The 139,950-nt window shown below is 40.0% G+C and overlaps 15 protein-coding genes across 40 annotated transcripts; 8 read left to right on the forward strand and 7 right to left on the reverse strand.

Moving 5' to 3' along the window:
* The first annotated feature begins 1,935 nt into the window (after nucleotides 1-1,935).
* Nucleotides 1,936-3,356, forward strand: LOC117577717 (uncharacterized). Its single transcript, XM_034262621.2, has 3 exons — nucleotides 1,936-2,171; nucleotides 2,239-2,505; nucleotides 2,612-3,356. Exons 1-3 carry the CDS (start codon nucleotides 2,100-2,102, stop codon nucleotides 2,705-2,707), a joined length of 435 nt encoding a protein of 144 aa, XP_034118512.1. The 5' UTR covers nucleotides 1,936-2,099; the 3' UTR covers nucleotides 2,708-3,356.
* Nucleotides 3,357-8,914: 5,558 nt separating this feature from the next.
* On the reverse strand, nucleotides 8,915-14,690 carry LOC117572952 (leucine-rich PPR motif-containing protein, mitochondrial). The gene is made up of 2 exons (XM_034255928.2): nucleotides 12,277-14,690; nucleotides 8,915-9,910 (listed from the first exon to the last, which is right to left on the reverse strand). Exons 1-2 carry the CDS (start codon nucleotides 14,558-14,560, stop codon nucleotides 8,997-8,999), a joined length of 3,198 nt encoding a protein of 1,065 aa, XP_034111819.1. The 5' UTR covers nucleotides 14,561-14,690; the 3' UTR covers nucleotides 8,915-8,996.
* Nucleotides 14,691-14,933: 243 nt separating this feature from the next.
* LOC117573085 (enoyl-CoA delta isomerase 3, peroxisomal) lies at nucleotides 14,934-16,157 on the reverse strand. Its single transcript, XM_052004538.1, has 2 exons — nucleotides 15,285-16,157; nucleotides 14,934-15,190 (listed from the first exon to the last, which is right to left on the reverse strand). Exon 1 carries the CDS (start codon nucleotides 16,123-16,125, stop codon nucleotides 15,304-15,306), a length of 822 nt encoding a protein of 273 aa, XP_051860498.1. The 5' UTR covers nucleotides 16,126-16,157; the 3' UTR covers nucleotides 14,934-15,190; nucleotides 15,285-15,303.
* Nucleotides 16,158-16,876: 719 nt separating this feature from the next.
* On the reverse strand, nucleotides 16,877-19,710 carry LOC117573080 (large subunit GTPase 1 homolog). Its single transcript, XM_034255973.2, has 4 exons — nucleotides 19,525-19,710; nucleotides 18,140-19,454; nucleotides 17,861-18,066; nucleotides 16,877-17,398 (listed from the first exon to the last, which is right to left on the reverse strand). The coding sequence occupies exons 1-4, from the start codon at nucleotides 19,621-19,623 to the stop codon at nucleotides 17,177-17,179; spliced, it is 1,842 nt and encodes a 613-aa protein (XP_034111864.1). The 5' UTR covers nucleotides 19,624-19,710; the 3' UTR covers nucleotides 16,877-17,176.
* A 368-nt stretch (nucleotides 19,711-20,078) lies between these two features.
* On the reverse strand, nucleotides 20,079-21,945 carry LOC117577672 (GDP-fucose protein O-fucosyltransferase 2). Its single transcript, XM_034262560.2, has one exon. The coding sequence runs from the start codon at nucleotides 21,821-21,823 to the stop codon at nucleotides 20,330-20,332; it is 1,494 nt and encodes a 497-aa protein (XP_034118451.1). The 5' UTR covers nucleotides 21,824-21,945; the 3' UTR covers nucleotides 20,079-20,329.
* Nucleotides 21,946-22,247: 302 nt separating this feature from the next.
* Nucleotides 22,248-25,506, forward strand: LOC117577666 (ribonucleases P/MRP protein subunit POP1). Its single transcript, XM_034262553.2, has 2 exons — nucleotides 22,248-23,986; nucleotides 24,553-25,506. Exons 1-2 carry the CDS (start codon nucleotides 22,408-22,410, stop codon nucleotides 25,422-25,424), a joined length of 2,451 nt encoding a protein of 816 aa, XP_034118444.1. The 5' UTR covers nucleotides 22,248-22,407; the 3' UTR covers nucleotides 25,425-25,506.
* A 4,545-nt stretch (nucleotides 25,507-30,051) lies between these two features.
* LOC117568249 (proton channel OtopLc) lies at nucleotides 30,052-56,047 on the reverse strand. Of its 16 annotated transcripts, XM_052004485.1 has the most exons (14): nucleotides 56,012-56,047; nucleotides 55,114-55,621; nucleotides 48,376-48,832; nucleotides 47,546-47,679; nucleotides 47,123-47,161; nucleotides 39,163-39,273; nucleotides 37,752-37,936; nucleotides 37,506-37,663; nucleotides 36,258-36,369; nucleotides 35,996-36,156; nucleotides 34,844-34,861; nucleotides 32,872-34,382; nucleotides 31,120-31,480; nucleotides 30,052-30,397 (listed from the first exon to the last, which is right to left on the reverse strand). In XM_052004485.1, the coding sequence occupies exons 3-14, from the start codon at nucleotides 48,523-48,525 to the stop codon at nucleotides 30,257-30,259; spliced, it is 3,081 nt and encodes a 1,026-aa protein (XP_051860445.1). In that variant the 5' UTR covers nucleotides 48,526-48,832; nucleotides 55,114-55,621; nucleotides 56,012-56,047; the 3' UTR covers nucleotides 30,052-30,256. The 16 variants fall into 16 exon arrangements, with proteins under 16 accessions (XP_051860445.1, XP_051860453.1, XP_051860447.1 ...); XM_052004493.1 differs by lacking the exon at nucleotides 56,012-56,047 and having other exon boundaries at nucleotides 48,394-48,832; nucleotides 55,114-55,600; XM_052004487.1 differs by lacking the exon at nucleotides 56,012-56,047 and having other exon boundaries at nucleotides 31,132-31,480; nucleotides 55,114-55,599.
* A 4,061-nt stretch (nucleotides 56,048-60,108) lies between these two features.
* LOC117571743 (proton channel OtopLc) lies at nucleotides 60,109-75,481 on the reverse strand. Of its 2 annotated transcripts, none has more exons than XM_052004481.1 (6): nucleotides 73,059-75,481; nucleotides 65,844-66,674; nucleotides 65,645-65,762; nucleotides 64,724-64,820; nucleotides 64,476-64,661; nucleotides 60,109-64,406 (listed from the first exon to the last, which is right to left on the reverse strand). In XM_052004481.1, exons 1-6 carry the CDS (start codon nucleotides 75,176-75,178, stop codon nucleotides 63,103-63,105), a joined length of 4,656 nt encoding a protein of 1,551 aa, XP_051860441.1. In that variant the 5' UTR covers nucleotides 75,179-75,481; the 3' UTR covers nucleotides 60,109-63,102. The 2 variants fall into 2 exon arrangements, with proteins under 2 accessions (XP_051860441.1, XP_034109974.1); XM_034254083.2 differs by having other exon boundaries at nucleotides 65,844-66,677.
* Nucleotides 75,482-77,846: 2,365 nt separating this feature from the next.
* Nucleotides 77,847-79,448, forward strand: LOC117572413 (ras-related protein Rab-21). The gene is made up of 2 exons (XM_034255199.2): nucleotides 77,847-78,051; nucleotides 78,188-79,448. Exons 1-2 carry the CDS (start codon nucleotides 77,988-77,990, stop codon nucleotides 78,853-78,855), a joined length of 732 nt encoding a protein of 243 aa, XP_034111090.1. The 5' UTR covers nucleotides 77,847-77,987; the 3' UTR covers nucleotides 78,856-79,448.
* A 1,565-nt stretch (nucleotides 79,449-81,013) lies between these two features.
* LOC117572403 (alpha-(1,3)-fucosyltransferase C) lies at nucleotides 81,014-83,228 on the forward strand. Its single transcript, XM_034255187.2, has 2 exons — nucleotides 81,014-82,339; nucleotides 82,403-83,228. Exons 1-2 carry the CDS (start codon nucleotides 81,576-81,578, stop codon nucleotides 82,836-82,838), a joined length of 1,200 nt encoding a protein of 399 aa, XP_034111078.1. The 5' UTR covers nucleotides 81,014-81,575; the 3' UTR covers nucleotides 82,839-83,228.
* Nucleotides 83,229-84,190: 962 nt separating this feature from the next.
* On the forward strand, nucleotides 84,191-89,658 carry LOC117565018 (protein stoned-A). 2 transcript variants are annotated; one of them, XM_034243981.2, is made up of 3 exons: nucleotides 84,191-84,246; nucleotides 86,982-88,316; nucleotides 88,373-89,658. In XM_034243981.2, the coding sequence occupies exons 2-3, from the start codon at nucleotides 87,011-87,013 to the stop codon at nucleotides 89,656-89,658; spliced, it is 2,592 nt and encodes an 863-aa protein (XP_034099872.1). In that variant the 5' UTR covers nucleotides 84,191-84,246; nucleotides 86,982-87,010. The 2 variants fall into 2 exon arrangements, with proteins under 2 accessions (XP_034099872.1, XP_051860480.1); XM_052004520.1 differs by lacking the exon at nucleotides 84,191-84,246 and adding an exon at nucleotides 86,492-86,602.
* Nucleotides 89,659-89,731: 73 nt separating this feature from the next.
* LOC117565007 (protein stoned-B) lies at nucleotides 89,732-96,587 on the forward strand. The gene is made up of 6 exons (XM_034243955.2): nucleotides 89,732-91,547; nucleotides 91,725-92,982; nucleotides 93,062-93,313; nucleotides 93,951-94,132; nucleotides 94,201-94,411; nucleotides 95,074-96,587. The coding sequence occupies exons 1-6, from the start codon at nucleotides 89,732-89,734 to the stop codon at nucleotides 95,222-95,224; spliced, it is 3,870 nt and encodes a 1,289-aa protein (XP_034099846.1). The 3' UTR covers nucleotides 95,225-96,587.
* A 12,746-nt stretch (nucleotides 96,588-109,333) lies between these two features.
* Nucleotides 109,334-110,312, forward strand: LOC117577999 (farnesol dehydrogenase). Its single transcript, XM_034263098.2, has 2 exons — nucleotides 109,334-109,938; nucleotides 109,996-110,312. Exons 1-2 carry the CDS (start codon nucleotides 109,363-109,365, stop codon nucleotides 110,161-110,163), a joined length of 744 nt encoding a protein of 247 aa, XP_034118989.1. The 5' UTR covers nucleotides 109,334-109,362; the 3' UTR covers nucleotides 110,164-110,312.
* A 1,626-nt stretch (nucleotides 110,313-111,938) lies between these two features.
* LOC117571015 (farnesol dehydrogenase) lies at nucleotides 111,939-113,315 on the forward strand. Its single transcript, XM_034252977.2, has 2 exons — nucleotides 111,939-112,579; nucleotides 113,111-113,315. Exons 1-2 carry the CDS (start codon nucleotides 112,004-112,006, stop codon nucleotides 113,276-113,278), a joined length of 744 nt encoding a protein of 247 aa, XP_034108868.1. The 5' UTR covers nucleotides 111,939-112,003; the 3' UTR covers nucleotides 113,279-113,315.
* A 5,456-nt stretch (nucleotides 113,316-118,771) lies between these two features.
* LOC117573883 (uncharacterized) lies at nucleotides 118,772-125,972 on the reverse strand. Of its 9 annotated transcripts, none has more exons than XM_052005705.1 (4): nucleotides 120,688-121,688; nucleotides 120,585-120,618; nucleotides 119,726-119,787; nucleotides 118,772-118,855 (listed from the first exon to the last, which is right to left on the reverse strand). In XM_052005705.1, exons 1-4 carry the CDS (start codon nucleotides 120,826-120,828, stop codon nucleotides 118,787-118,789), a joined length of 306 nt encoding a protein of 101 aa, XP_051861665.1. In that variant the 5' UTR covers nucleotides 120,829-121,688; the 3' UTR covers nucleotides 118,772-118,786. The 9 variants fall into 9 exon arrangements, 1 of the variants encoding a protein (XP_051861665.1); XR_007955065.1 differs by having other exon boundaries at nucleotides 118,787-118,871; nucleotides 119,726-120,618; nucleotides 120,688-120,779; nucleotides 120,851-121,681; XR_007955068.1 differs by lacking the exons at nucleotides 118,772-118,855; nucleotides 120,688-121,688 and adding exons at nucleotides 125,343-125,434; nucleotides 125,506-125,972 and having other exon boundaries at nucleotides 119,578-119,787.
* Between the last annotated feature and the right edge of the window lie 13,978 nt (nucleotides 125,973-139,950).

The following is a 139,950-nucleotide window of genomic DNA, read 5'->3' on the forward strand; positions in this document are numbered from 1 at the left end:
AATTCAACAAAAACTATTTTTTTCCAATTGAACACCTTACTAACTATAACAAAAATATTAAATCTAGGCAATTTAACGATAGATATATTTTTTTAATTTAGCTTAATACTTAGAAGTGCCGCCTTTGGCCTAAATTACGGATTTTACCCTTTCGTCATAGAATCGTAAATGGAACACAAATATTTCTTCGTTATATCGTGTATCCATACATTTTCTATAATATGTTTTAGCTCCTCCATAGTTTTTGGCTTTCGCTTTCTTATTTTGGCACCCATATAGGCCCCAACATTCTCGATTGGATTAAGGTCTGGGCTGTTTCTTGGCCAATTTAAGGACCTAATGCCCAATTCTTCCTTCAAATTTGTTATCTTTAGATAGAAAAATGTTAAATTTAACTTAACAAGTTGTTTTGATAACAATCGAATACACAATCGAATACACAATTTAAAATTAATAACTTCAACAAAGAATTGAAAGTCTCATATAGTATAACATTTTATATTCAGTATGTAATTAACAAGTATGATTACGTAAAGATTACCTAAAGTTTATTTTTATTTTTTGCATGCCTGCGTAATTTTGAATAACCTTGAAAATCTTTAGCCGGATTCATTGAATCAAGTCACTGCACAATTGAGATCTCAGCGAATTGCGGCTGATGATGCATCAGCATCAGTATCAGTAATAACATCAGCATCAGCATCATCATCAACATCGTCATCGGTCACATTTGGGACGAGATTGTACTGTTTTTTATCTGAGTGCATGTCTAAGAACACTTGAGCAGTTGTTGCATTTGCTGGATTTGTCATTTCCTGCTTGTTGTTGAGCAAAGCGATTGAAACGAACAAACGAACGATCTATGCCCATTTCCGTTGCAGCTGACAAAACTGGGCGTGGCCTAAAAAGATTTGCTGCCCCTATCAACCAGCTGCTCGATCTCTCCACTCTTTTCCAGCACTCTTTCTTTCCCTTTCACTGTTGATTACGCCAAACACTTCCGTCACAATTTCGGAGACAAGTGCCAGGCAATGACCTTGGCCCAATAGCTGAACTGCTCTCACCTTCGTCAGGCATTTCGTGTCGCTTCGCACGCAAGCACCTCACTCACTCTCACTCACTCGCACCCACAAAGAAACACTCAGTAAATTTGAATTAATTAAAATAAATATGTGCCTGTGTATGTGGCCCAATTGAGCTGCTAGAACACACTAACTTTTGTTAGGCTTATCTACACTTCTACACAACAAGTCAACTTACAGTGTATATACCAGGCGACTACCTTCAATTTCAGTTGCTGACTAATTTATGGTGGTTGATCATAGAATTTAAATAAATTCCATTTTTTCAGCAGAGTATTCATCATGGCGACGTCCATTTTGATTCTTTCGGGTTTGTTTATACTCGTATGTGCGCAATGATTCACAAAATTCCGAATTGCATTTCTCCACCTGCAAATGACTCACTCAAGAGCGGGCACTCAAACACACAACCACAATTAACATTGTATGTATTTTGTAGCTACACTTAAGTAATAATTTGCTGTATATGCTGCCCAATGAAGGCCGCTCAGAGCAGGCGAAATTGAGCGAAGAGAATTACATAGATCAGCAGCTGATAAGTTGTGGTCTCCAATTCGAGTTTTGTGCTCAGAGTCAGTTTATCAGCAAGTGATAGCCGTAAACAGAAATAAAGCAGACGCCGAAAACCAGTACAGAGAGCAAGAACAACAACAATCACAGAGAACGGCGCTCTCTTTGTGCGAAGGTTGCTCAACCAGTTTGCTTATGTTATGTTCATTGAGTATTATGCTTACTCAACTGTTGTGACGACTCGTGCTCACATGTGCATTTGCTTACGCTCTTGCGTTCGCTCTCTCTCTCTCTCTTTCTCGGGTTTCGACAGAGTTCTAAGCTTTTTCAGCTTTCAGTCGTTTTGCCGTCGCCAAAGGCAGTTCGTGTTTGGTTCTCGTGCGCGCAATGTAATATTTTTTTTTCGAGTGTCTGTTCTGTTGCGTATTTGTTTGTTGTGACCGATTGTTTTGTTTTTTTTTCTGTGATTGTTTGTTGCTATTGAAGTGTGTTGTTGACGGCAACGAAATGTCTGTTAATCATGACTTCGATCGCAAGTATTTGCGCAGCATTGAAGGCCTGTGTAAGATCACCTGCTTGGTAAGTGAAGAGCGAAAGAGAGACAACGACTGTCCAAATAAATTCACTCATTCCCGAATCCGTAAAGCTGTGTGCCTTCATTGGATTCCTGTGCATTGCCTGCAGCTCGGTGAGGCTGAGTAATTTTCGTGGCTGCTTCTATATGATCGTTGCGGTGATTGGCTTTGTGACGACGCTGGCGCTGTTTGTCTCACGTTACCTGCGCCTCGGCCAGGGCTGGCAACTCAACTCGACGCGCTGCTCACTCGGCGTGCACGCAACCCTCGCTCTCAGTCACTTTATTGCCTCCGGTTTGGTGCTCTCACTCGACATTGGCTCATACACAGCGGCAGCGGTGAGTACTTTTGTTGCTCTCTTTCTCTTTAACTTCATCTTCATCTTTAACTTCAACTTCGACTTGACCTTGTCTCTTGTTTGGTTTCTGTTTCTCTTTATGCCAGTTCTTTGGCCTGACGATATTCAGCATCAACGCCCTGGAGGCGTTTGGCAGTTATCGACGCAGTCGTCAACGTGATGTTTCCACTCAAACGGTCTAAGGAGCGCTAAAATATTAATATAAACTCTTGTCCTAAGCTAGTTACAAATTGAATGAGTGTATGCTGTTGAGTGTGAATGTGTTTACATGTATAGTATGTGTATTAGTCGGAATAAAGTCTGAGTCTTTTGCTAGTTAAGCCAAAAAGTGACAAAACACCATTCGATGCTCGATGTGTTGTTATTGTCTGCAACTTATCGGAACGGAACGAAGATATATCTATACCGAAGAGAAAGAAGCGAAGCACAAAGAATTCGGTCAACAAATGCGGGTTATCGCTATCTACGCAAGCAGACAAAGCAACAGCAGCAACAGCAACGGATCGTTCTATTGTTATTATCATTATTACTATATTACAATAGATATTGTGTCGAGGTGTTAAGTAATGCGAAAGAGCGAGAAAGGAAGAGAGTGAGAAGCGACGCATCAACAACTTAACTGACTTCGGTTCATTCGCACGTGATGCCGTTAACTTTAAGCTAAGCTCACAACCAGAGAGAGAGAGAGAGAGCTGTTGAAGTGGCGTGGAGAGATCAAGAACGTAAACAGAGCTTTTTAAGCGCAAAGCGCATTAATACATATGTATGTGCACAAATGTAATTATCTATGTAGTTATGTATATTTAATAATTATATCATTTTTTATTCATATATATATTGTTTTTTTATTAATGAGTTATTGTTTTCAGCTTTTCCAACTGGAGACCCGACTGGAATCTAGCTGAAAGCTCATTAAAGCTGTTGCACTCTTTAAGCTTTCTTCAAAATACTGTGGATTAAACGTAGAGCAACGTTTCAAGCGTTACAATACTGTTGAGTCACTGTTGGCTATAGTTAGATACAGTGAGAGAGAGAGAGAAAGAGAGAGAGAGCAAAGGAACGGAGAGAGCCAACATTTAGGCGAAGCTACTTTGCATATGTTTGTGAAACGGCTAAGCTCAAACTACAAAGAGAACTAACTCTCTTGTGGAGCCTGAAGCTTATAGCATTACGTTAGCCAACTCTCTCTCTCTCTCTCTCTCTCTCTCTCTCTCTCTCTCTCTCTCTCTCTCTTTCTGACCGTCTCTTTCTAGCAGTGACAACATCAACCCCTCTTAGCACTATGGCAACGTTGTCGTCCTTTTAAGTAGTGGACAGTGGGACACATGGCAACGACAGTTGTAGCTTTGTTAACTTGAAAATTTGCACTTGCCATAGACAAGGCCTTATCACGCTTCTCCTTCTCCTTCCCCTTCCCCTCAACAGCATCTTCTTCTCCCCTGCCTCGTGCACCTTGAGCAACAACTAAAGTTGTCGTTGTTGGCAGAGTTGATGAAGTTTTTCGGGCTTGCCGCCAACGTTGATTTTAAGCTTGTTTATTTATGTTATTGTTACGACTCTTTGTCGTTGTTGTTGCTGCTGCTTTGTCTGCCCTTTGAAATAGGCAAATCCAGGCTAAGCAGCGAGTCTACTCTATAGTATATATGTATTTATTAAGCTAATGAACTGCGCCATATCTTAGTGCAATTTATGTGTAAACCCCCCGCAAACACCCCCCACCACACACACACACACACACACATACAAACACCTCCTTCAGTCTGTTTAAAGCACAAGCTCGTGACCCGTTGCCTTTCGCCGTCTCTTTCTAGTTAAATAAAGTTGAAGCTGCCAGAGCGAAGGCAAGGGGCAAGTCCTTGAACCGCAGCACACACTAGACCCACACACACACACACACACACACACACACACACACACACACACACACACACACACACACACACACACACACACACATTCTACACACACACTCGCACAACAAACACGCGCAATTGCAGCGCCAATTGATCAATCTGAAAGGAGGAAGGCTTCAAAAAACCGACTGTGGCAAGGGCATGCCATTGGTGGCATGCCACATAGCGGGAAGTGACCGGAACGCGCATTTAATCATTAGTCAAACGCGCTGCCAATAGCCGAGTGCAGTTTTCTGGCAATATGAGCAGCACACATAACCAAGCGCATAAGTCGACCCTCAGCCAACTATTATTCGAACCCAAAGCAAGCCTATTCATGCCACACAGCTGCACCCAGTCGAAGCTGTAGCTGTAGCTGAGGCTGAAGGCAACACTTTGGTCATGCCAGTCACGCAGTGGGCAAATTAATTAGCCCAGTTGGCACTTTGGCTTTGGCTTTGCCACAAGCCCCAAAAATGGATGCGTGCCCACGACTATTTATGGCGTAATGAGTGCTTCTATAGTGCGAGGGAAACGCACTCAGAGAGAGCGAGACAGAGTGTTAGAGAGAGTGGGAGATATTTTGCGATCGTAAGTGAGAAGCAGTCATGTAAATCACAGCAAAACATCTAAATTGATGCGATCGAATGGCATCATTTCCATTCATAGCAATGCGAATGTTTTCCATTTTCATTACAGTGCTGGAACTTTGCCACAAGTTACAGTAAAGCTTGCCTCAAGCGAACTGAATTCAGGCTGCGTAAATAAAAAATGTAATGTCTTTAAACGTAAGAAAGCAACCGTTAATTGTGTTCTACAGGAAATAAGTGTTAGATGGACATTCTTACACTCGGTAGCGCCATCTATCGTTTGTTCGGTACAATTAAATTATAATTTTCAATGAAATTTATAAAATTTGAACGGTTGTCGGTTGTTTACAAATTGTAAACTTTAAACTGGTATAAAAATTATTAAATGTTTGTAGGATACTTTGAGGGGACTTAAATCACCATTGCCAGAACAAACGATAGATGGCGCCACACTCTTTAAGACGGTGACTTGCTGCATTTCTACTTGCTGCTGATTTATGTTCGCCTGGTATTTCATTTTTTATCCTGGCCATTTTAAGTCGCTCTTTGCGGCTTGAAGTCGCCAACAGCAATCACAATTAACAATTAACAAATACCAGTTAATTCTATTAGTTCACTTTACATTAAGCTGGCGAAATTGTTTTCACTTGTATATCAAAAGGTAATTTATGTTCAACAATTATGTTATATTTGATGTTATTAAAAACAATGCATTATAACTGTATTTCATTTTATTGAATAGAAAGTGGATTATATTTCAAATTTATTTAACAAAAACACATTCGACATTGACCAATAGCATAGCTCGACTGCAATTGGATTGCGAATAAAGCAATAACAGTTTCATTTCAATTAAAGGCATTTGCAAATTCTGTATGCCTTTTGGTTGCCACCCAAATTCTGCGTATCCAAGTTCATCTGTAATTCAATACAAACAGTGTAATGGACATGCATAAAGCATAAATAAATACGATTCAGTCGGTATGAATTTCAATTCGTAATCATGTAAAATAATTTAAAACGCACTCGTTGCTATCGTCTTTCACCGCTTTCAGTTTATTTATATTTCACTTTGTTGCATAATACTATATAAATTGGTTTGCAGTGAAAAAAAAAACAAAAACTAATCAGGGTATTAATTAATTTTGTTGGTTTAACTTTTGCGTTGACTGCGCGTAATTTAAACTATTATTAAACTAATGAAAATCAGAGTAAATACATCAAGCAATAATTTACTTTATATTGTAAATACTGCGACAAAATTTAAAAGAAAAAATAACTTTAAAATGTACCAAACGATTTCCTGACTCAATAGTTATAAATAAGTTGTGGGAACTCAACAGATTTCCATTCGTTCTGTGGCATTGGTCTCGATACTGCGATACCCCCATTTAAAATGTGTTGAATACTCAGCAGACCACAGATGGGTGCAGCACGAAAGGAGGGCGGGAGGGGTGAGAGAAAGAGCTCTGGATGAAAAAAAAGGGTCAGTCGGTAATAGCCTACGGCGATGTTCAATTAAGAGCTGGTCCGATTGTCAGCGATTGCAATCAAAGTGCATGGGGCTCAATGCAACTGAAAAAGTTGAATAAGTAAGTCGAATAGGAAGGCAATACGACTAACCGATACCCTGCATAGCAAGAAATTGAAAGAAGTTTAAACAAATTTAATAATTATGATATTTACCAACCCCAAAATTTAAAGACCTTAAATACAATCACGAACGATTTGAATTAAATATTTAAAAATTAAAAAATTATCTAACCGAATACATACATACGTAAATTTATTAATTGTACATTACATTTTCTTTATTATTTTCAACCTTAACTTTAAGAAAAGAAACTTGCATTCAATAATTTAAAGTTCTGTTGAGCGAAAATACCACAAAATATACTAAAAGGTTTCAAATTGTCGTACGTTGCGTATACTCTGTGGAGTCCAAGTGTATACATATACAATATACTAAAGTATATACTAAATAGTCTCCAGCTGTCAGAAGTTGCGTATACGCCGTGTTGTCGCCACTGTTTGCAGGGCACCCAAATTGGATAAATGCATGCAACAATTTGTGTGCAGTACTGTGGCGCCTCTGGCGTAAAACTCAAAGCGAATTGCGTAAAATGCGAATGAAAGCTGCTGCCACATTTTATAATTAAATGTCAAAAATATTTAAGCAAAAAAGGAAGGCCACAAAAACAGCCGAAAAAGCAAAGAAGTCCCCCAAAAAGGTGGAAGCGTTTAATTAATGAAATCATTTTCAAATCAAGCGCACATTTAATCAAACGCTGACCCGCTGTCCATCTCGATATCTGCGCATATCCATTCATGTTTCGTCCTGTTCCGCTATTGTTGAACGACTTGTCGTTGTTGTTGTTGTTGTTTGTGCTCCCCTTGCGGTCTTTTTGGCCAAGTCAAATGGAGCATTTCAAAGTGAATGCGCTTCGAGTGCTGGCCACAAACAATGCGCTGTCCAATGGGATCAACTCAACCCTCACAAAACCGATGCCGGACTTACGCAGGATGCGCTTGCCAATGAACGAAAATGATTCGCTTCCTGTTTGAGCTCTACTCGCTCTCTCTCTTTCTCTTTCTCTCCCTTCCCCTTTCGTCCTTTTTGCGTTTTCCCTTTTTGGGGGACATCATTATGTCGTTTGTTATTGTTGTTTCTGTTGTCTCGTTGTCGTTGTTATTATTATTTTTGGGCTTCGGCATTTAATCTCTCTGGACGCCGTCGCGTCGTTTGATTGTCGCAGCTCGCTTTGGCCAACGCTCAATCAGCTAATTTGAAGTGGATAATTAATTGCATTAATTACTTGCAATTAATATTTGTCTTCCTCTCATACTCTCACCCTCTCTCTCTCTCTCACCCTTTTATGGGCCACTCTTTGTCTCTTCCTAATGGCGCAGATGGTCTAAGTCCCAAGTAAGAAAAGGCAAGTAAGAAAACTACAGCCGAGTGTGCTCGACTGTGAAATACCCGCTACTCTTTTTGAATAAAATCATATTCTACATATATTATATACCAAACAATACTCAAGTATACCGAAGATTATATTTAGTATATCGATCTAGTACCACATTTTAACAAGTAACATTTTATACTAGTTTAATATATCGAGAAAAAAATTAATATATTCTAAAGGTTATTTTAGATATATTGGTACAGTACAACATTTAAATCATACCATGGAGTTGAAAATATACCAGTACAAAATATACCATACATTACAAAATATACCATAAATACTGCAGTTGTTATTGTATGTATGGAAGTGCATGCAAACATTATAAGTGCTGTCAAAAATTATAGCTCTATCTCCTATATTCTCTGAGATTTTTGTGTTTATATGGACGGACGGACGGACAGACAGAGGTACAGACGGACATGGCGATATCGACTGTTGACCCTGATGAAGAACATATATACTTCATAGGGTCGAAGATGCCTCCTTCTGACTGTTACTAATAATATAATATAATAATATAATATATATATGTATAATAATATAATACCCTTCTACCCTATGAGTAACGGGTATAAAAACAGGAAGCATAAACAAGAGAAGTCTGGACTAGGAAATGCGCTCTGCTTCTTATAAGCAAATTTAAAATGTTGTGAATACTCGTTTTTTGTACACAGAATTGTTGGCTCACTAGCTTTGTTTATTAATTTAACGAAAGGCGCAAGAGAATTGAACACTTGGAATTGCAAAATAATACCACAACGAGGGGGGGAGCACATAATTAAATATTTTCGGAATTGAAACTTGAATGAAAAAACGTGCATATACTCACGATATATAGGCATGTAAAATTCGAAAATAAACTTGATTGGCGTGCTGAATACCGACGAACAAACAAATAAGTAGAACATATACACAAAAAATAAAGAGAAACACTCAACTTTGGGGTATACAAAATTTGTATATTTAATAATAATAATGATAACAAGAGCGACTGAGAGAAAACTAACTAGAAATGCCTAACTATCTGATCTGAGCACGCAACGCTATCGAGCTGGGTATCTCGACGTTGTTCACCTGCAGCAGTTGCACAAGATTGCGGACAAAGTCCTGCGACACCTTGAGCTCATCGTCCGCCTGCAGGCGATCGTACAGATCCAGGGCACCCTCATAGTTGTTGGTCTTGGCAAACTGTGTGAGCAGCATGTCATAGATGCGCTGCTCGTCGATGGCACGCTGCAAGCCGCGAACTCCGCGCGCCAAACGCAGCAGCGTCTGGACGGCGCCCTCTTGACCCAAATGCTCGCAGTTCTTCAGCAGCTGTTCGTGATTCAGTCGAAACTCTGGATTGATGATCAGTCGACGCAGCTGCGTCTCCGTGCCGGATTCAGCGAGTGCCAGCAACAAGGCGCTATTCATATTCACGCTGCCATGGACTCGCGTCACCGTCGCCGTCACATTGGCCAAATGCTGTTGCGCCGACTCCTTGGTTGTGCCCGGGAAGCGTGCCAGCTCCTCCTCGTGGCCATTGCTCAGCTTGACCAGCAGCGAGAGCAGCTCAAATTGCAGCGGTGTGTGCTTGTAGCGTGTGGCCAGCCGTTGGAACTCGGCGATTGCGGCATCCAAATCACCCCGCAACAGCCACTCACGTAACACGGGACCGAGCAGCGCATTGTGTGTCTGACAGTAGCCAAGTTTGCGCAGGAATTCAAATGTTTCGAAGGTCAGACTGTGGCCGGAATCGGGCACAGGCTCCTTCATCGCCTGCTGGGCGACGTTGTTGAGAAGCTGCCACACGTTCTTGATCACATAATCGCCGCCGTTCACTTTATGCTGTGCTGCACGCTCACGCAGCAGTTGCTTTGCCTCTTCCAACTGGGAGTTGTGCACCAAGAGTGCCGCATAGTCAATCAGCTTGTGCTCATCGATTTGGAAACCTGGAGAAGAAAAGAATTATATTGAACAATTGATTAGAAGAAGTTCAATTTTAGCTTAAGATAATGTTGCATAGCATTTTGATAGAGTTTGAAAAATGTGTTGAAAGATGTGAAAGACGTGATAATGTCGCATTAAACTTGAGAAATTAAGCTCAAAATATCTTAAACATGTTCTAGCTTAAGTAATCATTAATGAGATGTTAATTTTTTATAACAAATGTATCTACTCGTTAATTAGTTTAGTGTTTTATAAAAAGAAGCATATAATGTTGAATATAAAGACAAATTGAAAAATTAAAACTGTTAATTTGAAAGCTTCTTGCAAGTTGAACCATTAAGATTAAATAGTTCAATAACAAATTAAATTCAACATTTATATTGAAATATTCAATTTATATTATTTATATAATAGTTAAATAACAAATTAAAATCCATTTCAATATATACTCGCAATTATGTATGTCGAATTTAAACATTATTTTTTTAGATAGGAAATATTTTATTGATATTCCAATTTTTATAACAATCCATCCAGTTAAAATTTAATGAATACCAAAAAATGAAATATGAAATTAAATTGCAAAAAAGCAAACAAAATACGTTACATCGAACTTTAAAAGATAAGTATTTAAAACAATTAAATAAGATTAAATATTGCAAATACTGCGAATTTGTCTTATTGTTTATAAACATTAATTGGAGCAGCAAAAATAAATATGCAAGCAAGAACGCGGTAAGTCTACATTATTTTTGTATTTTATATATTATAATTTAGCTACTCTATGCACGATGACCGTTAAGTGAAATCAATACCACATAAGATAAATGCATTTCAATACACATGCTATTTTGTTTAACTGCACTAATTGGAACCGAAAAATGCGAATGTTAAGCATAAAGACATAAAGTGAAACAACTGAATTTTATCAGTGCAATTTCTAGGTTCTTTTCTTAGCCATATATGCACCTAGATGATTTCATATACTAAACACAGTGTGGCAGTTAAGTGAAATTAAAGGCTGTTAAGCGGGATACAAAATAGGACGCCCTGGAACTTCTCTCAATGCAATTTCTAAGTTTTTTTGTAAACAATACATGCCGCTAAATGAATTCGTAGATTAAATAGTGTGTCTGTTAAGTGAAATTAAAGGCCGTTAAGCGGGATATAAAATTTGTCGCCATATAACTCACCTCAGTGTAATTTCTAGGTTCTTTTCTGAGCCATATATGCCGCTAAATGAATTCATATACTAAACACAGTGTGGCAGTTAAGTGAAATTAAAGGCCGATAAGCAGGATACAAAATAGGACGCCCTGGAACTCCCCTCAATGCAATTTCTAAGCTTTTTTAAGCAATACATGCCGCTAAATGAATTCATAGACTAAATAGTGTGTCTGTTAAGTGAAATTAAAGTCCGTTAAGCGGGATATAAAATTTGTCGCCATATAACTCACCTCAGTGTAATTTCTAAACTTTTTTTAAGCAATATATGATGCTAAATGAATTCATTTTCTAAACACAGTGTGGCAGTTAAGTGAAATTAAAGGCTGTTAAGCGGGACACAAAATAGGACGCCCTGGAACTCCCCTCAATGCAATTTCTACGCTTTCTTTTAAGCAATACATGCCGCTAAATGAATTCATATACTAAACACAGTGTGGCGGTTAAGTGAAATTAAAGGCTGTTAAGCGGGACACAAAATAGGACGCCCTGGAACTCCCCTCAATGCAATTTCTAAGCTTTTTTAAGCAATACATGCCGCTAAATGAATTCATAGACTAAATAGTGTGTCTGTTAAGTGAAATTAAAGGCCGTTAAGCGGGATATAAAATTTGTCGCCATATAACTCACCTCAGTGTAATTTCTAAACTTTTTTTAAGCAATATATGATGCTAAATGAATTCATTTTCTAAACACAGTGTGGCAGTTACGTGAAATTAAAGGATGTTAAGCGGGATACAAAATAGGACGCCCTGGAGCTCCCCTCAATGCAATTTCTAAACTTTTTTAAGCAATCATGCCGCTAAATGAATTCATAGACTAAATAGTGTGTCTGTTAAGTGAAATTAAAGGCCGTTAAGCGGGATATAAAATTTGTCGCCATATAACTCACCTCAGTGTAATTTCTAAACTTTTTTTAAGCAATATATGCCGCTTAATGAATTCATATACTAAACACAGTGTGGCAGTTAAGTGAAATTAAAGGCTGCTAAGCGGGACACAAAATAGGATGCCTTGGAACTCCCCTCAATGCAATTTTTAAGCTTTTTTTTAGCAATACATGCCGCTAAATGAATTTATAGACTAAATAGTGTGTCTGTTAAGTGAAATTAAAGACCGTTAAGCGGGGTCGCTCTGCTCTCACCTGGATAAGTTTTCTGCAATCGCAGCAACGTCTGCTGAGCACGCGTCACATCCTTGAGCTTGATGTGCAGATCGAGAATCGCCGCCAGCATGCCAGGACTGATCTGAACACGCAGCGCTTCGCATTTGGCCAGCAACTCGAGGGCACGCTCCAGGCGTCCATCACGGACCGAGAGCTGCAGGAGCCGACGCAGCACGCCACGGGTATTGAGCTGCTTGGCCTCCAGCTCGATGAGATGGCACTCCAACTCATCCAGCGACATGTCACGCGGATGCTTGATGAAGCTGCCACCGCCGCTGCTGACGCTCACATCCGGTGGCAACAGCAGCTCCGACTGTCGCATCTTCTGCAGCACCTTGACAATCGCTTCCCGGGTATCCGGCTGCGCACTTCCTGCTGCCACATGGAGCAGCGACTCGGCTGCCGCCGGCGACATCTTGAGTTGCAGTCGCTGCATCTCGTGCAGGAAGCGCAACAAGGAGTCGGGCTCCTGACGCAGACGCGTTTGTGGTCCACACATCTGCAGCAGCAGCGCACCAACGAAATCCTCCTGCCGCTGCAACGAGCGCTGTTGCAACGCCTGCGTCAACTGCGCGAATGCGGCATACCGCTTGGTGGCACGAGCATGCACCGCCAGCGAGGCGAGCGGCGTCAAAAGCGGCGCCAGCTGCAGTCGCGTGGGATACAGCTGCAGCAGCTCCAGCGCCTGCGTCAATTGCTGCTGCAGCAGCAGCTGGTTGAGCACATGCGACAGCGTCTGCGAGACACGCACACCGACCTCGTCGAGCTGTTGCAGCGCCTGGCGTGGCTGCTGCAACGTCTGCCACAGCCGGGGCAACACGTAATCGCGCAGCGTGACTTCGTCGCACTCGACGCGGAGTCGCTGCATCTCGGCGAGCAAACGCAACACGCCCGACTCGCCCTCGCTCCGCTGCTGCTGCAACACCAGCGGCCAGAAGTAATGCGGTCGCAGCGTCTCGCCCGCCGCACTCAACGCCTCCAGGCAGTCGAGCGCCAGCGATGGCTGGCGACGCAGCGCCAATTCGGTGAGCAGCTCCAAGGCGCGTGTATTCTGTCCACGCTGTCGCAGCTCGGTGGCGAATTTCAGCATCTGTGGCAGCGGCGTGCGGGCGTAAAACAGTTCGTGCAACAGCAACGTCGCATAGCCATCGATGCTCTGGTTCTCGTTGTATTGCGGCGTCGGCAATGCGCCCACCAGCTGTATCATCTGTTCCGCCTGGCCGCGATGCAGCAGCTGAATGCACAGGCTGCCAATGGCCGGCGGCACATCCGCATCCTCCACAATGTCACGCGGCAGCTGCGCAATGAGCTGCTGCATCAGCGGGGCATCCCAGTGCTGGCTCAGCACCAGGGCACGCAGCATCTGCAGAAGCTGCGGGGCGTTGAACTGTTCCTGGTGCTGCTTGAGCAGCTCACGCGCCTTCTCCAGTTGTCCGTTCTCCACGTAGGCTACAAAGCACGTGGCCTGAGTGCTGTAGCTGGGCGGTATATTGGCGGCGAGCATGCTGCTCAGCACCTCGGCAACGCCAGCGAGATTCCCACTGCGTCCATGGCCCAGGAGCAGCGCATGAAAGTTGCGCTCGGTCAGTGGAAAGTTGTGGCCTCGCTGCTCCGCCAGCAGTTCGGTGGCTTGTCGCATATTCCCACTGGCACCGGCTACGTCCAACAAGGCTGCATAAAGTTCCGCATCTGGTGAACCATTGTAGGTGGCAATCTCGGCGAGCAGCGCACGATGATCGGGCAGGGGCAGCTGGTTCTGACGCAGCATCTGCAGCTGTGTGTGATAGTGCGATATCGATGGTTGCGTTACCCTGAGCAACTGTGTCCAGATGCGGCGAAAGAGCTGCGAACGCTCTTTGTTGCTCGGCACCGGCAGCAACTCGGGCACACAGACGCCAAGGAGAAAGTGCAGCTGATTGGCCGTGAGTGGTGGTGATTGATCAAAGGACTGCTTCTCCAGCTGCTGTAGCAGACGATCGACATGCTCCAGACGACAGACACTGTGTTGATTGTAGTACGTTTCCAACTGTGTCCACAAGCTCTCGACGCTCACTTGTTGTGTGGCAGTTGCTTTGCCTGTGCGCTTCTTAGTGACTCCTGTTGTTGCAGTTGCTGTGGAATAGTTGCTCCACTGGGCAGCTACTGTTGTCCTGTTGTTGGTTGGCATTGCATAACGTGGGCAGCCAAATATTCGAGTTGCTTGCATTGGCAGCCGCATTGAACGGCGCAGCTGCTGCCAGAGTTGACTGCGTAACATGGCCATGGCCAGGGGCAGCGATTCCTCCAGAGGATTGTGTCCAAAACAAGCAGGCAACACAAAACAGTTGCCACAACGGAAAGATCACAACACGCGCGCCGGTAAAAACAAGTGACGATAGCGAGTCGATAGATTCAGCGCACGCAACTATCGCTCTGCACAGCTGTTGGTGGCGGCGAGCCGATAACTTTGTTTTGAGCAACGATTATTTATATTTGAAAATTGATGGGAGTACAAAAAAGTACCCTAAATAAATTGGTAATTAGATTGCTAATAATGGAAATTAATAAAATATATTACGAAAATTAGTTAAAAATAGGTAACAATCTATCTAAAGGTATGTAACATTTTATAATTTAAAATTAGTGAAAAAAACGCAAACGTAAGTTGTAATTTAAATTTTATTTCTTTGTTATTTGCAAATTTATCAGTTTTTGCACAAGATTGGATCATTGTCATAATAATAAACTACTTGAGATTAAGAGATAACACGACCCCCTGAAGTCAAGTCTTATCACAAAAAGAAATGTTTGTGAAGCTCAAATCCAGTTCAAAACAACATAATTTGGGTTTAAGTAAAGTATTTGCTTTATAACCATAGTAAACATAAAATCAAAGAATCAACAGATGGTTAAGCTATAAAAAAAAGAGTCCAAAGGGAAGTGAAAGTAATTAGTTATAGTTATCTTACAATAGATTTATTGCCTGCACATCTGGGATCGGAACGAACCTTAGAACCTAATGACATCTTACAGTTTGCTGCTTATCTTCTTGCGCCTGGCAAAGGCCAAGATCTGTGAGCGATAAGTGGGCCCAGCTCGCAGCTTCTCTAGCTCGGCGCCCTCCACGTTCAGAGTATCCAGCAGCTGCTGTCGCCAGGGCTGCAAAAGCAGCCGCTTCGTGGCCATCAACGAGACGGACGGCAGCTTGGCATGTTGTTCCATACGCTGCCAGAACTCTTCAACATTCGACACCAGGCCGGCAATCATGCCATGCTGTAGTGCAGCCTGCGCGTCGAGGTGCTCGCCAAAGAGCAGCATTTCAGAGGCTTTGCTGCGTCCCAAAATTTGTGGCAACATCCAGCTGGCACCGCCCTCCGCACACAGACCCAGCTGCGAGAATGGTGTCCAGAAGCGAGCCGAATCCGTGGCATAGACGATATCGCAGAGCATTGCAATGATGACGCCGAGGCCAATGCAATTGCCCCGGACGAGAGAGATGAGCACCTTGCGGTTGAGCAGCATCTTCTTCACCAGCGAGGTCATCACAAAGTTGCTCGCTTTGAAATGCACATCCAACGCTTCGTCGCCGCTCTTGCGCTGCATCGCTAAGAGATCGCTCAAGTCATTGCCCGCTGTGAAGGCGACATCATCGCCTGTGAGCACAACGACACTGATCTGCGAATCGGTATTGGCCAAGTCCAGGGCACGCAACAGTTCGTAGATGGTGCGACGACGCAGTGCATTCTGCAGCTGAGGGCGATTGAATTGGATAATTAAGAGAGCGCCACGGCGCGTAATTAAGAGCTCCTTGAATGTCTTCAAATTGACAACGGCCGCAGATCCGCTCATTGTGACGTTGTAAAGCAGACTGAGGCGACCAGCATTCCATTTAATTGTCGATGCCTGCAGTTTGTATGTGTATGTGTGTGTGTGTGTGTGTGTGTGTGTGTGTGTGTGTGGGCAGGGTGTATGACAAGCAGCAAGACAAGAGTCAACAAACAGGCTTCGGCAAATAGTTTCCGATTATCAGAGACATCGTTGAGGAGGTCGGCCTGCTATCGCTGCTGCTTGATCAAAGTACAACAGCAGCGCAGCCATTGAATATGCTCTCACTCTCTCCGGCACTCTTACTCTACTCTCTCTCCATTCCTTTATACCGAAAGGCAACAACAAAGGCAGCCAATTTCGTGGCTTACATTTAACAACGAAGAGAGCCGCGCTTAAAGTCACCGCCGCTTAAACACGCTTCTTTTTACGGTCGTTCTGTAATTGAAGTCAACTCAACCACACCTTTTAAACGCGTTACACGCGTCTGCAATAAAGTCGAACACCCACAACAAAAGAGAGCATGCAAAAGAGTCATTACACTGCATTCACTTTTGCAATGTGTGAAAGCAGCACGGCAACAAGTGCCAGCGGCAATCGAATGCATTCGACAGAGACAGAGATAGCAACATGTTTTTCTGTCTTGAGCTGTTTGGACAGCTTGAAGTCAACACTCTTTGTAGAGAACTAACATTTTGAGATAATTGAAAGCTGATTACCTTTATATAGTATAGCATTAATTAGAAGGTGTATAGGCAATTGCAATAATTTATAAATGTTTAATTATTACAATGTATCAATGTATGTATCTCTCCATCTCTTACAATCTTTCACGCTCATTGCGTCGATTGACTCAGATTTGAGTGTCCTGCTTTCAGCTGGGAAAACACTTGGCGAGAGTCACGTATTATAAGCATTACTCTAATTTTAATTTAAAAACAAGGTTTTTAACCAGCTCTCATACATCCAGGCAATCATTTCCTGCTGCTGCTGCTGCACTGCAGCATCAATGTGTGCTTACAAAACAAACAACAACGTTTATAGCTTGTTGCTCTCTCCGATTTTGTTTTCGTTTTTAGTGCTCATCGAGGTGGGAGAACTTTTTACGCAGCTTCTCGCGTCGTTCCTTCTTCACATTGCGCCACGGTTTGGCTGCAGCTCCGGCATCGTTGGCTACCAAGGTGCCATCGTTGGCCAGACGGACGTGGGGAAAGTTGGTGCGTCCCTTGACGTGTGCTGTGCTCGGTTTGTCGGTGAAGAACTGGTTATCCAACTCCTTGGACGAACTCTTGTCGATCTGCAAGCAGGGAAATTGAATTACTTATCAATTATGTTTTATTTATTATTTCATAAACTTAAAGAGAAATAAAATATTATTGAAAGTATCATGGGATAATTAAAATATTGGTTGAAATAAATAATAGACGATATTATTTTGAATTTGAAAAATATAGAAATAATATAATATCATTTTAGTAGTATACTAGCAAAAATAATAATAGCATTATAGATTCATCGGTAAGTATAATTTGAAAACAGGAAAAACCGTAAAACTAAAGAAAGATTCAGTCCAATTTGAAATATAGTAGTCCCTTCTCTTTTTACTGATCTAATTAAAATATTTTTGTAAATAGATACAGCCTTAATACAGTCGGACCAAATTCTTGATAAATGGTATTTCACATACTTTCAAAGGTTAAGAATCCACAAACAATATAATCATACAACTATAAAATTGATTACAGAAAATGCAACTTACGCGCATAGCTCGCTGCTGTTGACTAGGCAGCTGCGACTCTTCGATGACTTTGCGCTGGCGTTCGGGAAATGTGTGATACTCGGACTGATCCACCGATGGCGGACCCAGAGCGAAGAGCAGCTTGCCATTGACATAATCCTTCAACACATAGCGAGCCGAACGTGCCTGATCCGGCTGTCCATTCGATGTCATAAAGCCGCGATTATCTGTGCCACGAAAGTGAGCGAGAGAGGTCAATGAAAATGCGAGGGAGTAAAGCAAATTGATATCACAACTTACAGCCATAGGCAAGCAGCAGTTCCTCGGAGAATGGCGGACGATCGGGATCCTCGCCTTCCAGCGGCTTGGCTATCACAATGCCATACTTATCCTCGAGGATGTGACGCGGAATGCGCTCGCACAGCAAATTGACAGCGGGCACATGATCACGCATCTGATCGATGGGCAGAATGCCATTGAGCAACATGTCCGCCTTGGTCAGCACAAAACTGGGCATCACCAGACCCGGACAATCGCACAGCAATATATCGTTCTCGAGGAAGAGCGTCTGAAAGCGTTTTGTCTTGCCGGGCGTCGCCGAAACCGAGACTTTTTTCATGGTCATCAAAGAATTGATGGTACTGCTTTTGCCCACATTTGGATAACCGACCATACCGATGGTGACATGCTGACTACTGTTCCGGGGTCCCGTGTAGATGTGACGCAGAAAATCAATGAGTTCGAGGCGCGACAACAGATGTGCGCTGTTCTTATCACCCGGCAGACGTGGCAACTTCACCTGTTGCGACTCTGTCTTGGGCTGTATCTTGCTCTCGATGGCATCCAGTGTGTGTTCGACCGCATCCAATGAATGCTGTATGTCCTCGGCAGCTTGACGCAACTCTTTTAGCTCCAGTGCTGTCGACGGTGACTCTGCAGCCAACTTGGCGGCCTCCGCCTCACGCTTCAGCTCCTCCTCCACCAGTGTGGCGGAATAAAAGGCTGTGCGTATACCTTCGCAGTCAAAGTACTGTGCCCAATGCTGACGCTGCTCTAGTGTGAGCAGATCCGATTTGTTCACCAGAATCATGTTGAGCTTCTGGCCATCGCTCACCTCGCTCACATAGCGCTCCAAGTCGACGCTGCGAAAGAGCAACGGATTGCGTGCATCGACAATTTGCACAACGACATCGGAACGCTCGACCACGCGCCACAATTGACGCCAGAATTCTAAATTCTTCTCGTAGGGTGTCATTAGAATCTCTTCGTTCTCTTGCAGCAGCGCTAGATCACGACGCCAATTGAGGAAGGCTTCGTTCTCGGCACGTTCCAAATCCTCGGCACTCGTTTCCTTTGTCCACTTGGGACGACGCGGTATCTTGAGTTGATCGATGTGCTCAGCGTGCTTTTGATGCATATGCTGCTCCTGTGTCTTGCTCAGCAAGCCGACACGCTGTTTGGGATTCACAAAGGTGATGTTCAGTTTCTCAGCCTGAAATTCTGTGCCCGCCAATTCCGCAGTGCGCAGAAAGGCGTTGAAAGACGACTCCTCGGTAACAGAAGAGAGATTGAGACGACCCCAGTCGTAACCATCTTGCAGCTCCGTTGTGTGCAGCTAGAATACAAAGTTGAGACATGTCACCTGGTGTAATTGTAAATAGAGTAGACAAAATTTATTTACGCACCATCGTATCGTTGTCCACTTTGCGACGCGCCGTGTGGCCAAACCGATCCTTGATCAGCTGGCGTCCCAGATTGCTCCCTCCTTTGGTTTTCTTGCCCATTTTGTGCGGCACAAATTGAAATGTATTTATTCTCTACGTATTTAACAACAAAACACGTGCGTGCGCTACAGCAATAGTAAACTGAAAAATGTCAAGTTATCGATATGTGATGTCACAGCGATTGCTGTACGAGTACAAGTTATCGATATTATGCCCAACGATATTGCGCACCGATTATTTCTCATTATTCAAATTCGTTATCGTTATTCAAATTTAAATTGTCGTTGCTTAGTATTTAAGAAAATTAAATGCTAAATTGATATCGAGAAGGCAAACTGCATTATATTGCAGAGAGGTATGAATAATCCTTATGTAATGTTTTATTCATTTATGACAAATTGTACAATTGGGATAGAAGTTATTTGTTCCCGAAAATTTTGGGTTTTCAGCAATTAAAATTATCTTAAAAGTTGTTTAAGTTAGGAAAGTATAGAGTATTTAAGTATATTCGATAATTGCTTTAAAAGTCAGGAGTATTTATTTGAACTTAACAAAAGTAAAATTGTTCTTAACTATATACCTGTACATTTAAGTATAAAGTCAGCATTTACAAATTGCAATTGCTTGAAATGTCATGAGTATTTGAAAAGCTTGTAAAATGTTTTGTTTTTGGTACAGCATCGCAGTTTGTTCGAAGTTGTAGAGTCTTTTTGGAATGCCACCCAACACATATGTAGTTTACTTAACCACAGGATAACTAAGACAATCAATAAAACCTCTCATCGTCCTCATCGGCATCCTCAGGCCAGACAATTGGCCAAACCGCATTCCGAGCACAATTCCCACCTAATGCCTTGCAGAATGTGTTGAACGTGCTGGCCTTGTTGAAGCCGAGGATTTCGCGCTCCTCATAAATGCGATAGGTGAACGTGCTCTCATAGGTGCCCACAAAATGCTTCGCATATGAGCAAATCAATTGATCCACAATCGCCACTCCGCCATCCTTTAGCTGATTGCGTTGCCACTTCGACTCCGGCGTGAAGTGCACAAAGCGAAAGCGATAGAAGAGCTCCTTGAGCTCGAGCAGCTCATACGGCGTTGCATCGCTGGCCACAAACACGGTGGTCATATTGAATGCCCGCAGCAGCTGCTTCATTTGCTGTGCGGCCGCCTTCAGAGTGGGTGTCGTTGATTCCCGCGACTTCACAAAGTCGCCTCGCCTCAGATGCGCACACAAATAATCACCACCGCGGGCATCACGTTTGTGCCGCTCCAGCTCCCACATTGCCGGACGTTGGACGCCCGCCGTACTGTCTGTGGTGCCCAGTGAAGCCAGCCGAAAATCGGCTGCCACCTGGCTGAGCTGGGGAGCGAAACGCATCGAGCGTCGTGCAAGCCAAAACTGCTCATCGCCCCAGTTGTCGTGGAGCACGGTCTCGGCACTGATCACCGCATAGACACGCATATCGTGGGCATCCTCTGTGCCCGCGGTATCCTCGCGTATGGCTTCGCGCAACAGACGCTCGAGGAGTCCGGCGCTGCCCTGGAAGCGCACACAATGATAGCGTCCGTGGCGCAACAGCGGCTGCTGCAGCAGTGCCCCGCCACTGAGCGATTTCTCGTTGCAGGCATCGGGCAATGGAGGCGTTGTCACACGCTCGTATTTATCGCGAAAGATGCCCTGCTCCAGCATGATCTCGTAGTGTGTGAGACGAAAGACCTGCGAGACATGGACAAAGGGCGGCGCTGGATGGCCAAACATGCGGTATTCGGCTAGGAACTCATCGTAGTCGAGGACGGGAGCAAAGCGACGCAAACTCTCCACGTCGAAGAAGTGACGCCACAGCAGATTGGTCTGTGCCAGGCCGTGGGAGTGCCAGTGGTAGAGGCGTGGCCAGGGCGGCAGCACGAGACGCACGTTGCGAAAACGCTTGTTGCGACGTTGTAGGCGACGCACAAATACCGCCATGCGTATATAGACGTCGCGTCGCAGATTGAATCCCTCCGAGATGTTCACATCGTAGAGCAGATAGACGGCTCCTCGCAGTGGCAGAATATCCGCTGGACAAGTGGCTGTCGCCTCGCCCGGCAGCTGTTCCCAGAAGAGGTGCCGTTGACAGTGGTTACTGCTGAACCTGACTCCATCGGTGGTGTTATTGTTGTTATTGTTGCTGGTGTGGGCAACGGCGACCAGGAGCGAGTGCAATAGTAGCGACAGAAGCGATAGCTGTGACCACCGCACTGGCCACCATTGTGGCATTATTTTGAGTTACTCTTCGACTACAACTAAAGCGGAAATAAGGAAAAAGGCGCTGGCTAGCTACAAAACTAAAAATCTGCGATTGTTTACTACTTCCGATTGCGATAACGATTGTGGACAGTGTTGGAAAGTAACAAAAACCGTTAGTCAGCTGCTTATTACAGATAATAACTGCCAATCTTGTTTTAGTATTTTATAATATCTTAAAAATACTATTTTTAAGATATTAATAATATAAATATTATATATTATATTATATTATTATTTTAATTAATAATCATTTAATTTAAATGATTATTAATTTGAATTTCTAAAATAACTTGGAAAAACGATAATTGTGCTCAGCTGACAATATCGATAGTAGTGCCTTGGATTTACCGTACAGCTGATTACCGATAACTTTGCCTGCTCAGCTGACGGTTACTTTTGTCTGGTATCGATAGTTATGCTAACGGCTGCATCGAACAACAGTTGTCTCCCATCTCGAAGCGCTACACGTGCCAAACATTTAAATTGTGCATTTAATTCGCGTTCTGTTTACCGATTTATGACTGAAACTACTTCCTAACTGCCGACATTGCGAAATGGCCTCACAAAAGCTGGAGTACGATGCCAGCCTTGGCGGTCGTGAGACGCTGCCCAGCCATGTGGCCACATATCAATACGCTGCCGGTGCCCTGAATGAAATCAAAACACTGATCGAGGAGGCGCAACTGCCGGCGAGCAGTAAGCTCATCTTTCAAACGCTGCCCAAGCACATGCGTCGTCGTGCCATGTCGCATCACCCGAAGCGTTTGCCACGCAAATATCGTGCCGCCCACAAATCGCAAATGGGCAAGGCGGGCAATCAGCCGGTGACCAATAAGCGACCCTCACGCAAATATCGCCGCCGTCCCAAGAATTTGATGCGTGAATATGTGCGGCGACAGCGCAAACACCGCTGGCTGGAGACGCACATCTGGCACGCAAAACGTTTCCACATGATCGATCGCTGGGGCTACCGTTTGCCCTACGCCAGCTGTGACAAGACTTTCCGGGCTTGCTATCGGGCCAGTGGCACTCATTGCCTGCTGCAGGACATGAGCTTCTACAGCTGCGTGCAACTGCAGGGCAGCCTAGAGCTGTTGCATGCCGGTTTCCAGCGTCTGAGCAGCGATCGTTGTGGACTTGGCATTGCGGCCAAGACATTTGTCCAAGGCTATCGTGAGGGCAGCATCGAACTCTTTGCGGATGGCCAATATCCAGCAGGAGCGCTGCAGCGTGTGCGCTTCATGTGGCGTCGCGAAACAGAAGGCGAGAAGGCAAATGTGCGCACTTTGTGGCTGTGGCTCCATCCGGCGGCAGCCGAGGCGACAATTGAGCAGCTCAACAGCGTATTTCAGCTGAAGTCAGCGAAGCAGCAAACGTTGCCATTGTCCGAACAGGACACTGACAAATCGAAGCCGCTTCGTTTCTGGACACAAACCAAGGCTGTGGAACGTCACCGCACCTATGTGAATGCCGAGGATGCTGTGGAGCTGGTCGTGTTGGAGCAGGAACTGAATCGCTTTCGTCTCACCGGTGACAATTGCCAGCGTGTGCTCGCCGCCAGTTTGCGTGCCGAGCGTCCGACGAAGCTGGAAGAGCAGGCCGCCTACTGTGAGGCTACATTGCAACTGGAGTCGCCGCAACAGGCGCCCGTCTCGAATCTAATAATGGGCTATCAAGTCACCGATCCGCGTCTACAGCGACCCAGGCAACGCAGCAAAGCAGCCAAGTCGGACTTGCCAGCAACTGGCAACACTTTGTGTCTGCAACAACGTCCCGACAATCTGCCCGACAGCAGCTTGTGGGATGCGGAAGTGCGTGAGCGTCTCGGCCAGAACATGTTGACGGTGCACAAATACGAGCAGCTGCGTCAGCAAAGCGTCGTCGTGCCCGGCGAGCATTGTGCCTTCGAGGAGCGTGTGCAGTCGTTGCCATTGTTGCTCATTCAGCGTCCGGGCTGCCATGAGGGACGCCTGGGCTATGGCTCTGGCTGGGATGTGATTGCGCCTGCCGATTATGGCATGGCGCTGTGGAAGACATTCGTCATGTGGGGCGCACGCCCGGGCGGACTGCGAGAGTTCGATTCAGTGGCCAGGGAGGCGGGCGTCGAGCAGCATTTGCCCGATACCATTGCAGGTGAGCATAGACTGAACAAGAAGATGATAGATTTCAGAGAAAAAGAGAGCAAGTGGGTGACTGCAATAGACCCTTTATTTTTATATGGTTTTACTTTAAATGTTCTATATTACTATATTGATTTTTGTGTTTGAATACCATCTATATTTTGAATCCATCATCACCAAATTTTGAGAGTGTATAGAATAGAATGAAAGAATAGAAAAAGTTATTTTAGTGGTCTACTGAGGTATAAGCTAATCAACAAATAGATTCAAGAACTATTGTATTTATGGATTTGGGGGCAAAAATGTAAATCCTCAAATGGTAAAGGAATGCAAAACTATGTTGTCTATCTTTGATAGTACTTAACAAGTAGTACTTATAAATATACTTATAAATGTATATTAATGTTAAATTTTATAAAATATTAAATTATAGCAAGTGCGTAGAAAAAAGTTAAACGCCTTCTTTCCAAAACTTTCCGATAAAAGGTATTCATCGGATGAGAAATCCATATTTTGTAATGGGAAAATACTTAATTTAATTTTATTTCCAATGCTAATTAATTCGTTCTTTCTCTACAGGCAAACAGCTTGCTGCTCTGGCAACTGCAGAGCGTCGCCTGCGCTACTTTCGGCTGCCGCCCAACAAGCGTTGCAATTACCGCAAACTGTCCGTCGTCAGTCCATTTGCAGCGCCGTGGCAGCAGCTGGTGCGCGATTGGCGTGAAGCCAGCGATGCTGCCTTCTATGTGCTACGCGATCACCGGCTGCTGCATAGCCTCAAGCAGTGTGTGCTCCATGGACTAGTTGATTATCCCGCCGAGGTGCCCGACGACAGTCTCATCCAGATTCGCTTGCAGCTGCATGCTCGCGGTCAACTAAAAGCAAACGCCTTGATTTGCCTGCCCACGGCACAGGATTGGCAGCGTCAGCGGCGGCAGCTGAAGCACAACGATCTGGCGCCCGTGCATCTGGAGCCACCGCTGCCCGATGCCAATGAGCGGCGGCGTAAGGAGACGCGTCTGGGCCACAAGCGGCTGCTGAAGCGTTTGCGAGCGCGTCGTGTGCGCGAGAAGCGCAAATTGCAGGAGACGAGCACGCGGCGTGTGCATATTCGTGCAGCGCAGACAGCGCAGCTGGTGCGTGAGCAATTCGAGCGGATGTGTCGCCTCTGGCTGCCCACGGAGCCGGCGGAGACGCGAGACAGCGTGCGACGTCAGTGCAGTCGCGAGGTGTTTGGTTATGTGACAACGGCTGGCTTCAGTTACAGCCAGGCGAAGGTCTGTGGCGTTGGCTATGTGGTTGCAGCGGGACTTCGTCAGCTGCTGGCGGAGAGAGTGGACAGAGGAAACGGTGGCAAGACGCTGCTGTGTTTAGTCCGTGATGCAGATAGTTTGGTGTATCGATTCGCTCGTCTCGAAATTAGCGAGTCCGTTCTGTTGTCGCCTTGCTGAGTGACAGACACTAGGCTCTCAAAGTACTGATTACTATGTATATGTTGTATATAAATGACTTTAAATGACTAATAAATTATAAAAAAAAATTGACTACGCATTTAGAACACTTAATAAATCTTAAAAGCAAAAATTATGATACGATTCAAGTTCTATTTATGAGGAATCTACAAATTGGTCAGTGGCGCCATCTATATATCGTTTCTGTAATGACAATTTAAATTTCTAGCGCTTGAAAGTATGCTACATAAAATTATTCAATATATAAGGTCATCGAAGGATCGCACCCAGGAAGTGTGAACAAAATTTGTGATATCAAAATGAATTCTTTCTTAAATTAAAAAAACTTAATGAAGTTTTTGTTTCCCTCTTTACTAATAAAAAAAACACGATTTAATTTTGTTGTACATATTTTTAATACTAATTTTATTCAATTTAAAATTACTTGTATGCCATTTTCTTTTTGTTTTGTTTTGTTTTTTTTTTCTTGTTTTTTTGTTGAAGTTCTTGTTTGTTTGTCTTTGCATCAATGTCTGCATTTGTTATGTAATTCATATGTTCGTGTGAATGCGAATTTGAGAGTGGCCCTTGTTTGAGTGTTGAGCGTTTCGGGTATACTCATGAGTGTATTCGCATTTGTTGTTGTTGTTGTTGTTGTTACTTGCTGTTTGTGGTTGTGTCTAAGATGCGACAATGATTTAAAAATTGCTTACAACTTGGTGTTGCTGTTGTTGCTGTACCGAATTTCGATTTGTTTTCTTTTTATTATTATTATAATTATTATTTATTTATGTTTTTTTTTGTTTTATATTTTGTTTTCTGTTTTGTTTACTTTTAGCGGTTATGGGAAAATGTATATTAAATGCATGTAAATTTCGCTTAATGTTTTCCGTTTTTAATTTAATTTATTTATAAATATGTATGTATTGATTTACTTTGTTTTCTTTTCATTTTATTATTTACTGAAATCGCCTATATATATGTATATATATATATATATATATATATATATATATGTACTTATGTATACACGTATATGCAAATATGTATATATGTTTTTTGTTCATTTTCGTCGTTTATTAATTATCTTCTGGGTACTGTTTTGTTGTTGTTGGTGTTTCTTGTTGTTGTGCGTTAAGTTAGCCATGATAGTACTTGTTGTTGTTGTTCTTGTTGATGTTTTCTCATACCGAATATATCATATTAACCACATATATCATATAACATATACCATATACGAGTACATTTGTTTTTTTTTTTTTTTTTTTTTTTAGATACAGTTACATAATTCCATTATGTTGTTGCGACATCGACATCGATATCGGCGTCGTCGTTCTTTGTAAAGTTCACTTATAATTATACAACTTAGTTGAAACATTCAATAATTTTATGTTGTAGTTATTAAAAATACATAAAATACGATCTTATGTTTAACTAAATATTAAAGAAAAAACAATTAGATATACGCTTCTTATATGTGTATACATATATGCATATATATTATATGTATATATATATATATATATATATATATATATAGATATATATATTTGTAATTCGCGATCTCGATTTGAGCTCTCTTTCTGTTCTTTTGATGAAGACTCGAAGAAAAAACGAAGCACAATTAAATGTCATCTAACTGAATCTGATTCGCCATTTTTAAATAATGCAGAATGTGTTTGTGTGTCTGTGTGTGTGTGTAAGTACATAGCCAGCACGTGTATGCGTATGTGTGTGTGTGTCTTTGTGAGTGTATGTGTATGCTACGGTACAATGAAAGAGAGCGAAAGAGAGAACAAACTGCAAGAGAGTGCGCTGAACTATCTACTTACGGCATGCGATGGCCTCACTATACTTACTACACGCATTTCATTACGTTACGCTACGTTACGTTACGTTACGTTTGATTTAAGATTACGAGATTTTTGAAGTACGGAGTACGAATACAATTGTATTTTGTTTTCTTATCTTTTTGTTTTTTGATTAGTACTTGATGTACCCAAAAAAGTATGCTTCGATTTTGGGTTCACGATTTGAATTTGGGTTTTGTTTTGGGGGATTGCTTTGATCACGTATTCGTAATACACTACAAACATAGTACTATATATATGTACATATATGTAATATGTGCGTGTCTGTGAGAGTGAGAGAGTATATGAGAGCAGTACAAGAGACGGCAGTGTTTTTTTTTTGTTTTGTTTGTTTATAGAAGTCGCCAACACACAAATCTTCACACATCCTTGCGACCACAAACCTGATAACTTTCCGTTTCCGGTGTTGTAATGTACTTTTGCTTTTCTTTCGGTTTGCTCATCGTATCTTTCCCTTGATATATATATGTTTTTGTATTTTTTTTTTTTTTTGTTGGTCTTTGGCAAGAGTTTTGCTGTCTGTGTAACCATTTTTGTTGCATTTGTTTTGCTTTGTTTGGGTTGTTTGGGCAGCATTTGCTGCTAAACTTTGTTGAATCCGCCTTCTTTGTCGATATAAAACTTTGAAATACTTTGAATTTGGTGGGTTAGTATACATATATTTATAGATATACGTTGCATATCTTTAAAAATGGTTCTTAACTTGTTAATTGTAAACGTTATCGTTATCGGTATCGTTATCGATCTTGTTTTCTGTGCCTCCATTTTGTCATCTTCTAAATGCGCTTCGTTTTCATTGTTTGTTTGGGGGATTCTCAAGAAGAAGAAGAAGGTCTGGCAAACCATACATACATATGTATATATATATATACATATATACATATATATGTTAATACGACAGACAGATTACACATTTGTTTGTATTATGTATATATATGTATGTATATATATATATATGCATATATTAATCCATTTATCGTTTTGCTTTTTCTTTATATCTTGTTTTGCAGCTATTACATACATATTTGTTTTTTTTTTTTTTTAAATTATTGTAATTACTATTAAGTTTGTTGTTTCTCATTTAACATCACTACTAATAATCAAAAAATGGACATTTATAAACTTTTTATTTATATATATATATAAATATTAAAAATTGTTTTTTTTTTGTTTTTTGTGTTTTACTTTTTTCATTTTTGTTTTCTTTCTGTTTGACTTTTCGTTTTCGTTTGGTTATCCATGCTTTTTGTTTTTATTTCTTTGGCTTCCCTTGAAGTGCCGCAACATGTTTTGTTTCTTTGTGTGTTTTTGCAATTTTTTTCATGTCATGGTAATTTTTTTCTTTTCATTTGTTTTTTTACATTGGGCCATGAAGTTGGTTGAACGCATTTTAAGCCGATTTTTTTTTTGTAAATTTTGGGTTTTTTAGTTTTGTTTTTCATTGTTTTATTGAAAATGCTAAAAGTATAAAATTCCAAAAAAGAACTGAATAAATGAAAAATATTTCCAAAGTCAATAAACAATATAATTCATCACAGTTTGTTGTTGTTGTTTGTCTTCGGCAATTGTTTCGTTTTTTTTCGGGGGGAAAAAAAAAGTCGAAAACTTGCACAAAATGTGCATTTTCTTTTTTCTAGTTTAGTTCTTTTTTACTTTTGGGATTTTTGTTTGAATGAATTTTATGAATTTTCGAATTTTCGCGTTTTGTTTGTTTGTTTCCTTTTCCAACACATTTCATGGCATTCCATAGAGTTTTACCCGTGTCCGTCTGTCTGTGTGAACTGTATGTATGCATGTATGTGTGTGTGTGTGTGTATGTGACTGTTAATTGGCCCGAAAGTCTTTGCATACTTTGCGGCGCAGTGGCCGCAAAATTCAACGCGGAAAGTAAACAACCTTGTTTCAAGTTTTTATTCTTCTTTTTTCATTTTCGACTTAAGTGTTATGATTCTTTTTAATATGCAAAAACAAAAACAATTGAAAACTTTTAGTTACAAAGACATTGCAGCGCGTTAAACAATAAATATGCATAAGCAACAAAAAAAAAAAAACAGAAAAAGAAAGATATTTATTTCATAATTATAATCGTAGAGATAGATAAATATACATAAATTAATTAATTAATATACTATGTGCTGAAATCGTAGTAAAATTAGTAGAACGAAAGCAAAAAGGAAAGCATATTAAATTGTAAATCCTATGACTTAGTTCTTAAGTTTTCCAACTGAGCTGTAAATCCCATGAAAACAGAAACCAACACAAAAAAAATATGTATAATTATAATCATAATTAAATAACAAGCAATTGTTCTCAATTCATTTTCTTCATTTTCTCTTTTCGTTTCCTAACAATTTGTTTGTTTTTTTTTGTAGTTGTTTTTTTGTTTGATTCCAAAAAGTTTCGTTTAAGTTTTGTTTGGTATTTAGCATCAATAAAGATCGTTTGATCGACGGATCGATCATTTCAATCATTTCCATTATACGCTCTAAAGTTTGGTTCTTGCTGTTCCTCAACCACACACACGCCCACCAAATTTTTTTTTGGGGGCGTCAATGGTCCAATGTTTCGCTTTGGGAGTTAGCTCTCTTTGTTACAACTCGTATTTCATTTCATGTTCATTTTCTTTTCTTGTGTTTTTCTCGCATTTTTCGAACTTAGTTAACCTATACGTATGCGTAACTAAAAAACAAAAATTTATGTTTATACATATACAATATGTTATATGTATAATATGCAATTAGAAACTAACTTTCAACTTTTTGTTTTTGTTTTTCATTCGTGTGTTCGGTTTGCTATAAATTTTAGTTTTTCATAGCTTTGTTTTCTTTACTTTTCTGGTTGGTTATATTTTTTGTTTGTTTTCGGTTTTTTTGTTATGTTTTTGTTGTTTGTTGTTTTTTGGTGCATTTGAAAACCGCCTGGGTTTTAGCAGCTCGAACAGCTCGGAGGTGGAGAGAGCGCTTACTCCAATCGCGCCTTATAGGTGGTCTTCCAGATCTCGGCAAGTGTCACGGCGCTGTGGAAGCGATGGAAAATGCACAGGGGCAGTGTGATGCGCTGAATGATCGACCAGGGCACAAAGCCATAGAACTCCAGTTGCACCTGCATTGATTCGCATAGAGTTTGTCAATTTAATGTTAACGTTAATAACGGGTTCAATAAAGTATTAAACATGCAATTTACACACTGTTCACAACATTCAACAAACTAAAAGCTGTGACTAAGTATTATACATCGATTTCGAAACATGCATTTCAAACTCTGAGCTGTCGTTTGTTACTATAAGATACATTTCAAAATATCTTTCTATAGTATATACATTTGTGAAGCATTGGCAATCTATGAATTTGAATTTGAATTTATTTTGTAATGAAATATTGTTCAATGTTGAACTTTCCTAATAAATAATTCTTGATACAAATTTATGAAGAATTTGTAACTCAGTTGAATTTATTTCATATTTAAAATATATTTTATGAATTTTTCGGTGTAACTTTGTGACGAATGTGCAATTTAGTTAAATTGATTCGAATTTGCAGATAAGCTGAATTTATTGTTGCAAGTCCTTAACTTATATTTATTTTCTTAATAAGGAAAAAAGTTACAAACATTGTAAAATGAATTGAACTCAGTTTAAATATATAGAATTGATCTAGTTAAGGATCCGTACAGCTCAGAGTGATTATAGTATACATATGTATGTACATTTTAAAGTACTTTATAAAATAACTCTAAAAAGAGTAACGAGAATAACAAAGAACAAACAACGAATAGAACGAACGAGAGCGTTAATCGTCTTACTTAACTCAGTCTCGCTTACGTACATATCTACTTACAGGATTGGCGAATACTTTTTGAGCTTCGAATGTGTAGATGGCAAACATGGCCACATTGCAGATGAGAAGGAAGGTAACGATCTGGCGTCCCGGCTTGCTGCGATCGTGCTCCGGCAAATGGACGCGACGACGCGACACATCGGCAATGAACAGCAGCTGGAGAATCACCTGGAAGACGGCAACGCCGCCCGTGGTCGTCACCAGCAGGCTGGGCTCACTCTCCAGCACCTTGAGGCTGCCGGCAATGATGCTGAACACCGAATAGGTGAACAGGCCAAAGGCCGAGATGCGCAGCAAAATGTCATTCAAATTCGATTGCTCCTCGCAGCGGAATTTCAAGTTCTTGACTCTGTGGAGTAATTCAAATCGTGGTAGATTAAATATAATGAAAATAATTTTAGTATTTTTGCATCTTTATCTAACTAATAAGAGAAAGTAATATTCTTTTAATAAATTTTCGATTCAAATTGGTCAAAAAAACGTTAAAAAATTATAATGCACTATAATGAAGTAATCAGTACTGAAATAGTCCTACAGCGATCGGGTCTCAGTTGACAATCTGGTATATTTTGTAAACGATGGTATATTTTGAATGTAGCTCATAATCGATATACCAAATATAGTCTTTTATCTTTAGTTTAGTATTTTTAGGTATATTTTCGGTATACTTTTAGAACATTTAATGTAGCTCAATATCAATATACCAAATATATCCTTTGGTATTTTAGTATTTTAGCGGCATATTTTTGGAATATTTGTGGAATTTTGAATAACTTAATATCGATATACCAAATACTGTCCTCGGTATATTTTAGTATCGTGTGGTATATTTTCGGTAAATTTTTGGTATAATTGTAAAACATTGAATGCACAATAGCTTAATATTGATTTACCAAATGTAGTCTTTTATCTTTATTTTAGTATTTTTAGGTATATTTTCGGTATACTTCTATAACATTTAATGTAGCTCAATATCAATATACCAAATATAGCCTTTGGTATTTTAGTATTTTAGCGGTATATTTTTGGAATATTTGTGGAATTTTGAATAACTTAATATTGATATACCAAATATAGTCCTTGGTATATTTTAGTATCGTGTGGCATATTTTCGGTATATTTTTGGTATAATTGTAAAACATTGAATGTACATAGCTTAATATTGATATACCAAATATAGTCTTTTATCTTTATTTAATTTAGCTCAATATCAATATACCAAATATAGCCTTTGGTATTTTAGTATTTTAGCGGTATATTTTGGGTATATTTGTTGAATTTTGAATAACTTAATATTGATATACTAAATATAGTCCTTGGTATATTTTAGTATCGTTTGGTATATTTTCGGTATATTTTTGGTATAATTGTAAAACATTGAATGTACATAGCTTAATATTGATATACCAAATATAGTCTTTGGTATATTTTACTAATTTGTGATATATTTTCGGTATATTTATAGACTATGGTTTTATTGAATATGAGTAGCGTGTATCTCACAGCCGAGCACACTTAGTTTCCTTGTTGAATTTGGTTTTGTTTTGAAATCATTGATATACCTATTTTAAAATGAAATGAAATTTACGTATACTTGATACTTGATATTATGCATCTTGCATATTCTATTGTAGTTAATATTTTTAAAATGAAAATTGAAAACAAATTGCATTCGAGACAAGGGCAGGAAATACCTGTGAATAAGAGTGCAAGCTATGTATATATAGTAGTTGAACCCACCTGATGAATCCAATGATGATGGCGAGTATGGCAAAGGCCATGAGGATGCAGTGACTGGCATCGGCGAGATAAATGGCCAACAGCGAGAACTGCTGATGACGCACCAAGACGAAGAAGAGTATCAAGCAAATGAGTGCGCCGACCAACAGCAACAGACCAAAGAACAGACCCTTCGACGAGCCAACGCAATCGACGCGACCGGAGCGTGCCTGCTGCGCCATGGCAACGGCGCGACGCGACAGCATCACCTCGAGCCGATGCTCCAGATCCTCATCGTTCATGCGTCCCGGATAGCGACCGATGTGCTTCCACATGACATACAACACCACCGCGCCAATTAACGAATACTCAATGATGAATGGATACAGATACGGCGCCGAATCGTAAACAATCGTGCCCATAATATCAATGCGACCGCAGGCGGTGGAATTGAGTGTGCCAATGTTGGAAGACAACGCCGCCGGATAGATGCTGTCCAGACTCTCCAGATTCTCGAATGCCACCAATCCGCCACCAGCACTGGCCTCATCGTGCGACAGATCCGAATACGTTTGGAAGCTATTCTCCATGCCGGGACCAAACAGATTATTCATAATGTTGACAGCACCCTCAGTGCTGCTGCTAACGGCGGCGGCTGCTGTGGCAGTTGCGGCTGTTGCCGCTGTACTGGGCGTGGAGGCGGCGGCCAAATTGTTGAGGAATGACGACACGCTGCCGGCACCGCCATCGGCATTGGCAGCAGCGGGCAATGTGCTATCGGCCACATCGATGGGCGTTGAACTGGATGATGAGGCGGCGGATGCAGCGCTCGATAGGATGCGCTGCAGGCCACTGAAGGGTGATTCACTGGTCGTGCTTAGGTCGAATGGAATGCTGCTGCTGGGGCTGTTGCTGGCGATGGTGGTGCTTGTGGTCATGGTGCTGGTGCTGATCGTGCTGGGGAATGCGGTGCTCGAACTTGAACTCGAACTCGAACTCGAACCCACGGTGCTTGTCGCAGCCGTGGTGCTAGTGATAAACTTCTTCAGCTTGCGGGCCATAGTAGTGCTGTGCCATTGATAGCCAGGTGTTGTGTATGGCAATCGTGTTGTGGTCGTTGTTGTTGTTGTTGGCAATATTGTGCTGGGCAACGCGGTGCTGGTCACATCGCTGCTGCTGCCTCCCATGCCCAAACTCTTCGAGATGCCATCGACAGTGTTGCGCACCAGCTTCGATAGCACATTGTCGCTCTTGTACACATTCTTGGGCAACAGATCCTCGCCATCGAGCACCTCGAACTCACTGTTCGGTCCGGCATGGGTGCGGAGCACGGTGCCAGCGTGACGCAACGCATGCTGGCGTATCGAATGAGCGATCGACGAGGCATCGGGATCAGCTTCGCGCTTCTGATGATAGATCGTGATCTCTAGCAGCGATTCCTTGACCAGCGTGCGTATCCACACACAAATGTTGGTGGCCACCACATGCATTAGACCAAAGCGAGCGATCACCTTGAAGCGATGGATGTTGAGCTGCAAACGAGAAAGAGACAGCAAAGCAGCAGAAGAGAGAGAGAGAGAGAGAGAATGCAATGCGCAGTGGCAAATTTTGAGTATGATGAACCATTTTGATAAGCTTACAAGTACAAAGTATTTACAGTATATGTTTATGTATAAGAGAGAGTATAAGAGTAATTGTATAAGAGTAATTGTTAAGGAAAAGGACGTGTCGCCACTTCTAGCGACTTAAGCAATTTGTATATAGCATTTAATAATTAAATATTACCCACATCCCGAAAACCCTTAATTACAGCATAAATTTAGTTAAAGCTAATTATGATTATAGTATTAAGTTAGCGCACACATACAAATATAGCTTATACATCTTATATGTGTATGTGTTGCAATGTGAGCGTTGTAAGTAGGGTAGTATGGTTAGAGAGTAGAGAGTAGAGAGAGTATGTAGAGAGTAGAAAATGAGTTGTATATCGTACCTGAAATGGTGGCCTAGTCTGCGATCGCGAATGGGGCGGAGTTGTTGGTGGGATTATGTACACAAAAATGGTTCATTAAAAAAACTAAGTACTTTGCACAATTTCGAAAAATTTGTATATTTTTTTTTTAATGAATGAATGAATGATTGCATGATTGAATGGAATGAATGAATGGAATGAATGAAATTTGAATGCGTGTACGTGTTTGTGAATTGTGATTAATGTGAAAGCTAAAGCTGCGCTACAATCGATACAAAACGATAACCGATAACTGATGGCGATTGCGATTCGACTGTGCCGAATGTGTACGTGAGTCTCTGTGTGTATGTGTGTGTGTGAGTGCGAGTGAGACAACTAGTGCGCCACTCAAGCGAAAGCGAACAAAACAAATAAGTGAAATGTCTGATAGATGAATATATATTTTTTTGTAGTTGTAGATATATGCAAAATGCGAATGCGAATGCGCGAATCAATGATATAATGATCAACTCAACTGAACTAACTGCCAATTAACACGCCAATTGCGAATAGCGAGCGATAACAACTACTGTGTGAGAGAGACAGAGAGAGGAACGTGGAGACGTGGAGAACGAGACAGTGTGACCGTACCGTGCCTATTAACTAGAAATTGTTAATCTGTGATCGTTACCACAGCTTGAAGATCGCACACAATTAACGGTATAAGAGCAAATCGTAACAGAGTCATAACCTCAAAAAGGGAATTAATTTTGTATTATTTTTGCATTCTGAATCGGAGTCTGCAACGATTTGCAACAGCGTCAGCTATGTGTGCTCGCTTCTAGCTCGAGGCAAACGAGTTGAACGTGATCTTAAACTTAAAACTAACCTCAATTATAGACCGTTGTTGGACGGGGACTTGGATGGCTTTTTAATACGTTTCTTATTTCATTTTTTTTTCAGTGTGTACTCATGATTGTTTTACATACAATAACAGTAGTAGTAGATGGTAGGTAATAGTAGTAGTAGATTAAAGTAGTAGTAGTAGTAGTAGTAGTTGGTAGTTGGTAGTTGGTATATAGTATTTGTATTTAGTTGTAGGCTTACAGTGTTTAGTTTCATATTTTTTTTTAACATTAGAGAATTGGAGTATCATACTACTAGGCGCCCCAAAAGCGAACTGAATCGACTTACCCGTGCATTCATGAATATAAAGTACATCTGCATGAAGGTGAAGATCATCTGGAGCAGGGGATTGACACCGATCAGTATGTGATGGCATGGCGAATCGAATGGTATCTCAAAGAACGATCCAAACTCCAATCCAATGTAGATCATTGCGCCAAGTCCAAAAGCTGCAAGCGAAAACATATCAAAAGCGAGATAGAGTATTATTATCGATTCAAGATTTATCCATCGATCAATTGCGATCAGTTGTGATCAATTGTGGCTTTACCGATGGCACCGACGCGCAAAAAGAAACTTCCGTGCGTGAGATCGCTGTGCGTGGTCTTCCGTTTGCGTACATTTTTCGGGGTGACGGCCACCTCGGCATCCACGGGTGCTTCCTGTGTGCAAGTTGAGAACAATACAAAAGAATGACATGTAGTATACAAAACATATATTTCGAATACATCAGCTGAATCAGCTGCAAAATTCATATGTACAGCTTAATTGATGTGGCCTTATCACTCGACAAGCAAAAAAAAAAAAAATAAAACAAAAACTCGTCGCCGTCATCTAATTAACGTGGGTCTGTTAATCCAGACCCTCTTCCCCATCACCTATTACATTATTGCATTTATGAGTTACTCACTCACACATTCATTTGGCACCCCATTCATTTGGCAGCCCTGACATAAATCACATTCAATTGCACACACAAAATGTATGCGCAAACAATAAGTGCAACAACCGAAGGTTGCATTCGATTTGCAAAGGAACTTCTCTACACTTTTTTGTTTTAGCACATTGTTATATAGTAAATGAGTTTTGCTTGAAATTGTGAGATAAGTTTTCGGTACAATTCTATGAAAGGAAAGAAGAAAGGTGCACAAAGTCAAATATTATGAAATAAGTTTAGAAAAGTTCAATGAACAGATCTACAAGCAATAAACTACCAGAAACGTCTAAAAAGTTTAATAAAAGTCAATAAGGAAAAAACCTAAGCAATTTAGAAAATCACATATAAAAGTGCCTATTAATATTTCTCTTATTTCATAAAGCTTATTTAAATAGAGCATATAGAGAATATTCTCCACCATTTTCAGCCTAAGAAGAAACACAACAAATTTAGAAATAAATAAATTCTAGTTAAATAAATTCATTGCATTATCAGCATTGAAAAAAGTTTAAATAAAAATGCAATAATATTAATATTATTACTAGTAAATTCTCGAAATTTCAATAAGCTTTTAAGAGTGCCATAAAATAAAGAAAATTCTGGAAATTCCTAAAAGCGTATCGATACAATATTCCCAACTCTTTTCAGCACTGAGAGAAGCATAAACAAATATGCAATAATATTAAAAAGTTCTAGAATAATTCTCGAAACTCCTTAGTGCTTATTGATAGAATATTCTTAACTATTTGAACAGTAAATCATCCCATTTTTAATACCATAATTCCGCGCGATTTTGTTGCGAAAAATATTTGTTTGTAATCAAAAGAATGAGAAAACTTTTAAGTATTAAAAAAATCTTACCTGATATGCGGCGCCTTTGGCAGCTTTGCCAGAGTCCTTAGAGCCTTTCGCATCCTTCGAATCGGCTGGATCTGCATTCTTCGTTTTCTTCGATTTCTTCTCCTTGGGCTGTGGTTTCGGTTTGCTGCCGCCATTGCCGCCATTACAGCAAGAGCTCTCTGTATGTTCGTAGATAAATATGAAAGAAGGACTCGCACTGAAGGACTGATTGGGCAGGATTAAATGTTGGAGAAGAGATGCGCTTACCCTGCAGCAGGAAACAAAAGACGTACAACAGGAAGAGTATGCTGGTGCCGTAGAGGTACGTGAAGAACGTCTCGTAGTAGAGCACCGGCAGTCGGTGTGTGGTCACATCGCTGATCACATACGCAATGCAGACGACTATCAAGAGGATCGCATACACCAGGCTGGTTACAATGAAGAGCGATGTCCTGTGGCGATGAATTTCAAGCAGACAAATTGTCAGCAAAGTTTCTATTGCAATTTCCTTTTATTTGTTTTGCCAAAGACAAATTGCTCATAACCTGCTACATATGAGTATATGTGTATGTGTGTGTTAACTGGAATTCAGTTCAAAAGCAAAGTGTGTGCGTGTTTGTGGCTTGCTTTTGGGTTAGTGTCAATTACTCGTACCTAGTTTTGAAAGTAGTTCTCTATTAAGTGTGCTGCTAACAAAGTATTTGTGTGTGTGTGTGTGTGTGTGTGTGTGTGTGTGTGGTGTCTCATGCTTCTTGAGAGCATCGCTTGACTGCTCGAGTGCATAACCTAGTCACATGCATACCTAATTAGCTATCATCAGACACCAAAACATGAGAACTTTACTCGATACTCGATACTCAATACTCGATGCAGCATCGCAGCGATGCCAATCAATGCCCATTATGAGTAAGTACCATAGCCACAGTGGGTTACAAAAGTATAGCTCGAGTGTAGCTATTAAATAAATAACAGCTTTGCTTGCCAAAACAACTTGTAATTTAAACTTTTGTTTTTGCACTTATTTACTCCTCAGTTATATATACTTTGTTTGCAGTAATTCACTCTCGAGTTAAATATACTTCAATAGTAATTTATTCTTAAGTTATGTATTCTATAGTTACAGTAATTTACACTTCTACTTTAGTTGCAGTAATTTACTCTCGTGTTATATATTTTATATTTATTTCTATTTGGTAATTTTACTAAACTTTCAAATATTCTCAAATTCTGCAGTATAAAACTATGTTCAAAAATACTGCAATATTTGAAACTTTTTTTCGACTTATTATAATCTTGTTTTTCTTTTACTTTGCACAGCACTTGCCCCACTGTGCGCTTGCAGCGTATTGCAACTCATTTGCATTATTTGACCCAGTTAGAAACATCAACGGCAAACAAGCATCTCGCTTCAACGCCCATTTGCAAGCGTCTGTGTAAATGTGTGTTTGTGTGTGTGGCAAACACATAGATACATAGATATAAAATGTATCTTAATTACAACTGAATGAATACTGAATATAGAAATTGAAATATAGAAGCGAAGCGATTGCCGTTGAAACAGTCTAGAGCAAGATTCTTAAATACTTTTTATCAAAGTGTCACTTTTTTCTGGAGTAGCGGGAAATTGACAGGATTTGTGGTAGTTGTAAGAGGATTTTGTATTTTGTTTGCATATTACCATAGTTCGATTGGTCCCGTTATCGGATTGGTTTGATATGTGCCCTGCACCGTTATTTTCGCTGGCATAAAACTGTGCTTATTTGGATTTGGCTTGAACGTGTAGCAAACCCTATAAGACGACACAATCGTTGAGAGACAATTGTTTTTCTGTTTTTCTGTTTGTTATATGTTAAGAATAAGGGTATTTGGTAGTTGACTTCGGTACTGGGATTACACAAATACGGAGAGTAACTGGCATTAATCGAGAGAGGGGTCAATGAATTTTCGGCATTTTGCTGTACACAACTTGATGTATATACGTGTGTGGAATACTATTACTATAAAATGTCAGTCGTAGTAATAGTAGCAACAAAGTGTGAACATTGCGATGGAGGATACACATATACTATATACTATATATATCTGTATATATCTGTATAGGTAAAAGGTAGTAGTTGTTGGTGCTTATGTACAATGAAGCTCTTATTTCTTATTTGGGATAGGTGTGCTTGTGTGTGTATCTAACTGTTATACGTGTGTGTGTGTGTGTGTGTGTTTGTATTGTATTTTTGTATATAAAGGAGGGCCTGGCACTTTTGGCGGCCTTGAGTAGCATCCAGTGTCCACCCAAACGAGTTTTTCTCTCGCTCTCGCTCCCTCTCTCTCTCTCTCTCTCTCTTTTGCTCTCACAAACACACATTCTCATCTCTCAGTCTTACTCGCTCCCTAACGCTATCGCACCTTTGCAACGGCTGTGGCATAACATTCTTCAGCTCCATTTCCTTGTTGGCCGCATTGTTCTTCTCGGCGCTGTCGGTGCTGCCGGCGGTATGGGAACGGGACACCGGCAGAGTTGCCATATTGTCGCCGCCCTCAACGTCGACGGTAGCGACCTTCACTTCACCGCCGCCCATTTGCTCCGTTTCCGTGTCGGTCTCCGTTTTGCTGCCTTGGATCTCTTAACTTGGATCTCCGGTTGTTTTTTTTTCTTTTTTGTTCTTTTTAGTTTGCTTTGTTTTCGACACTTTTTGTATTTATTTTTAGTTAGTTGCGAGATTTCACACGCGCGACTGTTTTTGACACTATTTGTGTGGCGTTGTCGTTTGGCTGTGGCATGAAATATTAATGAAACAATTTGCAGCTCGAGTGTTGCATGCGACGCACGAAAGTATGCAACAAATCTTTTGTTGTTCTTAATCGCGCTCTCTTATATAAATGTTCGAATGTGTGTGTGTTAGAGTGTGTGTGTGTTGCTCTCTCTCTCTCTTTTTAGCTTTTTTTTTCGTGTGTGGAACGCATTTGAAATGCATTTGGCAAATGGGCAAAACGAGGCGTGGCCAAAAAGCGCCAGGCTTAAGCCGCACTTGAAGCACTTTGCTCTCGTTATTGTTGTTGTTCTCCTTGTTATCGATGTTGTTGTTGTTGTTGTTGCTTTGGAATGTGTCCCGGAGCGACCTAGTGACCTCTCTTCTCCGCTGCTGCTGCTGCTGCTTCTGGTGTTGAGCGCAAGTAAACAACGCACACGAAAAGTTTCAACCCTCGCTCACGCATTCCAAAAGCCAAAGCTCCAGCCTCCAAAAGAGATCAAGAGAGTTTGTGTGTGTGTGAGAGGGAGAGAGAGCGAGCGAGCGAGAGTGGAGTCTGTTTATACGTATGTGTGTATGCATTGCAAAGTTACATACTTATATGTATTAGTACACATATCTTTGATAACCGTGTATACATTGCATAAAATGTAGTATTTCTCGCGCACTCTCTTCCTCTCTCTCTCTCTCTCTTTCTCTCACTTGTGTATGTGTTTTTGTATGTGTGTTGCTGCCCGGTGCTATCAAAAAGCAGGAGAGGCTAAATCTTTAGCGCGCCCAACGCTTTGCTTTTTTCTTTGCGATTTTTTCCGTTTTTCCTTTTCATTTTTGCAATACCCCAAAAGGCAGCAAATTGTTTCAAAAACTTTACATTTCAATGCACAGGCAAAAAAATGAATTCAAAAAATATGCAAAAGAAAAAATTGGTTGTTTCACACGAACAAAAACGTTTCTTTAGCTGTCTAATCACAATTTCTTTGGCACTTTGTTGAACACTTCACAATTGTAAATTTGCAATTGAACAATAAAAAATTGACAAAAAATGCATAGAATTGTTTTGTGCGTCTTTAATTTGAAAGCCAGACTGTATATATTTCACTGTAAACTAACTCATACAATGAGTTCTGAGTTGCTGTGTGTGTGTGTGTGTTCAAGTGCTTGTGTGTGTGTGTGTGTGTGTGTGTGAGTCTTGGCTACCTTGCGAACGCTGTATATAACACGTCCAAGACCCTTTACTATCCAACTACAACTGAAAAGGCTCGTCTCGGTTTAAGCCCTCAGTGCTCTGCTCTGTCGATGCTCAAAAATCTATCTCTGCTGCAGCAGCAGAAGCAGAAGCAGCAGCAGCAGCCGCCCCTTTTGCGCCGAATCTCTGTCTGTCTGGATGCTAAGCTGGATAGCAGAGGCCAAGCCAAAACGAAAGCCAGGCCTCTCCTTATTGTTTCAGGCTCTCTATCCTTGTCTCGCTCACACGGCGCTGTCCAACTCTCTCGCTCTCGCACTCGTTCTCTCTTTGCTTTACTTTGCTCTCTCTGCGTAGGGGAAACATCATTCAGCCCAGCATCCAGTCAGCCAGTATGCCAGAAAGTAGGACACATTCTGTTTCTTTCCTGCTTTCTTTTTGCCTCTGTTGCCATTCATCGAGCATAGTTTTGTGTGCTCTTATTATTTGCATAAAGCGTTGAATTTACTTTTTGCCTTGCCTTTTCTTTTTGTTATTATTGTTTTTCTTTTCTTTTTTTTTTTTTGATTGACATGTTAATGACTCGTTTGGCTGTGATTGCAAAGCACCTCGCTTTGCCTTCCTCCTTCCATCCGCATTCCGCTTTCGGCTTGTTGACAAAGCTCAAAATGGTTTTAGTTCCGTTTACATTTCAGATTTGCAACCGAAGGTGTGTGCACATGCATGTGTGTGTGTGTGTGTTTGCCTCCTGGCTGAGTAGCTTATCGCTAGCTGCTGTGCTTGCTCCTGTTGCCAGCGCCTTTTGTTCGCCAGGTTCAGTCGATGCAAAGTGCGCGATAACAGGGTGCCTCAATAATTTGCATACTATGCGATGCATTTACAGGGTGTCGCAGGTTAGTTACACACAATGAAAGAAATGGGTCACTTTCTCTGTGTGAATGAACAACTTTTGCGCTGAGCATGCAAAACGTATTTAGTATTTCGCATTTCGTATTTCGATTCCCACGACATCAGCATCCATCAGCAATCGAAGCTTAAGGGTTGCGACGTAGGTTGCGACTCATGGCATGGTGGGTGTTTCTGCATTCTTCAAAGTGCAGCCCACAACATATTGCCAGTCGGAATCACAAAATCAAAGGAATACTAAACCAAAAAAAAAAAAAAAGGAAACGAAGTTCGCAGTAGGAATGCCAAGCAAAGGGATGTGCGGGGCGGTGAGGGGAGGAAAGCACGGAAGGCCGAGCTGTCAGTTAACTGAAAGCAACAGCCCAAAACTCAATTACCCACATTGGCTACGGCTTGCGATGCCTCAACGTGCCGCGTGTCCGACCAGAGACAACCCCACAAAGTGTAAAAGGCAAAGCACAGTGGTTGCACGACCACGAAAACTCAGTGAAAGTTCATATGAAAAACTAATTGAATTATTTGCATGGCTGTTAAATATGTCACAAATACCTAAAAACTTTTTCGTTTTAATTTTCACTAAAGTTGCAAGCAAAAGAACTTAATAATTTTAATCGTGGTTCACTTGAATATATAACAAAAATATTTCAATTTCACATAAATACAATTTTAGATTATCTTTTTTTAATTTCAGTAAAATTTATATTATTTATTCGAATTTTAGAAATATTTTGACTTCCACAAAATATAACAAATTCTCTATATTTATTTAATTATTTTTTTAAAACTTCAGCGAAGTTCTTTTGAAAAAATTGATCTTATTTAATGAACTTTAGAAATTTTATTGAATATCATAAAATATTAGAAAAGATAATGTATTCAATACCTATATTTGAAGGTATTCTATGCTGTGATTTACTTTAATTGCTTGGTGTATATTATTGCTGTTTATTGTGCATAATGCTGCAAAGTTTTAATTAAGCAGTAAATTGAATTTGTTTGTGGCATGTCAAACACGGTAAAATGAATTGCACACTGCTTCCAATATGCCAAAATGCATTGTAAAACCTTGGAATATCGTAATTCAATGGTATTATCAAAAACTTGTCATAGTTAAATTGCAGAAGATTGAAATGGAATATATTTATATTTAATATTAAAATATAAATGTATAAAATCAATGAAAGAATACATTTGACGGAATTTTATTATTACGATTTCTTACATCGAAGATTGTTAGAAAACTTTATCACTTTGTTCTGATAGCTTTTGCACCACTGTTCGCTGCCAGCAGCGTTTACGGTACACGCAACAGCAACGCTGACGTTAGCGTCAGCGTCGACGGCAAATGCTGCTAATACCGTTTGCTTGAGGGCAGAACGTAGAACGTCGACGTCCGAATTTGTTATCGTAAAAGTTGCGCTTCGCCTTTTCGGCTTTCGCTGCTGCGACCGCAATTCGTGTGTGTTTTGCGTAGTTTTGTTTTGTGCGCTTTTCACAACAACCAACACTTCGCATTCTGTTTTGCTTTCCCATTCGTACAGCCGGCAAGGCAATTGCGACCCTTGCCCGAGCGCTGCAGCTTTCGTATCATTCACGTGTCGCATCGATGTGCCGAGTCATTTGTGCTGTAGGGTGCTTTACTGTTTTTTTTTTTTTTTTTTTTTTTGCTTTCTTTTCCTTTTTGTTAAGGTGTCCTGGAAAGGGGTTGCACACAAAAAGGATTTGCGTCGCGAGTCGCCAACAAACTGCGTCGCAGTGCACTGAATGACATGCACAAAGCCTGGCGATGGGTGAGATGGATTCACGGCAAAAGGGCGACGACAGAGGAGTGAGAAGAAAAAGGGAAGGGAGTAGGAGAAGATGAAGAAGAAAGGAAAGAACAAAAAATATGATATGAACCGCACACAAAAACAAAGTCGAAGCAAACCGCGCCCAGCCATAAGGAAGTAAGTGCACACAGTAAGCCGGATAAAGATGGGGGTCACAGTTGGACAACGCGAAGAACTGAGCAAATCGAGGCTAAATAATGTTAATATCCAGATGGGCGCTACGACTGCCAACGATTTATGTGGCAAAACAATGCTTTGGGGTTGGCTAACTATCACTCAACTCATTGTCTGTGGTATCTTTAGCTATTAGGGGCTGAAAGCTCAACAAATCAATTTACTAAGTGACTTTATGGAGTTATCTGAATGGGTTATAATAAACTTCTATTATTTGGAATGACAATATGATAATATGGATATAATAACTTTATAAGTCTCTTGTTGAATATTTTATTATCATTCCCTTAGTCACTTATTATATTATTTAAAATTCAGAATAAATTTTTATCTAAGACTTTTGTATTTCAATTATTAGAAAGTTGTGAAAATAAACGAATATTTATTTAACTAATTATGCCAATAATTATTATAAGCATAATATAATAAAGTAAATTCATTTGCTTGGGATCGGACGTAATCATTGTCAGCACACCTCAAGGGAATAGAGGTTTTACAACATCGCTAATATTCGAATTCGAATCCGATTTTTATACCCGTTACCCATAGGGTAGAAGGGTATTATAACTTTGTGCCGACAGGAAATGTATGTAACAGGTAAAAGGAGGCATCTCCGACCCTATAAAGTATATATATTCTTGATCAGCGTCAACAGCCGAGACGATCTAGCCATGTCCGTCTGTCCGTCTGTGTGTCTGTCCATCTGTCCGTATGAACACCTAGATCTCAGAGACTATAAGAGATAGAGCTATAATTTTTTCTCGACAGCATTTGTTATGTTTGCATGCAGATCAAGTTTGTTTCAAATTTTTGCCACGCCTACTTCCGCCCCCGCAAATCAAAAAAATCGAATAACAAGCGTAATTTTAAAGCTAAAGTTACGAATTTTGGTATATACAATAATAATTATAGTAGTTATGATTCCTAAAAATTTGGTTACGACCAGATAAAAATTGTGGAAGTTATTAAAGAAATACTTTTGTATGGCAAAAACGCCTATTTACTAAGGGTCTTAGTTGCTTTGGCTGACAATCTGGTATATTGAGCCGTCTATGGTATATTTTGAATGCGGTACTATATCGATATACCAAACATACCATTTGGTATATTTTTAGTATTTTTTAAAGTATTTTTGGTATATTTTGAAAATGATACCGCAATATTTTGCCTTTATTAAAAATGGGTAGCGGGTATCTCACAGTCGAGCACACTCGACTGTAACTTTCTTACTTGTTTTTAATCATTTTTAATAATATTGAAATCATTCGTAGATCGTAATAATTATTAGACTACCTCCATTTCTACTTATGCGCTTTCCTAACCATTTTGTTGCTCAACATAACTTAATATAATAAATTATTACAAAATAATTTCACAGTCCTCTTTCCTCTCCATTTATCTCCATTACTAATTTTAATTTACAACCGAGGGTTGATTCAGCATACCGTTGATAAAATCTGGCTAAAATTACTTGGCCTGCTGATGACACTGAACATATGCTCAGAGAACAACAAGAATACGTTGGAGGGGCGCGATTATTAATAGCCGTTGGTCTTTGGTCTGCCATCGCTCATTTAAAAAGGTCGACCATGGGGAGTTACTGTTGGTTTTTTACGTTGTTTGTTACGTTGTTTATAAATAACTTCAATTAAAAGCGGTGTAAAAAACGTGAGCCTTGGATTAAAGGTGCGAAGCATTAACCTTGTGTGCACTCAACTAAACATGCGTCGCATTTCGTCCAGAAATAGGCATACATATAGGGAATATAGAGGGAGCATAGGGAGTATGGGATGTTTGGCACAAGGTTAGGCCATCGACAGGTCGATAAACAGTCTGCAATGCAGGACTTTTGTACAACTTCTCGGCTGAAAAGTTTAGTGCCCAGAGCATGTATTGATAGTTTTGGCTCATGTTGTGCCAAATGTAAGTCATTCGTACAATGACTCGAAACAAAAAAAAAAAAAACATAAAAAGAATGTGACTGCGACTGTGGTAGTCAGTTCTGGGGCACAGTTGAGAGGCTGAGAGATGATAGCAATAAACATCTTGAGCTATTAACAAGTCGTGTCACGACTTTTTCACATCTCTAGCGCATAGAGTCAGCCAAGTGAAAGAAGAAGGCTCGTTGGCAGTTGTCAAGTTGCGTAATTTGTTTGCAACTTCTTCAACTTACATGGTTGCAGCTTGCAACGCGCATTGTATAAACGATTTTTATGCCTCTTTCCTTCCGAATCGCTGACTATTTGTTTTATGTGCCACCGAGAGAAAGCGAGAGAGAGAGAGAGAGAGAGAAAATGAGATTGAGAGTTGTGCAGATGGAATTGCATGCTGCTTAACAATGCCGACACATAATCGGAAATGTAAGGCAATGTGCCTCCGTCGACTTCTCTCCACTTCACTTCACTTCACTCCACCTCAGTTAGTTAGTTCATTGACATTATAATCGGGCGAGTTGCCAAACAAGTCCGATGACAATAGCGAAAAAAAAAGGAATTACAACTATAAGTATTATACATATTTATTATCCATCCCTGTGTAGCTTTTTATGTTACGGGGTGCTTAAGCTGTTAGTTTTGGTTTTTGAGTGTGTGCAGTGTGTGTGTGTGTGTGTGTGTGTGTGTTCTGATCGGATAGGAATGAGGACTAAAGACAACTACTAAATAGGCAAATAATAATGTTAAGAGTTTGAGTACGAGTTCTATCACAAGATTCCATAGTGTATGTACTAAATTAGGATCGTAAGGTAAGTTAATTGATATGCGAGTATATATCTTAGGGATAATTCCAATTTGGAAATCTGACCTTTTCTGTGGATGCGTCAGAACCGTTGGATGATTGCCGCTGCAACAATTACTTGTGAATTAGTTAACACACGATTTTTGATATATATATTTGGTATTTAATTTTTTTAACGATGACATATGACAACTACTTGGAATAGATTTGTAGTAGGAACTAGGCCTAAATCTTCAGGGATAGCAAAGAAGTATATAGAAAGAGATTGGAGAGTATGATAATGAAAACTCAAAATCATCACAAAGTAGAAGCTGAAGTTCAAGCTGAGGTGGTATTTGTCAGTTTAGTATAGTGGTGTTTTTTTTTTTGTTCTCTTCTTGGATTAAAAACGAAACACAGATTATGTTATTTACTTTTAGGGGGGTGGTGGTGTACGATGTTGATGATTGGGGATAGTTTTTGATTTGGGGACTTATGGAACACACTTACTTGGCATTTTTTGGTCGTCGCACATCGATCGGAAAGTCATCATCGAAATCCAAATTGAAATCCTCGCCCAGATCATGCGGCACTAACGGTGTGCGCTGATGAGCTGGACTTGTATGGTATCCATCGCCCTGCAGCTGTGTGTGTGTGTGTGTGTGATTGTGTCAATGAAATAATCGAGATTAGTTTATGATGGTCAACCATTGCGTTTTGGTCACAACAATAAATTGGAATTTCATATTTACAGATATGATATCATCATCATTTTGTACACTTGGATATATGTATATTGGAATGCATGCGAAATCCATATAAATCAAATCGAAAAGAAAACTGCGACAAAAACAATTCCAATTTATTGCGAAATGAAAACTTTGACAACTTGTAACAAAATAACGCAAAGTAAAGGGCGAATCGTTCCGTAACTCGTGCAAGGATTATCATATCTCAAATCTTTCTTTTTTTTTGGTATTGATTTTGGGGCAGAATATTTGAATTTTGGAGTCAATCATTTGGCAAATTTACGCTTGGTTAACTGAACTTTTCTATGGCTGCAAAGCTCAAAAACAATAATGATATATTTATAGATGGAAAATATTAATATATGTATATATTTAGATAGTAGAATACGAGTATTTACAAGCATTTTCAATGTGTAACTGTTACTGTTGAAATGTTTTGGCTGTTAATGGGTTGTAATGTTGTCTGTTAGTTTAATGTTATCTGAAATGCGATCGAATGAATGAGTTGCGTGTGTGTGAATGTTATGTTGTATCTGTGTGTGTGAGTACGATTTGAATCCTTGGTACGAGCACATCCAAAACAGCCCCTACCTTGACAACGGTGCCGACCTGATGCGACTCGGTTGCCGATTGGCGATTGTCCAGCAAATTGGCTCGCTCCATATTCTCGAGTTGTAATGTTTCTCTTGGCTGATCCAATAGACGTTCTCGCATCTCATGCAGATACGGACAACGCTGCATTCCTCTCTCTTCCACTTCCAGCTCGACTTCCACTTCCACTTGCTCTTGGTCCTCTTTCGTTTGTTATATTTATTATATTTTTAGTTAGCTAACTACTTGGCTTCAGTTATATTACTTTAGTTGTATTCGAAAAAAGTGACAAGTCCTTAATGTTATATTAAATTATTTGTCATTCTTAGCAAAGAGTTCTATTTTTGGTTAAGTATAAAGATTTTGTTTAGAAGGTAAATGCTGTTCCAGAAAAATCAGTCATTAAGTTTGCAGCAGCAGTTTAATTTCAAGACTTTTCGTTAGCAAATTGGTCGTTCTGAAAAATTGAAAATACCAGAGATTAGAAATCAAGCAATGAAAATAATTTTCGAGTAAAATATGTGCCCTTGAAACGAACGAAACAAGTGGAAATTCTGTTAGGAAAAAGCACGCACTATATGTTTTTCTTTATAGCTCTCTTATTGTGACCATCTGGGGCAAGCGCTGACTGACTGACTGACTGACTGACTGACTGACTGACTGACTGACGGACTGATTGACTTGATACTCGTATTGTTTATGGCGAATTCTAATAAAAATCCATTGGATTTTGTTCAGCGATCTTGACAGATTGATGAGGGTCAGACACAGCCTATTTGGCCGCCTTTCGACCAGCTCCAAACTACATAAATCCATCATATATTTATATTTGTATTTATACTCGTACTGTACACAAATAAGTTCTATTTTGCAATTTGCTGCCACACTTTGTTGCTGGCCGTTGGCCAACAATTGCGAATGCTGCACGCCCCCATTTCCATTCATCCATTCATCCGTTCATCCGTTTATCCGTTAGCCACACGCATCAGCCAATTGCTAATCTGGCCTAAACGGAGTGCAAGTGCATCCCAGCGCACTGCGTTCGCTGCAGTTGCTTTTGGCCAGATTGTTTTTGGTTTTTTGGTTTTTATTTTCTGCGAGGTCATGTGCCATATTTTTGCATAGGCGGCCAGCCAGTCTGGCTGTGAATGGCCCGAGGAATGCCTTTCAAAACAAAACAATTCGCAAGTGAAAACAATTGCTTCCAGAATCGACATCTAAACATCGTCGCTGTTCAATTTAAATGCAAATTGAAACTGAGAAGCCAACTGAATCATGCGATTTTTTCACTTTCAAATTTATATTAATCGTTGGATATTATTTCTTACAAGTTCGATCTTACAAGCTCAATACATTCAAAACCTCTTAGAAAAATATATTTATGATATTTTATAGAAATACATATTAATAATAAATACATTTATAATTCATATTTTGAATTTTAAGTTTAACAACTCAATTTTTGCATTTAATTTTTATTGAAGAGTTTATTTATTAACATTATTTCATATATTCATAAATAATACTTTTACGGTTCTTTATTTGGGCATATATTGAAAATGTATTACTCGCAAAAGTTGTTGAAATAAGTATATTAGCTCTTAAGTTAAACTACAGACAGATCCAATATACATACATATTAGAGATGTATCTCTCTTCCATAAGTTAATCATTGGTTTGCTTAGCTACATTCTTCAATCTTCAGCAAAAGATACTTTTATATCTTAAGCACAATTGCACCTCCATTTGGCATTTAAAATAATTGCCACAATATTTTCATGTGTCATACTTGCAATCAACAGTTGAATTTGTAATCTACGAAGCAGCATTGACTGCAAGTTTGTCTGCATATCTCACGGATGCATTTCTTTTGAGCCGCGCAAATGAATTCCCAGTTGGCAGTTGCTTGATTTGCCAGGGGCAGCTTGGGCTTGCCAAGAGTGGCACTTCCATTAGCTTGGCTTGGCATTAAAGGTAACGGTACTGCACCCTTGCGTATTCCCAATGTGCGCTGACCATTAAAAGAAGAGGCGAACAGGGCAAGAAGAAGAAGCAAGCAACTTAAACCGCAAAAATGCAACGAGGCGGCAAACATAAAACATTGTTTCCATGATGTTGCCCCAATCGCCTTTCTGCCCTGGCGATTCCATGGCCATTTCCAAGCGACGCCTAATGCTGCCGCTTCCCCTGTCCCCCTGTCCCCCGTCTGAGAATTGTCGCATGTGTTGTTCTTGCCCTCGCGACGACAGTAGCAACATCAGCAACAACAACAACAACAACAACAACAACAACAACAACTGCAACATTGCCACCAACACTGTCGCGCAAATTGAAAGCTTGCTTAATGCCATTAACATTTGATGGCTAACGACTGCAAAGACGGCCAACAGTTGCGGCTCTAACCTACGTATATAGTATATATTGTGGTCTATATAAGGAATCAAGTCACAACTTTGCAACTAACGCACACTTGTTAATTGCAAACTTCTCTTTAGCCTCGGATTCACGTCTCTCTCTCTCTCTCTCTGTCTCTATTGCCAATCGATGTTGCAATTGGGTGGCGTGGGTGGCAGCTGCTGACCACCTGTCTGGCTGCTAAGTTGCGTCGGCGTCGGCATCGGCGTCTGTGTTGCATGTTTACAATAACCAAATGCATATTATCAAAGTCATCGTAAACACAACAAACACATGGCAGCAGCGATGGCTTCGCCGGGTTCATTGCCCATCTTCAGTGGCAAACAGATCGCGTTGTCTATTTCTATGATCAGTCTGTTTGTTGCTGTTGTTGTTGTTGTTGTTGTCTGCTCGCTTTTATGACAGTTGTTGCACAAAAGTGTCCGATGACAGATTGCAAACAAACGACAGAGCCACAAAACACAAAACCGCACCCACACCCATCATCATTGCGTTGCATGCGATGCAACGATGCAACTGCAACAAACATACTTGTATGTCTATCTTTCTCTTTTTATGTGTAATTGTTGTATGCAGATGCTTTTTTGAACGAACAAAAAACAAGAAAGAGAGACGGCGCCCACATTGAGAACCGGATATGCAATTGTATACGAATACCAAATTGGGAATGGGAATGGGAATGGAAATGCGCTTGAGATTGATGAGAACTGAGCGCACCAGATGGACACATATTTAGCAAGCTATCGAAGTGTCAATGGAAACTTGTTTAGCTGGTTGGCTGCCAGATACCCTATCCTATTAGGGGGACCATATGTGCTTGCACAACATTGTTGTTTAAAATAAGTTTTCATATTATCAACATAAACAAGTAAGAAAGTTACAGTCGAGTGTGCTCGACTGTGAGATACCCGCTACCCATTTTTAATAAAGGCAAAATATTGCGGTATCATTTTCAAAATATACCGAAAATACTAAAAAATACTAAAAATATACCAAATGGTATATTTGGTATATCGATATAGTACACCATTCAAAATATACCATAAACGTCGCAATGTGCCAGATTGTCGGCCAAAGCAACTCAGACCCCTAGTAAGTAGGCGTTTTTCCCATACAAAAGTATTTCCTTAATAACTTCCACAATTTTTATCTGATCGCAACCAAATTTTCAGGAATCATAACTATTACAGTAGTTATTGTATATACCAAAATTCGTAGCTCTAGCTTTAAAATTACACTTGTTATTCGATTTTTTTGATTTGCGGGGGCGGAAGTGGGCGTGGCAAAAATTTGAAACAAACTTGATCTGCGTGCAAACATAACAAATGCTGTCGAAAAAAAAATATAGCTCTATCTCTTATAGTCTCTGAGATCTAGGTGTTCATACGGACGGACGGACGGACGGACAGACGGACAGACGGACAGACGGACATGGCTATATCGTCTCGGCTGTTGACGCTGATCAAGAATATATATACTTTATAGGGTCGGAGATGCCTCCTTCTACCTGTTACATACATTTCCTGCCGGCACAAAGTTATAATACCCTTCTACCCTATGGGTAGCGGGTATAAAAATGTCTTAAATATTTAAATAAAGATATGAACTACAATTTAGTTATTTTAGGGTGACCATATATGAAATAAGAACTAGGATAGGTTCTATGAAATGTCCCATAACTATTAAAATAGGGAGCTTAAGATAAAACTAGTTATTTTAGGGTGACCATTTATACAGTACTTAGAACATAAACTGGGAATAAGTAATGTCTACTATGTCGATCAATTTGCAGCTTATTAGAATATTTCATATTAAGGTGACCATATATCAAACATTTGATCACTTTCAAGTGATAAGCGCGTAATCTTCGGAACTACAATAGTCGCTGATAAAGGTTACTATTATGTTATCTCTGTAATTAAGGTGACCATATGTTGTAGTATAAGTTATAAGAACTTACACGTTTTCCCCATTCAAAACTAAATCGATTATCGTAACTAAGGTGACTGCTCAATTAAAGTGACCATGCTTTGAAATATATAGAATAGTCAATACACCCTCCTAACTAACCTAAACCTAAAGGTAGTGCGATTAGTGTTATTAAGGTGACCATACAAACAGCATTGTCTTTCAAAAGCGTTGCTCTTAACGATCCATTAAGGTCACACTAACCCCCGTGCCCGCCCCCTGGGCGCGTTCCTTTGGTCAGCCTCGCGACTCAAAGGGCAACAGGGTTGCAGGGTTGGGGGGCGGAACAACCGTGTGGCAGACTCAACCATCCCCTTGGATCGCAATTTTGATGGGTGAGGTCGCTCATCGTCAGTCGTCAGTCGTCGGTCGCCGGTCGCCGCCTCATTAGCCCAATATTCTCGTATGCAGATATATTTTATGCTTTTATGCCAGTTTCATTTCGTTTCGTTTTCTTTTTGTTTTGTTTAGTTTTTGTTTTTTTTTTTTGTCGCTTTTATTTTTGTGTGCTTGTAGATTTACTCGTATGCGCCTTCGCAAAGCAACCACCCACAAGGGTCAGCGGAAAAACACACCACCAAGCAGCGATGTTAGGAAATAACAAAAACAACAGCAAAAAAAAAAAATGTAAAAGAAATTAAATAAGGTGGCATATTCAACCCTCGCATGTTATGAATGCATTCGCATTCAAATTTCGTTTGATAGATCTAAAAGTTGTGCAAAGAAGCAACTGAAGTAATACTTCAGAAGCTATTCGATGCGATTGATTCGCACGATAAATGTGATTTTTTTGGATTGAATGCATTCAAGATAAAAGTGAATTTTAGAAATTAATTTTGAAAAGATCGATCGTACTATCGCACAACTTTGGCAGTCACTGTATTAATGACATTTATGTGAATAAAAATGTTTCTTATTAATGGATTCGAAGTTCGAATTTCGAACTAAAGAATCTTTCTTTGCTATAACTAACTATGTGGACTAAGGTGTCGGCAGTGTAATATAGATGAAAATTGGTAGACTTTGGAGGTTTATTAAAGTTATAATTTTTTAGCTGTCGCAGAGATGTGTATATATTAACTTTTATAGGAATAACACAATAAAATTGATTTGGAAATGAAGTAGCCTTTAAAGAATTATTGATGAAACATTTACATGCATTTTATCGATCATAAATTAATAATATTAATATTGTATTTCTCGAGTATGATTATCGATTATAAATCAATAATATAATTACATTTTTTTTTCATCTGATATTATTGATAATATATAATATTGTAAATCAATAATATTTATCAATTATGATTATCGATCATATAAATATATTGTTTATCGATCATTGCCCGATAGCAATACATAATATTTATCGATGGTGATTATCGATCATATAAATATATTGTTTATCGATTATTATTATCGATCATCAATATATAATATTGTAAATCAATAATATTTATCGATGATGATTATCGATCATATAAATATATTGTTTATCGATTATTGCTATCGATCATCAATATATAATTTTATAAATCAATAATATTAATATAATATTTATCGATTATAATTATCGATCATAGCTTAGCGATTCTTATTATCGATCATCACTCTATAATATACATAAATATATCATTTATTTATCTCTCTCAATCGGAAGTGATTCGTGCAATCGATCATTCTATTGATATATTGATCTTGTCAGAATCAATTTACACTACAAACAAGCTGTAAATGGAAACGTGCAATCGCAGTGATCTAACATACAACATACATATATAGTATAGTATTCGCTACTGTGTGCAAAGTCTGTAATCGCAGTATTCTCTTTCTCTCTTCCTGTTTCTTCCGCTCAATAAAAAGCGGCTCATCATCGAAACTGACCCAGTTCTGTGTCAAACTTGTGGTATACGCTTTCAGTTTTTTTTTTCTTTCTTTTTAGTTTCTTTAGTTTTCCGTTGTAGTTTCCTTTTTCGCTTTCATCATTTCTTTCGCAATTCTCTCTCGTAACGTTTCTTTTGTGCACATTTCTTTTGTGGGCACTTCTATGGGTTGCTTTACTATACTGACGAAGGTAGCAAGTGTGTGTGTGTTAGCGGACATTCCAATGTCTTTCTAATGGAAGAAGACCAAGAAATGTGCAAACGCAAAACACGAGTCGTGTAACATGTGACATGTCAGTGGCTCTGTCTTTCTGTCTGTCTGTCTTTCTGGTAACTTGAGAGGGTCGCCTCAAAGTTTTGATTGCTTGTTATTTTATTTTTTTTTTTTGTTTGGGATTAAAGAGCTTCTCTCTGGTAATTAACGATATTCAGTGTGAATTTGACAATTGAATACTCGAATATTCATACTTACTTTTTGGGTTTCTTCAACTGTCACATGGAATGAAATGGCATCTGAGTCCTTTTCGGTTTTTGGCGTCCTTTTTGTTTGCGTGTTTTGTTTTGTTACGCGTTTCGCATGTCGCAGTTATTTTGCACACTTCGTCCTTTGCACTCGACTCGCACGAAGGAACGCAGGAGGCGGGAAGAATGGCTTTGTTTTTGGGTGGCGGGGTTTACGCGCGGGGGCAGTAGAGACGTAGTTTGTTTGATTGTTGCGCGCGCGTCACAGCAACTGTATCCTCTTCTTCTTCTTCTTCACCTTCTGCCTGCCTGCCTTTGCCAAAAATTTGTTGCGAATGCCGGAAACGGAAGAAGGGGCAGCACAGACAAAATGGACGACGAGACGCGCACACAGCGAGCAAATAAATTGTTGCTTTTCACTTTTATTTCGATTGTTTACTTTTTGTTATGATTATTATTTATTTTTTTTCTAGGTATCAAAAGCTAACAGCTTGGTACAAAAATAGTTTTATTTAGCACTTTTGGGAGGGCATAGGTAAAAAAAAAATGTCAAACAAACAAGCAAAAAAAAAAAACAGTTGATTGTTAGCAAACTACACAGCAATGACAACAATGCCAACAACAACAACAACAGCAGCAGCAGCAATTACAACAACGTCAGCTACTTGTATTTAATTGCAATGACTAGTCAAGCGATTGGATCAGCGCATAAAAACAAAACAAAAACACATTCAAAAACAAAACACACGATTTGGCAAATTCGATAACGATTTTGATTCTATTTGTTTTTTTTTAATAGCGTTTAATATTGTTGCATTGTTGTTCGTTGTTGCATTGACTGTTGTTGCTATTGCTATTGCTGTTGTTGTTGGTGTTGCTGTTGCTGTTGGGATTTTGCTTGCAGCCACCGTATTGACTCTTCCATCACTCGTAACAGTTCGTTTATGACTGAGTTCGAACGCAACTAACAACTCAAAACGTAGAACGCCAGCGTCGCAGTCGCTGCTGTTGCTGTTGTTGCCGCTGTCGCTGCCAGCGCTGACGCTGGCGTCGCAGCAACAGTCGCTGCCGGTCGGCTGCCGTTGTTTGTCGTATATCGTAAGTGTTTACGATACTCGCACTTGCTGCTGTTGCTTTTAGCTTTGGCTTTGGCTTTGCTGTTGCCATTTTCGCAGTCTGCTGCACACGGCATTCGTTGTGCGAATTAACAGACAAAATGCAATGATGTTGACAGCGAGATAATGATGATGATGATGATGGCGAAGATGATGATGATAATCCACAATAGTTCAACAATCATGCCGACTGTCTGCCATAGAGAGAAAAAAGCACGTGCTTTTCTTTTTGTGGGAAATGCGACAGATTGCATAATTAAACAACTAACGGGAATTTGCACATGCCACACATAACTATTAATAACTTATAAGTATGTTATGTGTGGAGAAACTTATCTGTCTGCTAGAAGTTGCAATATTTCACTTAATGTCTGCGATGGCACTCAAGGGTCTGCTTAAGTTAAATGAATGCGCCATGGCAGAAGTGTGGCAAAGTTACGAGAACTAACAACAAAACTAATAAAATAAAATTACGAAAATAAGAATCATACTCAGATATGTTATACTATATGTTGAATACAAATTAAAGTTGTAGCCAAAATGAAGAAATTGTGAATTATGAAAATCAGACAAAAGTCACAAAATTAAGAAATTAATTTTCGAAAACTGAAAATATTAATTTACAAAAAAAAAAACCAAAATACGCTAAAGTGCGAAAAAAAGTAAGAAATAATTCCTTGAAGATGAAAAGCATAGGAAAATGATCATAAGTAGAAGCTGACTATTTAAATAAAATTATACAAAATGCAGAGTAAAATATGTCGGAAATTTTGACTGATCATGCTAAAAAACAAGTAAGAAAGCTACAGTCGAGTGTGCTCGACTGTGAGATACCCGCTACCCAGTTTTAATAAAGGCAAAATATTGCGGTATCATTTTCAAAATATACCGAATATATTGCAAAAATACTAAAAATATACCAAATGGTATATTTGGTATATCGATATAGTACACCATTCAAAATATACCATAGACGGCACAATGTGCCAGATTGTCGGCCAAAAGAACTCAGACCCCTAGTAAGTAGGCGTTTTTGCCCATACAAAAGTATTTTCTTAATAACTTCCACAACTTTTTATCTGATCGCAACCAAATTTTCAGAGATCATAACTACTATAGTAATTATAGTATGTTCCAAAATTCGTAACTCTAGCTTAAAAATTACGCTTGTTATTCGATTTTTTTGATTTGCGGGGGCGGCAGTGGGCGTGGCAAAAATTTGAAACAAACTTGATCTGCGTGCAAGTATAACAAATGCTGTCGAAAAAAATTATAGCTCTATCTCTTATAGTCTCTGAGATCTAGGTGTTCATACGGACGGACGGACGGACGGACAGACGGACATGGCTATATCGTCTCGGCTGTTGACGCTGATCAAGAATATATATACTTTATAGGGTCGGAGATGCCTCCTTCTACCTGTTACATACATTTCCTGCCGGCACAAAGTTATAATACCCTTCTACCCTATGGGTAGCGGGTATAAAAATGAGAAAATGAAATAGTAAAATAAAACTTAATATGTTGGGTTCCACAAACCATTTATTTCCATGTGTTTATTAGATATATGATAGATCAAAGGTTAAGTTTGCATTGACGATAAGTAAATAAATAAGATTACACTATATCGAATTCATAGAACAAAAATAATATACATACTTAAGTTATATTTTGGCAATTTTATTTTGTTTGTTTTAATAATAATATGTATGAATTTTTGACTGATAATGTCACCAAAATAATAATAATAATAATAATAATAATAATAATAATAATAATAATAATAATAATAATAATAATAAATAATAATAATAATAATAATAATAATAATAATAATAATAATAATAATAATAATAATAATAATAATAATAATAATAATAATAATAATAATAATAATAATAATAATAATAATAATAATAATAATAATAATATACATACACAAGTGATATTTTCCCAATTTTATTATTATTGTTATATCAATTATATATACTTAATGCGGAATTAGTCGAAAATAGGTCACATTAGAGCGGGATGCTCTTCTTCTTCTTCTATCATGCAGACAGAACTTTCCCACCACAAACGAATAAATATAACAAATGATGCAAAATTAAAAAAAAAATAGAGCTTTAAGATAAAATAAAATAAGAGGTTTGTCTACCCAGATCAGACCACATTTAGCTTTGTGAATATGATTTTAAGCTTCTTCTCTTGAGTGGAGTGAAGAACTGCGAAGTGCACGAAGTCTGTTGGCATGCCTCTTTCACAAAAGGAGTTTGCGTGATTGTGCGTGTCTGTGCGTGCCTCAACACGCACACACACACACACAGCTGTACAGTTAATACTGCAGAAGTATGCCTATAAGGACATGGCAGTACTTAAGAGGTGCGACATGGCTGCAGGATGCAGAGAAGCGTTGCAACATTTCTTCAGCAATTTTGCTATATTTTCCTGAACATTTTTTCGACTCTGTGGTCCGTTTGCTGTTTGGCTGCGAGCTGCGATTGTGTCTGTGTGTGCTATGCGTGGCGCATGCGTGAAAAATGGCAAAGGACATTCACCTTTTTGGGCTTTAGTTTGCCGCCAAACAGGGTGCATTTGTGTAAACTTGTTTTTGTATCTAATTGCAATGCGGCGCGCCCACTACGATTGTGGGTGGTGTGTGTGTGTGTGTGTGGGTGGGAGTGGACATTTGTATATATTTATACGTGTTATAGAGGTGCAGAGGAATGGGTGTGGTGTGCGGTGCGGTGCGGTGTGATGTGATGTGGTCAGGCATGCAGTCGAATTGTGTCCTTTTGCCTGTTGTGCCTGTTGACAAAGGCGAGACCCAAATAAAATGCTAATTGAATTAGACAGGCAGGCAGCAGGCAGCAACAGTAACTGCTGCACGTAATGAAGTCAACAAACAATAATGAAAAATACGAAATGAATAAAAAATGAGGCAGCGATTGGAATTGGGAAGAATGAAAAGAAAGCAACGCAAAGGCAGAAAGGCAGAAAGGCAACGCTAACCTAGTTTTTGGCCAGCTCAGTTGGCCAGGGCGTGGTTCAAATCCCGGGTAAGCAGTCAGTTAGTACATGGTATACTCACACATAACACATAACACAACATAACATAATATGAGACGTGGGTTGGGTTGCTCTTTATATACATACGTACATACATACATACATATGTATGTGGTATATAACTTGAAAACAGCATCCACAAAACTGCAGCGCAAATCAGGGGCAATGCACATACACAGCATCCACACAGCGAGCGAGCTGGCAATACTGTGCAGAGAGGGAGAGAGAGAGAGAGAGAAGGAGAGAGAGCGAGAGCGAGACTAATGCCTGGGGAAGCTGCATCTTCCTTTGCACAGTCGCAAATTTTTTTTGTTGGGCTGGGATACGCGCGCTCTTTGCAACCCTTAGACATCAAATAAAAATACAATTGGGGATTCGCACGCTCTCAGAGCTGAGCTCAGAGCTCAGGATACATGCCCATATCGAGTTATAAACTGCGAATTTCTCGGCAGTTGGAAACACTTGTGTATTCATTTCCTTGATAGTTACATTCATTTATCTCTTTCTGTCTGCTTATTTGCTGGCTGGCTGCTCCCATTCTGAGGCATAATTATGGCAATTATTGTTTGTAGAACAATTGAAGGCACCCGCTCTCTTTTTCCTTTCTTTTCCCTTCCCTTCCCTTCCCTTCCCTCTCTCTCGCTCACTCTCGGCAAGTATCAAGTGAAGTGTCCGTTGGCACTTAACTTGACCCACAAAGAAGAAATGGCGTTGCATGTTAAATCAATTTCTTGTGCATTAAATATTTAACCATGATCGGATTCACTTCCTCCATCCTCATCCCCACCCAACATGAATAAGAAGAATTGATTTAAGTTTGTATATATGTTTTATCATTTATTGTAATTCAAAAAAGTTGCTAATCAAATGCGGGTTATTTTCTCTCTTGGTTTTCGGGTATAATAACATGAATGTTCTTTCTTTACTTTTCTTTTCTTTTTTTGCAATATTTATTTTCATTACTTTTCTTTTTTTCCTTTTTTTGGCTACTGGAATATAAGTTTGCCACACAACTTCTAATGTGTCAGTGAGTGTTGGTGTGTGTGTGTTGGTGTAGGTGTGGGTGTATCGAATTCATTTCGTAACTAGTAACTAGTTGTAATAAATTCTAATATATAGTTTTTCTTTTTGGTTTTTCAATTTTTGATTTGCCATATTCGTTTCATCGAGTTTGATTTTGAGCAGTGTCCAAGTTTTTTTTTGATTTTTCTTTTATTTTTTTGTTGTTGTATAATAAATACATGGTAAGAAAATGCATACAAAGTTACAGTTATACTAGTTAAAAATTTAGTTTCGAATACATATAAAATTGAGATAACTAAGTTATACATACACATCGTACATATATGTATATATATACTATATATCTATATAAATATTCGTTAGTTGATGCATAACTCGAATACACAATACTTTCTGTGTATTTTCAAATTCGAACTCAAATCGTTTTGGTTCCAAGTACATAAGAATACGAGAGAGAGATATCGCATCTATATGTGGATATTCTCCATACAGATAGAGATATACATACCATATAACATAGTATGTTAGTCATAGAAAGCAATATTCAACTTAGGCTAAGTAAAAACTTCTTTGGCATTTTGAAAAATATACAAGAGAAAATATTAAAAACTTATGCATAGTATTTTTAGTTGGTTTTTTTTTTGTATACATATATATTATTATTCTGTATATTGTAGATACATATGTATATCCTATACCTTTATGGTAGTTTTTTGGATTTCATTATTTATTTATTTATTTAAAAAAAAAATGTGATTTCTCTCTTAAGTATTTTAAAAAATACATTACATAGTTGTTCGTTTCATTTTCATTTGCTTTGCTTTGCTTTGCTTTGTGCGTTTGTTTTTCCATCTTGTTTTTTGGTGATTTGTCCTTCTAACGTTGTGGGTCTTATGAAATACTGAATAGATTTGACATTACTAATACATATAGTATGGAATGTACGAGTATTATAAAAACTTTCGATACTACTCGTAGGTCTTAGCTAAGTATTTGCTTTTTGCGTTTTTTTTTTTTTGCCGTTAATTCGTAAATAAGTCAGAGAGCGAGTTGAACAATTTGAACAAGCATTTGGTAAGTAAATTATCACAAGGGGGTGGTTTCTTTATGAAGAGAGTGGGAAGAGAGAAACGAACGAAGCGCTTAACAAGTACCAAGTATCATAATATCATCAAACATTTACTAAATCTAGAAATTTGCAATTCAACAAACTCAAAGTCAACAATCATAATAATTAATAATAATAATAATAAACGAGGTGTCTGTCAACAATCAAAAATTTTGGATCCTACAAATCTATAAGAATGCATTCAAGATTAATCGAAAAGTACAATAATTACGTAATTGTTGTAATCTTAAATCTTTATAATGTGTGTATATATGTAAATGTAAATGTATTGTGTGTATATGTTTGTATATAGTACGTAGTTTCATTGCATTCCTTTTTGATAATCTTTTTTGTTTTTTGTTCTTTTTGTTGTTCTTGAAACATTTGCAAATACATCTAGGCTTACTCGACTATGTATATATATCTTCTGTATATAGTTAATACTTTTCGTGGTTGTTTGACTTTATCGCTCGCATTTTTTGGTGGGGTTTATGTTGATGTTAAATCTTGATCTTGATGTTAATGTTCATGTTAATGTTAATGTTGATGAAGAAGAAACTTCTTAATGTTACGTTCAATAGTTCATATTCATTCAGATGCCAACTATATGATATCTTCTAAATCGTTTAATCGAACTCTCTTGATTATACTAATGTATATTGCATATACTGCACTGCGAAATATCGGCGCAGTTAAACGATGTATGTATATATGTTTTTACTTTAATGTTTCACAACTCGTGTTCGGTGAAGTGACTTTTGCATCTATATTTCAATCAACATGTAACTAACTTTCTGATTAAACGTTAAGTGTGTGTGTTTGTGTGTGTGTGACATCATCTATTAATATGTATTATCATATTTAGTATAATGTATAATGTATCGTATCGTATTCAAGTTTTCAACTTTTCTTTCTCGCTCACACTTTTCATGCACACTTGAGATTGCTTTTCATTTTCAGATCGTCAGATCTTCAGATCGTTTTCATTTCATTCCATCTAGCGGATATGTTTAGCTGTTCCTTTCGCACCCGCCTTTGTTTTTTTTTTTTTTTTTTTTTTGTTGTTGTTGGGGTTAAAAGACAGTGAAGGTGGTTCTCAAAAATGGTGGGTGATGTTCTTGCTTTCTTTTCTTTTATGTTGCCTACTCGCTAGCTGTGGTGGGGAGTGGAAGGCGGGCGCAAAGGGGGCGATTGGGACTTGGAACGCGGATTTGGACTTGGAGTTGGAGTGGGGTTAAACAAAGGTGAGCTCATTGCCGCTGAGGGCGTCGATGAACTCAAAGTGCGCGTAAACTCATTCACCGTTTATGACATAGACCGGACAGAAGGCCTTCTCCGTGTTGAGGCTATGCGGCGACAGGGCGCGGGCTGGTGGCCGTTCCAACCGGCTAATTCCGCTGCCGCCGCCCTGTTCGCCTTCCAGTTCGTTAGCGTCAGCTCCAGTCCCAGCTCCAGCTCCAACTCCAGCCTCAACATTATCATTTCCTGCTCCATTTCCATTTCCACTGCCATTTCCACTGCCATTTCCATTTCCATTACCATTGCCGCTGTCCACCTCCTCGACCGTTTCGAGCTCGCCACCGGCCAACGTTGTCGAGCAATAGCAGTACGATAGATTCGTCTTGAGATCCTCACAGAATTGCTGCTGCTGCGCAATGCTCTGAATGCGCGAGCGGGCGAATTCTCACATGTACGTCGGCTTCAGTTTATACGCCCGCTTCCAGATCTCGCACAAGCACACCGTCGAATGGAACCGATAGAAGATGGCCAACGGCATCGATACATGCGTGATGATGGTCCAGGCCCACAGCCCATAGAAATTCAGCTGAATGGGATGCGACTCAGCACGCGATTTCTCAAGCGTACTTATCGCCCACATGGCCAAGTTCACCACCAGCATAAATGTGACAATTTCCCTGCCCGGCTTCTTCCTCAAATGCTCCGGACTTACCGCCTGCCTTCGACTAGCATCGAGTATGAACATCGTCTGGCACGCGGTCTGCACGATCGAAGCGAGCGCATTGATCGGCACCAACATGTCATCGCTGCGCAGCGTAAAGTGTCCGGCAATCACCGTGAATATGTTGTACAGAAACGAACCCGTCTGAGCACCCACCAGAAGAATGTCGTCCAGCGAGAAGCTGCGATACGCATCGTACTGCAGATGCCGAATCTGGATCATGCCCAGCAGCGTGGCAATCGTGGCGGTGCCATAGATCAGCAGCTCACAGATCGTCACCTCTGTGACGGCAAGCGAAACGAAGTCGGGTCGTGAGATGAGCACAAAGAAGATGATCAGCGAGATGATGGTGAGCACCAGAATGAGTATGCCCACAAACAATCCTTTATGGGCACGTGCACAGTCCACGGAATAATGATGAGGCGAACGCTTCATCGGAGAACTGATCATGTCCGGACGCTGGGGCGTTGGTGTCTGTGGTCGCGAGATGCTGCGCCACATCACATACAAGATGGCCGCACAGATCAGCGAGTACTCGATGGTGCAAGGGAAGAGGAAGGGCGATGCATCCTGTACCAAGGTGCCAATGATGTTCGTACGTCGACACTCAAAGATCTGATACGGACCCTTCAAGCCACGAGGCACACGCAAATGCGCTGTGGGATCGTGTGCGATCACCGCATGACCACGCGAATGTCCGGGGATGCGATGGGAGATGCGCAGCGTGCGATTCTCGGGATTGTAGAAGGTGAGTATCTCGTGTTTCGTCTCCTGGATGAGCACATTAAGCCACACGGCAAGATTGGTGCCGATCATGTGCATGAGACCGAAGCGTGCGATGATCTTGTAGCGATACACTTTGATCTGCTCGTTGTTGAGGAAGATGAAGTACATCTGTATGAAGATGAAAGCCATGCGTGTGGCTGGCGTCAGAGCGAGCAGCACATTGTGGCACTTTGTATCCGGATTCAGCTCAAAGTACTGACCAAATTCCAGACCCGAATAGATCATGCTGCCAATACCAAAGGCTGTAGAGGAGAAAGGAGTGTTTAATTAAAGATTAACTGAGTTGGATTTATGGGCATTTTTTGACTTACCCACAGCGCCCATGCGCAGATAGAAGCTGCCATAGTGATGCTGCCTGCCCAGCGGAGACAGCAGCGATGGACGACGCACCTGTATAGGAGGCGGAATGCGACGATGCGTTGATGTGCTGTCCGTATCCGACTCATCCAGGCTGTCCGAGCCACTCGCTTTGGCTGTTGACTTGCTGGGCGATGTGGCTGCAAAAGTGAATGTTGCTTAGAGACTAAAGCATGAGAGAATTTAATGTGTCTTCACTTACCTATGGGCACGGGCAACTTGGGACGTCCCCAGAGCAGAGTGGCGTACATGAAGAACAGAAAGATCATGCTGCCAATGTACAAATACAAGTAGTAGACCTGCCGAAAGAGATAGAGATAGAGAGGAAAATTAAGTGAACTGTCTATACAAAATAAATATCAATGCATTAAATGCATTTTAATATTAAGTAAATAAAAATAATAAAATTTACTAGCAGCAAAACAAGAAAATGCTTTGATCTAGAAAGATAATTTCAAAATCTTCGAATTTGTTGGACGAATTTCAAACTGGAGAAAAATACATTTAATTCAATGTGTATTCGGCAACAAGGTTAAAAAACAAATAAGAAATATTTACAGAAATAGAAAAATGTTATACAAAATTTGTGTATATTTCAAGATGAACTAACTTGAAAATATTTGAAGCAACCAACAATAAAAAAAAAACAGAGACGTTTAAAAGTTATGAATATGGATTTCAACTCAGAAAGTATGAATATGAATTAATGAATGATTATGGAAAAAACAGAATGAAGAAAATTAATGAATTTTAAATGTAGAGAATATCTATTTTTGGAAGTATTGTTGAGTATGAACTTCAAGGAAATGAAATGCCAATAAAAACAAGAAAGTATTTGAAGTAGGAAAAAAAAATAAAATACAAAACAATTATGCAAATTCTTTAAAAAAGAAAAGCAGAAATTGCAGACTGAATAGCAGTTATAAAGTAAGAAAGAATGGTTGCAAGTCCTAAACAATGGAAATACTTAAAAGTGTTGAAAAGAACCAAAACGGATTAAAAAAAAAAAATAACAATGAGAAAGTTGTAAAATAATAGAAAAGCAGCCAAGGCAAAAAAAAAAGAGAAAAAACAAAGATGCGACCGTGTTGTAATCAGATCAGTTGGGACGATAACTACTAACCTCATAGAACGATGGCGGAATGTAGGTGGAAATGACTTCGGCCATGGGAAAGGCGACGCCCATAACGACGAGCAGTTTGCCATAGAGAGCCGAGAAGAGTGTGGCCAGAGCATCGCCGCTGCAGGAGACAGAGAGAGAGAGAGAGCGAGATAGAAAATGTTGAGTTGAGGATGGAGTAAGAAAAGTACTCGATACTTACGCTTTGACGCGCGGCATCGGCGGATAGACGAAAGAGGGACGATGGGTGCGCTTGATGGCCGGCATCACCGGATAGTTGGTCAGCTGATGCGAGTGATACATCAAGGCCAATTGGCCAGCTTGTCGCTCGCCATCCGCCGACTGACTCAGCTGCCGCTGCGAGCTGCTGCCCGGCGACGAAGGCGGCTCCGAGCTGTCGCCGCCACCTCCACTTCCCCCGCCACCTCCGCCGCCAGTTGCAGCCTGTCCAATATCGTCGTTGGCATCGCCATCGCCGCCGCCAACTATCAAACCACTTGGTCCGGCGCTCTCCAAGCTGCTCTTGTGCGGCAAACTGGACTCATCGATGGTCACATGATGCTGCGAACCCGAGCGCGCCGATAGCCGACCCGGCGACACATGAGCCACCGCCTCGGTGGGCGTGGCACCCAGCATGGCGCTGCTGCTCAGCACGGGCGCAATGGCGCGATGTGCGTAGACGGGTGAGCGTCCCGTGCCCTCGATGTCCTGTCCAGCGGGGGGCGGCGCATAGCTGCTGGGCACAGTGGGCGTGGCCACGCGAACGCTGTGATGCGTGTGGTGATTCTGATGATGCGGATGCTGAAACTGATGTGGCAGATGATAGTGATGATGGCTGCTCGTGAAATGCGTCCGCGGCGGCTGACTAGTGACTGCAGCTGTAGCTGAAGTGTGAGCGGGAGCGGGAGCGGGTGCGGGGGCATCCACGTCGCTCGTCTTCTGCTCGTCCTTGTAGCTGATGCTGGCCAAAGGTTGCTCCGCTGCAATGGCGCTTTTGTTGCTCTGGTTGCTGTTGCTATTGCTGCTGCTGTTGCTGCTGGAAGTGGAAGTGGAAGACATTGGGGATTAGCTGGAGAACAGTCGAGTCGAGAGTTCGCTGGTATTCCGCTTGGGTTTGCAACGTTGAGCGACGTCGATTCGTCGACTGATTGGCGACAGCAATTGTTGGATTTGCATGAGGCCCCGTTTTGGTTTTGATTCGCGCAGATCTGCAGACAGCAGCAGACAACACACAAACTGGACAAGAGCTGCTGCTGTTGATGCTGTGGATGCTGCTGCTGTTTGCTGGGGCTTAATTAAATAATCGACTAGCTGTTGCCATGGGGCAACAGCAAGAGCAACAGCAACATCAACAGCAAACATTCAGTCACACACAGTGTCACACTTGTTGTGTGGGGAGAAATTCCTCATCATTTTGGGTGCCAGACACTTCCGCCGAAGCGACGACGTCGTTCCTCATTGTGTGGCACTTCAAAAAAAAAAAAAAAAGTGCCACAAAAGATTCACAGCAGATTCACATCAGATTAACGGCGAGTACTCATCATTCAAGTGAATACAGTTCATCAGTCATCAATTCTTGGCACTCATCTTCCGCACGCGAAATTCGCAGCACACAAGAAAAGGTCAAAGCACGAGCATGTCAAAATATTATGTATACGCAACCGACACAAATTTCAACATCTTTTCCCAACAACACACATTATTTCTTCTCGACAGCTTATGAGTTTTTTTAATATAAATGTGAAGGTAAAGCAGCAAGTCAAATATGCTGCTGAAAAGTCTTTAGCTATGTAAAGTATTCTACATTTAAATCCTATTTTTGAATATTGGGAAATTTAATAGCATTAAATGGCATACAAAGTAGCACAAAATATACGAATTTTTGGATCACTTTTTAATAAACAGCTACTCCATCTGAATGTCTATTATTGTAGATTCCATTATTTTTGCTGGTTTCCATTTGAAACTGTTTAAGTTTAAAAGTTAAATAGATCAATACTCTTAACTCTTCTTAGACCAAACATATTTTTTTATATAAATTACTGTAAGATTAAAATATAATATGTATATTATTTTCAGACAGATGCAAATAATTAATATTTCTATTTCATAATGCAAACGCGTCCCACAATTTGCGGCAATCAGATAGCAGAGGGAAAAAGTGTTTGTTTGTTTGTTTGATTGGGGAAATTATACAGTTTGGTGTGTGTTTGTTGTGCATACTATAGAAGTAGCCATGACATGGTCATTGTCATCATAGTGAGCAGCTGATTTTCAGCGACTGTTTCAATTCTGTGTTCGCTACATTCACTCCCACACACACACACACATATACACATACGGCTTTTGCGGTTCGCTTAACCGCAATCTACTCCCTCCATCCCGATTCGTTTGTGTTATATCTATGTCGAGAACATACCACTAAATTGCACTTAATAACAGCAACAGAGAGAAAGAGAAAAAATGAGCAACTAATGAAAGACCTGCGGCTGCGACTGGAACTGAGATTTTGGGGGGAGATTGGGGACTGGAAATGGGGCTCTGCCCACGTTCACAATTGAAACTAATCGCACAAACCACAAAAAAAAAAAATATGGAAATAGAAATGAAAAAAATTTGAAATATGTATATATATATAGCACAATTCCAGCTTGATGCGATTAGATGACGAAGCGACAAACTGGGATTCCTGAATGCCTGTCAGGCGCAGCGCATCGCACAGCGCAGCAATTGAGGCACAAACGAGACAGCCAGACAGGTGAATTAAAAGCGAATCCTAACTACAACAACACCAACAAAAACTACAAAATGCAATCTGAGAGCTTTGATTGAAATATGTTATGCATATCTAAATTAAAATCTTAGATACAATATATACCAACAAATAAAGCTAGGCAAAGATAAGTAAGAAAGTCGAGCACACTCGACTGTGAGATATTCGCTACCAACTTTCAATAAGAGCAAAAACATTCCAGAATTATTCCAAATATATACCAAAATATACCATATATACAAAATGTATTGAATTCTTTTTTGGTAAATCAATATAGTGCTAAATTTTAAAATCACCATAGATTATTACTATTAAAATATACCAAATATTTGGTATATGATAGAGTATTACTATTAAAATATACCGAATATTTGGTATACAATAGAGTATTACTATTAAAATATACCGAATATTTGGTATATGATAGAGTATTACTATTAAAATATACCGAATATTTGGTATACAATAGAGTATTACTATTAAAATATACCGAATATTTGGTATATAATAGAGTATTACTATTAAAATATACCGAATATTTGGTATACAATAGAGTATTACTATTAAAATATACCGAATATTTGGTATACACTAGAGTATTACTATTAAAATATACCAAATATTTGGTATATGATAGACTATTACTGTTAAAATATACCGAATATTTGGTATACAATAGAGTATTACTATTAAAATATACCGAATATTTGGTATATAGTACTACATACAAGATTGTCTACCAAAGCCACCAAGTTCCCGACTACCATCTAAAAGTGTTTCTTAAATAAGTCGTACAAATTTTATCGCAACCAAAGTCATGATACTATATATAGATTCATTTAAATAGAACTTGAAGAGCTCTTCATAATAATCTTTCTCAAGTACAGGCTTAATTAAATATTCTCTGCAAACATTTGCTTAAATTAAGCTGCAATTTATTTTCATCTAATATCTGTTATTATTTTTGTTGTCAATTATTGCCATAAGAATTCACTTTGACATGCTTTGTTTGGTTTAGTTTGTTTGCTGACTCGAGGTTATTCACACGAAACATTGCGCATGTGAGTGCCATTCATTTGCATTCACATTCGCATTCACAAACACTTGAGAACTACAGTTACGAGTAAGTTGAGTGTTGAATGCTGTCGACTATCCGATTTAGCATTGCGTTTTAGATTCAGATTCATATATGTTTTACTAGATTGAGATAGAACTTTAGATTTGGATTAGGATTCAGCGAGTCACATTTACAGATTCAGATTGAGATTGAGATTCAGATTCAGATTGAGATTGAGTGGTTACAGCACTCAAGAGTATTGTGGAGCGTTGCCGGCACTTCAAAATGTGCACGAGAGTCCTTAACGTCGGTTGAATGTGGCATATGGACACGGATGGATGCCAGGATCCCAAGGAGCAAGGACTACGACTAGGCAGGATTAAGGGTACGTGGCACGTACAATGCGCAACTGGCAACAAGTGGAGGAGCTTATAAATAACCTTGACACAGGGCAACAACAAAAAAAAAAAACCGAGAGACGAGAAAAAGCGGATGCGGTTGCACACGACGAGTGTCCTGGCGAGCAGCAAGTTGATTGAAGCCGCAGGACCTGCTCTGTGTGTGTGTGTTTGTGTATATTTGTGTGGCACTGTGGGTCATGCACTCAAGCGCTCTTGTAATCAGATTTCTAAAAGCGTGCTGCATACTTTATGGCGCTTCTACTTTGGGGTTGTTAACCTGACACATTCGTGTGTTGCACACTGTCGTGTTGTCGTTGCCGCGTCCTCAACTCAACTCAACTCGTCTCAACTCAACACGACTCTGTTGCATAAATAAATGGATGCGCCTGGCTTGGCGAACGTCAAGGAGAGCTTTGTTGGCAGGCGGAATGCAGAAGGAGTTCGAGTTGGCGAACAGGTAACGTTGTGAGCTTGAACGCTCGAAAGCGGCTTTATTCAATTGAGCACACAACTTATATCGATATCGAATCAATAAATAGAGTTGAACAAGCGCACACGGCAACACGAAGCTCAGACATTTTTAAGCCCGTGATGGTTGATAGTAAATAGTGAAGCAGGAAGCGCAGCTATCGATATCGAAATCGAATCATAATTGAAGCATTGCAAAAGCAGCTTAAGTCAAGTTACAAGTATTTTTTGGTCAATAGACCACAAATAGTTGTCTCCAAGTATCACATAAAACGCTCAATCAGCTTAGCAATACAATGTTGAACGTATTTCAAATAAATCTTAAATTAAAGATGCTCAGAAATGAGAAGAACTATTCCTAAATTCTATATATAAATATAAATGAATTAATTAATTTTTATAATGGAAATAAAGCACAAAAATATTAACAATTAATTATTGCAATTTAATTTTGAACGTATTTCAAATAAATTTTAAATTGAACTACCTCAGAATTAAGTTGTTGTTTATTCAGTTCATAAGCCATTAACTAATTCTGTATATATATTTTTAAGAATTTTAAATCGCAAAATAAAACACCTCAATATTGACCCAAAATAGTTGATGATGCAATTGAACTATTTCCAAACACTGTTTATATATTTATTATATTATATATCATAAGGAAGCAGAGTAAATGTTAACCAACATCGTGATTAATCAAATTTGCAATTCGATTTTGACAAGTCTAGACAGTCAATAATGGCAACAAGTAACCATATCGAAGCAACTGCATAAGCTTGGTTTTTAGTATTCGGCACGCAAATCGATTGGCATTAAGCATACGCCCTGTTGAGTGCATTCGATAATTGGCTGTAGAAGTGGACAAACAATTCTTGTGCACAAAGCAATTAAAAGTATAACAGTTCGTGACAACACAGACTGTGATTTCCCGCTGGCCATTGTGGTGCATTCATTTTGTCTCGTTTCGTTACGTTTCGTTTTGCCTCCGCACAAACACATACAAACGCATACAAAATAAATGTTGCCAGACAAGGAATATGCACTGGCCTGGAAGTGTGTCCATTAGTCAGCGCCCGGTTGGGTAAACAAAAACCGCAAAGGCAATAATGGAGTCGTTGAATGGATGTGTTGCTTCTGCTGCTGCTTCTGTTGCTTCTGCTTCGGCTTCCGGGCTCTGCGCTCATGTCCAGGACAACGCTCATGTCCACCACGCCCAACATGCAATTGACCTATTTAGCGGGAGGGTATTTGAGGTTAAGCTTGTGGGCGTTCTATTGGCCAGACGTTGCTTTCAATTGTGTCAGCAGCAACAGCAACAGCAAAAGCATCAAAGCCCGCTGGCAATGCTCATGCTGATGCAATGCCAGGTGACATCGGCTGAGGACAACAACCTGCAGCATCTCGTTTCTTGTTGCGCAATTTGTTCGTTTCGTTGGCAAGGCAATCAACTCGGCAGCTAACAAGTAACAGCAGCAGCCTGACACCCAACGTGCCAACCAACGTCGCGTATACGCACTAGAAAATGCCGCATACGCCGTGCGGACCTGAATGCCTGCACAACTTGTCAGGGTGTTGCACTGGAAACGTGATGTTTAATTAATGCAAAGTGTAAAAGCAACGCGCACATCAGTTGTTGTATACATAGTGGCAAGAGAGAGATAGCTGGATACAGATAGTGTACTCCACAGAGAGAGAAAGAGGGAGATGGGACGCATTAGCAGGCGTCTGACAAGAGCCCAGAGCAACAAGCAGCATGCAGCATGCAACATGCGACAAGCCTCGAGTGGCATGAGTTAAACAGTTTTGGCTCGGCTATTAAGAGAAACTAATGGAGGCAGACGACGAGCGACAGCGTCATGGCAACGCTTATGCAATTAATAAAGTGCGAGACAAGAGAAGCCGCAGGGCATCGAGGGAATGTCCATGTCCATGTCGATGATGCTGACGTTCACGTTGACGTTGAAAGTCTGCCGCTTGAAGAGGCAAGCTCATCATAATGCAAGCATAGAGCACAGCACATCATCAATCCATCAAGCAGAAAATGAGAACAAGTCGCTCTCTCCCTAGATGGTTTAAATAGATAGATATCGAATTACACGACAAGCGCTCAAACTATAAACCTAATGACCTCGTATCGCTGTCTCAAGATCTGTCCCACTACCTAGCGTAATCTGTTGAAATTGCCTTTATTAAAGTGCCACATCATCTTCTCAAATAACTTACAGGGAAAGAAAAGCAATGCAAAATCAAGGGAAAATCACAAAATTCAAAAATCGAATGTGTTCTAATTAATATGAGGCTGCATTTCAATATTTTTTACAGAATTAATGATAATCTCAAGCTCGTTACGAGAATCTGGCGGGAATTGCAAGAAATGCATTAATTATGCAATGTTATTTTAACATTTGCATGAGGTGTGGTTAAACACAAGTACTTCGGATAGCTGAATATAAGATTACAAACTAAACGAGTTAAACGATTGAATTGGCTTAGGAAAAAAAAAAACTATGCAGCGGAACTATCAACAGTTCGGAAAAGGACAATTTCCTGGCAAGTTTCCGGAGTGCTTAGTTTAGTTTGCGGTCTAGTAAAGTGAACTTTCCTTTTACAAAAATGGAACGAACAAAAACTCCATATTCCATTCTGAAGTTCAACTGAACTGTAGGATTATTTTCGACCCTCCCAAATACCAGGAATGTCAATAAAAAGACTCACCTGGGTTGCTCCTTGGCTGCACCGTTGACTGTGGCAGCAGCTGCTGCTGCTGTTTCCGCCAACTTGGGCGGGCTGCTGACCAACGGCGGGCTGCAGACTCGCGGTGGCGTTGTGATACGTGGCGGACTGTGCATCTGCCGCGGCGGACTCTTCGCCAGCTCTGGAGGCGAGCTACGCATCAATGGTGGCGATGGCATCGCCGGAGCACCTTCGCCAACAGGTGGACTCTGCACACGTTCAGCACTGCGTTGCGATGATTTCAGCGATGGAGCTGGACTGCGAGCCGAGATCGAAGTCAGCGATTTGACCGATGTTTGTGACTTTAGCGATGCTTGTGGGGAGAGCACGAGCGGTGCTGCGGCTGCGGCAGCAGCGGATGCCGAGGCAATCGAACCGGTGCGCGAACCTGCACGCGAACCATGCTGCGAGCCAGCTCGTGATCCATGCTGTGAGCCAGTGCGTGATCCGTGCTGTGAACCTGGCTGTGAGCCATGCTGAGAGCCTGGCTGCGAGCCTGGCTGTGATCCAGCTTGGGAACCTTGCTGGGAACCACCTTGCGAGCCATGTAGCGAGCCGTGTTGTGAACCGTGTTGCGAACCGTGTTGTGAACCATGCAACGAGCCTGTACGCGATCTCTGGCTGCCGCTGCGACTGGGAACACGACTGTCCGGCTTGGAGGACATCGCTGCATTGCCCGCAGCCATGGCAGCGATGGCGCCACTGGTGGACATGATGCCACCACTGGCAATGCTCGCAGCCCTCGGCGAGCTAATGCTGTCAGCTGGCTCGTCATCCTCATCATCATCGTCGTCGTCATCGTCGCCCACATTAAGCGACATCTTGTCCACGGACAACTCATCTGTCTCCACCTTGGTGAGCTCCTCATCGTCAATGTCCTGCGGCTGTGACTGCGACTGCGACTGCAGATCGTCAGACAAAGGATTAGCATCTTCGAGTCCCGCTGGCGGCGGTGGAACAAAACCCCTTCCACCCAAACTATCCTCATCTAGTTCGCCAAAGTGCTCGGGTGGCGGTGCAATAATCGAGGATGCCGAATAGCCATTGCTGGGCGGTGTGGTGATAGTGGTGGACTCATCCTCATTGTCCAGCGATCTGCTATACTCCTCGGCGGCCAGCTGCTGCGCTCCGCTCACCGGCAACGGCTCCACATCCGCGTCGACCTCGTGTTCACCCTCGGCGGCCTGCTCTGTGTCTTCGGGCGCTGGCAGCGGATCGGGGAGAATTCGTGGAATAGGCTGCGGCGAATTGGGCTGCGATTCCTCCTCACTCTCCGAGGATGGAGTCAACGGTGGTATTTGGCTGACATGTTGTGCTGGTGGCGAGACCATCTTGCAGATGTTGAGCTGTGGACACGGCGGCGGTGTCACCGGCGGTGAGGGCGATGTGGATGGCGATTTGGTCAGCGGTGGCGTGACGCTGCCCTGCACATATGACAGATTCGAGGGCAGTGGTGGCAATGGGGGAGGTGGTGTCGATTTGTCATCATCCTCATCCTCATCGTTGTCATCATCATCGTCATCCGCCTCTGCATCCGCATCGGCGCTGTCCTCCTGCGACTGCTGCATGACTGCAGGCGGTGCAATGATTGCTTCATCGGCATCATCGGTCTCCTCACCATCCGTGCGCAGTCCGGCATCGTCCATGGGCGATAATGGTGGCGGCGGTATAAGCTCCAGCTCCAGCACCGAATTGCTCGGCGAACCGGTCGCTAAATTCTCAGCCTCCTCGTTCAGCTCCTGCTCATCCTCCTGTTGCTGTTGTGGCGGCGGTGTTGGGGTTGGCGGCGGCATATCGTCCGTCTCCGTGACCGTGGCCAACGGCTGGCCGAGCAACGTGGTTGGCGGTGGCGGTGGTGCCACCAGCAGTAGCATCTCCTCGCTCACCAGCGACACTGTGGGCAACGGCGGCGGTGGCGGCAACAGTTGAATGCCCGATCCGGAGGCCAGAGCATCGTCCAGTTGGCTGCCCACATTGCTGTTGTCCACCTCCTCGATGTCCGAGTCGATGCCCTGTGCAAAGTCCATGTAGAAATTGTCGCGTGAATCGCTCGAGCCGCGTCGCAATTTCAGCGACAGCGACAAGTCCGGCGAGCTATCCATCTCTCTCGCTCGCTCTCCCACTCACTGCCTCTCGCTCGCACTGCTGTTGCTTACTGTTGCCTGCTCTCGCTTGCTCACTTGCTGAATTCCTTTAGACAAGTGCAGCGAAAATTGTTGTTGTTATTGTTTGTGCTTTCCCTTTCCCTTTCGCGATTTTTGGGTTTTCTGCTTTTACTGTTACTCTTACTGTTACTGTTGTGTTCGCCCGTCGGCTTTTGTTATTGTTTCCGCCGTTTTGCGCTTTTCACTTTGTGTCGCCTACGCACATTTTGTGTATCCTGTTTCCACTTGGCTCAAGTCTCCCTATAAAATGCAAAAGCAAAAGCTGTACACACACCAACACACAAGCATACGCACACACACACACACACGGGCGCGTAGTACGCAGAGCAAAGTCATCAACACAGCCTCTCTCTCACTCTCTTACTCTCTCACGCGTAGTGTTGAGTGGAGCGGGGCGTCTGTGGTGTGGGGCGTGGCAAATTGCATTTGCTGCGCATTTGGCTATTTACGCAATGCGTGTGTGTGCGTGTTTTGCGAAAGCGCGTAATACGGAAGGCGCAACAACAACAACAACAACGCAACAACCCCGAAACAAAACGACGAAGAAGTAGCGGTACTTTTTTTTGTTGTTTTTGCTTGTTTTGTTTGTTGCGCAGTTCTTGTTGACTTACTGACCAAATGCACACAAACACAAATGCAAATACCGCAAACTCACCCACACACACACATACACACGCATACAGTACACTCTTACATCTACGCCAAGCAGTGCAGTGCAGTGCAGACATTTGCATTAAGCGGCAAAGCAGCAAAGCTTTTGAATTGTAACGGTTAAACAACTTTATGTATGCCAAATGTGAAGCCGCAGTCAATGCTGACGTCGACTGCGACGCCAACGTAAAATAATGCTTTGCTGCTGCTGCTGCTAAAAGGACGTGTTTGTGGCTCTTCCTGTGAATCTCGCTTTCCATGTGTGTGTGTGTGTGTGTGTGTGTGTGTGCGTTGGTGTTGGTGTGTGTACACCAAAAATATTGCGTATGTGTGTTTTGTAGGGCAGGGATTGGGCTTCCTTTTTTGCTTTCTTTTTTTTTGCAACGTGATTAAACTAACCGAAACTATAATGTTTGTGAATAACTTTTTGATTTTGTTGTATTCGTTTTTATGTCCTGTTTTGGTTTGCAATTAACGTTGCCGTTTACCGTTACACGTTAACTTTCACGTTCGCGATTCGCTTCGGTTACGGTTTCGCTTTGCGGTTCCGGACTTTTTTTGGGGGCACACGGAGCGCGCGCCTGACGCTGGAATTTTTTTGCGATTCCTGCTGCGGCGGCACTTAATTCTAGAATGAAACAGCAGCACGAGACAAAGCTGCGCCAATGCCCCGTCGCAGCCTCTCAGCCAGCGTCAGCGCCAGCATCAGCCGGAGCTGAAGCCGAAGCCATTGCCGCTGCCATTGCCGGAGGCATAAAGAGAGCGCTCTCAACTCTGCTGCTAGCGAGAGCGCCAAAGTGGTTGGAGAAAGTAAGTGAGAGCGGGAGAGGAAGATACTGCGTACGATGGTTGTGCACACACAATTCATGAATGAAACGTTCGCTGTGGCCTGCGAATATTAGCGAAAATTTAACCACTGTGCGCTCACTCTCTCTCTCTCACTGTCTTGCTTCCTTTTTACGTCGTTGCGGGAGCGCGTGAAAAACGCCACTGCGTACTTACCGTCTTGCTGGAGAGCAATAACAACAACAATTTTGCTTTGAAGGGATATGCGCACGTCTCCCAGACCCAGAGCAACTTTATGTGCTGGAATTTCGCGTTTTCAAGTTACCCTTGGGGTTGGAGAGCATAAAACACGAACAGAGCAAAAACAACAATTTAGCGTGAGCGTGGAGACTGCGTGGTAGCCAAAGGCGCAAAATTTGTAAATCGTAAACTACGCGCTATTTCAATGCTTAATTTACATTAAATATTCTACTTATTACAAAGTTAGGTATAGGCATATAGAAATTTAAATTGCGCGCTCAATTTTAAGTACTTCTGCAGTCCACGAAAGAGTAATAATGAGCTTATCGATACTTTATATTAAGATAGGTACGCAGTTCACAATTTTAAATATACCAAGATTTGTACATATATTTTTCTATATATACGTAAAATTTAAAATTGCGATATGTTTAATAATACAAAGTAAGGACTAAAAAACAATTTCTACTAGAACTTATTCATTTATTCGATGAAATAATTGTAAAACGTATAATATGATATTGTTATAATTCAATAGGAATTTTTAAACAAACCTTCACTAAAATATTCCTTGAAACGTATGCTGGAAATAAGCTACAAATCTTTGAAACAATAAAAGTATGAAGTATTTAAAGAAACGTATTTTCAAAACAAACATTGCTCGATTAATTTTATGTTGACATAAATAAAACTTAATTACCCCAATAAGCAACAATAGTTGTGTGTATTATTGTTAATTGAAAATAAATAATTACGTAATTATTTAATTGGATTTAACAATAATAATTATTGATTGCATTTCTTCCTAATCAGCTGTTCAATTTATCAATGAGTGCAGCTTGCGCTGCATGTTGACTTCACATGCGATAGTTTTGAAAATAATATATCGACACACCACCACAATATTGGGCATATCGATAAATTGTGCTGCACTACTGAATAGCAATTTGACGCAAAATACAGAGATAAAAAAATATATATGAAAATCAATTAAAAAAATTTCAATGTGTAACAGCATTGCTCAATGTTTTGGAGTCAGTTACTAAAATTACAATCAATTTGATCTACAATGAGCTCGCGCAGAACGAGATCTGGCCCCACGCTCAACTTTAAAGCGGTGCTATTGGGCGAAGGTGAGTCAAAAAATTAAAAGCAAGTCAATCATATGAGGGCTATTGTTGTTTTTGTTTTTGTTGTTGTTGTCATTGTTATTGTTGTTGCTCTTGTTGTTGTTCCTGCTCTGGTTTGTCATGCAATGCGCATTTTCAGGCTGCGTGGGCAAAACATCGCTAGTGCTGCGTTACATGGAGGACAAGTTCAACACCCAGCATCTGAGCACACTGCAAGCCTCGTTTGTGACCAAAAAGGTGACGCTGCCCGACGAGCGACGGGCCCAGCTCAACATCTGGGATACGGCCGGACAGGAACGTTTCCATGCTCTGGGTCCCATCTACTATCGCGGCTCGGACGGTGCACTGCTTGTGTACGATATCACAGATCAAGACTCATTCCAGAAGGTCAAATCATGGGTGCGTGAACTGAAGCAGATGCGTGGCAGCGAAATTGCCCTGATCATTGTAGGCAACAAGACTGATCTGGAGGAGCAGCGTGCCATCGAGTATGAGACGGCACAGCGTTATGCCCAAACGGTGGGCGCTCAATATGTGGAAACGTCGGCCAAGGAGAACGAAGGTGTCAGCGAACTGTTCGAGCTGCTCACCCAACTGATGGTCGAGCATCATGTCCAGAAACAGCAGCCAAATGACACAAATAATACCCATAGTAATAGCAATAGCAATACCAGCAATGCCCTTCGTCTGCAGAGCAGCTCGAATGCTGCTGGAGGTGCGATTAGCATTGCGGATGATGCCGAGCACGATGATGATGAGAATGAGAATAATGGTGGCGCTGCTCATCGCTCCTGCTGTGGCATCTAAGGGGGCTGCTTGTCGGCCGTCCATTGTGATAATACATATATTGTACTAGTAGATCTGTAACCGATGTGTATTTGTATATAATACTTGTGTAATTACCGTATCTCTCCTTCCCCTCTACCCCGCCCTCTCATTATCATTATGATCCCTTAACGATCTTTCCCCTTAATCCGAATTTTGTCCGTTTTGTTTTTTTTTTCACACCATTATATGGTTGTATTTCTCTTAACATTCGCTAATTCAATTTCTTTTTGGTATGCGTCATAATACTTCATAACGAACTTCAAGCGATAAGCGAGTTGAACAAACTCCGGTTTTTCCGTTTAAAGCGCAATTCCGGAATGCTCTCGTGACAAAGGTGCCAAAGTGCTACTATCTAAATAATCTTTCCCTCTTCCAAACTTCGTTTTTCCCTCGCCTCACCCAACAAATTAAGAACTTATTTGACACTTGAGAATTTCACAGGTTTAGTTGAAGTTTTGCAAGTGAGCCTCCGGGTTGGAATTAAACTGTATGGAATGTTGTGTGATGTCTCTTAGCCGCAGGCCATTTTGGTAGCCAGTGCTATTTATAAATAAATACAAATTAGTTTCATACATGCATAAAGTTTTTTTTTTTCGTAATTATTAATTATTAATCTATGAAATAAAGATATGATTTATTCGTTGCAAAAAAAAAAAAAAATGGTATGCCCCTTTTTATTGACCGACGTCTGAACTGATTTGATGCATTCAAAATTTCCGACAATTGGCTTTGCATTTGTGTGTTTGACGGCATATCCATTATGATAATAAAGGCAAAGATTGCTCTTCAATTACCTCAATTCATTGTTGACCAAAGCGAACCACGCAATTCCTCAAAAAAGGGGGCTGGACCCCGGAGTCATTTGCAAGCGACAATGGACACACAAAACAAAAAAGTCCAGCTAATGACTCGTATACAATATTACAAATGTATGGGGCATATAGTACATATATAACATACTAGGCTAGGCTAATAATCATTATCGGATACCGAACGTCGAGGGCCGTGTGGTCGAATTCTCGAGCGTCTTATTATTAATGCATGGTCAGGTGTTTTAGCACACAGCTGGTCAGACCAAACACACACTTGACACTCAGACAGTTAGTTGTTGGTAGCTGGTGTCTGGTGTCAGCTAGAATCCTTAATAGCCCAGTTAACACTCGTTGGTGTATGCGAAATGAAGCTGTTGCTGCTGCTGTTGAAGACTTTTCTGGTCTATGCGTTTGTCGCTCTCTTCACGCTGATCTCCCAGCTGTTGCACAGATCGTTGCAAGTGTTACACTCACTGGCGCCAACATGAGATATATATAGGTAATATATGATTAATTGTGCTCTAATATGATTAATGTAAATATTTGCTATATCTTTTCCAGAAGGCGCCCCATCTTATCTAGCAGAAAGTGTGGTTTAAAGTATTTTCAGGAAAGTTATTCGGCAATCGAAATACTTAAGGGTAAGTATGAAATGGTAATATATAATATTTAGCAAAAATTACTCTCTAAAAAGTTAGCATAGTTTGTTTATAGATAATATTTCCTGCAGAAATAACTCTCTAAATAATGTTTATAGTCTTTTCAATATCGCTCTCTGTTCAAATATATTTGTCTATTCCCATATTGCACTCCATCAAAATAAAGAGCAACACCTTTATTTGATCGTATCAGTTGTTAAAATGGAACACCTTTTGTGTATTTTATGTTATTACCTTTTTACTCAGATACTATTTTGGGTTAGTTTATATATGTAGCTATTGGATGTGTGAAGAGATAAGCTAAGAGGGAAGTTTCATAAGTCCATAAGAATGGTTCTGGAAAGTTATGATTTATTGCACTTAATTTTAATTGCCTTTGGAAAGTGTAATTAAAAAAAATTTAACTTTTTAATAATCCATATTTGAAAAAAATATATATTGTAGGTGTGAATTTTAGTAAAGTTTAAAAACAGACATGAAAAAAACGAATGATTTTTCTTTATATGATCTTAAGGAAATAGGCTAGAACATCATCTCGAACAATATTTGGATTTCATTTAAAAACTTGAATTTGAGTAATTTATATAGATTTACTATATATGCATTTAAAATACATCTAAAAACAATTGAACTTTCTAGGTACATCTGTTCCTGATTAATATGTGACTGACTAAATGAACTACTCTCTCACTACCCACCATGTAGGTGAAGGTGTGCAATCGATGTAAGCCCAAAAAATATTGGCTTATCGGCCCCGCTATCAGGTATGGAAAATGCGTTATCAGTCTATCAACTGGAAGTGTTGACTGTGCCCCAGAGAGAAAGAGACAGAGAGAGAGAGAGCGAGAGTGGGAATGTGAAGAGTATAGAGATATGGACAAATGCAGAGAGGTTGTGTATAGTTAGGCCCAAGAATCAATAATGCTTAATTGTCAACACGTTCACACATTGACATCGATAATGGCCACAACGACAACATTAACAACGACGACGACGACGACGACGTCGACAGCGTTCCATAGTTTCCAGCGTGGACGTCCGCCCTGCCAAGCGATAAGGGATTTGCTGAGCGCAATTAGTCAGCGCGCAACATGAGAAAGACAGGTAATGAATTGAAGAGCGAATCGAAGAACGTTCGCCTTCCTTGTTATCGGCTGACCACACAGCTATTGCCGATGGCCGTTCGACGTGTGCGCTTCGAACCATTTCCTGCTGCTGCTATTGCAGAATGCGCCCACATTCGCGCTGGAACCTCGCGCTGCTCGTGCTCGGTTTGATTCTTTTCGGTTTGCTGATCGCCGTCTACAAGATTAGCACATCTCCGTTGCTCAATCAATATGGCATATTGCGTGACTATTTGGACACCAACCGGGCGCCAAATGAAGCAGCTGCCACACGCAGCATTCTCCTGTGGAGCGACTTCTTTGGCGATGCACGTTGGAGCCTGCCCGCTGATACCTTAGGACCCGATGATTTCCGTCATGAACTCGGTTGCGAGGTGTATCAATGTGAGCTGAGCAATCGTCATGACTATTTGCCCACACTGGCGGAATACGATGCCATTGTGTACCATGTGGCACAACCATTTCCGCTGTTGCAGCCGCTGTCCACGCAACGCTATCCCCATCAGACGTATGTGTTTGCCCTAATGGAGCCACCGGGCGAGACGAAGCATCGTCTCAGCGATGAGCACAACTTTTACAATCTAACCATGAGCTATCGCCTCGACTCGGATATTGTGTGGCCCTATGCCTATATGATGGATGTGGAGACCGGCGCTCGTGTGGCGCCCACTTTGCAGCCACATTGGCGTCAAGTGCCTGCCGTGGGCAGCTGGAATGATAGCGAAGTGTTGGAGTTGTGGCCTCAGAAGTTGAAGATGGCTGCCTGGTTTGTTTCGCACTGTGAGACGTTATCCAAACGCGAAGATTTGGCCGCAGCACTGCAACAACACATTGAGGTGGACATCTATGGCAAGTGTGGCACACTTAGGTGAGTTACTCTCAAGGATTCCCATATAGACTTTACTATATATACAATTGTTGTTCTTTATAGCTGCGCTCGTGGCGATCCGCACTGCGAGGAGATGCTTGACACCGATTACATGTTCTATTTGGCCTTCGAGAATTCGCTGTGCGTCGATTATGTCACCGAGAAACTCTATTCGGCAATGCAGCGTCGCATTGTCCCCGTGGTCTTTGGTGGAGCTAACTACACACGCTTCTTGCCACCGCATTCGTACATCGATGCCAATCGCTTCGAGAGCGTCGAGCAGCTGGCTTCGCATTTGCGTTATGTGGCCAACGATGTCAATGAGTACATGAGCTACTTTTGGTGGCGACAACACTATCAACTGGTGCAACATTCACCGTTCTGTGATCTCTGCGCCCAGCTGCATCGTCCTGGCGCACAGCACAGGACACAATTCTATGGCGACATTGAGGCCTGGTGGTTCAACAGCTGCCGCTTTCAGTCACGCATACGATTCTGAACAGTACACCACGACACGACAACGAAAGAGAGGCCAATAGAGAGGTGCAAGCGAGACAGCAGAGAGCAGTATTTGAGCACTTATCATTAACGCGACCAATTTCTTGTCTTAAGACCATTTTGGGGCGTTGAGTCAACACTGCCGCGTCTGTTTATCATGCGATGGCATCGTATAGATAATGATTTATTTACCAAGTCACTACACATGTTCGGCATGAGTTTGTTTGCACACCTTGCTTGACTAAATTTGAACAGTCAGTGTTCAGAGCAAGACAACAAATATTGTGCTTAGGTTGCCCAAGTTTTATCTACGAAATTCTGATCGTATTCCATTTACAAGAGAATTTGTTGTTAGTTTAGTCAACTACTACATTGAAATCGGTTTAACGAATTTATTTCAAATTCCCTAAAGTATATATTTCATTGATTGTATAAATTCCGACTGCATTTGTCACACTTTGACAAATGTTCATGCATATTTTGTACTTAGATAATAAGCTAATTCATTTCTTCCTCTAAAACTACGCATTCCATCTCTCTATAGCTTACAAACTATTTGTTAATATTATTATAAAGTATTAGTAAAATGATATAAGTGATCCTTATCAAAGAACAAAATTCCTCTAATAAATAATTATTTTAAATAATAGAATTGGTTTTTTCTTAGTCACAAAATTTGTATTTGTGCCTTTATTTATTTATTTATAGAAGTTTCTTTTTTGTAGAGGTAATATTTATGAGGGGTCTGAGTCACTTTCTTTCAATTTCTGGGGGCCACAAAACACTCATGCCAGAAACAGTAGCCACAAAAATGCAAAAGGTAGCGGGGAAGAAATAATACATTTGTGTGAAATGCTGATTACTGCTATCAACAGATTTTTGAACTGAAACTGTTAAACAGTGCCAGGGCTGCACTGACACGTGCGTGACTCACGGGTACGAGCACGAGCACGAGCAGCGTGCTCACGCACAAGTTTTGTGCGCAGACGCCAAGCAAATGTCAAGTGTCAAAAAAGCGCTGAACACACGACAACAATGGCAGAACGTGTTTTGTTTTTGCTCTCAGCTGCCAACCCTCGTCAATGCTCTCTTCGCTCTCTTGCTCTGTGTTGTTGTTGTTTTCGAGGGAGCTTATGCCCGTGGGCTGAGCGTGTGATAGCTTTCTGGCACACATTGCGTATGTGTGTGTTTGGCCTACAGGAGCAGCCGCAGGATGTCAGCTGTGTGTGTGTGTGTGTGTGTGTGTATATTCTGTGTGTGTGTGTGGGGTAAAGTTTTCAATTCGCGCAGCTTTTCAGCAAGCTTTTAAAGGATACTCTGCTGCTGCGGTTTGGCAAAAGCACTTCCTATGAGTTTTCGTGACATTTTCATTCATTCTGTGCTAGATTTCCCGATAGTTCAAATCAGAGGTAACAACGAAAAGAGCTCATCATAAAAAAAACAGAAAGAAAAAATACAGAAAACATCCAACAAAAAACCGATCCAATCCCACTCAAAATAAATTGAAAAATATCGAAATATTGTTAAATTGAACAAATGTAAATAGTTGAAACTAATCGCAGAAAAAACAATGTTTTGAATAAACGCAGAGCGCTTTCGACTCGTCGTCATCATCTGCAATTATTTTTTTTTCTGTTCAATTGTTCTTTAAAAGTGCGCAAGAGTGAGACGTAAGTTGCATAATTTTCGTAACGAAACGAAATGAAAACGAAACAAAGCGAGAAAAACGTGTGCAACCCAGAGTGACAACGACAAATTGCAAAATTGCCAAATTGAAAATGTTTCAATACCAAGTATTCTCTTTTTTTTTTTTGGGGAAAATGAAAAACTTTTTTCATAACGTGTTTGACAAGTGAACTGTGAAAAGAGAAGGAAAAAACGTGTAGCCAATATATATGTACATACATAGGCACTGTGTGAGTGTGTGTGAGTGTAGGTGTGTGTGTGTGAGTGTGTGCGTAGGCGTGCAGTCGTTATGACGCTCTCAGCTTTTTGCCCCCTCTCCGTCTCCCTCGCACACATCGCTTTGCGCCTGACTCTCTGAGTGCGTCTCAAAATCATCGATTTTTCCGAGTTATAACAACAACAACAACGAGAACAAGAAGAGCGGCAACAGCAACAACAAGTACAACAAAGAGGTAGTACTACTGCCCCCCATTTACATTGACGTTTGTCCCTTTTTTTACTTTAGTGTTTTTCATTTTGTTGTTGTAGTTTTATTTTGTATCTCTTGCCTGTTTCCACCCACATGTAATCAAATGGGAAAACACCTTTCGAAATTCGAATTTCGTAATTTTCGCTTTTTTTTGGACACATTTTCATTTTCATGTTTTTCTGTTGTTTTTTGTTTGTAACCCCAAAATGTATGCTGAGCATCCGCAAGGAAATCTGCTGTTTTTTTTTTCTTTTTGCTTACACTTAAAGAAAGTGTGACGTAGTGAAAGCTATCAATTTCAAGATCAAGAAAATCTATTATCGCATAAAAGCAAATACTAATTGAATTCCCTTGAATTCGAAGGTCTCGAGCTTAGGTTACACTTGCCAAAAACATTTAGAGGATGGGCAGACATGTGAAGAGTCATTGAGACTGACAACTTGGCAAATGCCGTCTCATTTATCAAATTGTTTGTATGCTCTGGATACAAGTCAAGATGAATATTATTTGCATATCAAGGTTATATTTCGTTTTATTGCATTTATCAAATTCTTTTGTATTTTACCTATTTCGCGATGCGTGTTTCTCAACTTTTGTAACTTAGTAATAAGATTATTATCACAGAGGTAAACTCTATTGAAAAACTTTATTAGAAAATATTTGCAACAATATATAGTTTTGGATTCAGATGAATAATAAAAAACCTATAATTTTGAAAAAATATAATTTACAAGTTGAGCAGGCAATAAACCTATAATTGAGGTCATTATTGAACAATTTCTTCGAATGTATAACAGCATTTTCTTATTACCAATTGTTTGATTTAACAAATTTTTATTTTTATATTTAATTTTCATCCACTTATTTTCACACCATCTTTACTATTGTCTTTATGATATCTAATTATTTTAGTTATCATTAATTTTTTTTTTTAAATATATTGAGGATTTATCTCTTTTGCATTTATTATGTTTAAATCGTTGCTATTAAAATAACATTATTTTTATTGGTTTCCTTTGCATCATTAAGTCTGCTGATTTGAAAGAAGAGATTTAGTGCTACCACAAAACTGAATCATGTTGCATGCTGCAAGGGCGCCAGAGCAAAGCTTTCGTCTTCTTTGTCTTTTGCACTTTTGCCATTTCCATTGGCATTTTCAGTTGAATTGCCAATTGGCAGCGGCTTTACATTCTTTTGGCCAAGTGTAAGCAAAGCTTTCATTGTTGCTGTCACAGTTGCGTTTTTGTTGTTGTTGTTGTTGTTGCTGCTGGTGGTGGCGTGGTGAGTTGTGGTGTGGTATAAAAGCTTTGCCAAGTGGCAAGTTCATGTGTAGGTACACAATTGTGTCAAATTCACAACTCAGAGAGTGTGCGTGTTTTTGCGTGTGTGTGTGTGAGAGCGTGTGTGTGTGTGCGTGTGGCTTTTCAATTTTCCACATGCAACACACATTGAAAATGGTTAAGCAAAATGAATTAATACTTTAGGGAAACTAACTAACAGACACAAAAAAAAAAATACAATCGAATACACAACGAAATAAAAGGGGTTTTTCCGAGTCGAGTATTTCGGTGAAAATAAACTGGACATTGCGAGGGGTCAACGGTGCGGCGGTGAGTTTTCTCTTCTCGTGTCTCGTAGAGCCATAGAACATAGAACTATATACTATATAACGAGTTTTGTAGCAACCCCATTAGTGGCATCCTCCTCCCAAGCAAAAAAAAAAAAAAAAAACACCCGCTGTTCCAATTGCTTCCCATTGCTTTAGACTCCCACAAAATCAAAATAAAAAGAAATAAAACATAGACATAATGGTTATACTACTAGCCAACTGTAGCTTACATAATCGGTCCGCGTGTTTACCCTTCCCCACAAAATAAAAAACACAAATTCCCGCCGTAGAAAGAAATTGGTGAATACAAAATTTTGGGAAAACTTATTCTGAATGTGTGCAAAACGTGCGTTGTGTGTGGTTTTGGATTGTATTTGCAGACCGATCTCGATGTCTCCGCAATTAGATAATGCTTAAGTTACCAAAAGGTTTAAAAAAGAAAAAGAAGAAGTCGAAAAAGGACCAAGAACTCTTCACTGAAGAGGAGCTCGAGCAGTATAAGCGCGATCTCAAAGCCAAACAGGAGGCGGCCGCCAACAAATCAGACGCTGGCGAATCGGACGCAGCATCGGACGTCGAGGGCGTTGCATCTGCGTCGAGCTACAATACAAACACCTCAGCGGGTCATCATCATCAGAGCCAGTCGAGCGGCAGGCCAGCCGATTCGGCGGCAACATCCACATCCTTCGCAGCAACAGCGGCTGGCCAGGATTCAGGACATCAGCAGCAAAGCGCTGACGCCGCCGGCGACGAAGAATGGGCCAAATTTAAGGCATTAACCTCGGGCGTTGATAATATCTTACACAAGACACAGGACGAACTCGATCGAATTAAAAAGGAATCGTTCTACCAGCGTCTGCCATCCGCTGCCGAAAAGAAGCGACAAGAGGAGGAGGAAGCCGCCCGTCGCGAGGCCGAACGTCTCGAGAGAGAGCGACAACTTGCCGCCGAGCGTGAAGCGAATCGGGATAAGCTCGCGGAGGCTGTGGTAGAACTCTCCGAATCGGAGGACGACGCTCAGGACGAGGTCGATGATATATTTGCCACCGATTATATCGAGGCAATAACCAGCGGTGAATTACAATTAGCCGTTGTACCCGATTCGCCGGTGCTTGAATTAGACGACGGTCCCGATCCCTTTGACACTGCCTACGCGGAAAAAGTCATCGTTGGTGCGGACAAATCGAAGGACAAGTCGAAGAAGCTCGTCAGCCTTGGTGCCGCCGTTGAGGTGCTCTCCGGTCGTGTAGACCGTGAGCACGCCGTTGCCCTCGCCAATCCCAAGCGGAAGCTACGCAAGGGCATTCAGAATTTGCTACTCAGCGAGAGCGTTGATCTTGGGGATAACGAACCGGACCTTTTAGCTTCCGAACCGCAGCATAATCTCCTCGACGATCTTGTCGATGATGTGCCTGAGTCTGTGGCGCCCATCGATTTAAGTGTCTCACTGCATTTGCATTTGATTAAGCCGCAAAAAGTCGACGAGGAGCAGGAGGAAGAGGAAGCTTTCGGTGGTGCACTTAATCCCGATTTAGCCGAGTTTGATGCCCTAAAGGACGAGGAAGACGACGAGTTTGCGGAATTAGCAGCGGAATCGTTGACCAAAAAAGAGGACATTACCATAGTTAATCAGGTGGTGCTTCCGGGCGCCGAACTACTTGCTGAAGAAACCAGTTGGGCTGAATTTGCACCAGAGCCAGAGGAGGAACAAACAGGTGAGTGAGGGTAGAGCAATATCCCTTGAATTGGACTAACTCTAATTGAATTGCAGGCAAACCTAAGCGACCCCCTCCACCAGTGCGTCCAGCCACAGGACCACACATTGTGCCTGGTGCCATCTACGTGAGCGACGACGACGAAGACGAGCAAGACGACGATCCCTTCAACACCAACTACGCGGAGCAAGTGATCAAAAAGACAACCGTACTCGAGGAGGACGACGACTTCGATCCCCGTGCCGAGGAGTGTCACTTGGCAGCTCCGGCTCGTGATCTCTTGGCCGGCAGTGCAACTGATCTGAGCAAGGTTGTGCCTGCCCCATTGGCACCCACACTCAGCGTCGATCAGGCGGACGAGGGACAGGACTTTGATCCCTTCGACACATCCGCAGTCAACGCTCTTGTGCAGCCCAAGGCAACCGAATTGCGCTTTCTCGAGCGTGAACTGCTCAACGAATCGGGTTCGAATCTCAAACACTCACTAAGCGATCCAGACTTTGATCCACGTGCCGGGCAAGAGGAGGAGAAGCCGGCGAAGACAGCGCCTGTTGTGGTAGCTCAGATCACAGTCGGTGATCCAGACTTTGATAGTGTGCGTCGCAAATCATCGCTGAGTCTGAATATACAAGGCAAGAGCGTTGGTTTTCTGGTGCCCAGCGGGCAGGATTTACTGGCAGCGGGTAATGATCATTTGGGTGCCAACAAGAAGCCATTAACGCCCTATTACGCGCCCAGCGCCCAAACGATCAGCGAACGCGAATCGGAGGATCCATTCGACACATCGTATGTACCAGAGGCAAAGCTCAGTGACGTCGAACTAAAGCACATTGAGGCCGATTTGATCACTGAGCCAACGTTGAAGCATAGTCTATCCGATCCGGATTTCAATCCACGTGCACCGCCCACTCCCGTGCCTGCGGAGGTGCTGCTGGCGGTTGAGGAGAACATCGATATCAAGGTGCTGACACCAGCCCAAGAGCGCCGACAACTGCCAAGCAACGTGCAGACGGAGGACGACGAACAGGAGGACATCGATCCATTTGATACGTCAATAGCGGCCAATTTACAACCCGGACAGACGGAATTAAAGCTGCTGGAAAACGAACTGCTGCCGGAGAGTGCAAGACAGCCGGTGACCGGAGTGTTGGACACACAGAGTGACGCACAGGAGCTGGGACTGGGCGATAAAGTGTTGACACCGTCGCTGCCCAATCGCACAACACAACAGTCGCTTGAGGAGCAGCTGGATATAGATCCATTCGACACATCGATTGCCGAGAATCTAGCGCCCGGCGAGACGGAAATAAAGCTACTCGAAAGCGAGCTAATCGAGCGCTAAAAACAGTAAAGACAACAACAAAGACAACCAGACAAAACAAACAAAGCAAACACAAAACAAAAAAACAGACAACATGGCTAATCCTTTTCTCATGGACGATGATCTCGATGGCGGCGATGTAGCCGTCAATCCCTTCTTGATGCACAGTGAACCGGATGCAGCGGGAGGCGAATCAGCGGAGAACCCCTTTGGTGAATCCGCCTCCAATCCCTTTGCCTTTGGCGGCGATGAGCTGGAAACGGAGACAGCCGAACATGTGCCTGATATTGATCCGGCGATGAGTTTCTTTGGCACCACCATCGAGGCAGAGGACGATGCACTGAGTCTCAAGTCCGCTGCTGAGGAGGATGATGAGGGCAAGAAGCAAGCAGGTGGAGGAGCACCACCGCCTCGACCACAACCACCACAGAGCACACAGGAGCTGATCAACACGGTGTCCAGTCAGCTGGACGAGACCAGCTCAGAGCTGTTGGGTCGCATACCCGCCACACGTTCGCCCAGTCCCATCTCCATGCGGGATCTTCACTCACCTAGTCCCACGCCCGACTCAGGACTGGCCGATCTCCTGGACGTCGATGTGGATGTGTCGGACAGTGGCTCCAGTGCCAATACTCAAGGCATTGAGACGGATCTCATGGGTGGCAGCATCATTGCGGCAGCTCCAGCTCCAGTGGCAGCGGCGCCCCTAGACAATCCCTTTGGTGTGCCAACGGCGTTGCCCAATCTGCAGGGCGCGGCACCGTTGCCATCACCGGCCAAGCAGCAGCCACCGCGTCCGCCACCGCCGCGTCCAGCGCCCCCAAGGCCAACACCGCCGCCACAGCTGATGCAGGGTCAGCATGGACAACAGCAACCGGCGCCGCCGCAACGTCCGCCACCACCATCAGCCCAACCGGCGCCAGCTCCTGCTCCCGCATCTGCTGCTGACGATCTGCTAGACATGTTTGGCAGCAGCAGCAAGCCAGCGAAACCGCCGCCACCCAAGACCAAGGAGGATATACTCAGCCTGTTCGAGCAGCCAGCGGCGCCAGCTGCCAAACCCGATTTGCTCAACGACGATCTGCCCGAGCAGCAGCAGCAGCAGCAGCAACCTCAGCAGGCGAATGGCGCTCGAGATGAGCCCATCTTTAGTTCGCTGCTGATACGACCGGACGATAGCACCCATGACATTACCTCACAGCCACAAGCGGCAACCTTGGCGCACATTGCGGCACCGCCGGAGGCTACGCAGCGCCAGCGAGCGCCCACGCCGGACATTGAGATCACCACGGTGGAGGATCTGCCACGTTCCGACGATGAGGATGAGGAGCCGGAGCCAACGCCCGTGAAGGTTGAAGCCGAACCCGAGCCTGAGCAGCCCGCTGAACCGGAATTGCAACTGGAGCTGGAGACGCAGGCTGAACCGGTTGTCGAAGTTGAACCGGAGCCAGAGCCGGAACCCGAACCGATTGCCATTGAGTCGGATCAGAGTCCTCCCACAGAGTCGGCGGCCACCACTCAAGCGGCGAATGTGGAGCTGGGCAGCGATGAACCGGAGCAAATGGACACTGGACTGGATTTCCCGGGGTTGGCGAGTGGACAGCTCTCGGCGAATCCGTTTGCCAGTCCCGAGGAGGAGGACGAACCAAGTTTTGCCCCTGCGCCGATTGTCAGCAACATTTTCGCGGTGGACGAGCCGGAAACGGAGCCACAACCGCCGGAAGTGCAACCACGACAGGCTCCGGCAGTGCCACCTGTCAGCAGCTATGTGAGCAACATCTTTGCCGTCGAGCCAGATGAGTTCGATGCGTTCTCAGCCAAGTTTGATTCCGTGAAGAAGGACAACATCAGCATACTGGATGGGTTCGGTGGCGGCGGCTCGGGTGCCATAACACCCACTGGAGGAGATGGTAAGTGTTTAATTCATTAATAAATACAAATATAAAGTATGGTTGAAGCCCGAGTCAACAAAATGACATACGGTAGATTTTAAACTTCTAAAAGAGATTTTAGTTTCTTTGTAATTCCTTGAGATTTATCCTTTAAACTTCCATTTCATCAACTGTTTCTTTCTCATTTCGTTGCAGCTTGGGGTGACAGCGCTTTTGGCTCTGCGACGACAACGGCCAACGCCTTTGGTGAGGTGAACTCGGCTGATGATGGCTTCGGCAACGAGGACGATGACTTCTATGCGATGCAGGCGCCGGCACGTGCCGATTCCGTGGAGTCCGTGGACAAAGAGTTTAGCGTGGTCATACGACCCAAGGCCGAAGGCTCTTCCGGGGTAGCACCACAGCTGGCGCCACCGCCGCCACCGGCTCGCGGTGCAGCTGTAACAGCGACAACGCCACCGGCAGTCAATCCCTTCGAGGATGTGAGCGGTTTCCCAGCCCCACCGGCAGCCGCTCCCAATGCCGAGGGCAGCATCAAACGCACCGATTCGCAGGACACACCGCAGACGCCGCTGTACGACGAGGATGTGTCACAGCCGCTGGAGGAATTCCCGCGACTACATTACGTCGGACCCGGATGGGAGATGCAGCTGCGTCAGCCGAACAAGAAGAAGATCACCGGCCAACGGTTCTGGAAAAAGATCTTTGTACGTCTCGTCGTGCAGAACGATGTGCCCGTGGTGCAATTACTCAATCAGGCTGGGGACAAACAACCGTTCCAGGAGCTGCCACTGCAACCATCGTATTCGGTATCGGAGATCGGAGCCCAACAGTACGATCAGTTCGGCAAGATCTTCACCATGAAGCTGCAGTACATCTTCTACAAGGAGCGTCCGGGCGTGCGACCCGGTCAGGTGACCAAAGCAGAACGCATCACCAACAAGCTGACAAAGTTTGCACAATACGCCATCGCCGGCGACTACGAGGGCGTCAAGGAGTTTGGCAGCGATCTCAAGAAACTCGGCTTGCCCGTCGAGCATGCACCGCAATCGTCGCAGCTCTTTAAGATCGGTTCGATGAACTACGAGGATATGAAACAGTTTTCCGTATGCATTGAGGAGGCGCTCTTCAAGCTGCCCGCGTTGCGAGAACGTGCGCTCACATACAAAATGGAAGAGGTGCAGGTGACGGCGGTGGATGAGATCACCGTCGAGCAGGACTACGAGGGTAAAATCCTGAAACAGATCGCTCGAGTGCGTCTCTTCTTTTTGGCCTTCCTCACTGGCATGCCCACCATCGAGTTGGGCGTCAACGATATGTGGCGCCAGGGCAAAGAGGTGGTGGGACGACACGACATCATTCCGGTGGCCACCGAGGAGTGGATTCGCTTGGAGGCGGTTGAATTTCACAGTGTGGTCAATCAACAGGAGTACGAACGTACGCGCACCATCAAGTGGGTGATGAGATAGCATTGAATTGCACTTTTTTTTTAACTGAAATGTAATCCGTATTTCATGTTTTGTCTTCTACAGGTTCCAGCCACCAGATGCCAATTATATTGAACTGTTGCGCTTCCGTGTGCGTCCGCCCAAGAATCGTGAACTTCCGCTGCAGCTGAAGGCCACCTGGTGTGTCACTGGCAACAAGGTGGAGCTGCGCGCCGATATCCTTGTGCCGGGATTCACTTCGCGCAAGCTAGGACAAATCCCCTGCGAGGATGTCTCGGTGCGCTTCCCCATACCCGAGTGTTGGATCTATCTGTTCCGTGTGGAGAAGCATTTCAGGTAATGGCAAAGTCTTTCAATATCTGCAGAGATGATAACTGCAGCTTTATTAATTAATTATTTGTTATTTATATTATTAGTTTTTATTTAATATATTTTCGTTTGCATGACTCCTTTTAAAAAGAGTTGCTTTAATTTTAACTATCAATCATTTTATTGCCCAAACATTAATATCATGAAAGGACTAGTAAACGACTACAAAATGAAATATTAGTAAATAAAATAAATAGTTTATAAATAAACATTAAATGGAAAATACTAAATGAACTTAATGAAAAGGCTTTTCTAAATAACTGCATAACATATACAAAATTGTATTACTGACAGTCCATTAGTTATAGTTCCATCATACCATAAGTGCATTCTATTTAGATTTAAATATAATTAAATAGTTAGTATATGATAAACTGCTTAACAGCTGAATTACTAAACAAGTTGAAACTTGAAAACGAATTTACTAAACAACTAAATACGCTTTCAATATAACCAATCAAATAAGTGTCGATTGAAATTAACTAATTTTATTGGTCATTTAATTTGAAATTAACAAAATATCCAAATTTCCAAATTACCAAATTACTGAATACGTGAATTGTAGCTGAAACATAAAACTAATTCGCTTTGTTACCTCGCATAGATATGGCTCTGTAAAATCGGCCCATCGACGCACGGGCAAGATCAAGGGAATTGAGCGCATTCTCGGTGCCGTCGATACGCTGCAGGAGTCGCTGATCGAGGTGACTTCCGGCCAGGCGAAGTACGAGCATCATCATCGCGCCATCGTCTGGCGCTGTCCCCGCTTGCCTAAGGAGGGTCAAGGTGAGTACTGAGAGAACATTCATTCTTCCACTTTCCGGCTTAAACTTGAACCTTTACGCATCGTTCAGGTGCTTACACAACACATCAGCTGGTGTGCCGCATGGCACTCACGTCATACGATCAAATACCCAGCGAACTGGCGCCATACGCATTCGTGGAGTTTACCATGCCCGCCACGCAGGTCTCGCATACCACCGTGCGCTCCGTGAGTGTCCAGGACTCCGATGCCGATGAGCCCCCCGAGAAGTATGTCCGCTATTTGGCACGGCACGAGTACAAGTAAGTAACTAAATACTCGTAACAAGGGTCGGGAGTAGTTGTCACATTCGCCTCATTACTTTGTTAAATAGATGTGTATTTTTTCGTCTTGAAAACAAAAAGTTAATTTAATGATTTTATTTATTTAAATGGAAATCTGAAGTACAATTTCATAGATACTATTTCTTTGTGTTAATCACACTCTTAAAACTTGATTATTCTATTATATTTTATTCATTTAGTGAAGAAGAGAATAGAATTTTATAAACACAAAAATATAACTCGAGTAACAAATGATATTGTACAAATACTAAGTTTCACTTTATTTTGTTTTGTGGAATACACAAGGAAAATGATCATGATCATAATAATATTCATATTGAGAGGAATGCATTATCAAAGATATTCAATATAGTCTTATGATAGAATAAATTTATTTATACAATTTATTGAATGTAATCATAAAAGTATGTTTAAGATTGGAAAAAACTATGATTTTAAAAATATGAAAAATATTATTTCGCACAGACCTATCATTAATTAAATATTTTAAAAATGCAAAGAATTGAGATTCATGTGACAACTAAACTTTTGTAAAAAATCTGTACGCTAATCTCTCTTTCTCTGTTTCATTGTCTCTCTATCTCTATCTCTCTCTCACGCTGTCTCTCTCTCGATGTTAGGGTTGGCATCGAGACCACGCACGGCGAGTCCACGAATGCGTATTTGGCGGCAACGCGTCCAATACGCGAGGAGTCCTCCAGTGGCACCGGTGCTAGCAAAGCAACTGCCTCGCCAGTGCCACCAAGCGACTCAGACTCGGACTCCAATTAAGCTGCATCACACACACACATACACATATATAAAATACACACTCACACACACACACACAGAGACAAACAATAGCGATTGCTGAATGGAAACCGAGTTTCTTAGAGTGCGACAGAAAGATGCTTTGATTAACATCCTTTGCTTTAGCCCAACGTGTTCTCATCGTATTAGTTCATTTCGTACACATTACGTATACGCGCCGTGTGAGTAGCTCGATTAAATTGGATAAATTGGATTAGTTGACAATAAAAATATAGGAAAAGCAAGCACATGGGGCATGGAGAGTCTCCCAAAGAGAAAAAAGGAATGATGGATTGTATTGCATTATTGTATCTATTATTGAGTTCTGTTGATGCGTATACTAAACATACACTTACATACTAGACATACTATACTATATATATGTGTAATCTCATCTCAAATACTTACGAGTAATTAGATACGTTAACCAAAAAGGAAGGAGAAGAAGCGACCAAACGATGCGAACAAACGATCTGAGTTATTGTAAGCGTACGTAAAGTCAACCCATACATATGCATAGAGATAATGGTTAAACAAGTTACATACTTACATACATATGCAACCCAAATACACACACACACGCATATATATAAATAACATATATGAAACATACTATATATACATACATATAATATATGAGAGTTCATAGTTATTAACCTATTAACTGATGTTACATACCTATACATTAAGGCGCAAGTGACAAGACAAAAGAGAAATGATAAGCAATTTCGCAAAACATCGTTCAAGTACGATTTAAGTTATCGTTGAAAGTATTCCCCCAGATCTGCATATGCATACAACTACATACATACATACATACTTATTATTATATATTGGAGTATCGTAAACCTGGCCTCAACAGGCTAACGCACACACACAGACACAGACACTCACACACACATCCACACACACTACATTGATTGATGAGAAGATTTTTCAAGAGTTTAAATTTATATATATGTGTTACCGCCTAAATAAAATAAAAACTGCAGTTGATGGGCATAGTTGAAATCCAATCCGATGTTTGCCACAACACTGCTGCTGGCAGCTGTTTCCGTTTCCGTTTCGCAGCGGATCATCACGATCATCGTCGTTATCGCCCATCGCCCATCGCCCATCGCCCACAGCAAAGTATATAAAAATCAAGAGTTAAACACACACTAAAAATAAAACTAAGCTTTATTGAGACATTGATTTCAAATTATAAATAAATTCAATTTACATTTAACTTGAAGCAAATACGGAAATGCATATTCAAAATGTTATTGTTGTGAATCAAACTAAATTACATATTTATTCAAAAGAAAAACAAAAGAAAATAAAAACCAAAAAGCAAAAAAAAAAACTACAAATTAAAAAAGAAAAACCAAAAACAAAACGTAACCTAAATGAATAGTGAAAAATGAATCGCATATTTGTTAAATCAAGCAAAACATAAAAAAAAGTTTATAAAGCAAACTACATACATACTACATACAAGTATTTATTGAAGCATAAATGGAAAACCAAAGAAAAACAAATACAAAACAAAAAAAAAAACGATAAAGATTAAATAAAAATATACAAAAAATGGAAAGACAACCTATACATACATGCGCATATATTGATAAATAAATTGAGTTTAATAGCAAAAATTGCATAATAGATTTGTTAATTTAGTGTTTAACGAATATACATACTCGTATTTACATATGTATGATGTACTTTATTATTCATTTCCACTTCTACTCAATTCAATATCCTGCCCCTCTCAAATATCTGTTGCTTCATTTTGTTGTTTTACACAAAATACTAAAAAAATACTACTTACATAAACATAATACTTAAACGCCTACGATTTTGGAAAACGACTCTCAATGGACATATTTGATCACATGCTATCTTACAAAATACATACATATACATATGCATACATATATTTATATACATGTATATGAATAGATATTTATATATACATATATTAACAAGAACAAATTCCCCTCTCCTTCCCCTGCCCTCCCCTCATATATGTATGATGTATATTGTAAACCCCTAGGAATTATTGCATTAGCAACAAGAAAAGAAAAAAAAAAACAATGTGAAATTTCTCATTTATGTATTGTATGTTATTCTTTATTTACCTACGTTTAAAAATTAATATATACAAATATACAGATATATATATATATATATATAAATATACAGATATACTGATATGATATGTATTCTATGTACAATAAAGTGCAATAAAAGGAAAAGGAAGATAATGACAACCCCCTCAAAAAACAACAACAACAACAACAAACATAAAGATGATGATGGAGAGCTAATTCCTGAATGATAATTTTCACATGTTATATATTATAAATATACATATGCATATACATGGTATTATCTGATGAACTAAATACAACAAAATGATTAAACAAGAAACATAGACAACAAAATGGAAATTGAAAATGAAAATGAAAAATCCCCCTCCCATTATGATGGAAATTAACTAGTCAAATGATGAAAATAAATATTGAACAAGTAAAAATTCAACACGCTCACGTTTTTTTCTTATTACTAAAGTCAAGTGCATGGCTTTGTAGTTGCAGTTTTCGGTGCTCACTTTAAGCCATTTATCATGCGGTTGGCCCCAAGTTTCTTTTCTCTCTCCTTCTCCTTCTCTTTCGACTCCTTCGTCTCGTCGTCTGCAATCAGTGCACATGTGCAGAGATTTACCACTCAAAATCCTCGTAAAATATTATGCTCCAACTTTAGATCTAAACATCTCGTCTCGAGCTGTGACCTCACTGCCAATGGCTTTGACTCTCAAGTGCATGTCCTAACCACATAACTTTAACTTGTCCATGTGACGTGCCTGGCGCATTGTTCTCCCTTTTCTTTCTCTCTCATCCTTCCTTCTATCTTTGTCTGACTTGCATGCTAATCATTTATGTTGGCCTTGTTTGTTGGCTGCAGCGGGCACTTGACTCTTCGCTCAACAAAAATACTACAATATATAATACTCTTAATCTGGCGTGTTCAACAAATGAACTACCCGGCGTATGAGTGATATTACTCAACAACAAACTTTTCCTTTTCACAGTTGCTCAACTAACTTCGCTTCGTTATAATTTAACCAAATGCACTTCTTCATTGAAATGGATATTTTTTTAGAAAACTTTTGCTGCAATTAAATGAATTTTGAAATTATTTGTTTTCTGCGAAATCATGTTGAACTCTCATGAACTTAGTTCGAGTCTTCGGGCTTGTCAATCACAATTTGAATGGAGTTGCAAGAAGAACTACGCGACTTCAAGCACGTGCTGGAAATTTCGCTGTCAGGCAAAAACTGGCAGACAGCGGCTGTCAAATGTTGTTGGCCAACAACAAAGATTTGCGCAACGGCCAGGATGAAATTTGTGTTTTATGAAGCCTCGGCCATAACTGTGTTTAGCTCCCCAAGAAAATGCCTCAAAGGCTCAATCTAGGCTAGCGAATGTTTACTGCTTTTGCTGATGAAGAGAGTGAAGCTTATGGCTGTCAGTTGCCTATGTGTGTGTGTGTGTGTGTGTGTGTGTGTGGTCGAAGGCAACTCAATCTACGTGCGCTTAGAACAAGTCACGATCGAATCAATAAATGTGTTGAATAAATGACACAAGCTGTGCTGTCGCCGCCAAACAAATAGAAATCGAAACAGAGCGAAGCTCTCAGAAACACACACAAAATTGATGAAAATGAAGATGTGTTTACAAATACTCGCAAGCGATTTTTGACATCTGCGAAAATCATATAGTAATAATTTGCCAAAGATGGACTGACACATGCCAGAAGGCTAAACACACACACACACATGTGCCACTCAGTGTTGTTGCTGCTGCTGTTGCCTCATAGCCAGCAGCAACAACTACTCAGTCAGTATCACACACGCACAGCACAATCAATTGCAATCGGAGGGAAATCACATATATTTTGAAAGGTGTGAGTGTTCATTAAATACGTTTAAGATTTGCCTGTAAGCATTTCCTCTTAAATTGTTAGCATAACTCATTTAAATGAATTAAACATGGAGTAATGGCTAAGTTTTATTTAATGTTGTAATTATTTAATTCCAAAATATATTCAATCTTAAATAACGTCAACTTTTACTCTATGAATTTATTTATTACATTTGTTATTGTATTTATAGTTTTTGTATTTATTTAGTTTATTTTTTTATGTACATTCACAAGTCCACGAAAGTTAAGAGGAAACTTGGAAACAGGACAAATTGGTATTTTCAACTTCAACAGTGTAACCCAAATGATTTGATTAATTTACTATTCTAGTCTTCGATTAGCTTGAAAGTTGATTTACGGAACATTATACTCTTAGAATGTAGTATTGTAGATTAAATATTATAGTACTGCTATAAATTTGTATTTCCTTCGAGGTAAACCGATTTCGATTTTCACTTACTGAAGCGATGTGAGTCAGTCAATGCAGAGAATATAGATTCAGGACATAGAGTAATTAACTTGTTTGTATATCTTCTTTCTATGTATTACGTATTTAAACCAGTACAGTAATAAAGAACCATAACAACACATAGATTATTAACTGGTAATCATTTTTGATACTAAATACGCCCAATAGTGTGAAAAAGTAGTTACCAACAATTTTAGTTAATGTGTACCAAATGTAAACGTGTTCGTTAGGCTTGGCGGCGGACCGAAACAATTGTGAAAGTAAAACTACTAAGTGGGTGTGGTCTAGCAGCAGAGCTTTATAAAGATTACCAAGCTTGCTGAAGTTAAAGTACGATCAACTGTTACTTAACAGATGGGACTCTTACTAAACAGTTGTGCTGAAGTGAAATATATTTCCAAAGCATTCTCAGATCAAGCTGGTAGGTGAGTCGAGTATGAAAAATGCCACTGCCAAAAATTTGTGAGTGTGTGTGTCATATGCGGCGGATCGAGATAATTGTAAAGGCGAAGGTGCTAAATGGGCGTGGCCGAGCTGGCGAGCTTAAGAATGTTTAGAAAGTGCTGAAGGTGATTCTAATCAACTGTTATACAACTGTTGTGATTATTGCTAAGCAGTTGTGCAAAAATGCAGCCAGACATTGCCTTGCATAGACAGAGAAGCTGCCGATAGCTTTTTTGAGTGTGTGACTGAAAAAGTCATTGCCAAAAATTTGTCTTAAGGTGAACCAAAGGCTTGTAAATGTGTTTGACTAGGCGGCGGACCGATATAATTGTGAAGGCGGAGGTGCTAAGTGGGCGTGGTCAAGCGCGAGAGCTACACAAAAATGTTTGAGCTTGCTTAGTGTACTTTTGATCAACAGTTGTTCAACAGCTGTGCATTATGTCACCGTATTGCAGATAATTGCTTGAGAAACGATCGAGTGAAAAATTGGCTAGCCAAAAATTTTAGTTTATGTATGTAGGTAGGCGGCGGACCGAGATAGTAACGAAGTCGGTCTGCATAAGTGGGCGTGGTCAGGCAGCTGAGCTTCACTAAGAATGTTACGAAAGTGCTGAAGGTGATTCTAATCAAATGTTACACAACTGTTGTGACTATTGCTAAGCAGTTGTGCAAAAATGCAGCCAGACATTGCCTTCCATAGACAGAGAAGCTGCCGATAGCTTATTTGAGTGTGTGACTGAAAAAGTCATTGCCAAAAATTTGTCTTAAGGTGAACCAAAGGCTTGTAAATGTATTTGACTAGGCGGCGGACCGAGATAATTGTGAAGGCGGAGGTGCTAAATGGGCGTGGCCGAGCTGGTGAGCTTCATAAAGATTGCCAAGCTTGTTTAGAGTACTTTTGATAAACTGTTGTGCAACAGTTGAGCACAATGTCATTGCACTGCAGCTAATCACTTGGTAAAAACGTTCAAGTCAAAAATTGGCTTGCCAAAAATTTTAGTTTATCTATGCCAAATGCATGTGCATGTGTTTCACTAGGCGTGGGACCGGGTTAATAGCGAAAGCGGATCTGCTAAGTAGGCGTGGTCAGGCAGACGAGCTTCACTAAGATTGCTTAGGTAGCGCTTGAAGTGTCTATGACAGTAGTTGCTAAACAGTTGTGACTATTACTAATCAGTTTTGTAGAACTGAAAGACATTGCAATACTTAGTTGCTAATAGTTAATTAAAGTATGTGGCTCAAAAAGTCATTGCCAAAAATTTGTGAGTACGTGTTTCATATGCTAGGTGTGTGTTAAGTTAGGCGGCGGACCAAGATAATAGTGAAAGAAGAAGTGCTAAGTGATCGTGGTCCAGAACCAAAGCTACTCTGAGATTATCCAGCTCACTGTATGGGAAACTTTACTCAACAGTTACTCAACAGATGAGTTGAGAATTGCAATAAGTCGACAGCCTTAGCTGCTGTGAAAAAGTGTGCAAGGTCTATGAAAAAAAATTTGTCCATTTTTAAAAAATTTAGGTGCTCAGTCTGACGGACCAAGATATTTGTATGGGCGATTGAGTAAGGTGGGCGTGGGCATAGAGAAGAGCTTCACAAGGATTTTGCAACTTGTTTCGATGTTCATGTGTGTGTATCGATCGCATATAAAATAATTGATTGCAAATAAAGTTAATGGGAAACTTGCTCTAATTTCAAATTATAATACTATATTGAAGACTTTATTCTTTGCATGTAACAGTTTCAATTTCTTTTCTTACTTTATGTACTCCTGTTTTAGTCCAATCTATTAATTATAAAATGGTGATTTACTTATTACAAAACGCAGAAAAACATGATAAACATAGTACATAAATAGACCCCAAATAGACGAATACTTAAATAAATTCTTTAATTTTGCTGGTCAGTTATGTTTGCGATTGTTGTGCGACTGTTTGACATAACTATTCCAGATTAAACAGGCGAAATTGTTGTGTTTGAAACTTTGCCAATTGCGTCAGCGGAAGCAGCTATCATAAACTGATTTTGGAAAGGCGAAATGCAAAAAAAAAATACGATGCGATGCGATGCGAATTCCTGTTCCACAGTTGGCAACGGACTAAATCTAATTACTGGCAAGACAGAAAAATAAATTCCATTGCGCATTAAATTCGAATCAATCATGTGGCTTCCTGTGCGCCATCTCTCGTCTCCTGTCTCCTGTCTGCTGTCTTCCGTCCGCTGTCTTCCGTCTGCTGTCTCCAATATCCTTTCTCCTGTCTCCCGTGTGTCCTGCAATCTGTGAGCTGTGCTGTTTACGCTACAGGAACATTGTCAACATTTGCAAATCTAAACGAGGAGAGAGCGGGAGGTGGAAATGGAGGGAGGTGGGGAATGGTTAAAGGTAAATGGAGTAGAGCGATTGGCAACAAAGTCTTGTGCCTTGGTTTCAGTTTATGCGCAACAATGTGTGGAGCACTCATGATGCGATTTACCGATTTTTATGGCCGCCATAACAATGGGAAGTGATTCCGGACTTGCCACTCCCACTCCCACACCCACACCCACACCCACACTCACAATTCGCTTTCTCTTTCTGGCTACCTGGCCATAAAATCCCCGCATAAAGCGACCAAATGGCCCGAGGCGGAGTAAAGCGGCTGCGGATCTGACCCCGACTCGACTCGACTCGACTTGAGTTCGACTTCGACAACGACTTTGGCCAGATGCGTGCATAATTATGCAATGCTAAGGAGGAGAGGAAGGGACGATACGCATTTGCAAACATTGACAACATGCCCCATAAAGAAAGCTGCGTTTGACGCCTTCAAGGGTCATGCCAAATGCAAATGGCGCGTGTTCCTTTACAGCTTCGCTCGCTTGCCATGTTGCCCTAACACCCACACATACACACACACACACACACTCACACACACATGCTGCATTTGCTGCATAATTTGTAGCATTCTTTCGTGGAGCGACAGAAGGATTCTTCTTTGGGTCTGCTCGCTATTCTCGCTCGTTGTCGTCTGAGCAGCAGCGGCATCTTCTGTGCAATATCACACGAATTAGCATAGAAAACTGCAAATTTGAATTATGGCCAGCAGCAACAGCAGCAGCAGCAGCTGTTACCAGCTGCCTTCTTCAAGCTGCCACTGCCACTTACCACTTACCACTTACCACTTACCACTTACCAGTTGTTATCTTGCCTCTTTTCCTTCCATTCTCGCCCAGCGTTAAAATTTGTATATGCAATGTCCAATCAAACAAGAAAATAACGAAATAACCTTTTCATGCAAGTCGCATTTAAAATACACTTTTTGTCATCTTAAAGACTTAAATAATCAGACTTGCGGCGACTTCAAAATTTAGTTAGTTTGAATTTCAAATAATTTCAGTTTGCAAATTATAAAATTCAAACAAAGAAACATTAGATGAAACCTAAAATATAGAAAGAAAGAAAAAGTGTCAATTTAAATATATCGATCAACATAATTTTATTCTAATGGCAATATTAGGTATACGCAACGTGGTACCAGGAAGGATTTAATATGCCATTTTAAGCGAACATTTCAATAACCAGACTTAAACGTATTAAAATCGCATTATTTGAGGCGTCTTTAGAATTTGTTAATTCCGTATCAATAATAATATAAAAACAAACATTATATGTGAACAATTTGTTGCATAATTCACAATATTGAATTCATATTAAAAAATAGTAAATTAAACTAATCCTTCTTTATCCTTCTATAAATTGAAATATGTCGACCAATAATTGCAATAGCAATGTTGCGTATACGCACCGTATATGACAAATGTCTTAAGTACTCCATTAAATTTTAAAGCAACTCAAACTAAATACAACATTATAGTAAAATCAACTTAGAAATATGATTCCTAGTCAAATTTTCTCAATCTCTATCTTTCATCATCTCTCAGCTACACTTGTACTGCCCAAACAGCGTTACATAGCTCTGTGTACTTTATTATTTGTGGCTCCTGGAATTTGCATGTGCAGATGTAACTGCAAATTTATAGAGACATACGAAGATGCTTATGTATCTTTATGTGGGAGACATATGTACACATATATTAAACTATGATATGACCACTGTCAACAAAGCATAACTTATGTTATGCAGATGAGAGAGAGAGAGAGAGAGAGAGAGAGCCAAGAAAAGTGGCCAAGAAGATACGTCTAGCCGTGCGTCTAATGCGGCTAATAGACACATGTTTGCCCATTTGGCCCGAAAAGTTTTTTCTTGGCCTAAGATAGGCCACTTGTCAGGCTTTTTTTTTTTTTGGTATTTTCTGCTCTTTGCTTTTCGCTTTGGCAAATACGTAATCAGTAAAATTTTCATGCACATTTTTCTTTTAGTCTTTCTATGTTTTTTTTTTGTTTTTTTTTTTATCGAAGGAAGGAATGCAAACAAACAGCGCTTTGAGCTGACGCTCAACTTGAAATACGTTTCTCAATTTCCATAAACACGTGTGCAAATAGCACGTGTGCTCAGGCATCAGTTAAGGACACAAGCAAAGCAAAGCAGAAAGAAAGCAAAGTGAAGTGAAGTAGGTGCTTAACATTAGCTAACTATTGCCGGCATTTGATTGAAGGCATTTCAACGCAAGCAACGCAAGGTCTCTCTGCGTTTTTTTTTTCCTTCTTTTTCTCGTATTTGAGTTTCGGCGCCTCTGAAATGCGCCTCAAATTGATTTTTATTTATATTTCAAACGAAAACTTTTTTTCTGCAGCTGTTGAGCTTTTGTTTTTCATTTTGATGCTATGCTTGCTTCTTTTTTTTTTTTTTTTTTTGGCAGCTGTGACAAAGTTGTTTTCCCCGCCCCAAACTCCACACTCTCTCTCTTTCTGCCGTGTGTTGTAAAACGAAGTCTCTTCATAGAATTTACATTAAGCCATTAAATAGAAATCGAACAGCAAAAGCAAAAGCAAAAGCGACCCATCTGTTTTACTTTTTACTTAAACACCCCGCAGGCTGTTGAACTACGATTTGCACATAAAAGATATATGAGTGCTGTTGACTTTGGATTTTGCCATTCTGTTGTGGTCATAATTAAATTTGTATAAAGCGTCGACGCGCTTACTCATATAACCTATTTACTGCATTAAATATTGAATATCATTCCCCATCGCCATCGCCGTCGACATTCGCATCCCACAGTCATCGACTTGAGCGGCTCTCACTTTGAGCAACAAAAAATGCAATGACAGTGGCTTAACACTTGACATTATTTGATTGAGACAAATTGTATGATTAACTCAAATATTTAATGCAATTTTAGTAGTTGTTATTACAACAGAAAGTAGTGCTCACAGAAATTTAAAAATGAAACAATATCAATGCAATATGTTATAAAGTTTATAGCTGTTACTTCATAAGGAATTTAATAAATTTAATGACTTATTATTATTCTAATTTTTACTTTAATTTATTTAGTATAAGCATGTCAGTAGAATAAATTGATGTAAATAAATGCATTTAATTAATAAGTTATCCTTTTAATTCAATATTGAAACTTTATTTGATGCGTTTGATATGCTAAAATACCAGAATGAATGATGCCCACTCTTTCCTACAGGTTATAGTTACATAAAAAACATCTGAGTCGCAATTTATTGTTGAATATTTTTTGATTTTGTATTTATTCTTCTTTCCATATTCTTTAACTTAATCATTTGTTCTATTGCCTGCATTTTAGTATTGTCAAATTGTCGTCTAGTAGTATTCACATTGTTTTCAACACAACTTTATCAATGAATGATTAATTATCATATAAGAAGATGTAATTCAATTTATAAGCTAAAAAATGTCATCTTAGATTTAGTCTGAAGTGCTTCGAAGCTGAGCCTGGCAATACATAAGAAATAAACAAAAAAAAATGTATTCATTATTGGAATTCATTATTCATTATTCATTATTCATTATTGAATACATAAAATTATTGAATTTCATTGCACAAGTAATTCGTTAATATATAACATACACTAACTAATAAAAAATATAAATTGCTTATTAGAAATGTATATTTATTTCCCTCACTTTTCATACAATCTCATTGCAGTGCAGTGTAATTAAAGAGCTTTAAGCTCATAATACTGGTAAAGCAGCTTACGCAAACTGTTGCGAATGCTCGGTAATCCGAGAAGATTGACAATCGATGCGATCGCTGGATGGGGGCAACCACAGACAACTTACGTCTGATACTTCGACCTCGACTGCGACTGCGACTGAGATGGAGAAACGATCTCGTCAACATCAATCAGACTTGCGGCGACTTCAAAATTTAGTTAGTTTGAATTTCAAATAATTTCAGTTTGCAAATTATAAAATTCAAACAAAGAAACATTAGATGAAACCTAAAATATAGAAAGAAAGAAAAAGTGTCAATTTAAATATATCGATCAACATAATTTTATTCTAATGGCAATATTAGGTATACGCAACGTGGTACCAGGAAGGATTTAATATGCCATTTTAAGCGAACATTTCAATAACCAGACTTAAACGTATTAAAATCGCATTATTTGAGGCGTCTTTAGAATTTGTTAATTCCGTATCAATAATAATATAAAAACAAACATTATATGTGAACAATTTGTTGCATAATTCACAATATTGAATTCATATTAAAAAATAGTAAATTAAACTAATCCTTCTTTATCCTTCTATAAATTGAAATATGTCGACCAATAATTGCAATAGCAATGTTGCGTATACGCACCGTATATGACAAATGTCTTAAGTACTCCATTAAATTTTAAAGCAACTCAAACTAAATACAACATTATAGTAAAATCAACTTAGAAATATGATTCCTAGTCAAATTTTCTCAATCTCTATCTTTCATCATCTCTCAGCTACACTTGTACTGCCCAAACAGCGTTACATAGCTCTGTGTACTTTATTATTTGTGGCTCCTGGAATTTGCATGTGCAGATGTAACTGCAAATTTATAGAGACATACGAAGATGCTTATGTATCTTTATGTGGGAGACATATGTACACATATATTAAACTATGATATGACCACTGTCAACAAAGCATAACTTATGTTATGCAGATGAGAGAGAGAGAGAGAGAGAGAGAGAGCCAAGAAAAGTGGCCAAGAAGATACGTCTAGCCGTGCGTCTAATGCGGCTAATAGACACATGTTTGCCCATTTGGCCCGAAAAGTTTTTTCTTGGCCTAAGATAGGCCACTTGTCAGGCTTTTTTTTTTTTTGGTATTTTCTGCTCTTTGCTTTTCGCTTTGGCAAATACGTAATCAGTAAAATTTTCATGCACATTTTTCTTTTAGTCTTTCTATGTTTTTTTTTTGTTTTTTTTTTTATCGAAGGAAGGAATGCAAACAAACAGCGCTTTGAGCTGACGCTCAACTTGAAATACGTTTCTCAATTTCCATAAACACGTGTGCAAATAGCACGTGTGCTCAGGCATCAGTTAAGGACACAAGCAAAGCAAAGCAGAAAGAAAGCAAAGTGAAGTGAAGTAGGTGCTTAACATTAGCTAACTATTGCCGGCATTTGATTGAAGGCATTTCAACGCAAGCAACGCAAGGTCTCTCTGCGTTTTTTTTTTCCTTCTTTTTCTCGTATTTGAGTTTCGGCGCCTCTGAAATGCGCCTCAAATTGATTTTTATTTATATTTCAAACGAAAACTTTTTTTCTGCAGCTGTTGAGCTTTTGTTTTTCATTTTGATGCTATGCTTGCTTCTTTTTTTTTTTTTTTTTTGGCAGCTGTGACAAAGTTGTTTTCCCCGCCCCAAACTCCACACTCTCTCTCTTTCTGCCGTGTGTTGTAAAACGAAGTCTCTTCATAGAATTTACATTAAGCCATTAAATAGAAATCGAACAGCAAAAGCAAAAGCAAAAGCGACCCATCTGTTTTACTTTTTACTTAAACACCCCGCAGGCTGTTGAACTACGATTTGCACATAAAAGATATATGAGTGCTGTTGACTTTGGATTTTGCCATTCTGTTGTGGTCATAATTAAATTTGTATAAAGCGTCGACGCGCTTACTCATATAACCTATTTACTGCATTAAATATTGAATATCATTCCCCCATCGCCATCGCCGTCGACATTCGCATCCCACAGTCATCGACTTGAGCGGCTCTCACTTTGAGCAACAAAAAATGCAATGACAGTGGCTTAACACTTGACATTATTTGATTGAGACAAATTGTATGATTAACTCAAATATTTAATGCAATTTTAGTAGTTGTTATTACAACAGAAAGTAGTGCTCACAGAAATTTAAAAATGAAACAATATCAATGCAATATGTTATAAAGTTTATAGCTGTTACTTCATAAGGAATTTAATAAATTTAATGACTTATTATTATTCTAATTTTTACTTTAATTTATTTAGTATAAGCATGTCAGTAGAATAAATTGATGTAAATAAATGCATTTAATTAATAAGTTATCCTTTTAATTCAATATTGAAACTTTATTTGATGCGTTTGATATGCTAAAATACCAGAATGAATGATGCCCACTCTTTCCTACAGGTTATAGTTACATAAAAAACATCTGAGTCGCAATTTATTGTTGAATATTTTTTGATTTTGTATTTATTCTTCTTTCCATATTCTTTAACTTAATCATTTGTTCTATTGCCTGCATTTTAGTATTGTCAAATTGTCGTCTAGTAGTATTCACATTGTTTTCAACACAACTTTATCAATGAATGATTAATTATCATATAAGAAGATGTAATTCAATTTATAAGCTAAAAAATGTCATCTTAGATTTAGTCTGAAGTGCTTCGAAGCTGAGCCTGGCAATACATAAGAAATAAACAAAAAAAAATGTATTCATTATTGGAATTCATTATTCATTATTCATTATTCATTATTGAATACATAAAATTATTGAATTTCATTGCACAAGTAATTCGTTAATATATAACATACACTAACTAATAAAAAATATAAATTGCTTATTAGAAATGTATATTTATTTCCCTCACTTTTCATACAATCTCATTGCAGTGCAGTGTAATTAAAGAGCTTTAAGCTCATAATACTGGTAAAGCAGCTTACGCAAACTGTTGCGAATGCTCGGTAATCCGAGAAGATTGACAATCGATGCGATCGCTGGATGGGGGCAACCACAGACAACTTACGTCTGATACTTCGACCTCGACTGCGACTGCGACTGAGATGGAGAAACGATCTCGTTAACATTTTGCTGTGGAAAGCAGTTGCAGTTGCATTCGTATTGAAGCCGTTGGACATGGAACGTTGGCGGAACCGTATCGCTGTGGTGACTGGCGCCAGTTCAGGAATTGGAGCTGTCCTCACCGGCCAACTGATTGCCTCGGGCGTTCGCGTTGTGGCCTTGGCCCGTCGCCTGGATCGGCTGGAGCAAGTGCGTCAACAGCTGGCCGAAGAACAGCGGCAGCAGCTGCACATTCGTCAATGCGATGTCACTGATTTGCAGTCCGTAAATGCCGCCTTCGATTGGATCGAATCGGAATTGGGTGGCGCTGATATATTGATCAACAATGCGGGCAAATTATCTGGTGGCCAGCTGGTGACCATGTCCCTGGACACTGTGCAGCAAGTGCTGCAGACCAATGTCATGGGCGTTGTCTACTGCACGCAACGCGCCTTCAAATCGCTCAGAGAACGCAATGCGCCAGGCCATGTGGTGTTGATCAACAGCATTGTGGGTCATTATCTCTTTAATCCGTTGCCCGGCAGCTTCCAAGAGCTGAACATGTATCCCGCTACGAAGCATGCTCTGACTGCCATGACTGAGCTGTTCCGTCAAGAGTTTCGTGATTTCAAGACACAGATTAAGGTTACGGTAAGTTGTTTGCAATATCAAGTATACGAGTAGTTGTTAAATTTCATTGCAACGCAGAGCATTAGTCCGGGTCTGGTGGATACGGAGCTAGTGCCGCAGGCTTACAAGCGATTGCCCATGCTGCAGCCGGAGGATGTGGCCAATGCAATCATGTACGCTCTGGCCACACCGCCGCATGTCCAGGTCCACGAAGTAACCCTCAAGCCAATGGGCGAGCCTTTTTAATCACCCATTTCAAATTATATGTTGCCTTTGCAGTTGTAGTAAAGTTAAATAGTATCAACATTTAAACAATTACAAAACCAAAACATAAATTAACGCAATGTTTGTATGTTTGCTTAACAGCCCAAAAAAAAAAAAAAAACTCATTAATTAAAAGGTTTAAAGTACTCGTAAAGCATTTGCATCTAGAATTACAATATTTCATTTGTAAAACTTGCTTTTCTATATTAATATAATATTATATCAATTATAAAACTAAAACTAACTTTTCAAAAATAAATTATCACAATAATATTTTTGCTTTATTACTTAAATTTCTTCAGTTATGATATCAAAATTTTAAATGATATACCACAAAAGTACTAAAATATTCCCAGAGCTGTATGATATAGTATTTTATTTATAAAACTTGCTTTTCTATATTAATATAATATTATATCAATTATGAAACTAAAACTAACTTTTCAAAAATAAATTATCACAATAATATTTTTGCTTTATTACTTAAATTTCTTCAGTTATAATTTTAAAATTTTAAATGATATACCACAAAAGTACTAAAATATTCCCAGAGCTACATATATGATATAGTATTTCATTTGTACAACTTGCTTTTCTATATTAATATTATATCAATTATAAAACTAAAACTAACTTTTCAAAAGTAAATTAACACAATAATATTTTTGCTTTATTACTTAAATTTCTTCAGTTATAATATTAAAATTTTAAATGATATACCACAAAAGTACTAAAATTATTTTATTTAATTTATTTCATTTGTAAAACTTGCTTTTCTATATTAATATAATATTATATCAATTATAAAACTAAAACTAACTTTTCAAAAATAAATTATCACAATAATATTTTTGCTTTATTACTTAAATTTCTTCAGTTATAATATTAAAATTTTAAATGATATACCACAAAAGTACTAAAATATACCGAGAGCCATATGATATAGTATTTTATTTGTACAACTTGCTTTTCTATATTAATATTATATCAATTATAAAACTAAAACTAACTTTTCAAAAATAAATTATCACAATAATATTTTTGCTTTATTACTTAAATTTCTTCAGTTATACTATTAAAATTTGACCATAAAAGTACTAAAATATACCGTGAGCTATATGATATAGTACTACATTCAAAATATACCATAGATTACTTAACATATTACAAAATTATATTACTTTTCTATGCTATGGTTAGCGAGTATACAAATATTTAAACAACTAAATACTTGCTGTCAACAAGTTGTCAGCAGTTGACAGAAAGAACATTCGAATTTGCGCAGCATTTAAGTGAAATTAACTTAATTGTTTTGAAAAGCAATAAATTAATAGAACTTATGTTGTATTAAAAGCGGTGATCGTTATGCGCAGTGTAACATCAAAATATAAATAAAAATAGAAATTGTGTGTGTGCAAATATGAACATGTGAACTTTAGCTGACCTCGAGAAGTGAATGAATGAGTGAAATTGACATGTGGCGAGACCCCGCTTGATAGAGAGGGAAACGAGAAAGAGGAACGGCGGCCCTTTGACCCAAAATAAACACACCAAATATTGATCAACAAGAAAGAAAAAGAAGACTGTCTAATTGCCTCAAGTGAGCAAGTGGCGAATTGAGTGCCAAGTTTGCTCGCTTAATTATTCAGTTCGCCGCAAGTTGTGAAAACTGCTCAAAAATTCTAAAGAGTTGCAGGCGGAGAAAGGGGGCAACGCGATAAGTAATAAAATGGTGCAAAACTTTGCGCACAACACGCAGTTGCAAAAACACAACGCTCCCGTTGACAACTCTCGAAAATCCAAATCCAAGTGAACTTCAAGCATGGAACGTTGGCAGGATCGCGTGGCTGTTGTTACGGGCGCCAGCTCAGGGATTGGCGCTGCCGTGGCCAAGGATCTGGTGCGTGCCGGACTCGTGGTCGTTGGCCTCGCACGCCGCGTGGAACGCATCGAAGCGCTGCGCGAACAGCTGCCGGAGGAGCTGCAATCTCGACTGCATGCAATCAAATGCGATGTGGGCGAGGAGACGTCGGTGGCCGCCGCCTTCGATTGGATTGAGGCGCAGCTGGGCGGCATCGATATACTGGTGAACAACGCGGGGCTGCTCTATTCTGGCCAACTGCTGACCATGGAGGTGGAACAGCTGCAGCATGTGATGCAGGTGAATCTGATGGGCGTCATCTACTGCACGCAGCGCGCCTTTCGTTCGATGCAACAGCGTGAGGTGGGCGGTCATGTGGTGCTCATCAACAGCCTGACCGGACATCATATCATCAATCCGCCAGGCGATGAGCTGCAGTGCCTCAACATGTATCCGATAACGAAGCATGGCATCAGCGCATTGCTCGAGGTGATGCGACAGGAACTCAACGGTTTCAAGACGCAGATCAAAGTGACGGTGAGTTGGTATTGAGATTGAGAGAGAGAATCAGTTTATACCCGCTATTATACCCGCTATCCATAAGGTAGAAGGTTAATGTATTTAACAGGCAGAAGAAGGCATCTTCGACCCCATAAAGTATTTCTATTTTTGACCAGCGCCAACTGCAGAAACGATCTAGCCATGTCCGTCTGTCTGTCCGTTGTAGAAGTCATTTAAGAAATACTTCTTTATTGCAAGTAACGACTACTACAATCGGCTTTTTGCTGTTATGGCTGACAATCCGGTATATTTTGACCTCTATGGTGTATACCAAATGTGGCCATTGGTATATTTTCGGATTTTGCGGTATATTATTTTGTATATTTTAGAATAATACCGCTATATCAAAGTATCAATATACAAAATACAACATTCAGTATATTTAAAGTCTTTTACGGTATATTATTTAGTAGTATTATTTAGCTTTCATTCAAAAGTGAAGCGGGTATCTCACAGCCGAGCACACTCGACTGTAGCTTTCTTACTCGTTATTCTCTTCCTTTTTAGAGCATCAGTCCTGGCGTCACCAACACCGAGATTCTGCCCGGTGGTTACAATGCGCTGCCCATGCTGCAGCCCGAAGACATTTCGGCGGGCATCTTATATGCGATTGGCACCCCACCGCATGTCCAAGTGCATCAGCTGACCATCAAGCCCATTGGCGAGCCGTTCTAAGTAGCCTCTATTAAATGCGGGCGTGGTCTCAGTCTCAACTGCTAAGAAAATTGCGTTCTTATTCTTTTGCCAAGCAAGTGGGAGTTGGGCTTTGGTGTTGGGGTTGGGGTTGGGGGCATATCCGGCATGGCTGCCAGGCATGCCAAAATACGAAAATAAGTTAACATTAGCTTGACATGCCGTCGCGTCGCAGTAGTTGCAACCGCCCCGAAGCGATCCCGGACCCGGAACAGGTGGCGTCCGCATTCGTTTCCGTGCTTCTCTTGCTTCCAGATGCCATTGCTGCTGATGCTGCTGCTGCAGCGTCTGTCAATATTGAAAGCGTGCGCATTTGACATAAAATGTAATATAGTCAAAGCCACACACACACACCCACACACACACACTTGTATGCTTGTGCACTGCAGACTGACAAAGATGCTGCAACAGCTCTGGCACTTTTATGCAAAGAAGCTGCTGACTGCTGCCGCATGCCACACGCTGAGAACAGTTGGCGCAACTCAATAGTAATATTTGAAGGCATGCATTTCGTTCAATTTTGAATTTTCAAATATCATTTTAATTTAATTATTACTAAATATCTTTTAGTCTTTTTAAGTTGAGCTTTATTTATTTTTGTTATCTTTATAAGCTTAGCGTTGTCGATTTGTTTAACTTCATTTTATTTTATATTATATATTGAACCCATTTTGATCATTACATTGAAATTTGAAGATAAAGTGGTTTGATAAGATCATTTAATTTTAATTATTATTCAATATTTTGTAGCCATATTAAGCTTTATTAAAAGTAGTTTTAATTTAACTCTTTTCGATTGTCATATACATTTTATTATAGGTACTTTTTTAAATATATTTTTCTTTTTTATTAAATATTTTTCAATGTAGATTTTAGAAAAATTATTTTATTAAATATTTTGTTGGCATTTATCAGCATTTATTTAACACATGATTTATTTGAATTATGAATATTTCGTCCGATAGCTCGACATTTTTCTTAGGAATGTGTGTCTCTAGATATTATTAATTATTTTTGTTTATATGATATTTGGTTTTTATTAATTTGCATTTTATTAGTTTATTTTTTAGTATTACTTTGAGTTTACTATTTTCTGCATATTTTTATTGTCGGTTTGCTACGCAGTTTGATCACTGTAATATCAGTATTTCTTATTGCTCAGAAATTTTTGATGGGCTTAGATATTATTAGTTTTATTGGTCTACTAGCTTGGCTATATTATGCTATTTTTATCGATCTTATATTAACACTAACATTTCATTTCTTTTTTTTATAAGCAAGTATACATTTCCTATTTTTGTTATTATTTTCTTTTTATATATTTTTTTATATTAATTATTTCTTATTTAATGTTATAATTTCTATATGTTGTTTTATTGTTTTGTGTAAAACGTTTATTTAGGTTGTCTAATTTTTTTTATTGTCTGTCTGGCATTTTGTTGCAGTGCATTTTACATTTGCCTCGTATTTTGCATTTCATTTTGGGATTTTTAACTGGCGTACACGTGGCGGCTGCAGTTACTACCTGCATGCCACACCCAGCGACAGTACGACAGTCTAAGCCAGAAAACTTTTATGACTTGCCTGTGAACAGCAGCAGCAACAGCAGCAGCAGCAGCAGCAGCCGAAGCAGCGAAAACTGCGGCAATATCAGTAATGGGCATGTTGGAGTAACGGGCAACTTGCAACAGCAACAGCAACAGCAACAGCCATAGCAGCGGCTGTGGCAACAAGGAGCTGCGTTGTGGCATCACTCGCGTCACGCCAAGTTGTCAATGTTGCATATAAACACGGCGTTGTCAATGTGGCTGCTGCTGTGCGTGTGTATTTGCAATGGGAGGGAGGAGGAGGAGACTGGTGGCAAGTTTGAAGAGCCAAGAGTCGATGCCTTGGCATCCCTGGCGCCGGCAGCTCGTTTACTTGTCTGTTTCAGTGGCAGCTTGAAATAGCTAATAATGTCGCACAACCAAAATGGTTGCCCCTGCAGGCGACACATTTGCAACCAGCAACAGCGACAGCAACAGCAACAGCGACAGCGACCAGCCAAGTTGTCGACTGTCAACTCTAGATTTTGCCTCTTTGCACTTGCAGCTTGCAAGGATCGTCGCCAAATAAGGTTAGATGGATAGATGGATGGATGGATGCATGGATGGATTTTGCGTAGCTGCACTTTAAACGTTTAGCCAAAGTGACGTTGCTTTAAAGTTTGCTTGGGTGGCAAGCAGCGAAGCGTTCAGGCGGCAATCGTTTTGACCTTCAGCGTTAAACGTTTCAATAAACACCTTGTATTATTTGTTGTGTAGTATTTTCGGGAAAGTGAACGAAGGCAGCAAACACAACACCGTAGTTCGGACAGCTTCCGTTCATGTTCCATTTCCGTTTCCTCATCAGCGAAAGTTACCTCCCCACGCCCCCCTCTGGTATCGCTGCCGGGCAACTGGCAAAAATTTATTTAGTACTCGACACTTGAACTTTTCCTTTTTATGCGCCACTCTTTGTGGCAGCAGCAAGGAGCAGGAGCACCCAGAGAAAGAAGAAAAGAAAGTCTGGGACGGGGCAAGTCAACATTTTTGCGTGGATTTATTGCTGGGCAGTTTTGTAAATTTGTTTTAAATTGTTGTTAAATATCCACGCAAAGTTGACGACGAAACGAATTAAACTCGACAGCAGCTGCAGCAGGTAGTAAAACCATTTAAGAATTATAATATAAATATTTTTTACTTATTATTACTTTGGATGCAAGAATTTTTCATCAAATTTCACTAAGCTTATTGCCACTTCAGTTCGAATAGCTGACCTGGCTCATAAGAGCCATAAAGTATGCTACGCAAAAAACGCAAAAATCACCCAAGAGAGTGAGATGGCCAGCAAGGAAAGAAAAGTGAGAGGGACAGAAGATGCTCGTGACTGCTGTTGCTTCTAATTTTGTTCGGCAAATGTTGTTGGGCTTGAGGGCGTGGCGTGGCGTGGCATGGCGCGTTGGCCGCGTGCTCAAAATTTGCATTGAAATTGGCCGCGCTGTCGCCTTTGGCCTGATTACCGCTAATCAGCATGCGTACGATGACCGTGCCATTAATTTGTTTGGCCTTTCCCTACTCTAGCATCTTCGACTGACCGTAATGGGGTATGCCAGACTAAAGCTGAATATTTATGTCAAGTTCACTTGACTTGCTTTAATATAGAATTTGTTCTAGGATCTGCAATCATTATCGTCGAGTATTGTTTATATTTCATTTGAAAACTTCTTGACAATTGCTTTCTATAAACTATTTATATAAGCTTCGTTTGAGCTCTTCATAGTCTAAATACTTCGGATTTCGCAATCTTCTGCACATATATAAAATTATATTTCTTCTGGTTGTCTTCTTTATTCATTATTTCATTGGGATAATGCTTGAATATATATATAACAATTTTTTATAAGCTTCGTTTTTGGTCCTAATATTTCAAATTCTTTAATCTTTTCATATTGTTACGTATTTTAATTGTTTATGTATTGGGCTCAGAATTTTTCTCAACATTGGATTATAAAACATATAATATTCAAATTTTAAGTTCAGTTAAACAATCTTTTTTTTTAAGCTTCAATTTTGCACTTGATTATAAAATATTTCAAAATGTAATATGCATCTTTATCAGATATATTTCATTAATTGTATTACAAACTATTTGAACTACATTAAGAGTGCTGACTCAAGAGAGTCAATAAATAAATCAGCTTTCGATAAGTTTATTCATTTATAAGGTGTCGCCGCTAATCTCATTACGAGCTAATTATGTAACTTGAAAGGAGTAAAACCGCGCTTCTTCTGTCTCTTGCTCCCCGTGTATGTGAATTGCTTGCAAAGAGTATCTCGTTAAGACTCAGCTCGCTTGTTTATGGTAAATCGGGCGGGAGGGGGGTGCGGAGGATAAAAGGTGGCGGAAGGTGTCATTGGGGAGCGAATCCTGATTGATTTGCGGCGACGTTTTTCGGTTAGGTTGTCTAATTAGCATAACGCTGACAGCTTTTAATAAGTCGCTGTGAGCAGCAGGTGCTGCAAATGCGTAGCTTAAGCCTCTTGCTACTTGCCGCTTTGCGCCTTTTGCGTCTCGCACCTCGCGAATGCAGTTGCGCTGTGTTGTAGTGTAGTTGCTTTTAATTAAAACTTCAATTGGAGCAGGTGAGGCAGCTGCGTGACTCAATCCGCAATCCACAATCCACAATCCGCAATCCTCAATCACGCGGCGCACATCTCCGCTGAAAATCTAATTAAACAGCCTCGTAGACGTTACGCCCAATAAACATGACAGTGGGTAGAGCATTATATTCAAATATACTATATATATTCTTTATATAGCTGTCATATCAAGCTAAACATTATCCGGCTTCGTACGCTGCACTTTTCTGAGCTTCTCTAAAGCCAACTACAATTCAAAAGAGCGCTTCAATTTCAATTCTAATTCCTATTAAATATCGCATTGATTAATGATAGTGTTTAAAACGAATGTTTAACAGATGTGATCATTGGCTGACAATGGTAAGCTTGATGGTTCTAATTAAAGAGAATTATTAAGTAAGAAAGTAATAGTGAAAGAGAGGAGTATAAAGTAATCTAGTAAGAAAGTAAGAAATAGTGCGGCATTAATATTAAAATATACTAGATTAATATACCGTAAAAATACTAAAGATATACCAGATGCCTTATTTTGTATACCGATATAGTTCTACATTCAAAATACACCACAAAGTGCAAGATATACCGAAGCAACTTAGACCCCTAGGAAGAGAAATTTACCAAAAGCGAGAGAAATACAAAAAGATAAAAATTCAGCCGTGTTTCATTTTTCACTCGATAGTTAATTCGTTAACAGTGGATTTCCTTTTACTAAAACTAAATTTCGCCTTATTTATAAAGAATATTTTATGAAATTTTCATTTGGTCACACAAAATTAGCTGACTGAGCAGAAGCGATTGCTTTGCCTAAGTTCTGAAGCCTTAAGATTGATCAAATCTTGCCCGCTTGTTCTGACTCTGTTTTGAAGCTTTGATCACATGTTGCACGGAATGAAGAGTAAGTGCTAACAATGTTTTTGAGAACAGAATAGTTGTGTTTTAGAAAGGCCCAACAATTTGTCACATAGGTAACTAATAGATGACAATCTTGCACGGAATGAAGAGTGAGTGCTAGCAATGTTTTTGAGAATAGAAGAGTTGTGTTAAGAAAGTCCCAACAATTTGTCACATTGACAATTAATAAACAACAATAATTGAATAACACACATTGTTATGAGACTCGACATGCGAGCACATGCAACAACGTAACGTTGCAAAGCTCGAGTTATTTTATGCACTTATCTGCATGCTTTGGCTTATCTGCGGCTAACAAAAAAAGGGGCAGTGAAATGCTGCAACATTGAGGCGTCACTTTGCTGCGTGCTGTAGAATGCTGCAGACAGCTGTAACGAATCACTAGAGTAGTATTCGTCGGGTGCTGGTGGAAGGTTTACTAGTGTGGCGTACGCGCTGGCTTCTCCGGGCTTTGCTCAGATAGCATGGGGTTCAAGGAAAGGGCCAACTAATAGGACGCACCACTTATAACAATAATACATTTAAAATTCGCGTACATATGGGAAAACAGAGAAGGAGTGCAATGGGAAGGTTACATGAAACAATAGTGAAAGAGAAGAGAAAGGGAAGGAGAGGAAGGTAGGTTAAAAAAGAAGACGGAGCCACTCTCTAACGCAACACAGCTGTTATTGTGTGCAGACGCCCACCCTACCGTGATCCTGCATTCAAATGCCAAAAACTAAAAAGTTGGCAGGATCCCTAAAAGAAGTGGTTCGGCTAACCTACTCCTGCTTCGTTAGGCATGGTTCCAAATAAAAGTGAACAATTAAGCGGACATACTTAATTTATTAACATATAAGAAAAGTGATTTGAATTTTAACATTACAAACGAAATGACAAGAAAAATAAATAAATAAATAATTTAACGGACAAACATATTAAGTGTGTATGAGGCGGAATTAATTAAATAAGGCAAAAAAAAAAAAGAATAAATAAAGAAAAACTAAAAATAATTAACCTATAAATATAAAATATGATCTAGCATAATTATAATATAAATAATTATTTTTGCATTTAAATGTTGAATAAATTAAGAGAAGGAAAAAATGAGCTAAAATGAACTAGTTTTGGTTCATTTAGAAATGCAATGTTAGGTCATCACACCGAATATAGGCAATCACTAGATGCAAGTAAAAATGAGGATCAGCTGATGGCGGTCACCCAATGAAATGTTTTGCTATTGCCAGTCTCGCAAGGTCATTGACCGCTGGGACTGCAGACAGCTGTAGCAGCGCTATGGTCAGATGGACCACCAGCAAAAGGGAAGCTTTAGCTCTAGCTCATAGATTATTAATTAGTTAGAGTGAAACAGACTTACATACATTAGAGACTCCCACGCAGAAAGATCTTTCCTTGTGTTGGTGCCTGTCTGTGGTGTATCTGTGGGGAATAATAATAATTGCGAGCTTTTGCGCCTGCATGGAAGCTGCTTGCTACGACCGGTAACGTCGATCAAAACAAACATGCATACATACAAATGTATGCAAGTATGGTTTTACATGCTTTCCAGGCAATACAAAAACATTAATTTTTATAACTAAATTCAATTTTACAAAGATATTTTGCCTAGAGGTGTTGCCTTACATGCCTTCTTAAATGATTGCCATTTCTATTTTATACAATAGTACAGTGGTACTTGTATTATGAAGGACCCAGAAAAGTTGTTGGTTCAACTTTCTCGCCACATCATATTACACTTACAACATTGATGGACTATCACTTATTAATGCATACTTAAACAACATAACGTAAATTAACAATAATAAACAAACAAACAAAAAAAAAATAAGCTGCTAGTCAGCCGTTCGCCTTCCTCCTGGGTGACGCAGATACTCGGCCTCGATGCCACCACAAGTGCGGAGCAAATAGCCAACGGAGATCGCAAGGCTGCCGGACGCAGGTGTTTTGCAGTAGAAACACAACCTGCTGGGAAGCAATTCTCCTGTGCTCAATGAGCGTCTGCAGCTAGCAACCGCTCAACTGTTTGTGTTGTCCAGACAGCTGATCTGGCCAGCACAGCTGCGACGTGGAGCTTTGGGTGGTTGGCCGTTAATCAAGCAGTTGTGTCTGTTGAAGTTGCAGTTTAAATTAATTTAAAATTCTACCGCTGGGCTATTATATAAAATATGGCTGGGTTTATATAAAATAAGACTGGGTCATTAGAGTCAGTTTAATACCAGGTTTTATATAAAATATGACTAAGTGCCGAATCTAAAAATAAATAGACAAAACTAAACTTAGAACAACGAAAAACTAAACATACGTTCAACAAATATTTACCCTAATCTGGAAAACGGCACTTGGTATGGGAGGACAAACTCCTGCAGTGGACAACCATCTATTGCATGTGTTGGGTTGACGGCAAAGGTGCACTTTTGCGAGAACAAATACCATTAATATATCAGTATAACAATTATACATTGCAGTATCATTGTATACTTACAAGTAAGATATCTGCATCAGGCTTCGCCAACCACTTCACTGAGATATATACTTTTTAGTCACATGCACTTGTACACATTTTTTCAGGTTCGGCACATAACCTGCCAACCATTTTTCTTCCAGCCAAAACCAACAACAAAAACCTTTTTTTCGGAAATTTGACAATTAATCCTACTCAAAAAGGTAATCGCTTGTCTATTTTGGTCTGGACTTCACACGATCAGCTGATCTAGCAATTAATGCTTGCATGTATCGTGGTCCACCAATAGATGGCGCTATTTCTGGAGCTTTCAGTATCATTTGTAAATAAAGCTCCGCTTCTAAGCACAAAACACGACAAGACATTGAGTACCATTTTCTCAGACTACAAATTATGTTATACAACGAAACAAATTAAATAATACAAATTAACTAGTACAATAAACATATAAATAAATAATATAATAAATAATAGGTAGAAATATGTATGTGTATAGAAAAAGAACGGAAAAAAAATGTTGCATACTTTTAGGCTTAGCCAATTTCAGATACGACAAGCGGCCTATTACACATCCCCCTGGCAAAATCACACTTAGTCGTTGTAACGACAAAGTGGGATACCCGCTTGGAGGTAGCTTAACTGCAATGATGCAAGATAAACGATTATTGCCTAAGGTCCTTCGTATGAAATTTGCCAGTTCTGTTTGTTGCTCCGATGTCAACTCGAGTTGCTGCGAATTGTCAAAGGTAATTGAGGCAACGCTGTCAGTCTGAGCCGGGTGCATCAAACATCTTGGCGAAATTGAGTATTTATAAATTGCAAACTAAACAAAAAAAAACGTATGAAACACAAAACAATATTAAATAAACAAACAATAATCGAAATCAAACTCAAAAATATAAACCAATATACCATGAATAAATTTGGAACCATGCAACACTTATCGAAAGAAGAGTTGCTAACTAATAGTCGAAAACAGATATGGATGAAAAAGGAAATAGGAAATTTAAGAACACAGATAGGTTTTGGTTGCATCACTACCACTTACACTCGTATCCACGCAGAAGATAACGACCATGCTCATGTGTTGTGATTAACCCAGAAAAAAAAAAGATATTGAAAAAGAAAAGAGGAAATTCGAAACATTGTTCCAGATACAGATCGATTTTGGCTGCATCACTATCACTTACACTCGTATCCACGCATAAGATAACGACCATGCTCGTGTATAGTGATTAACACAAAAAAGAAGTATATATCGAAACCAATGAAAATAGGGAATTCGAAAAAACATAGTTCCAAATATAGCGGCAAGTTAAGTAGTTCGAAACCACTTACTTGTTCCAAGCGAATATTTAGAACCAATGTCAACCTACAGATAGATTTTGGTTGCATCACTACCACTTACACTCGTATCCACGCAGAAGATAACGACCATGCTCGTGTATAGTGATTAACACAAAAAAGAAGTATATATCGAAACCAATGAAAATAGGGAATTCGAAAAAACATAGTTCCAAATATAGCGGCAAGTTAAGTAGTTCGAAACCACTTACTTGTTCCAAGCGAATATTTAGAACCAATGTCAACCTACAGATAGATTTTGGTTGCATCACTACCACTTACACTCGTATCCACGCAGAAGATAACGACCATGCTCGTGTGTAGTGATCAACACAGAATCAAAAAGCAGATATCGAAAAAGAAGAAAAGAATAGGAATGAATGGAAAAGGATAGGACTAGTTGCTAGATAAGCATACCTTCAATTAGTATGACGAGAAAGCAGCTCTGAGCCACGATCCGTTTCAAACACTAACTGAAATGTGAATGCCCTAACAGCCACTAAAAGAAAAGAAATTGGGAACAATATAAACATTCATAAAGCTTCTGCCTGTTAATAATACCAACTTTAAGAGCAATTATTTCAAAACTATGTATAGCATAATAGCGCATGCAAACCATACTCAGTCGATAATAGATCGCCTAATTAGTAATATTACACTGTAAACTTTTATGATTGCTAAAGACGGACAATAAACAGTACTAAACACACTAAGCTGACTTGCGCCACCACGGGACTATGCAACCCCAGTCAATGAGTTTAACTGTCAATTGCTGAATTAATTTTGTGGTACTACTTTATTTCCATCGTTTTCATTAGGTGTTTTGCTTACCGCAAGAGGCAGATCTGGTCCACGAACTTTTTCAAAGCAAGCTCTACACCTTAAGAAATACGATAGCATATAAACGACAGTAGACAGTTTGACCGTTTGAGTATAAAGCCATTTTGAAGCTATTATTTTCGAAAACGTCAACCACTACCGTCTTGGTTAAGTTCTTTTGTCCTGATTTGATGAGGTATTACTTTCTCACTAATAACACAGACACAAAGAGACTAACCTAGTACACAATTATGGAGAAGGACAACAAAAAGACTTGAATCACTAGATGTTATTGATTCTAGAGCATATATAATATTTTTAAAGGCCATGTTTAGATTCTATACAAAAACAGGCCACACGATTGGGCGCCAAAATATATTATTAAATTATAATTATATCTGTAACGAATCACTAGAGTAGTATTCGTCGGGTGCTGGTGGAAGGTTTACTAGTGTGGCGTACGCGCTGGCTTCTCCGGGCTTTGCTCAGATAGCATGGGGTTCAAGGAAAGGGCCAACTAATAGGACGCACCACTTATAACAATAATACATTTAAAATTCGCGTACATATGGGAAAACAGAGAAGGAGTGCAATGGGAAGGTTACATGAAACAATAGTGAAAGAGAAGAGAAAGGGAAGGAGAGGAAGGTAGGTTAAAAAAGAAGACGGAGCCACTCTCTAACGCAACACAGCTGTTATTGTGTGCAGACGCCCACCCTACCGTGATCCTGCATTCAAATGCCAAAAACTAAAAAGTTGGCAGGATCCCTAAAAGAAGTGGTTCGGCTAACCTACTCCTGCTTCGTTAGGCATGGTTCCAAATAAAAGTGAACAATTAAGCGGACATACTTAATTTATTAACATATAAGAAAAGTGATTTGAATTTTAACATTACAAACGAAATGACAAGAAAAATAAATAAATAAATAATTTAACGGACAAACATATTAAGTGTGTATGAGGCGGAATTAATTAAATAAGGCAAAAAAAAAAAAAGAATAAATAAAGAAAAACTAAAAATAATTAACCTATAAATATAAAATATGATCTAGCATAATTATAATATAAATAATTATTTTTGCATTTAAATGTTGAATAAATTAAGAGAAGGAAAAAATGAGCTAAAATGAACTAGTTTTGGTTCATTTAGAAATGCAATGTTAGGTCATCACACCGAATATAGGCAATCACTAGATGCAAGTAAAAATGAGGATCAGCTGATGGCGGTCACCCAATGAAATGTTTTGCTATTGCCAGTCTCGCAAGGTCATTGACCGCTGGGACTGCAGACAGCTGTAGCAGCGCTATGGTCAGATGGACCACCAGCAAAAGGGAAGCTTTAGCTCTAGCTCATAGATTATTAATTAGTTAGAGTGAAACAGACTTACATACATTAGAGACTCCCACGCAGAAAGATCTTTCCTTGTGTTGGTGCCTGTCTGTGGTGTATCTGTGGGGAATAATAATAATTGCGAGCTTTTGCGCCTGCATGGAAGCTGCTTGCTACGACCGGTAACGTCGATCAAAACAAACATGCATACATACAAATGTATGCAAGTATGGTTTTACATGCTTTCCAGGCAATACAAAAACATTAATTTTTATAACTAAATTCAATTTTACAAAGATATTTTGCCTAGAGGTGTTGCCTTACATGCCTTCTTAAATGATTGCCATTTCTATTTTATACAATAGTACAGTGGTACTTGTATTATGAAGGACCCAGAAAAGTTGTTGGTTCAACTTTCTCGCCACATCATATTACACTTACAACATTGATGGACTATCACTTATTAATGCATACTTAAACAACATAACGTAAATTAACAATAATAAACAAACAAACAAAAAAAAAATAAGCTGCTAGTCAGCCGTTCGCCTTCCTCCTGGGTGACGCAGATACTCGGCCTCGATGCCACCACAAGTGCGGAGCAAATAGCCAACGGAGATCGCAAGGCTGCCGGACGCAGGTGTTTTGCAGTAGAAACACAACCTGCTGGGAAGCAATTCTCCTGTGCTCAATGAGCGTCTGCAGCTAGCAACCGCTCAACTGTTTGTGTTGTCCAGACAGCTGATCTGGCCAGCACAGCTGCGACGTGGAGCTTTGGGTGGTTGGCCGTTAATCAAGCAGTTGTGTCTGTTGAAGTTGCAGTTTAAATTAATTTAAAATTCTACCGCTGGGCTATTATATAAAATATGGCTGGGTTTATATAAAATAAGACTGGGTCATTAGAGTCAGTTTAATACCAGGTTTTATATAAAATATGACTAAGTGCCGAATCTAAAAATAAATAGACAAAACTAAACTTAGAACAACGAAAAACTAAACATACGTTCAACAAATATTTACCCTAATCTGGAAAACGGCACTTGGTATGGGAGGACAAACTCCTGCAGTGGACAACCATCTATTGCATGTGTTGGGTTGACGGCAAAGGTGCACTTTTGCGAGAACAAATACCATTAATATATCAGTATAACAATTATACATTGCAGTATCATTGTATACTTACAAGTAAGATATCTGCATCAGGCTTCGCCAACCACTTCACTGAGATATATACTTTTTAGTCACATGCACTTGTACACATTTTTTCAGGTTCGGCACATAACCTGCCAACCATTTTTCTTCCAGCCAAAACCAACAACAAAAACCTTTTTTTCGGAAATTTGACAATTAATCCTACTCAAAAAGGTAATCGCTTGTCTATTTTGGTCTGGACTTCACACGATCAGCTGATCTAGCAATTAATGCTTGCATGTATCGTGGTCCACCAATAGATGGCGCTATTTCTGGAGCTTTCAGTATCATTTGTAAATAAAGCTCCGCTTCTAAGCACAAAACACGACAAGACATTGAGTACCATTTTCTCAGACTACAAATTATGTTATACAACGAAACAAATTAAATAATACAAATTAACTAGTACAATAAACATATAAATAAATAATATAATAAATAATAGGTAGAAATATGTATGTGTATAGAAAAAGAACGGAAAAAAAATGTTGCATACTTTTAGGCTTAGCCAATTTCAGATACGACAAGCGGCCTATTACACAGCACAGACGAACGGACAGCAGACAACGTGGACAACGCGACTCTGTGGCAGCCGCTTAACTTACACAATTTCCGCAGTGCTTTCTCTACGTTTTTCCGCTTCCTGTTGCACCGAGAGTGTGCTGAGCTGAGCTGTGTTGTGCTGTGTGATGTGCTTTCTTTTGCTGCGTCGCCCCCATGCCAACTAATTATAAAGTTGGCAACGGAAACATTTACAAAACATTTAGCGAAAAATGCACATTTACCAGAAACGTGTGCGGACTGCGTAATAGAAGGCGAGAGCAGTTCCCTCTCTCTCTCTCTCTCTCTCAGTCTCAGTCTCTCGCAGTCTCTATGTTTATGGCCTACACTCTACACTCAACTAGCTAGCGAAATCAAAAGGGCCAAGGACCCGCCCATGCCGCCCATGGTCTGCTTACAACTCCACCTCGACGCCGACACAGACTCAGACAGAAGCGGAGACGGAGACACGTTAAATGGCCAGCCGGGCATGCAAATGTCGCCGACGATGTCGACCACAAAACGAGCAGCGACGGGATATCAGCCAGCTCTCCCTGAATGTGTGTGTGTGTGTGTGCGTGTGGGAGAGAGAGAGAGAGCTTTTTGGGAAAGACGAAAGAGGCCACAACTTCATTTTGGGCCAAACCGGCAGATAATAAATGTCAAGCCTGGAGAGACGTGGCCATTGTGGCTTATGGGCTTGAAACTTTTTAAACTTCATGCATTGCTGAATACGTAATCTCCGCATATGCACCATCTCGCTCACACACACTCTCTTTCTCTCTCTCACTCGCTCACTCGCTGTCTGGATGGGCACGTATGTAGGTGCAGGAAATGCGGCATTTTGTTGAATTGAGCGGAAAAGTGCCGGTTTTCATTTATCGCTGCGGTTTTAAGCACCAGCTAAAGATCATAAAGCTAACGATCCCCCCTCCCGTTCCCGTTCCCGCTCCTGCTCCCATCCCTTGCGACAGTTCCGATTTCAATTAAAAATCAACAGTTTCGTGTGCGAAGTGCACACGTTAACTTGAAGATGCTCAAGCTGTTGCTTTAAGATGTTTGGCATTTTCTTTCATTACTTAATGCCTATTGAATTGATATTAAAGTTTTTATAATCTCCGCTATCGTTTCTCGGACTAGACACAGAGACTACAAAAATCATATTGCCGAGATGTACAACAGTTGGTGTATATAAAAATCTTTTTAATTTTAATGTTAGCAGGATTTTTATCTGGTTTAGTTTTCTTACATAGAGTATAGCTGCTATTTTTGTGCCGATCACGATTGTCAATAAAATAGCCTAGATATTGCAATTTTTTGGGATTTTTAAAAAAATGTAGGGTACCAGCTTTTGAGCTAATATATGACAGATTTTATACGGCTATATTTAAAATACTTGAGTTTGAATTGGTAGAACTAATCCGATGTGGTACGTATATTAAAATAAAAACCACTCATTTAACTAATCTTCCATCTTATCTGATTATCCATTTTTTACTATGAATGCATAAAATTCATATTGCTTGAATACACATATAATTCTTAAAATTGTAAATACATAAATTGTATTTTTAATCAATAAGAATTTTGAATGTTATTATTTTGCAGTATTTAAATTGAAAAGTAAGTTAGCTTTAAGTAAATAAGTAATATTTCAAGCAAAAAAAAAAAAAAACATTTTCATTTCGATGTTGTTCAAAATATGATTTCTTTATTAATTTCAACATTTTTTGTAATTCTGCTTTCGCAACTGATCAACATTATTGTACGATAATTTGTAAGCACAATTTTTTAGTTAAACAAATTGGTTAGCTCTTCGTTGGATGGCAAACTTAATCCTCGCAGATAGAAAGCTCAGTCGTGCATTGACGCTCAAAGTAATATTTCCGCTGTGTAATGAACCCAAGCGAGATTTAAACAACTTTATTCGCAAAGCTATATACGTGCATATTTGTATGTAATTGGGTGGAGAAAGCGAAAAGGACATTTCTCTCGCCCTTGTTACCGACTAAGTTGTCCTTGACTAGAAGTGCTCAGCATAGGAAGTAGATACTAATGCTGCAAACATAGCAACCGGTAACAGCAACAGCAAGAGCAATAACAATATGGCCATATTATGGTAACCAGCATTTTTGCACCCATTAAATCTGTCAGGTAGAATCTGTGCAACGCCATGTAGTAGCCAGTTGCCAAATGCAGAAAGACCATTTGCTAAGACAACAACAATAATACTATAGTAATAACAACAGCTCTTCTCGACAGGAAAAATGGTTATTAAGCGTCTATAAAATATGGCCTTGCCATTGCCATATCAAATGAAAAGTGCTGTTTAATCGAGCAGGACATGTGCCGAGAGCAGGATGCGACGCACAAACATTTATATGCGCATACCTAAAGAGAGAAGTTCACAACATTTTCGGCAATATCATTTATATTCAATTTACATTCTAATGCAAGTGCGCTACTTCAAGTCTAAAAGCTTTTTTTTTTATGGTAAAAACTAGCTAATGTATTTCCGGTAGAAAGTATCTCGAAAATTATAGAAATCTTTTATTGTATGTGAGACGTGAAAAAACATTCAAATATTATTGTGAGTTGTGATAATAGTTTCACTTATCAATGGCAAATAATTCGGGAAATGGCTTTGAAGTTGTATCTAAGAATAATATTTATTTCTTTATGTAAATGTCTGAAAATCGAACTAAAAATAAAGCATGGGAAAAGGTATTGAAGTTATTATTAATTTATTTATGTAAAAATATCAACATCTAACTAGAAATAAAGCATACAAATGTAAATCAAATTTAGTCTCTAAGAATTCAAATTAAAATGTGTTGGAAGTAAATAAATAACATAAAATAAAAATGATCTAAAATCATGAAAAATAAGTAAATAAAATTCGAGAATAAATTGAAATAATAGAGAAAACTACAAAAAGAGTTGCTAATCTAAAATGAAATTTTTCGGTATCCATTCGAAAAGATCTAATCGACAATCGATTCATTCGTAAAGTGATACAAAAAGAAGAACACGAATGAAATCCACTTCAGCAGCGGACCATCGAAGAGGGAAAGAATAGTACACATCATGCAATAAAGTATCGTTTAATAATAATCAAATTAACGATTGTGGTAACGATTGACATTCGGCTAGCGCGTTGTCGAATGAATATGAGTGTGAATGCGAGTACGAGTACTCAGCATTGGAGTTTATACTAAAGCTGGTTGCGAAGAAGGGAAGGAGGAACAATGGTCGATGATGATGATGACAGTTGGTAAATGGCAGATGGGAGATGGGAGATGGGAGATGAGCAGCTGGGCAGCTTTGTAGCTGGGTAGATGGTCTGTTGTCGACATCAAAGGCGGGAGCATCGCACTGAGAGACTAATAAAAATGGCAACGAAATTATGCAATTAGTGGCGTAATATGAAGCACTTTACGGGCATTGTGGGCGTTCTCGTTAATAACAGTTGTGACCCGTGTTGTTCTTGCCACTGTTCTGTCAAAGCCTGGGCTATACATAGAAGGAGTCAGCAATTGGGAGTTGCGACGGGGACGGGGACGGAGACAGGGACGGGAGTTGAGGGCGAGTTGCAGGGCAGTTGGCAGCTACTTCAATGGGCAATAGCAAAGTTGTTGGCCATCCATGACGCTGGCATTCACCAGCAAAACGCTCGAGAGATGCGGATAAAAACGGAACTTGACGGCGATGAGGCGTGGCGATGCCAAAGCCAATGTCCTTGTGAATGTGGCCGGCGATTGTCATGTTGATGTTGCTGTTGATGCTGATGCTGATGTTGCTGTTGATGGGTTAGTGATAGCCTTGTTGCTGATCGGATTTACGCTTTGTTGTTTTGCCTTTAATGACTTTAAAATGCTATGGCACGGCGAATACATTAAGCTATGCTACAAATTGACCCAATATTACGTATACGCACGGAGTCTGTGTTTGGTAATTACTTCCAACAAATTGACGCAACGCAAGTTTCAGTTCTTCGTAATAAAGCATTTTAAATCAAAAAAGCAGGAAGCCAGCAAAATGAAAGCAAATTAAATCAGTCTGTCAGTGGCAGTAAGTCGGCGAATTCATTGGAAAGCATAAAAGAAATCCCAATTGAAACGTTCAATTGAATTTTAAAACTTCTGTAATGTATATGACGACATCAAATACACACAATTTATATACAGCTATTGGCAACTAATTAGAAATTAATTTATAATCCGTAATACATTATCAAAAATATGACTCAGTTATGAGGAAAGTAACTTCCCCTTTGGAAGGAAAGAAGATTTCCCAGTTTTATTTACTTTAACATGGCTACACTTTGTTCTTTGAATGTTTTGAAAGGTAAATATTTCTCAGAAACTTTCCGTCGATGATAAAGTTGTCATATTTGGAAAAAAAGATAATAATTTTATACAATTTTCCTGATAATTGCATAAAAATATTATCTTTTTTTTAGACTATGTGTATAAAATATTTTCTTACAAACAAAAATGAATAAATACGTTGGTAATATTACACAATTTATTCATGAACATATACATATATTAATATATTCTTCATATACTTAATATAATACGAATACTTTAAACAATTCTTATATGTCCTATACTTAATATACTAACAATTTTGTGTATACTTCATATACTAATTATATAACTGTATTTTATATACTAAATATTTTATTCTATGTATACATTGCGTATACTTGATAAACTAAATATACTGCGTATAATTTATATATGAAATATACTTCATGTATAATATATAATAAAAATGTAATACATCTACTAAATACCAAAAATACTGCTTATGCTTGATACACAGAGTATATCGTGTGCACTTCCTACTCACTAGCGATATTGCGTATACTTGATATAATACAACTATTGCGTATAGTTCTTATAATCAATATACCGCATATACAATATATTATAAATGTATTGTTAATAGTTGATATTCACTGACTGCATATTTATATTTCGTATAAGTTAAAAATGTATTTCGAATATTTCATATTGCCTACGTATACTTAATATACCATACATATTACAAAGTAAGGGTGGATGACTTTTTAGTTGCGGATATATATTGCATCTGCGGTTTAAATGAAGATTCCATGCCATTTGCTGCGTATGCCAAACAATCAGACTGCCAAACAAGTGTCTTGCTATTTTTGGCATTTCCAACAGCAGAAGCAGAAGCAGCAGCAGCAAGGAGACGAGCCTAACGAGCGAACATTATACATATTTTCATATTTCATCTGTGTTTTTGTTTTACTTGTTGTTGTTGTTTTTCGTTTTCATATTTTTGCATTTCTGCTCGTACTTGTGCAACGTGCAACGCGCGTGTCTTTTAGTTACGTCTGCCACATGCCACATGGCAGAGCCCTTGGCTAAAGGGCAGCGCTGTTAGCCAAGAAAATGTGAATATTGTCTCATGCTTGCAACGTGTGCGCTGCTGATGCGGAAGCGAGGGCAAGGTGTTTGAGTGTACCTCGAGTGCGCTGCATAAGTATACGTCTCTATACGTATATATGTATATGTTTATGCATGCATATGTGTATGTGTGTGTGTGTGTGTGTGCGTGTGTAAGTGCATAGTTATAGCATGTGTATGATATACTTGGTTGGGTTAGCACAGGTAACCTTGACGTCGGTTTCTTTTGCTTCGCATATCGCCAGGCACACGTTGCCTTAGCTGTTGTGTGTGCGTTCTGTGTGTGTGGTGTGTGTTATGTGGGTGTGTGTGTGTGCTACCACAGGCAGGCAGCCGCAACATTGCAGCACTAACACAGACAAGCGTATCGGTGTATGTTGCATGTAAATACTTGCGAGGCGTGGCAAGATAATGCACTGCAACAAATTGCAGGTGCAATTCTATTTTAATATATGTTGGCGATCAATGCGTTGCAGTTGTCATTAGATAAGTATATTCTATGAATATATTCTTATGAATATCTCTTTCTAATAAATTTAACTGCAACTTGCAATTATGAAGGAAGATGAATTAACTTTACTATTTAAATACTGAGTTTGAATTCTATTGTCAGAAAAGAGCGAGTTTTATTTACACAGTTGATTTAAAGGTCTAATTAGTCCCAATTAGTTCTTGATTTTTTATTGTTTTTAGATTTATAGATATCATTTATTTAGTAGAGTTGGAAGTATGGAATGAGTTTGCTTCTTTTTAATATTTAATATTTCATATCAAAGTGTTATTTTTGTCAATATATTTTAATATAATTTTCATTTCATATTTTGTATTCTTATAGGATATTTAATTCATGTATTACCATAATACCTTTTAGTTGTTATTATTAATAGTTTGCTGTCCGTTTACAACAGAGTTTCTGTCAGTGCACAATTAATTCGCTTTTGGCGAAAAAATGTCATAACATGAAGAGTGATATTCCACGCTCCAATTACGAGCAGCCGTGCAGCAGTGTTGCAAAAGAAAAATGCGCAACATGACGGACGGCAGAGAGGATAGAAGAGAAGAGGAGCGGAGAGGAGAGGAGGATGTGGCTATAGCTCCAGCTTCTGCTCTGGCTCTGGCTTCGGCTCAGCTGTGCGTTGGGCTTAGCCCAGCTCAGCTGCCGTTTTGGTTCGCTTCGGTTGGGTTGCGGAGCGCGGGTGTTGCATACATTTGCGCTTATGTAACCAATGTCATCGTTATTTTTAACTTAATTTACATGCTTAACTAAAGTTGTCAGAAAATTATGTTGACGCATGCAGCTTTCAATTATGTTGCATACACGAGAGGCCTCCGACTGCCGCCGCCGCTGCCATGCAACGAAGAGTGGCATGTCCTTGCGGACTGTCAGCTGGAAACGGGGAGTCGCAGTCGCTCTACGCGTTCGCCATTTGGGTCCACATGGCGTATGAATTCATCGTCTGTCATGTGCAGCGCACATCACATCGCATTACATTATCATAATTGTAGCAGTCGCGGCGAATTGCACATTGACATCACCTGCAACCAATAATGATCATGCTTGCAAACTAAATGATCCACGTTGAACATAAGATGTGATTTTGTACTTTTTGGGTGAAGTACAATTTCAGATTATAATTTGTCTTATTCGAATAATTGTGTACACTTTTAATTTGTTAGTTTTTCACAATCTGTAATCAATTCTCTTAATTAATTTAATGTTATCTATCTCATTAATAAATTTAGCTATGTATGGATTTTGTATTATACGAATAATTTTATGCATTTTTAATTTGTTCTTTTTTGTAATCTGTGTTACTTATTTGTTTTATTATTTTATTAAATTTTAATATTAAATATATTTCTCTATAACTGCTTTTCAATATACTTATTTTTTTTAAATTTTTCATTTCCATAATCTCAGCACGATTCACTTACTATATATGAAAAATTCTTTAATCGTTTAACCTCTGTATAAGTTTTTTTACATGAATGATTTTCCATTTCATATGTCTCTATTTACAAAGTACTTTTGCAGCTTTACTTTCACTTTCAATTACGTGAAACTTGCAAAAGGGCCTTCTGCTTTATTGGGGCTGCTTTTTTTTTGTTTTTTTGTTGGGAAACTCGAACTAAAGGTCGTTCTTACGATTCATTTGCATTTGTCTGTGAAATTGATACAAAAGTGAAAGCTCTTCTTGTAACTGATTCATTTCGTAGGATGGGGCAAGAGAGGCAGGCGGGCAACATATATTGAAAGTTTGTTTTATTGCAATCTTTATACAAGTTGTGTGCTGTAAATAGCATTGAACCTTAATTCGGATTCACGGCTGAATGCTGAATGGATGCAGTGAATGCCTTTGAATGCCATTCATTTCATTTACACTCGGCATACATTCATCTTAATGCCACACAGCGCGGCATTCAGTTTTTCCCCTTCTCTTTCTTCCCATTTTTTTTGTGCTAGTGTGTGTGTGTGTGTGAGTGGTGAACGCAGCGCGACAATTAAATTTAATAGCAACGCAATTAACTCTTAATTTCTATTTGGCCATCGTTTTTGCCTTTGCTCTTTGTATACTTTTTGGCTGCGACCTCTGACTGTCTCTCTCTCACTTTTCTCTCTCTCTCTCACACTCTTTAATGCTGCTGGCAACCTGCTGGCCCATTGTCTTCAGCTGAATGTGGCGAATTGTGTGTAGCGTGTTTCGGGGGCGTCTGTAAGCCGAAAAGGCGACACTAAAAAAGTGTAGAACTGCGACAGAGGTCATTTTATTAATTAACCAACAGGCTAAAGTTGTGTCTGTCTGCCACCACCGCCACCGCCATCGCCACCGTCAACGCTATTGCCGTGCTGTGAGTTTTGGGATTGGACTCGAGCTTGGTCAACGCGTTGTGTGCGGCAAATTGCGTGAATTATTTCAGCTGTGTCTCTCACTCTTACTCTCGCTCTCTCTCTTTCTGTCTTTCTAGTTCGCTCTCTCTGTGTGTGAAGGTGTCGAGCAAACAGGGGCTTCTAAATTAAAATGAAATGCTCGCTCTGGCATACTCATGCCATCCCCCCGCTTTTCTTCCCTTTCCACCATTCGGTTTGACCCTTTGAATTACTTCATTAAATTTGCATATTAGGTGAGGATTTGGTTGTTCGTTACCGCACTTTTTCAGCTCTGCTGACCCAGTCTGTGCTACGACCTACCTCACACACATACACACACACACACACATACTCAACTGATAACTGCCGCTCGGGGCTAAATGAAAAAGTGCCGCTGCCATTGCTGTTTGGTGTTTTCAGTGCGAGTGCGAAACGCACTTTGATAAATGCGACGATGGGGCCAGTAATAGCCGGAGTCCCAGCTAATGAGCAGCATTAAGCGCTTGGATCTCACTTTAATAGATTGCCATGGGCATCATGTGTTTAGCTACGATTCAAACAATTTCAGCTATGATTTCCGTTTACCAACCAACAACAACAAAAACAAAGGCAACTCTATTCAAATTTCGAATCAATGCAAAACTGGATTCAATCTATGCACGGCAAATTCAATTCGTTTCAGTTTTTTGATATAAGCTACAAATAAATTATGGGGTAGCTGGCTGAAATGCTGTTTAAATTTGCTGATTTAAAACTTTAAAACTGTCCAATTATTTTAATAATAATTTCAAAATACATTCAGCAGTAAAAATTTATGGATTGGTTTAATTTCTACATTTTGAAATGACAACCCCAATAAAATTTAATTCATAATTCTTTAAGCGTGCTGCTACGACGTTTATTACCCCTGAAAGCTGACTGATATGATACTCCAAAATTGATTGCCTAACTAAGTATATGCAATAAAATATATTTTTTGCTATATCTTAGCTACAACGACTTTTACACCTGAAAGCTGACTGCTATGACACTTCGCTGGGTTCTAGTTCAAATATTTAGAGCATTTTATGTAATCGCACAGCAAAATCAATTTGATTTAGCTTATCGTAAAACTAAATATTAATTAAAATAATGGATTTAATTTCTACATTTCGAAAAGACCGATTTCAGCATTTTCTTAGCCCGCTCTGCAACAGCGTTTGCTACACCTGAAAGCTGGCTGCTTTGACACTCCACTAACATTCTTTTGATCTGTGGCTTCTAGTTTGGATATTTTTATTATTATTATTTAAAGGTTATTCATAATTAAAATTAACACTAACACTTTTGGTGATGCAATGGCAACGAAGGCCTTCAGCTTAAGTTCGAATATTTAATACGCTCAATTATACAGAAAAACTCAACTTTATTTATTGGAAAAGCAAATATTAATTTCAAAATATAACCAAAAACATAAATTAAAGAAATTATTTAAATTGCTTATAAGCTCGCTGTTACGGCATTTGCTACACCTGCTAGCTGCGTGCTATGACAGTCGGCTATTGATCTGCATCATCTCGTTCAATTATTTAAATCGCTTGTTGTCACTTTCGCAGTGCAATCGCCTTGGCGACCCGTGCGCTAATCCCCATCAACTGACACGCTGACCCTTAAAGCCGAATGGTAGACCTATTGCCACTTTTTGTTAGCCTTTGTCATTGTTGTTGCTGTTATTATTATTATCATTGCTGGTAGCTGGTTGTTGCTGGCTGTTGCTGGTTGTTGCTGCCCCTTCCGTTTCCACTTCCACTTCCAGTCGATGCCTGCGGCAGCATATTCGTGCAGCTGTTAAGTTCACGCGGTTAACGGCACAAATGGAAATGGCAGGCGGCTAGACTATCGCCATTTCGCATCGCCATCATCATTTAATCATCATCATGAGCAGCAGCAAAATATCTTCAACAGCAGCAGCAACAGCATCTTCATTTCGAGCAGCAGCAGCAACTTCTTCATCATCAGCATTAGGATCATTATGGGCAGCGTCTCTTTCTATTGTCATCATGCAGCAGCAGGCATGGAAAATTCAGCGCTGTTGCCGCTTACGTTGCTGCTGCTGCTACTGCTGTTGGTGCTACTGCTGTTGGTGCTACGGCTGCTATAAATTAGAAAGTGTCAGGTTCGTTACGTAAATTACCTGGCCATAAAAAACGAGCGAGAAAAAGGCGGCGGCGTCATTGGCATCGGCGTCGTCGTCGTCGTTGTCGCTGTTGCCGTCGCTGTTGCCGTCGGCGGTGACTGGAACGCCACTTGAGGCAGTGGCAGAGGCAGTGGCAAAGTCAGATTCAGATTCAGAGCGAATGTGGCAGTGGCAGTGGCCCAGTCTGGTTGCTCTGCTCTGCTTGCCAGCTGTGGGAGTTTTGGTAGCGCCTGCGAAAATTGCGCAAAACTCACCCACACAACGACGACGACAACGACAACGAATTAATGTCTTTTTATTTGCGCTTCGCGCGCCGAAAGGGCAAAAAGATTTGTCAAGGATATTTACGGCAGGGCAGCAAACGATGGGCGGTCAGGCGGGGGGAAGCGACAGGCTGGAGGATGTGCGACTAGCGAATGCTTTGCATGCGACGATGGGCAACAAGCAAAACTGGCTAAGAGGTAGGCAGAAAGGCAGCTAGAAAGGAAAAGAGTGAGATAGCGATAGAGAGAGAGAGGGATATAGAGAGAGAGGGAGACAGCCAGCAAGCAGCACAACAAAAACAGAATAAAAAAAAAAAATATATAAAGATGCTGACCCAGAAATAAAAATGAGATTAAGTGTGATTAACACGCTGTCGAGCTGAGATGCCGCCATCTTCCATAACTTGCTTGGCACTCGGTGTGTGCGTGTGTGTGTCTGTGTGTACTGTGTATGTGTGTGTGTGTTGCTGTCCAGTATTCTGCGTTATTTTCACTTTCAGAGCAGGCCTCAGCGCTCGACTCTCTATCTATGTATCAACTTTGTTTTCGCGGATTTGCTGCTGCTCTCTCTTTCCCTCTCTTTCTTTCTCTCTCTCATTCTCGCACTGTCTCGCTCACTGGCGGGTTAATTTATTTGGTTACAACTTGATTTGCATAAAAGAACATTTACTTTTTAATTAGGTGTAAAATTTATGCACTTCACTTTCGCTTCCCCATTTTTTAAATGTTTTTTTTTGTTTGGTTTTGTTTTGTTTTCGTTTTTTTTTTTGCTGGACTTTGGCGGAATGTTGCTTAAGTTGTTGTGGTCCGAAGTGGACGAAGAGTCGTCACCAAAAAGTTTCATTAATGACCTGCCCCCGAGTTGCTCTTAAGTTGGTCAACTCAACCAGTTAAGGTCGCCGAGGCCACTTAAACATTACGTGACCTTCGATTGGCTGTCGACGAAGCACAAAAAGGAAGCTTTTCTTTCCATACACTGCAGACTGCTGGGTAGGTGGAAGACGGGAAAAGGATTAGTTGTTGCTTTTTACTGAAAGAGCTGCTAATAATTATGAAAACATTAAAATGAAATTAACAAAGTGTTGCAGAAGTTAAAGGGAAAAGTTGATAAAGCTAAAGAAGATGAAGTGGATAAAATGAAGCTAATGCGGATGACAAACTGTGAACTTTTAAATAGTTGTCAATGAGGTTAAATGAGCATAAAAAGGAAACATAAGAGACCGCGATTTAGTTAGTGTACGATTAAACACGATATATTTAACATATTTTGTTTAAGTGTTTATAAAAATTAAAGAAAATGAGACAAGAATTTAGATACTTGATGAAACCAATTCTATATAATCTATTTTCTTTGTATGTTTAAACAAGAATAAAGTAAGAATTTTGAGCTTTTCCTAAACTTTAGATTATTTTATTTTTACAATCATTTTGATCATTCTATTTATAAGTACTTTTTGAAACATTTAATTTACTTTAGTATTGTTTTTTATGGGAGTTAGTTAAGGTTGTTATTATTATTTTTTATTTACATTAGTTGACGGCGAACAACTGAATTTGATTAGATGCCCTTGATTCGGGGCAACTTCCCTCTTTACTTACTTCACCTTACCTTTTGGCTGCCTCATTTATTTGCACCTCAGTTGCCAGTCCGCAAGTGGCAGTTGCATAAAAATCCTTTAACTATTTCCACTGGCATCAGTCAGGGACTTTCTTTTCTCCCATCTTTTTTTTTTGTGTGTGCAGAAGTTTCATTGCTGCTCACTGACGGAGCGTTGAGCGAGAAGCGTGGAGCGTGGAGCGGATAACGAGAGCCGCAGCACGTCCAAGATACATTTGCCTCTCTCAACACGTTGCTGCTGGATGATGCTTGCTGCTTGCTGCTGTTTGTTCCTCACCCTCCCCCTCCACTTCCCTTATCCTCTTCAGCCCCACCCCTCCCGCATTGTCCCTCGGTTGTCCGCATTTATATCGCTGTCGGTATGTGAAAATACTTTCGTGTTGACGTTGACGCTGGCGGGTAGTTAATCGGTCGCTTGCAACGCTGGCAACGGTGACTTACCTGCCACCATCCAACACCCTTGTTCCCTACTCCTCAATCCCTTGTGCTTCACTAACAGTGGCTGTTGTCATGCTACACCCACTCACACTCACACATGCACACAGGTGTACGTGAACGTGCCACAGGCCCACTTAATGCAGCACACTGAGGTGCGATAAGGAATTTCCAGATTTCTTTTGCCTCACATATACATTTCAGTAGTCAGTCAAATACAGGGTGCAACAGTCCAAGCGATCTTAGCAAGCATACTTTTATAATATTAAGTATACGCACGATTTGCATTTGAGTATGTGGCTTATGCTTAATATTACATATCAAATATTGAGTGTACGATTCCGTTTCTATATATCCACGCTAATATTAAGTATACGCAAATCATACATACGCAAATCGTTTGACGTATACTTTATGTTAAGTATACGTTGTGCATTTTTGTTTTCTACCCAATATTAAGTATACGCACTATGCATTTCTGTATTAGGCTTATGTTAATATTACATATGCTAATATTAAGTATACGCAAATCATGCATACACAAATCTTTTGGCGTATACTTAATATTAAGTATACGTTCTCATGTGATGCACTTTTTGTTTTCAACTTAATATTAAGTACACGCACGATGCATTTCTGTATTCGCATAAGACTTTAATTATACGACTTCTTTTCTATGTTGCTATACTAATATTAAGTATACGCAAATCATGCATTCCTTTATTAGACCTCTGTCTAATATTAAGTATACGGACTCATTTATTGTATTTGTTTGGTTTCTACCTAATATTAAGTATACGCTAGGTTGCCATTTCTCACTTGGGTGTTAACTTAATATTAAGTATACGCCAAGCATACATTTCATTGTTAGTCGTTTATATTGTGTGACTTTAAAGCTTTAAGCTTTCATTTGCAGAGTTTTATATTTTCTGTTAATAATCTTCAATTAGTTCGATCTAACTTAAAAATCGAGAATGTTGAAAATCATGTGTACTCAATGCAAAAAAATATTTCATTCATAGTTTTACCTTACAAATCATATATACTAAACTTGTTTCAAATTTGTATTTTAGAAAATAATTTTAAGTGCAAAAA

Source organism: Drosophila albomicans, chromosome X (genome assembly GCF_009650485.2).
Source record: "Drosophila albomicans strain 15112-1751.03 chromosome X, ASM965048v2, whole genome shotgun sequence".
NCBI lineage: Eukaryota > Metazoa > Arthropoda > Insecta > Diptera > Drosophilidae > Drosophila > Drosophila albomicans.

What these genes read in the sequence shown, in the direction of transcription:
- LOC117577717 (XM_034262621.2), top strand. Translation starts at nt 2,100, where the DNA reads ATGTCTGTTAATCATGACTTCGATCGCAAGTATTTGCGCAGCATTGAA. An exon ending in TGTGTAAGATCACCTGCTTG is followed by an intron (nt 2,172 to 2,238) that starts GTAAGTGAAGAG and finishes GAATCCGTAAAG; the next exon opens with CTGTGTGCCTTCATTGGATT. An exon ending in GCTCATACACAGCGGCAGCG is followed by an intron (nt 2,506 to 2,611) that starts GTGAGTACTTTT and finishes TCTTTATGCCAG; the next exon opens with TTCTTTGGCCTGACGATATT.
- LOC117572952 (XM_034255928.2), bottom strand. Translation starts at nt 14,560, where the DNA reads ATGGCCATGTTACGCAGTCAACTCTGGCAGCAGCTGCGCCGTTCAATG. An exon ending in ATTGCAGAAAACTTATCCAG is followed by an intron (nt 9,911 to 12,276) that starts GTGAGAGCAGAG and finishes TTTCTTCTCCAG; the next exon opens with GTTTCCAAATCGATGAGCAC.
- LOC117573085 (XM_052004538.1), bottom strand. Translation starts at nt 16,125, where the DNA reads ATGAGCGGATCTGCGGCCGTTGTCAATTTGAAGACATTCAAGGAGCTC.
- LOC117573080 (XM_034255973.2), bottom strand. Translation starts at nt 19,623, where the DNA reads ATGGGCAAGAAAACCAAAGGAGGGAGCAATCTGGGACGCCAGCTGATC. An exon ending in ACTGCTGCTTGCCTATGGCT is followed by an intron (nt 18,067 to 18,139) that starts GTAAGTTGTGAT and finishes TTCGTGGCACAG; the next exon opens with ATAATCGCGGCTTTATGACA. An exon ending in AACAGCAGCGAGCTATGCGC is followed by an intron (nt 17,399 to 17,860) that starts GTAAGTTGCATT and finishes CCCTGCTTGCAG; the next exon opens with ATCGACAAGAGTTCGTCCAA.
- LOC117577672 (XM_034262560.2), bottom strand. Translation starts at nt 21,823, where the DNA reads ATGCCACAATGGTGGCCAGTGCGGTGGTCACAGCTATCGCTTCTGTCG.
- LOC117577666 (XM_034262553.2), top strand. Translation starts at nt 22,408, where the DNA reads ATGGCCTCACAAAAGCTGGAGTACGATGCCAGCCTTGGCGGTCGTGAG. An exon ending in TTTGCCCGATACCATTGCAG is followed by an intron (nt 23,987 to 24,552) that starts GTGAGCATAGAC and finishes CTTTCTCTACAG; the next exon opens with GCAAACAGCTTGCTGCTCTG.
- LOC117568249 (XM_052004485.1), bottom strand. Translation starts at nt 48,525, where the DNA reads ATGCAGCGTTGTCCGTATCTGCATGAGATGCGAGAACGTCTATTGGAT. An exon ending in ACGGGACCAATCGAACTATG is followed by an intron (nt 37,937 to 39,162) that starts GTAATATGCAAA and finishes TCATCGCCACAG; the next exon opens with GACATCGCTCTTCATTGTAA. An exon ending in CCAAAGGCGCCGCATATCAG is followed by an intron (nt 36,370 to 37,505) that starts GTAAGATTTTTT and finishes ACTTGCACACAG; the next exon opens with GAAGCACCCGTGGATGCCGA.
- LOC117571743 (XM_034254083.2), bottom strand. Translation starts at nt 75,178, where the DNA reads ATGGATAGCTCGCCGGACTTGTCGCTGTCGCTGAAATTGCGACGCGGC. An exon ending in TTCCGCCATCGTTCTATGAG is followed by an intron (nt 64,821 to 65,644) that starts GTTAGTAGTTAT and finishes CTCTTTCGGCAG; the next exon opens with GTCTACTACTTGTATTTGTA. An exon ending in CAAGTTGCCCGTGCCCATAG is followed by an intron (nt 64,662 to 64,723) that starts GTAAGTGAAGAC and finishes TCACTTTTGCAG; the next exon opens with CCACATCGCCCAGCAAGTCA.
- LOC117572413 (XM_034255199.2), top strand. Translation starts at nt 77,988, where the DNA reads ATGAGCTCGCGCAGAACGAGATCTGGCCCCACGCTCAACTTTAAAGCG. An exon ending in AGCGGTGCTATTGGGCGAAG is followed by an intron (nt 78,052 to 78,187) that starts GTGAGTCAAAAA and finishes GCGCATTTTCAG; the next exon opens with GCTGCGTGGGCAAAACATCG.
- LOC117572403 (XM_034255187.2), top strand. Translation starts at nt 81,576, where the DNA reads ATGCGCCCACATTCGCGCTGGAACCTCGCGCTGCTCGTGCTCGGTTTG. An exon ending in GGCAAGTGTGGCACACTTAG is followed by an intron (nt 82,340 to 82,402) that starts GTGAGTTACTCT and finishes TGTTCTTTATAG; the next exon opens with CTGCGCTCGTGGCGATCCGC.
- LOC117565018 (XM_034243981.2), top strand. Translation starts at nt 87,011, where the DNA reads ATGCTTAAGTTACCAAAAGGTTTAAAAAAGAAAAAGAAGAAGTCGAAA. An exon ending in GCCAGAGGAGGAACAAACAG is followed by an intron (nt 88,317 to 88,372) that starts GTGAGTGAGGGT and finishes ATTGAATTGCAG; the next exon opens with GCAAACCTAAGCGACCCCCT.
- LOC117565007 (XM_034243955.2), top strand. Translation starts at nt 89,732, where the DNA reads ATGGCTAATCCTTTTCTCATGGACGATGATCTCGATGGCGGCGATGTA. An exon ending in GAACGTACGCGCACCATCAA is followed by an intron (nt 92,983 to 93,061) that starts GTGGGTGATGAG and finishes TGTCTTCTACAG; the next exon opens with GTTCCAGCCACCAGATGCCA. An exon ending in TTGGCACGGCACGAGTACAA is followed by an intron (nt 94,412 to 95,073) that starts GTAAGTAACTAA and finishes TCTCGATGTTAG; the next exon opens with GGTTGGCATCGAGACCACGC.
- LOC117577999 (XM_034263098.2), top strand. Translation starts at nt 109,363, where the DNA reads ATGGAACGTTGGCGGAACCGTATCGCTGTGGTGACTGGCGCCAGTTCA. An exon ending in AGACACAGATTAAGGTTACG is followed by an intron (nt 109,939 to 109,995) that starts GTAAGTTGTTTG and finishes ATTGCAACGCAG; the next exon opens with AGCATTAGTCCGGGTCTGGT.
- LOC117571015 (XM_034252977.2), top strand. Translation starts at nt 112,004, where the DNA reads ATGGAACGTTGGCAGGATCGCGTGGCTGTTGTTACGGGCGCCAGCTCA. An exon ending in AGACGCAGATCAAAGTGACG is followed by an intron (nt 112,580 to 113,110) that starts GTGAGTTGGTAT and finishes CTTCCTTTTTAG; the next exon opens with AGCATCAGTCCTGGCGTCAC.
- LOC117573883 (XM_052005705.1), bottom strand. Translation starts at nt 120,828, where the DNA reads ATGTATAATTGTTATACTGATATATTAATGGTATTTGTTCTCGCAAAA. An exon ending in GTGCCGTTTTCCAGATTAGG is followed by an intron (nt 120,619 to 120,687) that starts GTAAATATTTGT and finishes ATTTATTTTTAG; the next exon opens with ATTCGGCACTTAGTCATATT. An exon ending in CGTGGGAGTCTCTAATGTAT is followed by an intron (nt 118,856 to 119,725) that starts GTAAGTCTGTTT and finishes GCGTCCTATTAG; the next exon opens with TTGGCCCTTTCCTTGAACCC.